This window comes from Lepisosteus platostomus, chromosome 27 (assembly GCF_059453375.1).
Source record: "Lepisosteus platostomus isolate fLepPlt1 chromosome 27, fLepPlt1.hap1, whole genome shotgun sequence".
NCBI classification, from domain to species: domain Eukaryota; kingdom Metazoa; phylum Chordata; class Actinopteri; order Semionotiformes; family Lepisosteidae; genus Lepisosteus; species Lepisosteus platostomus.
This window is the reverse complement of record NC_142637.1, coordinates 5136636-5279947: the sequence shown is the minus strand read 5'-3', so window position 1 is coordinate 5279947 and position 143312 is coordinate 5136636. Positions and strand designations below refer to the sequence as shown.

Genomic DNA, 143312 nt, shown 5'->3' with positions numbered 1-143312 from the left:
CAGTAGACTGGTCCAAATTCGACAAACATCTTAATTCATTCAAAACTCCAATGCAGGAAAAAAAGCGCTTTATAAGACGATTAAAAACAACAGGATCCACTTAAAGAAATTGAGTATAAAGAACCGCAACCAATAGCAAGAGATGTGTTGGAGGCAGTATTTCTCCGTGTTCCAACAGCAAAAAAAACAGTGCGGAAGGAAGACATCAGCTGTCACAGGGAAAGGCGTGGGGAGATTTTAGATGAGGAAAGAGAAATAGCTAATGTACTGATTCATTTTTCACTTGGGTATTTACCAGGGCAGAAATAATTTCCCACATACCCATGTGCAGCAGCGAAACTTTTCTTGGAAAAACTAGGTGCCCTTGACGGGCTCCGTGTCCAGACTTCATCCGGCACAAACGCTCTGCAGTATCCACTTTACAGGACTAGTGGGGACAACAATGATTGCCCAGACACAAATATGAGTGTGGGCACACAGGGGCAGGTCAATTGAGCAATTTATTGATTATGAGTCAGAGTGCAAAATAGAATCAAGTGTCAATTTTGTAACCCACTCAGGCCCACATGCAACCTGTAGCCCAATAAGCTGACTTAACCATTAACATTTCGGGCTACGCATGCAGGTCAACCAGCCTGGCGATATTTACTTGCACTAGACCAAGAATGTCAAATTCCGAACCTGGATGCTCAGGGGTCACAAAGCTTCTTTTACCCTCAAGCTCTTAGTTATGTAAATAGTCTGATTATCAGATAAACCAGACAACTTATCTACCCATGCCTTAGGATGTTTCAAACATGAGGTTAGGACTGGAGCATCTTCTACATTATTAAAGAAAAATATAGCGGAATATTTGGAAACTTGTCCAGCTGATACTAAAATAACATTTGTTTAATCTTCAGAGATTTCTCTTTAATAGAGTAAGCAGCAAACCCTGTGACCCAGGAGTGACTGGAGACAGGATACTCCAGATCAATGGCAGACAACAGACCTTGTATTGCACTTTTGCTCGGAAAACCCAACTCAGAAAAAAAAAACTGCTCAACTGAACATCGAGAGAGATTAATTGAACACCACAATGGTTTGGAAGGCCAATGAGAGAGTCTAAAACCTAAGAAAGATAAACAAAATAAGTCACCATTAAATGCATGCTTTAGACATCTGACTGTCCAGAATTTCATCGACTTCAAAACGCCAGGAGAAAGCACTTGAAAAAGTGAAACAGGAGCTGACGGGGGAACACAGAGAAATAAACACAAAGTGAAGGGAGGCTTTAAATTTGATAGCTTCTCAAAAGCCAGAACAAGACTCGGCCTGAGCAATAACCAGTTCCAGGAAAAGAGGTTTGAATTTGGCTGTGTTTTCTCTAAAACGAAATTAAAAGAATCTAACACAGAAACCCATTTAGATGTATGATGGAACACCACATAATATTCACTCTTCTTAATTACCATTATTTGATGCACCTAATTAAAATCTGTTTAACTTGAGGACATTCAAAGAATTCCCCTCTCACCATTGGGAACAAATGCTACATTAATGGCAACAAGCTGTCTCTATTACGGTGCTTTCTGGCCTTGTGCAAAATGTGCTTTGCATTTTTATCTCCAAATAAAATCCACCAAAAAGAACAGACTCCTGCTTCACTTCACCTTCCCGTGATAAAATTGGTTCTTAGCTGATATCTCTTACAGCTCCTTTTGCCAACTCTCAAAGCATTTTTCTTGCTTTTGGGGTTTGGTGAGTTTTACCTTCAGGAAGCACACTTTCCACCTGGCAAAGGACGTTTTTGTTCACTTGTTCTACTTTCCTTCAAAACTTTATTCCCATCTGCAAAGTGTCGATATATTCGCCCTGTATCACAGATCTTGCAAGAGCCTGTTTTAATCCTTGGGTATTAGTAACACAGTGGGTCACAAGCATTTCGATTTCCTGGACAACCGCCCAGGGCAAATGAGCCTTTTTATCTTAATCAGCATGTGCCCTTCTATTGCAACACTATTTTAAGTGTTATATTGATCATGCTTATGATCAATCACAGGAATGAGGAACTAGATTTTTGTAAAAGTCTCCAACAGAACACGCTGGAAGAGATATTAAGATGAGTGTGTCCGGCTACAGACTATAAACAAGATACAAATTTTAGGAAAGTCAAACTCACTTCCAGGGGAAGCAACAATCGCTGGTGCTCCTGACAGGAATTGCCCATTTACAGAGTTTATCCCAGGCAGCAGGAATACTGTCATTATCATTGTTTTTGCAGCTGAAACTAAAAATGAAAACGGAAGAAAAATACTGAAGGCGTATCTGGTCATTCTGGCATTGTCCTATCAGAGAAACTAGCGATCAAAAAAGACTACTTTTATAGCTCAGCCTAGGACACAAAGATAAGGCATATCCTGTGTACTTGTTGATAAATGTTCTTGAGACAAGCATGTGTGGATATCAATTTCCCCACAATAGATATATGTCACCATTTAGATACGGGAATATCAATCCAGCAGTCTAAGATAAGAGATCAAAGAGTGGAGAAAATTACGTTTATGAATGGTTTAATGATCTTTTAGTCAAACCCCTTAATATAATGCTACTCTTATAAAGGTTCACTGTGGCACAGTGTACTAAAGTAAATGTGAAGAACTGAGAAATTATAGTAGAAACAAAATCATCATTCTAGACTCCAAAATAAGTATTCCAGTAAAACAAATCACAGGAAAAATGAAGACGTTCCCTAAAAGTAAATGTTTTCCCAAGTAATATAAACACTAGCAGAAAGAAGATAGGAGAAAAGACCTAAAAGCAAAGTCCCAGAGCCATTCCCAACACATTCCCTTAGCTAAACAACAGCCTGGTCCTGGTTTCATCAAGCAAGAACAGAAACAGAAACAGATCAGTTGTAAGATCTGGTGCTGTAGTGCCTCTAGAATTTCACAATGAATTTCCCTGAAGGCCACCCTAATAGATTTTGAAATCAGTTTGCTTGGAAACCACACGAGCATCCCTTTTTCACATAACCACAACAATGATGATAATAAAACAAATATGGTACTCCCATTTCCTAATTCCCACAGAAAATCAAGAATGTGGTTCTTATTTGCTGTGGCTTGTTTGTCGACAGTTTAATCGTGACAGTATATTTACAGTCCATTCAAAAGCAGAAAGGTACTGTACCTGGTACACCATCAGTTGCAAAAGTTGAGCAGGTTTCACCTCTATAAACAGCTAAAGACAATCATAGGTACCCTTATGCATGATGAAGAGAGATGTTCATAATTAGCAAAGGACAAAAAATGGCAATAAGCCTGTTCACGCTGAACTTTGAAGTGGGGGGGGGGAGGGGGAGGGGTGTGACTTGCATTGCATTTGGGAATCACAGAATGCTTGAGTTTTAATCTTAATTAAATTCTTGCTTAAACCCTATTTCCCATCTTGCAAGATTATTTATGTGGGAAAGTGTTCAGCAGTTCTTAAACCTTACATTTCAGGATCTGTTTCTTTTGGAAGTGCACAAATCCTTATTTGAAATGTACAATTTGAATCCAATTCCTGCTTTAGATAGACACCTGTAAATGAGTGTCAATGATATCTATAGATATATAAGATTACTTTACTAAGATGAGTGATTATCTCAGTGCAGTTTCCTTTTGAGAAACCTGCAACCACTTACACACAGGAGGACGATTAAAAAAGGAAAATGCACATTTATAGAGATAATCTTGATAGATAATGATTCCCACTCATAAATGCACAATTATTTCTGTTGTTTGTCTGTGTTGTTTTAGCAGTGGGTGTGTTGAGCTACAGATGGTCAAGGTTAAGAGAACACCCATAAAACACAAATACCATGATGTGCTCCTTGACCTGATCGTTCACCACAATCCACGCGACATTGTCACCTGTCTCCCATAATCCCTTTCTTCAGCAAAGTGGCAATAAAAGTTTATGACCAGATTCCTATCAGTATAAAGCTGGTGTAGAAACTATGCTACAATTTTTTTTAGTCTTATCAGATCATTTTCCTACTTTATGATACAGAACAAGACAATTAAAATAGCACATTGTCTGTGCAGTTCACAGCTCATGGAAATCAGTCAAGTCAATATCAGAGGTACAGTCCATTCAGTATAGAATCAAGAATTTTAGGACACATTTGTATTTTTTGATTTTCACAGAGGAAAAAAAAGATACTCAAGAACTTTGAAGTTTACCTTTGCACTGTGACAATTTGAAGGCACTTTTTCAATGGAGAGGAAAAATCACAGAGGAAAAACTGAATTGTTGATCTGAACTCTTCACAGGGTGATAGATAGTTCAGATTCCCAATCCATTGACCTCTTTCAGAAGTGAGATGCTCATCTTCATCTTTCCCTGGTGTTAAAGGGAAGGGGTGATCTGTTTTTACAAAGAAAAGAATAATCAGCACTACGATTTCACCAAGATGTTTGGATGCAAACCACACTGCAGGAGAAAAGCCTACAGAATGAATGAATACTGCTGTTGTCTTATACTAAAGCAAACAGATGTTGCATTTCCATGAACATTGATAGCTGAAGACCAGAGGTCCAGCTGTGCTTTGTGTGGGTAATCGATATTGAACAAACAAAAAGTGAAAAAAAATAACAGCCTGTTAACAAGACTGAACCCACACAATCTTGTTGCTAGACACCAGTTAGGGGCATATACCCTGAAGGTTTAAGTTCAGCAACCTTTCTTTTTAGCTAGACTTCAGGCTGTCTGGAGAACAGTTTTAAAATCTTTTTAATATTCAATAATCAGAAAAGTCTCTTTTACACCATTGAATCCTACCACAGACCTCTCTGACGGTCCTATGCAAGCCTATGCAGTTACAGATTGAACTTTCCAAGGTGTAGCATTTCCCAAAACAGACGTGATTTATGGCCTCATCTAAAGAGTCAAGCTTTCAAGGGCTCAATGTTTTATTTTGCCAGGAACGTTATACAACCAAGAGTAGCTGGGCACATTTTCTTAAAGAGTCATTTCATTTTGCTCATTCAAGTCATGTGATGATGGATGGAGCACAAAGTTATGGATTGGGCAAATGTATTTCCCCCATGCCAAGTTCTGAGCAATAAAATAGCTTGCACCACACAAGTACAATTCAGCTCAGTCATCATGCAAAACATTTATCTAGCACTGTGTTCTACAAACATAAATCTATATTTGCGAAGATTGAAAGTAGCTTTTAGGCAAGTCTGTTATGTTTAGGTTATGAAAAAGAAAAGGTCCAGCTACAATTTCAAATGCTTTCAGTGACCCTTTTAACAGCCTTTCGTCACTGGGCGTGTGCGAAAAGAAACGCAAAATTTTGCAGACCCCAATCTGGCACACGACATTATAGGTGCGAAGATGATAAAACGTTCTTTCAGTTACAACCAGTTCAGGGAAAACAGCTGAATGTGTAGTGAAGTTTGCTTGATGGAAAAAGATTTGGAAGATGTTTGTTTTCGTGGGGACGAAGGGAATTAAGTGGAACGAAGCTGGAATAATGTGGCTAAAATAATCCTTTGGACAAGCCGATTCAACGTTTTAACTATACTTTCCATACATTAAGCCCCATAGCAGTGCAAAGTAAAAGCACAGTACACTTTTACTGTGTAAACCGTACACTGTCGTTAGACCCGTATGGAAGTTTAGCAGCAAAATGAATCTGAAGTTATTTTTTATTTTATTTCTCCATTTCCAAAGTTAAACTGAATTAATAGGTTTTATATAAACATCTAAACATTTTGCAAGTTGTAGATTTTTATATTGAATTAGGTAATTCCATTTTATTGTACTACATGTTGTACTCATTTCATTTATCTTTCCTTCAGTCCAGCTATTTTCTAAATGCTTTATCCAAGTCAGGGTTGTGGGGGAGCCAGTGTCTATCCCAGAAAGCACCGGGTTCAAGGCAGGATACACCCTGGATGGGACGCCTGTCCATTGCAGGGCAAAGACATAGACACACACTCACACCAGGGCCAGTTTTCTCAAACACCAATTAACCTACCAGTTTGTCTTTGGACTGTGGGAGGACACTGGAGCACCTTGAGGAAACCCCCATGAGTACAAGAACATACAAACTCTGCGCAGGTCTGAAACCGAACCCCAGAGCTGCAAGGCAACAATGCTAACCTTAAGCGGTTATTATGCGTTCATTGTTAAAATTCTCTATTATTATGTACATTCATTATATATTCTACACCTTTTCTAGGAGGTGCTTTAAAAACAATCAGCTCTAGACCCTTGGAAGGGACCAGAAAGGCAGTATTGCAACACCAGGCATATCATAACCCCTTCCCAGCTGTCTCAAGTGGCTTAGCATCATCTTTGATTTATTGGAAAGTGGCGCGTTCCTTCTTGTTTTTGATGTGATTTCTTTTAAGTCAAAAGCTTTCCTTGCTTCCTATTTCTTTTTCTTCTCTCATCCTGACAGCTGGCTTCCCCCCGCAGGGACCCCGAACCAAGAGCACCTCACATTTCTTGCTGAGACGGCTCCTGTATGCTTGATTAGGAACAATTTGGCATGACGGCTCCAGGGGAAGAAGAGGCTTTCAAGCTGAGACAGGACAATGCTGCTTTTGTTTCAACTCGTGCCTCGTTTCTTTTGTTTGGTTGATTTCACCTTGTGCCTGGGAACTGAACTGACCTCGAACCCGGAGCGTGCGTCTGTGTGATAGAGGCTAACCTGCCAATTAAGGAAGGCGATATTTTCTGACATTCTTACCTTTGCATCATCATGCACTTTTCTTCAGATAATTAGCGCTAATGACTGGCCCTCAGCGGTGGACCACTCCCTCACATGAGAACAGGTCAGTAAGCCACATTCAGGAAAACGAAAATTAGGAACAATTAAAACACGGTGGTGCAGTTGTTGGCAGTGCTGCCTCAAAGCACTGGGGTCCTATCCGTTCAGTCCCTGGGGTGTTATCCATGTGGAGTTTTGTATATTCTCCCTGCGTTCAAGTGTTTTTTTTTTCCCTAGATGCTCCGGTTTCCTCCCACAGTCCAAAAACGTCTTAGTAGCTTTTGGGAAAATTGGCCCTGGTGTGAGTGTTTGCGCACCTGTGTTTGTGTCTGTATGTCTGCCCTGCAAAGGACTGGTGTCCTGCCCAGGGTGTTGCCCGCCTTGCTCTTGGGGATAGCCTCCCCCATGACCCTGAATTGGAAGAAGTGGTTAGGACACGGACCGCTGGATAAAACTTAATTCCTTGCCGAAAAGTGGAAAGAAAAGATGCAGCGGTTCGGCTGTTAAATTTACTCCAGGTGCGTGGGACAGAGGAAAGTAAGAGGGATATACAGCACAGGAGAACAAAGGCCAGGGCAGATGAGAAAGGATGTTCAGATGAAGGGGGGTCTGGAGCAGAGAAGTGAAAAGTCGAAATCTCTAAATGAATAGAGAGGTTCTGAAAAGCTGTGCTCCAAAACCAAAATTAGCCCCAAATCTATGCTCATGTCACGGTTTAGGGCTAAAGGTGACTGCTAATCCACTGGACAACAAATACACTGGGGCTTCTGCTGTTTGGAAAAAAAAAAGCATTCCTCAGTTCTCAAGGTCATATTTCTAATTTTTATGTTATTTCATTTCACCTCAAGCCAATAAAACACCTTGACTTAACAATATTCTTTAATCAGTTTAAACATGTTTATATAACTCATATAAAAATGATGAGTTATGGTCTTGTATTTTACAATGTGCCTGTACAGACAAAAACAAAGGGATTGATTTATGTTTTGCAGTTTCCAAACAAGCTATTAGCAAACAATTGATCAGTCGGGAAGCTAGGTGGCAGAAGGGATTGGGGAAAATTTATACAATTTTTGGTGTCATTTAGTTTCTTATTTTCAGAGGGACTATGTGTGTTTTACTTTTCCACAGCAGATGATTCTGCCAACTACTGTTACTCGATGTAGTTTCTGAAGAGACTCCACAAAGTTGTGTTGAAAGGTGTGTGTTTTGGAGCGTATGAGCCATTGAGTGCTTCTTTAAGCCACCTAACAGATGGATTTTTTTCTTTACTGTAGACAATCTTGGGAGACAATAGGCAGCTGAGATATTCTAGGCACTGGAAGGCACTGGAAGGCACTGTAGAATTTCTAGGCCTTTCTATCACCTCTAGAATGGATCCTGCATATTATTCCAGCCATGAAAGGCTCGTTTGGCTATTCTGAATTGTCACTTTTTCCTTGGCCTTATGAAGGAAAGGTGTCCCATCCAAGACCAAGGCCTGTCATGCATTCTGTCTCTTTAAAGCTGTGTACCTCCAGGATAGGCTCCAGAATACCACAATCTTAGCCAAGACGAGTGGCTTTCTGATTTAAGATGATCCTGGATATGTGCCCTTGCCTGGTCTAACACTGCTGTAGCTGGAGGTCGGCAAATTGGGGTAAGAAAAAAGTAAAAGCCCTTAGAATGGTTGGGAAATACCACTTCTACTTTATCTTCACACAGTTTGCCGTGGAAAGGATATGCTCACCTCAGTGCACTGCAGCTGTACGCTTGAGCACAGCAGTTCACCCAGTTGTACAGGCTCCAGTGCAATCCCGCACAAGCAGCGCCTTAGACGTGTGCCCTGCAGAAAAAAGAGCAAACCGCATTTCAATGATATGGCTATTACATCTGACAAGTTGCAGATAAGCAGGAGGTTTTATTGTTCTTTAAATACGCCTTTCTCTCTCAGTTCAAGATTATGAACTGGTGTTTTTTACAGGGATTGGTTTCATGTCTTCCTTTCTATTTACACACCTGTAGGAGTTTGTATTTTCCAGCAGAGTTTGTGCATTTTATCTAGCGAAGGAGGGCGTTGTCTGCAGCCACATAAGCCTTTTTGCTTATTAAGACTATCACACTATCGCAAGTCCTTGCTGTATCCATACGTGATTTTGTGGCGGTTTTTCATCCCTTAACGGCAAGTACAGGCTGTATTGCATAAGACTCACAAAAGTCCAGGGAAAGATGATAATTTAAACTATATTAAACAGCACTTCTCCCATCTCCTTTGTCAATTGCTCTTTAATAATTTTACCCTGAGCAAACTTCATAGTAAACTAAAAGTGCATGCATTTCTTTTACCAGTAAGAATCCAAGGAGTCCACGATTTTCAGCACATCCACTGTTATTATCTTTTATAATTTAATTATCAGCTTTTGGTATCAACCCTTACCCAAATCATCTATGTCGTAATTTGGTCAAATTCTAATTATAATGAGTTGACCCGACTAATATTAAAGGACAGAATACTTAATACTTTAGCACTCCACTGGCTAAGGAAATGACAATCAGTTCTCACATCTCCCCTTGGTTCCTAGGAATAAACCAAGGGAGGCAACTGCAACTGTGAAGTTGGGCTGGAGGGAGGGAAGCTAGAAAAGATGAGTGCTACGTTGAGGACAACCGGTGACAGGTTCCATGTCCTCCAGACAGATACATATACAGACTGAACCTCTCTGGGCCCCATTCCGGCAGAGCTTTAATTCTATCTTATTTACATGCTGTGTGGAAGACACAAGGAAATTGAAGGATGATTGCATGAATTCACAAAACTACATGATCAGCAAGGTCTTTCTGAAAGAAACAGGTAGACGATTCTGCTCTAGATCTTTTTACATTATAATAACAAAATTATAACAATGAAAATAATGGCCTGTAATTACTTCAATGTGACTGTTTCTTCATCATTACTGTTAAAGATCACCAACAAACATTTGGAGTGCTGGGGATATTTTTTTTGTTGTAAATCCCCCTTTTACATTCCAATATTTTAAGCACACAAGACAGCCAGTTTCAGTCTGTGAAGGATCACTATTTGTGGTAATCTACGTACTTTCTATTACTTTTGGCTCATATTTATGGCAGCATTCCTATTTTTTTGCAAACACTCTGGGCATAAATGTGCTCAGAACATTTATTGGTTCTTATTGTCAAAATCTAACAACATTTCTGTTTTAATTAGAGGAGGGTAGCAGGAAAGAGTGATTTTAGAACAATTCAGCAGGACAAATAACCCACAAAATAGCCTTCAAAGTGCCTTAGCCAATAATAATGCTTTCTCAGAGGGTAGGTTGAGCTCCATGGGTCAGACAATATTGGTGAGATACTGGGTCATTATACTAGCCAATACTGGGAATGTCAATTGATGGTGCTCTCAGTGGAACAGAGACTGCTCTGATTTGCCTGAAGTCTGCGGACTTGCAGTGACCTCACTGTGAGATGCGCCTCTCCTCCACTAGGAACTAGCTCTCCTGTCTAGCGCTATGGAGCTCATGGGATATCAAAAACACAAATGATTCAAGCTTCAACACAAATCCATCAAGGACAAGAGCAGTCCTCAGTCTTGTTTGTGTCATATGATTCCAGCAAAAGCTCCAGGCTGCTCCAACCATTGTTAGGTCAAGTAGCATCTGTGTGCCACCTTTTCAAAAGGAAAACTGTTGTGCAGTCAGACACAAGAGTCAGTTCAATAGGGTTTAAATCATTCGACCATATGGGTAGTGTTAAGTACTAAATTTAATTAAAAGTATTATTAACCAACCTGAATTAACTTGCCTAAAAAAGAATTTAGTGTTTGGAACTAGAGCTAAGGTGGAGAAAGCAGCCATTATTCATTTAGATCGAGCAATTCAATGCTTTTGTCTTCATTTTCATCTGAAGAGCTAATTACCTGCTTAAACACATTTCAAGATTTTGCCATGATAACTAACACAGAGGATCACATGAAAAATTGACATACCTCAGGTGTGTAAGCAAAATACCTCACCCTGTTTGGAGACTCCAGTTTAACACGTGGAGACTGTCAAGTTGATAGTAGGGACAGAAAAAATTTGTGCCAAGCTCGGTCCTCACTTTAATGAAAATTACATTCCCAGATATCTGTAGGCTATGAGCTAGGCCCTGTCCCCTTGGCACAAAGCAGCCAAGCTTGGTGGTTAATGGGGTCAGATTTCTTCACATTGATGAGAAATGAGGACATTTCTAACACTCAAATCATTATTGAAATACAGACATCAATAGTAACCTAGCAGGAATTGCAGAGGGAACTGAGAACGTGTATTGTCAAGTCAGGTAAGGGGTGTAACCCCTATTGGAGCCAACCAGATAAGTCTGTGGGATGGAGCTAAGCTCTACATAAGAACCTGAGATGTGAAAGAAACAGCAAAGAAGACAGAAACCACTGCATAAGCTGCTTTGCACTTTAAATCCCTATAAGAGCCTCAGAGCTTCATCGACAGAAACACTGTAAGTATCTAATCCTTTATGCGAGCTTCTTGAATTGGTTTGCACATTAAAGATTGACAGTCCAGGAAACAATTTCATTATTCTGTGACGATCACCAAATATTTACTACAAGGTTAAAGGTATCCAGGTGTGTTTACTGGATACAGAAATCTCAATAAATTCCCTTCTTAGTTTTACCAGAAGACTGAATACGAATGCTGGAATGTACACACATGTGGCAGTGTTTCAATAATTATGTGGTCAGATCATTACAGCCACAGTACAAACCCCTTGATATTACTGCTTTTAGGACAGCTATAAACATCAGTTTTAAGTTTCGAGTGGTTAAATACCAGTTGTACTTCAAGTATTTTATAATGATGTTTTGATGTATATTTTCTTGACATACAGACAAAAGTTAAAATTTAAAATAAAAAATCTCTAAATAGGATAAAGTTGTGCCTTTGAGTTTAAAAGTGGAAAATAAGCAGAAACTACTAGACAGACTTCATGTTCACTCGCACTACAAAAAAGTTTGTTTACATGTTACATTTCATCTGTGACTAAAGAAACGCATACAGTAAACCCCGTTCAGACTGTCTGAACCATTTTTCTCCATTTCATATATAATGCAGATTTTAGAAATATCTTAGCTAGTCTTAGCTGACCTGGTGCCATACTTTCAATGTGATCGAAGGGATCTGTAAGGGACAGCTCTGAAGCAGCTGATCACAGCTGTAAGCCCTCCCTAAGGCAGCTGTGAGAAGGACTTTCAGTAACTATGCAAGTGTTTATTCTAAAGGTCAGCAATTTACATATGAAGGAAAAAAGTGATTTTGTTGCAGGAAATATGAGATCTTGTGTGTGTTTTTTTAAGTGGCTTGCAGTTAAAAGACCGCCTGAAGCACTCACTTGGCTCAGCTTGCAACACAGCCTTCCAGCTCGTTGACAAAGTCCTCCGTCAAGACTTAGCCATGAAGTTCAGTGTGCTCTTCTTCTTCCTGTTGCTGGCTTGCCTATATCTCAGCATGGCACAAGGTAGGTGCAAAGGGCAGGGGGCAGGCTGTCTTGTAGAAACCTGACACAACTGTGGCATGCAGAGATGACTAAATATTGTATTCTGTTGTGGGAGGGTGTCAGGGTATCAGGGCATGATTGATAGTTTAGACTGAAAAACAGCTGTGCATTGATTATTTAAGGTCTATCTTGACAGCTAATTAATCCAAAAACCAATGCATTAGCTCTCTCCATCCATCATTTATTAAGTCCTCCTCCTGTTAAGTATTCTAGCATTTTTTACTCTAGTCATTAGTCTATGGATTATCAAGTGTCTTATCTTTTTTATTCCCATATTTTTCTTCACACAATATGTTCTTATCAGCGATGTACAGCTTCAGTTAATGATACTTCAAATGTGCAACAGAAATATATAAAACAATAACTACAGGTAATACTTAACCTATTAAAAAATACCCTTTGTAACTCTCTGGAAAAAAACTATTTCCTGCTTAAATTAATTCTGATTTCATCCCTCCTGTTAAGAGACCTGTCTCAACATTAAGGAAATTTGAATTTTATTTAATCAGGAGTTTTTTTCAGCACAGTCTTGAAAGCGTAATGGTTTAGAATTGAAATTAAAAAAATAAAACTAATTGATATTTGAATCAATAAAAGCAGGGTAATATGCAAAGATATGTTTGCATGCCACACACGTAAGAAATACATAGAATTGTAAATGGAAATCTAAGTAAAAGTCATTGTAATAACTTCACAAATTAAATTAGACATTAAAAATGTTATTCATTTGTAATCAACCTTACCTAAGCAATTTTTTAAGCTAACTTAAAAGTTGAACAGAAAGCTGTACCTGCTTGTCTACAAATAACCTATATTTTTTTAAATTCCAGGTTCCTACGAGAACTGCTGTCTGAAATATGTGCATCGTGTTAGTAAGACGGTAAAAAAAAATATAATTGAGTACAGGAGACAGAAAACCGATGGAGGTTGCAATCTTCCAGCCATTGTGTAAGTAGCACAGAAGAGGCTATGTTGTGCATCATGACTGCACTGAACTGCCTTAAAACTGCATTTTTATTACAATTAAATTAATATGTCATTCTGTTCTATTTTACTTGCTTGCTTCTTGACAATAGCAGCTGTTAAGGAAACATGTCTATATTCCTTGTAAGAGCAGCAGGCTCAGACAATGTGGACACCTTGTTCATTCACCTCCATTCAGCTCTCTGGGTTGGTTTTTCTCCTGCCCTGGAGCTATTCTGATACCAGTTACAGGATCTACAATGATAGCTGAACCCACTGAGGTGCAATGCCTGGCACATCCTCACTCTCATTGCCTCTAACAGGTTCAAGATGAGGAACCGTAAGCTGTTCTGCGCCAACCCAACCGAAAAATGGGTGGAGGACGTAATAAATAAAATCGACAGGAAGATTAAAAGGGTGAGAGTTCTTTTACTGTAGTGAAACTGGCAAATTGAGTGGAAGTCTCTGAAAACCTTTGGACGTTACATAATGGGCATGTTGTGAGCATATCCCATTTTCCTGTAGCCTCTTATAGCATTTTCTTTGTTTTTTATTAATATGCACAGTTCAGGCGAGAGCAAACCTGGGTTGTCATTTAGTGTCTTTCAATCATTCACACAGACCAGAATCTGCAAACCCTGAACCAGAATCATGCTTCTGCATAAAGACCAAAACCTGCATGAAAAGAGTAGCTCAATGCAAAATGTCTAAGATTTCTCACAGCAGCATTTATAATCTGTACGAACAACTGAATAGAGTTAACTTATACTGCATTTTACATGTCCATTAGCCACACTCTGGAGATGCAGAATCTCTGCAAACACAGCTCTGGACTCAAACCTTCGCTAAATGTACATTGCTTAATGTTTCGCCTTTGTTAAATATGTTTTGGAGCCTTTCATTATAATATACAGAACTAACGTTCTCTAAATATGAATCTAAAACTCAGAACATCACAAAAAAGTCACATTATAAAATCAAAGGAGGTGTTGGGGCATTGTAAAATCACTTTTATTCATCAGTGATTTCTTGACTTAGATTCCTAACAGATTTAGAAAGAGAATTTCTTATTAGCAATTGTGGTATTAAATAGCAAAAGGCCGGATTTTTACAGGACAATGATTTGCCTTAGCAAAATGTAAGAGGACTATAGGTTCCAGCCAAACTGTGCATCAATTTCATTTTGCAGTGTGAAAACGTCTGAAACTATGCTAATAACTGTAATAACGCTTTTTTTTTTTAACAGGGGACCAAGAAGAATTCTGGCTAAAGCTGGAGTGACAGTCCAGATGTTTCCAGCATCTGTAAATCACTTTCAGCGCTACTGTCTTTTGTAGCAGCTGGAGTGATCGCATTGATGGTAATTAAGATGCTTTGATCCACCACTTTTCCTTTGGGGCTTCTGCCTTCCAAGGAGTCCTCACACAGGGTCTCTCTTGTCTCCATGCTTTTTCCAGACTCTGCTGGCCTACTAAGCCATGCCAAGATAACAACAAACACTCCTGACTGATATCACAATAACAGCTAACAGACAATCACTAGAAGTCTGAACTAGGGGTGTATACCGTATATCAGTGGAAGACCTGCCTAATGCATATATCTCGCAGCTCTGCTTTTGCAATCCATTTTTTGATGTGCACGTTCCTATTTAAAAGTACACGTCAAAGTAATTAATGCACACACATGGAGCAAGCAGTGTATTAAGCATTGCATGTGTTAGACGTGTCCTTATTATGCATATATACTAATGTGAAATATGTCATTACATGCTTCTGACAGTATATCCTTGCATTCGTCATGCATGTTCTACAAGTGGGGGAAAAAAACGGCTGCTGGATATATTTTGTTCTTGAACGAAATGCTTATTTGCTGCTGTGGTATTAATTCTGTTTTAATGAACAATAGGCATTGATTAGAGTCAAGGAGGTTGAAATGTGGATTGCACTGCTTATAAAAGGTATTTACAGATTAAACAGCTAATTAGATTTTTTTAAAGCTCCGTTTCTGTGTTGATTGATTGGCCATCTTCTTACCACACCTGTAGTCAAGCTCTTGTTTTCCTCAGTTGGATGTTAAATGTTGTACTGCTATGCACCAGCAGAGAAAAGCAATTTATCACAGCATTCCTTGAAGTACTGGAATGCAGGAGTCCAAAACACATGGTGACAGATTGAACCACAGGGAGTCAAAGTCTCCTTTTTGTGGTCCTATTGAAATTTCAGTGGCTTCATTGCTCCAAAACATTATCTCATCATTGCCACAATGTCATCACTTGATCTATTCCAAACATCATCAATAATATTTGAATTATTATTTCATTACCAGGTTTTGAATACTATAAGGGCAAGCAGTGGCAAGCAGATAGAAAGGTGGCTCTTTAGCAATATGGTTACACTGGGTCCCGGTTAATGTTACTCTAGAGCAGGATCGAGAAACAAGTCTTTTCCCATCTAGAAGGGACATAACTGACAAATGGAGCCAAGAAAAGCCACTTAAATTCATTTAAGAGGTGTATAAAAGTTAGCCGATGCAGAAATCTAGAAATTATAAAAATAATAAGATCATAAACAAAAGAAATAAAGGACCATCCTCAAATTACTTGCATCCATACGCTCAAACAATTTCTATCATTTTGTATTAAGGTTTCTAACATCACTGGCTGCTAATCCATAATTCTTAGATGTGGTTTGGAGGGGAAGAGGGTTTATCTGCTGTTGTTAACTTTGTATAAGTTTGTATACTGTATATATATTGTAGTCATTATTGTACTGAAAAAGCCAAATGCTTTATTTTTGTATTAACCAAATAGGGAATAACAGAGAATGTGACCAGGCTGCAATGTTCAAAGTGTATGTCAACCAATCCTGTGACATTTCAGTCAGTGTGTATTTGAAAAGGTGATTGTGTGTTGTGCGCTTGTATTCCAATAAGCCTGGTAAATGAATGGTTTCTGAGTGCCTGCTATTTTTGAGCCAAAAGAGTGCAGCTTTGCATTAAAAGTATATATTCTTTGAGTTTTTGTTCTACTATATATTTTGTTTCAATAAAATGCATTTCATTTTTTGTCATGAACTATTGCGCTTACTCATTTAAATAAAATTTGCATGCACTTTTCCAGAACTGCACGTGAATCGTGGTGGTTTTTGCTTCTACATTTAACAAAGCTGTGTCAGTTTGCTTAGTGATGGGCTCTTGCCAGTGAAAGCAAAATACTGGGCCATCCTCCATCGGAACTTAATACATCAACTTCAAAGAGTGGGGAACTGTAAAGGAACAAGTAGTAGTTAATGCCTCGTTAAAAAATGAAAAGAAAGAAGATAAATCAATATTTTGGCCTTGGAGCCCTTTTAAGCCGTGAAACAATTAGCTTCTCCTTATTCCCTTTCTTAAAAAGTCTGCTTTGGATAGAAGCCAGGTAAGTGGTGAGGTTTCTCTTTTGTGACTCTCCTACTGCATACAGTATATACAGTTGGCTAACACGGCAACAACTGTATCTTATCTTCAGGTAACACTTTGCAGAAAAAACTACTATACTAAGCTCTGTGACCTAGATTTTCAGAATGGATTTTCTTTTGTTCAGTTTGAACTCTGGCGAATTTTAACCCAATGCAGTATTTGTATGAATATGGTTGATTATGTGTTAATAAGAGCCCAGGCATGGCCGTTTTTATTCTGCAGTATGCTGCCAATTGGCAATGACTAAGAAACTCCAGGTGCTGCTCTTCCCATGGGTGATAACTCCAAACAGCTGTCAGTGAGAGCTGAGTCACTCCTCAAATCAAGGACAACTCTGCTGTGTGCACAGTGGGGCTCACAGGGTGAAGGAAGAGCGAATGATTCTTGGGTGACAGTGGGAAGTCTCCTGGAGGAAAACAAGCATGATCTCCATGTCTTCCTTGCTGGTACTCAGTGGGAAAGGAGAACTGGGAAAAAAATTAGGAAAGCTACAGTACAGGAAGGAAAATAACTGGAAATTGGAAACAATCAGGCCAAACAAATGTGGGCATCCCCACATTTACTATTAAATTATGTCTGTGTTTGAAGACCTTGTATGACTTAAGGGGGAGCATTGTACATACATCCATAACAGCCATTTAAAATCTCATGTTTGATTTGGCCATAAATCCATACAGAATACTGCAGTGAAATAATAGCTGCCTTTAACCACCCCAATACTTTGTTTACACACCAGAAATCTGCTAGAAAATATTGTGCTTCTGACATGTTACATGCAGGCAATCTTTTAGAACATGAGAGAAGGTGAAAGGCAACTCCATAGCTTGCGTAAGACCCTAAAACAGAGTTTCTGAAATCCATACATGTCAAAGATTTACTGAAAAAACAATAGACCATCTTGACAAACATAACTGGAGCACCTTTTATTCTCCATATGCTTTTTGTAAAAAGTCTAATTGGTTCTAAATGGTCATAGCTTCTGTATACCTAAGCACTCCTACAGATGTGGATTAATTGTTTGCTCACTTTTCTATAAATCTTTCGTTAAATTTAAATAATTGAATTCCCTATTCCCAAGTACCATTCATACTTGATTTAAATTATGTCCCTTAATCTGAGTTTATTAGCCCATATAAATAAATCATCAAGTATCAAACGAATGTAACAAAAGAGTTATACCCTGGAACTCCCAACTTTGATCTTCGAATCTCGATATGAACTTAACTCCAAATTCTGCAACTCGTTATTGGACTTTTATTAGTCCAGATTATGCAGAAGCAGAGAACAGGAAGAAAAACTATAAAAACTATAAAGACACAAAAAAAGGACACAGTTTCCCGAGAAAGACTGGTAGGGCCTCAATTTTTTTGCTTGGAGGGACAGAATTTTTCATGTCAGCCAAGTTTTAGGAAACATGCCTTCACAGACATTTTCTGCAGCAGCAGTAGTAACACTCAAAATACGGCACACTTTTCAGAACGCAGAATATCTTTCCTCGGGTGACTTTGCTTTAACAAAAGACAGGAATTCAGCAAAATCAATTATTGAATCAGAGCTAAAATGAAAACATATCTTGTTGTAGAATTAAATTTGCCCGACATTCATACCCACAGGTTAAAACAGTAACACATTTATATTGCTTTCAAGATAATAATAATAATAATAATAATAATAATAATAATAATAATTGCTTACACTTATATAGCGCTTTTCTGGACACTCCACTCAAAGCGCTTTACAGGTAATGGGGACTCCCCTCCACCACCACCAATGTGCAGCATCCACCTGGATGATGCGACGGCAGCCATAGTGCGCCAGAACGCTCACCACACAACAAGATAAGCAGATAAGCAGTTTTGTAGTTAATAGTGATTTTCTGCATCTGTCTAGTTCAGCCTGCTCATTCAGACAGTCCCTTTTCTTGATAAGTAGTAGAGAATCTTAAGAAATAACACACAATAATCGTAACGTCATATTTTGCAAGTCTTTTCCCATTCTTCTTATGAACCATAAGTCCAAACACAATGGCATCATTGAAATGTAAAATAACACATTTCTTCGATAGATACATTTGAATTTAGCAGGCAGTTATGCATGGAAGACTAAAAAAAAAGAGATTTGGGACTTTTTCCATGAGAGGAAAACATCCTGTTTTGTTTAAGAATGAATCATCTCCCCTACTGCCCTAATCTGTCATTGAATATCATTCCTTTCATGGGCTGATTGGATGATGTTCAAGAACAGGACATCTTCCATTGTAAAAAGGCCAAACACGGCTACATTTTAGAAGGATCGAACCTAAGGAGAAACAGGAAAGAGATCATCATGTTGACAGCCATCTTTACTCCACGATACGGTAGATTAATATTGTCCATAATCAGAGTTTTTTTTTTTATATAATCCGTTCCGGTAAGGGTAACAAATTATTTATGAAATCAACTGGTGTGAACTGAGGTCACCCGGCAAAATAATACAACAATGTCACCGCACGCCAATCAGAAAGACCGCAGAGAGCTAAACAACAGCACCGCACACAAAAACATGGCAGGATATCAGGTGTGGCCTGCCTTGTGTCGTGAAATAATACTGGCACATAAGATGACTTCTGCAAAATCAACATAACATAGTGCAAAAATGAGTGCCTTGAAATGTATGAATTAACTCAAAGTATAAGCCATCCTCAATAAAAAAAGCATTTAGTCTGCTTTGCCAAAACTCCTCTGAGCTTCTTCTCTAATGAACAGTGGGAGCAGGGTGAAAGGGAGTGGTCGTGCTCTGCTTGTGCATTCATGTTTGAATTTTTTTGCAGTCTCACTTGACAGTAATGCACACATTAAATAACATTTAATAAGTCCATCTGCCTTTAACGACTCTTAATTGATATTGAGTGCACCAGTGTAACACACTGAAGTAGATCACGTAATGTGGCAATGTTTCCACTTAAAGGAAGACAGGAGGTAGTATCTCTCCTATTATTAGGCAAAACATTTGACCCAGTTCCATAAAACTTGCTGTGTGATGAAAATCACAGCTTAATGGTATGTGAAGGAAGAAAACAAGATTTGGAAAGGATCCATTTCCAGTCTGTTTCTGTACTCTTTTGAGAAGTGTGTTTGCATACATAAGGATTAACAAAAAAAAGTAGACTAAACAGCAAAAAGATTTTTCTTTTAGTTAGGCTAAAAGAACCCCCGTCACTTTCCAAGTGATATTAAATGACACCATATCTTAGCTTTTTCAGATGAAAGTAAGCACACAGGTACAGGATGAGCTCTGTAGTAATTAAACAATTCAGCACAAAGGTGCCTGAATATTTTGCCTGCAACTAATGTTGTTCTTAATACCCTTATGTTATCAGAAGCAAAATGTTACTAAGCTAGAAGACAATCCAAGTCTGTGGATATATCCCTAAAATGTATTAAATTAAGTGCAACCACATTATTTCAGATTTTCAAAATTGCCAGCTAGATGCGTCAGTGAGTTTATGCCTCTATGGAACACCCGCCAAATTATTTTTATATCTATTAAAATCTCATTAGATTCTTACTGGGGCTAATTGTTAATAAATATTTTGCCCGAAATATATAATTTATTTAGTAATCTGCTTTTGAAAGATTGCTTTTTTGGCAGGCAATAACTTCTGTTGGCTTAGTGGTTTATAGAACTGGTGAGACTTTTTTGTTCCATTTCATTATTCTTTGTTATTTCTTAATTGTAATAGTTCCAATGCGCTTATTAGACTAAACTAATAAAAAGAGTGACCATTCTCTGCACAAGACCACACTGCAAGGATTGTATATAATGTAAGGAATTATATTTCAATGTCTTCTTAATAAACAACAAGACCTTTCTTCTTATGAAAACGTGAGATCATTTGTTTTTATCAGTAAGTAATTGTCATAAAGAGTAATTACTGTATAACCCCAAGCATTTTGACATAGTTGTATAATTGCTCCGTTAATTTAGAAAAATAAGAATAATTCAAATTTAAAGCTGTACTGTTAAGATGAGTCACAGAGGAAGTATCATGCCTATTATTTTTGATAACACAATAAATTGTATAGATACGGGCAGCATGGTGATGCACTGGTTAGCATTGGTGCCTCGCTGTGCTGAGGCCTTGGGCTCAGTTCCTGGGGTATTGTCTCTGTGGAGTTTGTATGCTCTCTCTATGTTCACATGGGTTTCCTCCCACTGTCTGGAAACATACTGGTAGGTTAATTGACTTCTGGGAAAATTGGCCCTGGTGTGAGTGCGTGTTTGTATCTGTCTGTGCTCGGGCCATGGATTAGTGTCCTGTCAAGTGTGTGTCCCGTCTTGTACTCATTGCTTGCCAGGGTAGGCTCGAAATCCCCTGTGACGCTGACCTGGAAGACGTTGTTAATAATGGAAAGATGGATTGTATGCATATTCTCATATGAATGATACTTATATGAAGATTTAGGAAAGCAAAGGATTATGTTCTGTGCAGTTTATTGCAGTGGTTTGGTTGTATATTATTAAAGTGAATGGTGCTTGGTTCCAGAGATTGTTTCTTCTCAGACTGAGAAGTTATTTTTTTTTCCCACTCAAACTTAATTAATTAAATAATTCTTACAGTGATACAGCACTTTTCTGGACACTCAAAGCGCTTTAAAAGGTGACAGGGACTCCCTTCCAACACCACCAGTGTGCAGCCCCACCTGGATGATGCAACAGCAGTCAAAGTGCACCAGTACTCCCCCACACACCAGCTCTGAGTGGGGAGGAGAACAGAGTGATGAAACCAGTTTTGAGATGGGAATTAGGAGGCCAAGATTGGTAAAAACCCAGGGGAACATTTGGTCAGGACACCAGGGTAACACTCCTACTTGTTTCAATAAACACCCTGGGATTTTTAATGACCACAGGGAGACAGAACTTCAGTTTTACATCTTATTGGAAGGACAGCGCCTTTTTAACAGTATAGTGTCCCCATCGCTATAGTGCGGCATTAGGATCCACACAGACCACCCACTACTGCCCCCACTAACACCTCTTCCAACAGCACCCTTAGCTTTCCCAGGAGGTCTCCATTCCTGATACTGGCCAGGCTCACTCCTGCTGAGCGTCAGTGGATTGTCATTTGTGAATTGCAGTGTGTTACAGCTGCTGGCTATAATTTATTTGATTATAATTGTTTTTAAAAACTATGTATACTTTCCAATAAACTACAGTACATGGGTTTTATCCCCTGGCCCATTAAGTTTTTTTTCATTTGCACTGTTCTTATTCTGACGCATCACAAGACAAGTCGATGTGTAACAAATAAATAAATAAAGGAAAGGAAGTCAAAGAGGTTTTTTTTTTTTGGGTCCCCACAAAACCAAACAATTAATTCTGGGCCTAACTCCAGACCCTTGTAAAATAAACCTAGAGTCAGATTTCACGAGGTTAGATGAAACACGTATTGTTTTGATGTTTCACCAATGTTTAGAGACCAGTGTGATACAACACAGTCATCTTCCAACTGAGTTCAAACTCACAAAAGTTCAGAAAAAAGTCAGATTTAAAAATAAAATACACCAAAAACTCCTGTGAAATTGTAATTGCTGTCAGAGCCAGACTTTACCCTGTGCTTTCCTTCCCTTTACTTTTGAACAACATTCAATAACATATTCAGGACTAGCTCACTCAAAAACTAATTAAGAGATTGTCTGAAATCGGTGGGACAAGAACTCAGATTTGTAGATGTCCAAATGAAGCAACTGTGCACACAATTGTAGTTTTATGGATGTGTAGAAATGAACAGATGATATTAACGATGAGGAACACCTGACAAGTCAATCAGATGTGATTGGTAAATGTGTTGCAAGACTTGATCATGACTGGAGAGTTGTTGTGGTTGTGATCAGGTTTTTGAAGACTCCGATATACTGTTTGTGAATTAAAGACTGAGAAATAGGAAGTTAGGTTTCTTCACATACAAAAAAATTAGTAATAGAAAATGGTCATGAGTGTAACCTGACGCACAGCAGTATAGGATTTCTAGCAAATTTTATCTCGCCTGACTTGAAAAATCAGAACAGTATTTCACCCGTATGAAGAAGCACCACTTATAAACAGGAAGATGAACTGATAGCTTTCTTGACAATTGCCAAGGGAGACTGGGAGTGGGAAAGTAACATTAACTCACTGGTCTACAGCATGTTTTTTTTAACCTTAAGCCAAGAGGCCAGTGCTTGACAACATATATAATAGACCAAAAAAAAAACTCTTTCTTTAATACACTTTAAAGCAAAAATAAAATGCAAACATCTGCCCTTGTGCTCTAGCACATATATATTGAGGAATGTTTGTTTTGTTTAACTCATGTGAGGGTTGCAATTGTTTTGATTATTACTGCTAGGCCTTGCTACATTAGTATGGGTCAGTTATTCCGAGATTGTTCATGGTAAACTTTGAAACTGTCAGGCGATTGTCAAGTTGTGCTGAGATTCTCTGAAGAACAAATAAGGGAGAAGAGGAGAGCTGAAAACCTGGGAAACCATTCCTACCTGCCATTTCCAGCAATCTGTTGAGAAAGTTCTGTCTCCTCTGTGTCCAGGGCTGTCCTGTCCTGATCTCGGAGGGCCAATGTGTCTGCAAGTCTTCAAGATCTCTTCGAAGCACTAGCACCTAGACAGTGGGAGGAGGTGGTTAAATCGATCCAGGTGTACCTGTAACAGTCTGCTTGAGCTCGTTAAAAGCTAAATTGGAATGAAAACCTCTGGACACATTGACCCTCCAGGACCAGGGTTGGACAGCCCCGATATGGTCCTTGCAAAGAGACCACACCACCCAATGCAAGCACATTTGAAAGATCGTTTTCAAGCCAGGGGGAGAATCGACTTTAAAGAGACTACACGCACAATGCATCTTTTCTCTTGCATTCCAATCACGTCCATTCTGGTTTTAAATACACTGTATGAAGCATAAATATCAAAAACTGACAGTCAGGGGGCAAGCTAACCTGCCTTTGCAGGCTGTATCTCTTGATTTCTCTGCCAATACTCTCTCCCTTGCATCACAGAAGAACATCTCCAAACCTGCTTCTTGGCACAGACAGATTCATACTTTTCTCCTCAAAAGACAACAGAAAACCTAATGAAACAAAGAGACGAGCAGCAGGGGGGCAGTTTGCCATCACCAAGCACTTTCTTGCCAGCCGCCGTAAAAATAAAAAAAAGAAGTCTTACTTTTCGCCATGTTCTCTAATTTGTAAGAGACTGAAAACTGTACAGGCTGCTTAAAGGATTTAATGCTTTTCCATGTTTACTTCGAGCTGCCCCAACACGCACAAAAGAATTGGACATATTGTTTTCCGAACGGTTCCAGTGATTTACTATTCAAATAAATGATTTTGCGCCCTCAGGGTTGTGGGGGGAAGGAACGTGCTGTCCTGCCATGTTATTGAAGTCAATGTCCTGGATTTTTTCAAGAAATGGCTGGCTGAGATCATGGGGATGGCCTACTCTCACCTCCAACACCACCAATGTTCTAATAAAATGGATTGGCAAGAAGGCCTCCGATTCCATCTTGTGGCACTGCTCATCAGCAGGGATGAAAAGCCCTTAATTTGATGAGTGAAACAGTGTTTTCCTTCTCTGGCTGATCTGCTGTGCAATGGAGCTGTTGCACGTCACCCCGTTGGGGCTGCACCTCACTGGTGGCTTACTGTAGGTGGGTAGCCTCCCTTATCGAAATCTCCTTTGAGATAAAAAGCACCATATGAAAGCAAGGAATCACCAGTTCAAGTAGGGAGCTGCGTGAGCATGTGTAGGCTGCAAAGGAACAAGAAAAGGTTTATTCCATGCAGAAAAGAATGGAGACTCTGGGTGTCGGGCAAAAATCATGAATTGACTTCTTATCAGGAGAGAAATATTTTGACAATACATAACCCTATATCGTCATTGGCATATCCAGGTGTGGTTACAATATAAAAGTCCACATCTTTGTGTAATATAAACTAATTGTGATCTGAAGGTGTTTTTATTGTATAGCCCTCTCCATATAAATGCCTATCTAGACTATCATATCTAGATAAGATTGAACTCTTATGGTTTTCGCCTCAGTCTTTCCTACTGTGTTAAATGACATTTGCTTAATGGTGTCATAAACTTAAACAATAACCCTGAGAAATCTTAACAGGCTTTTCCAGTCACCTGGGTTGGCTTGTCTGCTTTGACTCCTCCCTAGATAGGTTGATTTAGTGCAGCTCAGCGATCAGAGGGCAGCAAACGTGTTAATTACAGAACCTGATTAAAGCAGAGCTCCTGAGCCTTCAATATGGCAAAGCACAGACATATAAGAGTCTAATAGACTGCCTTTTGGTGGTTTCCTGTACGTGCATTTATAACTGCACTTCCTGCTCAAAAGGTTTTCTGACAGGTAGGGCTGCTGAGTCCAGTAAAGGTGCTTATCCTAACTACAGCTTGACTTCTCATGATCTGGGAGGTGTGGGTTCAAGTCCAGGCTATGTCAACATCCCCAGCTTTCTTCTCTTTCCCACTGCCCTCCTGTGTGCATTAAACTCAATTGAGCTTCAAATGATCTTTCTTTATGCCTTTCAGTAACTGTATTCCAAGCTTGTAAAAACATGTTTCCCGTCAGTCAGTGTACACAAATCTATCAGTACATGTTATTTTCAAGAATTAACAACCCTGATCATTTTCCATTTTTTATGCAGATGTCATTTTTTTTTTAAGACAAGGCGAGGATGGGGGTTGGAGCTATGGGGCCAGAGAACAATTTTTCCCTTTAAGCAACCCTGTTCTTTAAAGGAGACAATACTTTCAAACTGAGTGACTGCTCACTACTTGCAGGTATAACACCCATTACATTTAAATGAAAACTGCAGTACCAATTTCTCAGACCAGTACTTAAATCTCAGTAACAAAATTAATGAATTAACATTATAGAAAAAACTTCAGTAATTTCGAATTCAGCACAAAATCGTGAACTTTTTGAAAGTACTGTAAGTCGCCATGTTGTCACAAACTCACATTAGAGGTTCCATGAACACTTCTGTGAAATGGCCCTTCCTGCTCACTAGTCACTGTAATGATGAACGTAATGTGATGAAGGAGCGAATAAGTACAGATTGTGCAGCAGACAATTCACGGCAAAGTGTTCCAGCGTGATCTGTATGCAGAGTTAACAAGTACATAGTATTTGTCTGCAAAACTGTTTTGAAATCAAGAGCAATATTTCCATTGGATTAAAAGAGAGTCTGCTTGTGTACAGAGTAATAGGGCCGCCATACATCAGTTCGAAGTTTGAATCGCAGAATATGGCACTGCAAATGTCTAGAAATTATGTCAGTTTAGTGATATAAACTGGAGTTACTGTGCACATTTTACTTTTATTGTCATTTAAAATGCTGATTCTTTTGAACCTCAATATATAAAAATAGAGTTGCAGTTGCCCTTTAAGCAACACACTTTTTTCTGTCTAGGTGTAACCACGTCTTACTTGCTTCAAGGAACACAGAATGTGAATGAAAAAGATCTCAGATCTTAAATACAGTGAAAAGACGGAATCTGGTGTTTTGAGCCCATTCTTTTTTTCTCTAATCATCTGTCTTAATTCAGTGAGAATTGAGTGAGACAGCTGACAGTACAGCTTATTTTGAAATTTGTGCTGACTATGTTTATTGCAACAGACTTGGAAAGTACACAAAAAGGCATGTTAACCTCTAAGATGTGTTTTGTACCAACTGTTAAAAACTACATTGTGGTCCTTATTTCACAAGTGAAGAACAGTAAATACCAACACCACCAAGCAACGGGCAGAAGGCAGGTATACCCTGGACTAGATGCCAGTCCATCACAGGGCACACAGAGACACAGACACACACACTCACACCAGGGCCAATTTTCCCAGTATATCTTTGGACTGTGGGAGGAAACCAGAGCACCCAGTATCTGTATATCCGGTACCTTTATTTCTCGAGTGAAATATGCAACTGTATAAATGGATCCAAACGCAAGTGGCTTTGGCTAAAAGCATCAGCCAAATACATTGGGAAGAAACTAGCATCTTTATTAATTAGGGTACCTCGGGGGTCTGTACAGGACTTTTATCATTCCCTTTTGCATTACAACACAGATTTTCCCACACATGTGCCCGTAAGAAAAGACAGGAAAGGATCCTTCCAGCAATTCCTGCCTCCTCAGCTCTGAAGCAGCGGTGACTGTGCTGCGTGGGGTTCTTACAGGGCCGTGCTTCTCACTGGCAACAGCACGGAAAAGCAAAAACAGATCCACGAAGTTTCCGACAAGCAGGTCTCGACAGGAGAGGGCAAGAGGGGGAACAGGGGAGATGAGGGCGCTAAGATTACAGAACCCATAAAACTGAATTTCAGTTAAATCCAAAATACGGTAAGGCTGCATGTGTAAACAAGTCCATAGTAAAAAATAACATACTTTAATAACTACAGTAAGAAAGTGGCCATGCCAGGTGTTATGAAGAGATGCAGAAAATTACAGAAGAATTACAAGTTGCCACTTACGTCATTGGAATAGTAATGGGATAGAGAAAGGAACCCATTGTCCAGAGCACATTTATATCATGGTGATAAAACTCGGTTTTTTAACAGCACGCCAGGTTTTTATAATAGCAATAAAAACTCCTTAGGGTAAGGGCTGACCTTTAAAACAAAGATTTGGCTTTGACGCTTAGAAATTATTGCCCAATGCTACTCATATAATCGGTTTTGTATAATTACGCTTTAATTTAAAAAAAAATGGCTAAAACGTTATGATTAGCTGGTCTGACTTTTCTAAGCCGCTTAACTGCCTCAGGAGCTTTTCAGCACCACAGCGCTGTTTGCGTGGCGTGGGGGGGCTGCTGTTGCACTGCCCTCTGCTGGCGAAAGGTCAGATGATCTTAATTCCTTGAGAACATTTTTTAAAGCGGTGGATCTCGTCCCGTCATCTTTCCTGGATTTCATTCCAACTGACCTCCATATCCATCCATTCCAACCGTTTTATCCACCTATTCCCGGCAAGCAAAAGGCTCAAGGTGGAATCCATCCCGGATAGAACCAGTGTCCACTGCAGGGCAAACACACAGGCACAGACGGGCCCACTCACACTAGGCCCACTTTTCCCAGAAGCCACTTAACCTGCCAGTAAGGCTTTGGAAGTTGGAGAAAACCCATGCAAACATGGGGAGAACATACAAGCTCCACACAGATAGTGTCACAGGCCTGGAATTGAACCTGGAGCCCCAGAGCTGCAAGGCAGCAGTACTAACCACTGGGTCACTGTGCCACCCTGAACCACTGCTAATTGATTATTTTTACATCAGCCTGCCTGCTTAGACATTTGTTTTCCGTGTTTCTGCAAGCTTTCAAAAATAGCCTACTAATAATTCACATCATTTGAAACTCAAGCATACAGATCTTTAAATAATTGCTTCACCACATCCTTACCTTTGGTTCTGATGAAACAGCTCCTGATGGCTGATCAATTTGTGATGAACAGACACAGGTGGGAATGTGTCAGCCCACAACCAGTATCCGCCTTCCTTCGTCGACACCACACCTGCATGAGGGGAGCCCTGCAACTCAGAAAGCGATCCGGAAGCAATATCAATGACCATTCTCATGAACCCCGTCCGGAGCTGAAGGGAAGTTTAAAGAATGCCAGGCTGTAGACGATTAAGATCTCAGCTGGAGCAAAAACCCAGACAGACTTTTCCCCCCAGGGCCCGGATCGGGAACTATCCTACAGCACAGGAGGAGATCACTCATCTCCAGAGTGTCTCTATATAAAGATACCCATGATGTTTAAAGGTACACAGTTAAAATATACTTGTACCATTATCAAACAAACAATTGCTTACCCCAAATCAAAAAACAGTTTCTGATTTGTCCAAATATTTGTGGTCTATTTAATTCTGTGATCTATAGTCAGGCTGTAGTATAGCTTATTCCACCTTCACTCCGGTTTAATCCAAATGCACACTTTTCAGCAGGCTGTGGAAAAACCTGATGCCATGCACTCACCTTGTTCCCTCCATCATGTTCCATAAAGCCAGATGAAATTAGAATTTCTAATGCAACATCATTAAAATAAAGAAATCTACAGTACACTATTCACAATAGCACACTGAATGATGCAGGCACGTACTGTAGGCGCGCAGAAAGACAACAGGAAAGACTTTTGAAGATGGTAACATCCTTTATTCTATAGTTTTGCAAAACTGATTTTGCGTTTTCACAGTCAATCATTCACAGTACCCAGAAAGATCATTTTAAACACTCACAATCAGAAGCTCGACTTCAGGGATTAAGTGGAGAAGAGGATGCGTTTCCTAGTAACATGCTCTTTATATTCACATCATTTTCTAGACAGAGGTTTACAAGACAGGATGATTCAACAAAAAGAGATCCTGCACATTCTGCTAGACAATCGCTTAAACGCATAGGTAGGTAACACAACCAAGCAGTCACTATCAGCTGTGCCAGCTCATCGCAAAAAAAACCTGGGATTTATTTTAAATAATATCCAGAAAAATGAGCACCTGCACCTAATCTGTAAGCATGGCATTTTGCTAGCAGATCACAATCACTTTCTTTTAAACCCTCTGGGGTTTTCGAAATGAGACAAACCCACACAAGGGGGCGCCCGCGCCACAGCTGAACACCAGGAGCACCAGTGCATTCAGCACCACTCGTGCAGACCTCTTACCGCCAGGAGGAGTGTGACATTGAGGATTTTTGCAAATCTGCTTTCCACCCCCAGCACATATTTTAATATATAATATAACATACCATATATTAAATATAACACTAAATGTACAAGTTATAACACTGTTAACAGAGTATATAATACAGCCTGTATAAAATCAGTATCATAAAGAGCTTTAACATGACTGAATTATTTTCAAATAAACTTGCTCATAAGGTTCCCATATTTTGTTTTGTGCTAGTTCTTCTTCCTTAGAGCTTTGTCTCCTTTCAGCTCTAACCCAGATCACCCCCACTCTGAGGAGTAACTCGTGGGCAAGCCTGGTCCATTCCATTCACAGCTCCTTTCCCCCGCGCAGGCAAGTCAGGATGCCTTCTTAAGCAGTCGACCGCTATGTGACGCCTTTGGCTTACTGGGAACGTCTCGCACACGTCCTTGTGCTCCTCACCTCCCGGCCTCTTGATCCAGCCCGCCTGGCCGGAGTGGCGATTTCTCCTACAGGAGGATGCAGACGGCCGAGGGGTCGTGTCTCTCTGTGGCCGTGTTCCGCGCCCATCGCCTGGCGGGCTGGAACTCCTCCGAGCTCATGGCGGCGTAGCCCACGGCATCCACGGACCGCCGCTTCTGGACGCGGTGCAGGAGGATGCGGTAGATGCCGGTGATGGGGCTCCGCGAGCCGCCGCAGGCGTTGTTCTGGAGATGGACCTCCGTGATGCCCAGGTCCCTCAGGGCGCGCTTGACCTCCTGCTCCTCAGGACTCAGGGGCTGGGCCTCGGCCAGGTGGGAAGGGGTGGCGTGGAAGGAGGCGTAGGGCTGGGGGAACTCGACGCCGCGGAGCCAGGCGCTGCCCATGATCTGGGCGATGGACGAGCGGTCAGCGGGCACAGGCCGGAGGATGGCCTTGATGACCTGCTGGCAGGGCTCGGAGACGTAGGAGGGGATGCCGTACGAGCCCTGCAGGATGCAACGCTTCAGCCGGCCCAAGTTCTCAGCGTAGAAGGGCATGGAGGCCGTGACCATGAAGTAGAGGAGGATGCCCAGTGCCCAGATGTCCACGTGCCGCCCCGTGTAACCCTTCTCCTTGAAGAGCTCGGGCGCGGCGTAGGGGGGCGAGCCACAGAACGTGTTGAGGATCTCATTAGGGCCGCTAATCGTGCTGAAGCCAAAGTCCCCAATCTTGATACAGTAACTGGTTGTGTAGAAAACGTTCTCCGCTTTCAGGTCCCTGTGGATAATGTTGTTGTCATGCTGAAAAAAGAAATGGCAGCGCTATTGGCAAAGGATAAGGTAATGATAAATTAGCCACTGCTTGTTTGCTCATGGAATAAGGAGAGGAAGAAATAATGGATGAGGATCAGGAAGAGAGGAATGTAAATTGCACTCCGACATTCTAATAAGGACTAGTAGAACATGAGCCTTGCTTAGCTCGCACAAAATAAGGTGCGCTGATAAACAAAGTGCTGCACTAGAGCTGTATCATGAACAGAAGAAGCTTCTGTCTCACCATGTGCTGGACGGCAGAGACGATCTGTGCGAACACAAGCTTGCTCTCCAGTTCGGACAGGCGCCCCCTGGTGCTGATTCGGGAGAAGAGCTCCCCTCCGCTGGCATACTCCATCACGAGGTGCAGCCTCTTCAAGGTCTCCAGCACCTCGTAGAGCCGGACGACGTTGGGGTGGGACAGTCTCTCCATGCAGGCGATCTCAGACACAAAGAGACTTTGGCACTTCTTGTCCAGCTTGGTCTTGTCCATGATCTTGATAGCAACTCTTTCTAAAGGACAGGGGTAAGAGGGAGAGGGAATCAATAGCTGTTTCCATCCATTCATCCATCCATCCATCCATCCATTTTCAAACCACTTCATCCGGTTCAGGTTAGAGGGGGAGCAAAAATCGGGGTACACCCTTGAAATACCAGTCTATCGATGGGCCACACACACTCACACCAGGGCTAATTTACCCCAGCAAGCAATGGGCACAAGACAGGGTACACGCTGGACGAGACGCCAGTCCATCGCAGCACCACACACACTTACATCAGGGCCAGTCTTCCCAGAATCCAATTAACCCACCGGCATGTCTTTGGGCTGTGGGAGGAAACGTCAGGTTTGTAGGCCCAGTAAACCCAGTGTTTTGCCCACCTTACCTTTGGTCAGCGCGTGGATTCCCAGCTTGACGTGGGAGAAGTTCCCGGTGCCGATTTCCCCGCGCAGCTCGTAGAAGCCGATCCGCCGCCCGAGCACGAGCTCGTTCACGACCCGCTCGTTGTGGGACATGTCGTAGACGACCTTCTCAAGCTGAGTGCGCCTCACTGGCTGCGCCTCCGGCTGGGGCCCCGCCTTGGGGGCGACGGCGGCGGCATGCTGCTCCTTCCCCACCTCCTCCTGCTCCAGCTGCCTGGGCCAGCGCCCTTCCGCGCGCCTCCACAGCGGAGAAACATCCCTGCACCTGGGCTGCACCCCGTCCCTGGCCTTGCTCCCTGAGCCACGGAGAAGAGCGTTACACCACAAGCAAACTCCCTCACTGGCTCTGCATGGTAGTAAACCCTGATAACAAGAGGCATGTCTTTACCCAAAGGGTGGTGGGAGAATGGAACAGGCTACCCAATTGTGTTATTGAAGCCGAAACCCTAGTTTCTTTCAAGAAACGGCTGGGTGTGATCCGAGGATCAATGCGTTACTACCAAACAAGCTCAAGTGGTTGAATGGCCTCCTCTCATTTGTAATTATTATTAATGTTCTTTCAGGCAAAATAAATCTGAAAAAAAATACTTGAATCTGCATGGTTTTATAAGCTGTTGAAATAAGTTTCGAGACATAACCTTTTGCCAGAAGGTAAAGTGTGTGGGACTTTCTTTTTTTGCTAAAGGGGAGACGTGGGCCAGATTGGCTCTGACAAAACATTTGGATAAACAAAGGGATGTTAAATGTCAGTAAATCAGAGTTAAGTTACCACGCATTCGCAGTATTTCTGTCGCACTTTTGTTTACTTTGACAAATCGTGTCACGGAACATTAAACTAGACTCTCAACTTAACTAGTCTGAATGTCCAATAATAATGGTATCAAAGTCCCGTCCACAGACAAGTCCACTATTCAGTCTCAGTGGAATGTCTCACAACAAACAGTTCCTGGAGACATTTGTTAAGTCACTTTCTTCAGTCCAGTCAGCCAATTTTTTTTTGAGTATTAACGTGTTGCAGTGCACCACCACCCAAAACAAGTTATATAGTATTCATATGGATATCACTGAGGGCAGAACGAGAGAAACACAAATGCACAAATAAAACAAAGAAAATTATACACTTTCACAAATATTAACATGCAGTATTACTATAGAAATGGCAAAAACATTAATGTTTGCCAATGCGTTGGAATTCCAGTACAACAACATTATAGGCTTTGACAATTGCATGAGCAGTGTATTAAAAGAGCAGCACCACTTCATCTCTGAGCACAGATCAGAGCCATACTCACAGAGGATCTTTCCCTTCACACTCCTCCCACTCTTTCTCCTGCTCAGATTTTGGTAGCTGGGGATCATTTTAGCCCGCCCTGTCCCTCTTCAGGTTCTTTACCCTCACACTTCGTACTCTGAGAAGTATTACACCAGACTCTTGAGCTTGCTGTTCTGATCACTGCAGGTCTCCCGTCCCAGGGCTTCTCCGGAGGAGATTTCACTGCTGGCAAGTCATCCTCAACAGATTGCTTCCCACTCCTCTCCTGCACCCATCAGCGATGGCTCCCGAGGTCCTGCAAAGAGCTCTGCTGCAGGGCTGGAACCCAGAAACCACTCGCAGGGAAATGTATTGGAACCGGACAGTGCTGCTCGCCTGGGTATCTAAGGTTGTGCCTCTCCAGCCAATCTGCTGTAGTATACATTAAGCGCCTGGGATCCTGCAATTTCAATCCATGTAATCCCCTTGGCAGACTGCATTCAGACAGGCTCAGCTGCAAGGAAGTGGCAGTTTCAGTGTTCAGACTGCAACCTCTGTCAAAATTACAGGTGCAGCCATGAGATTAACCTGGCGTCTTGCTTCAACTCAAAGACACTCAACTGGGTCGCCACTGCCCCCCCGGCCTCCCCCCCGCTCCTTCACAGGGGTGGAGGTGGTGCTCTCAGCGGTAGAACACTTTACAGCAAAAAAAAAAACATGCTGCAGATGATTGTGTATGGGTCTGCTCTACGCAACCCAGTTTGCACTGTGTGTTTCCTGGTTAACCTTTCATTATCAATTCATTCCATCTCCTTGGATCTTCAGGTCCTGTAGGCATGAGTGGCCACTGGATTTGATGCGACTCCCCAGGTTTTTTTTTGCTGGCAGACTTGCTTGGGCAGCTTCACAAGTGCCACCCAAAACAGGAAGGTTTTTGACCCGTGCCGAAAAACACACATTTTAAGACAGCCCATGAGCCAGCAACGAGATGACACACATTGACCTGTGTGTATCGGAGGATGCCACAGGGTTACAATAAACGCAACCAATTACAATTTTCAGCCACGAATAAAACTGTCTAAGATGTGCATAAAACTCGGATCACAGCTACAACAGTGGTGATGTATCGCTGTTGTATTAAAGCTGTGGTACCTTGACGTCTATCAGGAAACGGCAGCATTATTTGGTTCAATTAGCTACTCGCAGACAAATGAGCGAGACAGACCTAATGCCTTTTTCTCATTTCCAGATTTGCACGGGCTAAAGGCAGGAACAAGCCAGGCAGCCCATCTGGTGCCAACCAAGACTGAAAATGAAATATATCACCTGCAGTAATGGACAACACACCATGCTCATTATTTGTCATGTGCATGTGCAGTTCCTTTTGTATTTAATACTGGTTTTCCCCATGAAGGTCCACACTGTAACCAATGCTACTGGCATTTAATATGTGCAGATCAGACAGCAGCTTTCCACTGATTAACAGGCTTTCCCTTTCAGCAGACTCGACACTCTTCGCTGAGATTATGTCAGATGTCCAGGGAGGAATTTATATAGGTGACCTTCCCAGTATCAGCGGATTTGAGTCATTTCGAGCCCACCACACAGACTGAATTAAAAAAAAAGGCAGGCATGTAGTGGAAAATGCTATGGTACAGGCATTTTTTTCGTCCGACTACTTGGTCTTGCACGTAATTGGTCAACATTCCTGATGTTCAGAAGCAGACCGCACAGACAGACACTGTGCAAGTCTGAACATGCAATACTCGGGAGACTCAAGGTAAAGAAAGCACTTCTGTTGTGGCTCTGTGTAACTGGCATAGAAGTGGTTAAACTACAATCCCCTGCAATTCTGTTAAGAGGTTGTGCTTGAATGTGAATTACAAAAAGACAGAGAGCGAGCAGGACTGATAATTAACTGAGTGGGTGGATTTATTGTAAGATGTGTGCAACAAACTCAGCTAATACAATCTTTACTAATCTCTTTGCCACAGTGTACACAGCTGCCTGAAATGACTCCGGTATGCAGATCATCCTGAGAACTGGAGCATTTGAAAAAATAAGTTATCAACTAAATATTAAAAAACTGCTATTTCTCCTGAAATGTCCAGATCACGTTTACACAGCTTGAGAAACTTCAGCCTCACAAATCGTTTTAAAAAAGTAACGCATCATTTTTCTTTTCCTCAAAGACCAATCGGGAGTACAGGAGCAAACCCATTTGCTTCTTTCTTGTGGCAGTGGTGTGGTGGCCCTGGGTTCGATTCCAGCCAGAAGCTGCTGTCTAGAGGCAGTCTGCATGTGAGGATGGAACAGAGAAACACTGTTGCAGCAGGGTGGTCCAGTTTCCCCCCCATCTTATAAATGCAGAATGAAATGTTTGACCGGCTAGGCTAAATTGCCTTCCTGGGACTTCTCCTCCATAGTGAAAATATCTGGTCTCCGACCTCATTACTCATAATCGTGTATGGAACCACATTTGTATCTCACTTTTCTCATTCCTTCGTGGGTTAGTGGAACGAGACAGACAGACTTTTCCTGAGATGCCTTACTTACCAAATCTGCATCTTGTACAATATTTCTATCAAGCTTCTTCTGCCCCACCTTGGTCTTTCACTCTATGTTTTGAGGGAATTTGTCCCTCAAGTCCTCAGCCTGGTTGGCTTTGTTGGTGAGGATAAATGGAAGTTATTAACTGGCGTTTGGGAGGGATAACAAGTCAGTCTCACACAGCTCTGCCTAATCACCATCACCACCAATCTAGCGAAATAAACTGCACTCAAACATCTCTCTTCTCATTTGTCTCCAGCATCCCTCCCCCACCAATCTCCACCTTGCAGCTGGCCCTTGGTTCACTCTGTCTGAATTGGGCTCGATCCTCCTCGTCCTGTGGCCAGGAGGCTGCCCATTAACCAAGCAGGTTAAACCAAACCTGTCTCATCAAGTTTTCCAAGTATTCAACCCTCAAATGTTGTTGTCCCTAGTGAACTCCTGGTTGTGACTGGCTTTCTCACTATAGTCAATGTAACTACAACTGACTCCCTGCATCAGATCCCAGCAGAGGCCTTATTTCAGGAATCAAGTGGACCACAGAGTTCCTGTCCTTTCACCGTGCTGACTAATTTTATTTCTTTCCATTGCAGCTGATGACATTGTACGTCAGGATTAGAGACTTGTAATAAGCCCAAGGAAATGAAAGCAAGCTGAGGTCGATAGCCAATAAGTATCTGAGACGTGAAACCACAGGGAAGTCGTTGAGACATTTTTGGTATGAAATAGAATATTACACATTAACGCCTTCTGATTTGATTATTAGTTATTTTAGCTCAAGATAGCGAAACAGATCTACATGATGGTATCCTATTCTGGATAGCAGTCTAGCAGTTGTCAGCTGTGTTGTCAAACAGAATAATCATACAATTCCACAGTCAGTTGCATAAAATAATAGTCAAAGTAATAAAGAAATATTCAACGCTCGTCTTGTAAGTTACAATTCATTGAGAGCTCAAGTGGAATAAAAACCAGCTGAACCTATAGCCTCAAAGACCAAGAGCGATTGCCTGCTTCACAGTGGAAATGAAACGGTGCAAAAGTGCAGCAGTCACACATGTATTAACGACGTTCCTTACCTGTTCGCTGCGGGTCTTTCATTTCTGTTCGCACAGTCGCTGCAGCGAGTAAAATGAGCTTTGCTTTATGGGCAATCAATGCTATAAAGAGCAACACTAAAGCCTTGTGGTTTTCACTACCTCTACTTAATCCGATTAGCAGCATGTGCGTAATAATAACCTTTATCCGAGTACTAAGGCTGAGCATAAAAAGAACAGCATCCAACCCGTGCGATACTTCAAATTTCCACTGGGAACCAAAATCCTTCTCTTTTGATGAGGGAGAAAGACACCACTTTAAATATAAGAACTAAGCAAAGATCTTGCACGATGGGTTTCTCGGAGTGGATGAGAGAAGGAAGAGCAATTCAAGAGTTTTAGGATTTCCACCTTTAAATTCCGTTTTGTTTAAAGTGCTTTCAAAAATTATATGAATAACCATTTCTTCTTATCTGGGTCAAAGGGGTTAAACACCTATAGCAGCACAATTCAAATAGTCCATGCAGTGGAAGTTTGTAAATATGCAGAGGAAGTGAATTATCGCCTTCACGAATTGTTTTTAAGTCCACCAAGACAGTGCGCTCTTATGTTTTTTTTTCGTGATTTATGACTTTTGCAGTAAAATATCAAAGTGAATCTCAGAAGTCCCTTTTTAATACTTCATTTATTGTGAACTTAAAATATTACAGGACCATACAAGTTTTTTTTTTCATTTAAATGCTTTGAGCTGGCTCAGAGATTAGAACTTCCTTAAATGAACACTATTCTCTCAGTCCTCCTCCGGGATTAGTGTATTGACAGGGGATAGGTGCGGAAAACTAGTCTCACGTGTCCTACGTAGAGCGTACGTCAGGCGGGGCTTTCCCTGGCGGGAGAGGGAAAGGCGTAACTCCGCATTCGTAAACACTTACGCTGTATTCGTAAGGCACTCTCCACGCTCAGGCCGGGGGCTTGCGCGACATCTGCGTAGTTTGCGGCACTTTCACCTCGAGTCGCGGGGGGTTCTGCTGTAGTTCCCGGGCAGTGAGGATGGCGGCGGCGGCGGCCGCGGTGTCGGCAGCCCCTGCCGAATCAGAGCCGGACCGGAGTGGTGCTGAGGAGGAGGCCCGAGAAGGCGTCCCGGAGGAGGAGGACGGCGGCGGCCAGCCGGCTGGGAACGGAGGCGCCGCGGCGCAGACCCGCCTGGCCAAGCTGCCGCTGTCCCGGATCAAGGCGCTGATGAAGGCTGACCCAGACGTCACGCTGGCGAGCCAGGAGTCCGTGTTCATCATCGCCAAAGCGACGGTAAGCTGGCATCGCATGGCTCAAACTTTAAAAGCGCACCTCGCCGTATAGTTACAATGTAGTGGCGATAACCGTAGACGTCCCTGTCTTCGCACTGGAGAATGATGTGGCTCCGCAATAGGCCGAGGAGTAAATTGACTCATGTCAGGTGGGTCTCATTTAGTTGGCATTTTCAGCCTTCAGCTCCTCAGCCTTGATACAAGCTGTGCGTGGGCAGAAAGCTGATGTCCCTGTGATTAGAGTCTAACGAGGACACTTCAGCGGCTGGCGTGTGGATCAAATCCTTTGCAAAGTTGGTACCGGCGCTTTTTAATGCCAGACGCTTGAAAAAAAAAAAAGAAACATTGAGATGTGCCCCGTAGTGCAGCTGTGGCCTTTTTTTTCCTCGGCTAACGAATCGGCGTTGTCTTTCGTGACAGGAGCTGTTCGTGGAAATGATAGCGAGAGACGCGCTCGTTTACGCCCAGCAGGGCAAGAGAAAAACCTTGCAGAGGAAAGACCTGGGTGAGAACGCATTCCGCCTCTTCTGAATGTCCACTCTGGTATACAACTATCAGAGCGGTAACCCCAATAAAACTGCTGTATGCAGGAGCAGGATATCTTGCCATTCAAGGAATAATCGGGTCACACCCTGCTTGTAACTTGTGAATCTTAACTCTTATTTTGTTTTAATCCCCCAGATAATGCCATTGAAGCAATAGATGAGTTTGCCTTCCTTGAAGGTATGTTGTTTTTTTCTTCCTTGAAATATGCATGCTATGACCTGCCATGGACAACCTGTACGAAAATTGTTTAGATCAAGGAACTAAAAATAAATAAATGTGATTTTTCCAATCCAAAAATGTATTTGGTAAATGTCTCTATGTTCTATTCCTGTTTAGGATTTAAGTTTTATTTTATTGGTAATGTCTAACATAAAAGACTTGTGATCAGTAATTTGTAGCGTTTGATTTCGCTGCCAGTGTAGTTCTTGTTCATCATATGAACTCTCCTCTTGTGCCTCTCCTGTATATTTTTCAGGCACTTTAGACTGAAGTGTATCCTCAGCAGACGTCACCTACCAACATTTCAAGAACCAGAAAATATAAGTGAATTGGAAGGAGTATAAAGAAAGTATAACCTAAGCTTCTACAGTTCATTCCTGGTCACTGGACTTGTGTATGTCAGGAAAATACTGTCAGTGAGGTAATACATCACACGACTAAGCTCAAAAAGATGGTAAAAGACTTGTCTGGTATTCATTTTGAAAAGTCAGTGAACATTGATCAATAATATATTATATTAAACAACTGTTACTCCCTATGAAAGATACTCTTAAATAAGTCACTTGCATTTTGCTGTAGGATGAACTTTATACTGTAAATATTTTCAACATTTCTGTAAATGTAAGTTTCTAATAAATGTATTTTCCACATGACTGCATCCCCATTATTAAATTACATTTGTAATTGTTCATGAAGATGTAATTTTGGGTTTGAATTTTTATGACAAAATGAAATTCGGAAAGTATTTGAAAAGCGATGGAATTCAAACACATTCGGACTGAATCCCAGGAATCGGGGGATGTCTTTCTGAAATACAAGAAAGACCACGAAGGCTGATAACCACACCACCCTCTGACAGATTAATGTGATCAGAGAGAAAGAATCAGCCAGTTCTGTTCTAGCAGTTTTGGTTTCCCGGATCACTATTTATTTGTAGAAGCAAATGCATGCTTGACAACGGGCTAAGTACTGCAAATTGAGTATTTGAGCCCATTTAAATTTCCAAGACAACCTTAAAACTTTTGGGAGGCCTGCAGACTAACAATAAGTGGCATCAACAGGCTGTGCTAGCAGAAGACATGCCTTTTGGGAACTCGCTGGTAGCATGCCTGCCTGCTTGTATTAGCAATGCCCTGTACAGTATGTTCCTGTAATGTGCGCGCATGAGTATTCTCCACTTAGAATGGGGTCTTTTACATGTGTGTAAACTCCTCCGTTCTTCACCATTATTGCACACAGAGAGGAGCTTACCGAGACGGGCCTTCTGGAAATGAAGGGTGCCTAGCAAAGGTTTGGTCTTCCCGTCTTCATCCTTTCAGTTCTTCCTTTAATGTACAGGAAGTAGAAGATGTCAGGATGGGGTGTTTGCAAACTCTTCTGCTTGCCGTCTTTATCCAGACTGCTCTGTCTCTGGGCACAGACGGGGACTGGCTAGAATTCGGGAGGTGGCGGTCTTTCAGGTGGCCAAAATTAGTGCTTCCCGAAGGTACTTCGGTATATTAGTGCAGCTGGAGGTACTGTTGTCCTTGGAGCTTCCTGCACTCCGGCCTCTGCTTGGAATCGGTGTCACCTTGGGGTCAGGGTCTGGGCATTCCTATGGCTCTCCTCTCTTCCCTCCGGAATTCTCTGTCCTGCAAAGGAAGGAATGTTGTAAGACAGCCTTTTAACTTAGATGGATAAGACGGAGAGCACAACACGATCAGATGGATTTCTGCGCTTGAGAGCTTTGGCAAGCAACATACAAAAATACTGAATTAGCATGCTTTCCCTTGGGCGAAAAAAAACTTTGCTGATGTTTTTTTTTTTAATCCACTGCCCACTGTTTCAGCCAATCCTAAACCAGCAGGAAGTGTGGGGAGCTGTCAGTCACAAGCACACCCCAGAAATGGACAGTACCAGGGATTCATTAGATCAGGCAATATTATGTCATTAGACTTTATCGCCTTTTGTTAAAGTGATTACAGTTGATGTGTCAGATCATATAAGCGGTTTCAGTGTTAAAGGTCTAAACGTGCTATAAATATTTAATACCCAGTATGGATAAGCGGCTTCGGCTGGAACATCATGTAGCCTGCGGGTTGATCAAGATAATATCTAGAAACTTGAATGGTTCATTAGATCTTAAATACAATCCAAAAGAAATGTACAAGAAAAATTGAGAAAGAAAGCAATCACAGATGTAAATGCATTACAAATACAGGGTTTTACATGCAAAGCACTTAGGTGCTTAAACCACAGGGGATTTTAATCCCTACACTCACATGCATACAATATGTGCCAAAGATGTGTAAACACTGGCCTATGGTGTTTTGGAAATACTGGAAACCACTGGGAGTAGAATAATGTTCAAATGCTTTCCTTGATGGCTTTTGTCAGCTGAGCTGACATTAACTGCTGAGCTATAGGATTTTACCATTTTAAAAAGCTTACCTTCAAGACCATAGAATGGAGATTTTAATGAACGTCTAGAATGAAGCTTACTCAGTTAATTACAATTACTGGTATCAAGGTTCTGAGCCAACTACTTGTACAGCTGTCATTAGCTAGTGAAAGTTAGTTGAGCTGGCAAGGGCAGCCTAGCTGAGTGTTAAAGACTGGTGTTCAATGTGCCCTTACTCACCAATTGTGTTACAACGCAAATAGAGCAGAAGTAGAGAATCAGCTGAAAGAAATACACTGATGTTGTGCATAAGGTACAACAACACCATGAACACATTAAACATTTAAACTGGCTTAAAAAAATTCATTTGCTTTAAAGTAAATCCTACTGTTTAAAGATATTAGATTGTGCATTTCTGTGTTTGTGTTTAATTTCAGATGTTTTTTTTTATGTAAAGTGTTGAAAAGCAGTAACAGCCCTAATATAAGAGGTAACACTGGGTGGCGCAGTGGCACAGAGATTAACATTGCTTCCCTGCAGTGCTGGGGTACTGGTTTCAATTCCAGACCTGAGGTGCCATCTGTGGAGAGCTTGTATGTCCTCCCCATGTTCCTTTGGGTGCTCTGGTTTCCTCCCACAGTCCAAACACATACTGGGAGGTTGATTGGGAAAACTGGCCCTGATGTATGAGCCCTGCAATGTCCTGGCATCACTTTCCAGGGTATATCCTACCATGTGCCATTGCTTGCTGGGATAGGTTCCATCTCCACTGTGAGCCTGAACTGGAAGAAGTTAGAAAATGGAAAGATGGACGTTTATGTGATGGCTGTAAGCGGTACACTGGGACTGAAGCTGGAAACAGTTGGACTGGAAGATGATTCATAAATCTTGCCCTACACTTACCGAACATGCAAACTCCACACAGATAGGTGTCTGGAATTGAACCTAGGGCCCCATTGCTGCAGGACAGCAATGCTATTCACTGCACTGCTGAGCCACCCATTATATACTGCATTGTATTATATTATGTTATATTATTGTCTTGCACCAGGTTATCCTTTGGTTAAGCTGGCTATCCATTTGATCCATCTCTCTGCGCATCAGTGCATGTATTTACTGCCAATATATTATTCTGCTAACTAAAATGTCAAGAAAAGACAAAGTATTAAAGCCAAATTCAACGCAAGGGCACGAATGCACAGCTCCCTATTTTAAGCCTCTTTGTGCTTTCCAACTGAAGCAAGAACAAAAGCTGTCAAATTCTCCTGTGGAGGGAAAGAGGATGAGAGAGAATGTCAGCTTGATTACCCTTTTGAGAGCTCTTTGTGCGCAAAGTTGATAGGTCTGCATTATTAGATTAAACACGTTTCATGTATAAATTGTAGAGTTCTTCAAGGAATGGGCTGCAAGCCAACACTGATGTTCCTAATGCAGTTTTGGAGCGCTCCTGCTCCATTGCTAAGCAACGTGATGTTCAGCGCACTTAATTGCCATGCTAGTAATTGCTCTGTAAATTGCAGCTATTAGTTTCTTTAAACCAAGCTACTGGTGTTTTAAATGCAGCCTCCCTTTGCTCTGCAGTATACTTTTAAAGTGGAGGAACAGACCTTTGCAGGAGGCATGTCTATGATTTCAGCACTTGAAAAGGCTGTACACATTAACGGATGTATTGCCTTTGCCAAAACAATTATTGTGCAGCTTAACACTCAATATACAACGCTGAATATAGCTTGCAGCCTGAATATAGATGCATGTACAACCTGTATTACAGTGGATCACAGACCAAACCTCCAAGACTATCGTGGAGTCTCTCGGAATTACATAGTAATCTCCAGGATAGGAGCAGGAGCAATCTGGAAACATTTGGCAAAGTACCTGGAACACAGGTTATACAAGGAGTTTCCCCCCATCTTAAACAGCATTTCCCTTTCCTATGCGCCAAAATGTTTGCTTTCCAATTTTATATATGACCATTAATAACTTATAATCACGCACAACCTCTCTGTGTCATTCAGTCATTCTTTTAAGACAACTTACTTGTTAAAAGAGGAGGTATCTGGTTTTGTAGAAATGGTTTTCTGGGACATGGAAATGTCTGTGCATCTCTTAAATACACACCAAGAAAGCCTTCTGGTGCCATCCTGAATTACCTCCGATATCAATTTTTATCACAAAAGAATTTCTTACCAAAGAATTCCAGGCATTTTAATATTGTTTAAGGTTTACGTAACCATTGAAAAACTTTGCTGTCTGCTGCAGTCTAATGACATAGACTTTGGGTATTTCCTCTTATTTTTTTCCCCAATGTCTTTAATATTATCTTAAGCTACCAGTTCTTTTAAATATATTATTATACTCCATTCTCCTGTTCATTTTGATGCTTGTTCTGTCTTCTTCTGCTGCCAAACATAGCCAGGCTCATTGGCGCCAGTCTGTCAGAAGTTTAGATCTTAACAGTCTTAAAATGATAAAAGTTAAACTTTCATGACCACGCAATGGGATGCATGTCATTTTTCATAAACAGCTTTATATTCAAAAGATGAGTCATGCCTTGTTCGTAAGCATCATTTATGAATCACTACAACTACGAATTCTGTTGTTTCAAGGATGGCTTGATGTGTCCCTAAGCAATGACATCAGCTTGTCACAAAAATCTTGAACTGGGTTAAAAAGAAATCTAGTTCAGGTCTCCTGCTGCAGGTGATGGTTTAATACTGAAAGACCTTCTCTAAAGCATTTTTACTGATGTAGCCCTGTTGCATCTTCCCACAAAAACCATGCATAATGTTCCCTTTATTTGATTGACTGCCATTGTTTGAGCCCAGAAAAAGCATTTGAAGCCTCTCTCAAACACACTCTTTCAATTATTGATCTGCGTTGGGAACTGTGATTGAGAACCCTGGTGAATGACAAAAACAACTTCAAGAGGGGGATTTGCTCAACTTTTTCCAATCATTAAAAGTAATCATAAAAAAATGTAAATTATAAGCCCTTTATAAGGATGCCAAGAATGGTAAAACCTGTAAAATATTATCCCTCAGCATTTACGAGATCATAGGCATGAAATGTTGTCTGTACATCGCAAGCCTCTGATCTACTTGCAGAAACCCAGTTCAAAGTTGCAAGAGGGTCAAATAGCAAATAGCAGGAACATCCCAAAGGTCAGTGGAAGTGCTTTTGCAAATTTCATATGAAAAAAACACAGGCTTGATTACAGAATTGTAGAAGATGAAAAGGGATTTTTGTGCCTTTGTGATTACAGTGTCGCGAGACCAATGCCTTCAAAAGAGGTGTAGCTTCATTAATCCATGTATCATCTGGGAATTGACAAGTGTTTTTAAATTCCTGCCAGAAATTCCGTTAGGATCGCAAAAGGATGGTAGGCAGAACAGACAGGATAGAGCAGAGAATAGCAGAGGAGACAGAGACCAAAGAGAAAGGTCTGTCTGCTCAAAGAAGGATTTCTAATGAAGTTAGTAGTTGGCTACAGACAACTGTAGCATGAGAACATCACCATGGAGCAAATAAGTTTAGGATACACTGTATATAAATGAGCCCTAAACAACAATGCTTCCAAGAGCAATATCTGTATGCACTAATTTCACTAGTATGAACCAGAGGGCATTTAGAGCACTACTATGCTACAGTGTAACTTTACCAGTATATCTGGGGCTGTTTGCACCAACAGAATACAGTCTTAGATCAATCTCTATTCAGGCTCAGAGCTTGATCTGCTCTTACACTATACAATACACACATTGTAGTTTGCTCTGTTCTGAAAGTAATTACATCTTCCCTCTCCCTGTATGCCACAGCTGACATGTCTTACTCATGAGCTGATTGTCCAACATGTTCTTTTACAATCCTGAAATGCGAACACAACACAACTCTGGATTTCCTTAGTTACAGTACCTCTGTCCTTAGCAGAAAATCGGAAAATTGGATCCAAAAAAACTCACAGATTTGTGGAAGCCAAATCTGATCTGTTTTGTACAGAGCTTTTTTTTCCTGTGGTCTCTTATTTTTTGCCCCTTCTGTATGTCTGCCCTGTGATGGACAGGCATACCATCCAGGGTGTATCCTGCCTTGCGCCTCTTGCATGCTGGGATTAGCTCTGGCCCCCCTGCGGCCCTGTACTGGAAAGAGCTATTTACTAACTAAATGGATCAATGGAGAAATAACACCCGAATACAGTTTATATCAGTGGATTGTGACAGCTTATATCACCACGGTCCACAAGGGGCAGGCAGCACCAGAGTGATGAGCTCATCTGCCAATGTCCATGTGAAGAGCAAATCCAATGGGCTCTGCTGTGTAAGAAGGCCTGTGCATGAATGAGGTTCATCAGTCTGTTCTTGCACAGCTAAAGGCGTCCAGGTGCAGAAGGACATCCAGTGGCCCTGCAATAGACCGGTGTCCCACCCAGGGTGTATCCTGCCTCGCGCCTGTTGTTTGCCAGGATGGACTCCAGCTACCCATAAATTGGAAGAAGCAGTTAGAAAATGGATGGATGTATTATCCTATTAATACGCTCAGCCTGTGCTGACATGTCACCCTCTGGCACGACCAGGTGTCACCCATGGGACAGTACTCCTTTACCATGGTCTGTGCATGTGTGCCAGACTTCAGTGCTCATGGTTTTCAAGGTGCAGCTGTTAGAATAAGGCAGCTAACTTCCCTAGCATAACCTACGTGCAAAACAAGCCTGTACAGAGGTTATTTTTTTGTGCAAGCTTAACACGGGTCTCTTAATAACCTCACAAGATATGTGGGAAATGTGTTTGGCAGTCTGAACTGCTTTCAGTCACGAGAAAAGTATGTTTTTGCAGCTGCCATATTGTGACCCACTTTCTTAAAGGATGGATTCTTGCACGCTTTCTCACTCATATGCTTGCTGTTTAAGCTGTTTTGATCTGTCTCAGGTGTATCTGGAGAGCCTGTAAGAGGGCAGATCATGTAACTGACAGGTACAGAAGAAAGTGCTACCCACAACCAGCTGGGAAAAGCCAAATATTTGTTTTTAATATAAAAACATCCACACGACTACTGCGCCTTTCCACAATGTCTCTGTTCGGCATCAGGAAGCATTTATTAAATATAGCCCTGTCTAAATCCCTAAGTCGCTTTTCCAAAACATGCCAATCAGTAAAACAAAGAACACTGGCCTTAGGTTTGTGCATCTGTATTGTTTTCTGCATGGCAAATGAACTTATAACTTTGCAACTTTATGCAAAACATTAATATTCTTGTAGAATATAAACATTCACAAAATATGTAAAAATGTTCAAAATGTAAAGCATATATTTACAAGAGAATAACTGACAGGATTTAATAGATTTCATAAGTATTTCATATATAATAAAGCACATCACCATGGATGGCATAAACTGCATGTTTGTAAATTAAAATATATCTCACTACTATTCCACATGGTCATGGAGTGTGATCTCAAGGGGAACATTCCATTGAAGAGGATATGGAGATCAGACACAGTTTAGTTTAGTTTGCTCAAAGTCGAGATTGCTTTTAAATTGGTAGATTTGAGGGTTGCTAAATAATGCATAAAGGTTACCAGGACACAAAGAAAATAACTGCAGAACATGAAATATCATCGGAGTGAGCAATTAGGGATTTGTGGTGTTATCTGAAAACATTTGAAGATTTTGGATTTCTTCCAAACTAGGGCTTTTTGATTAGGTACCGGCATGATTAGACAAGGAAAATCTAATCCTTTAATCGTAAAAGTGCTCAAAGGGTAGCCTCAAAACCATGGAGAGCTTCAAATGCATTTTAATGACCACCTCACTCCCCCCCTCAAACTCAGTTCTGTTCTCAGAGGGTGCCCTTCACTGTCACACAAAGCCATTTACATGTCTCTGGACGCAGAACTGGGGTTTCATTCAGTGCCCTGTAACGATACCCTTGTCTGCTTTTTAATTTTATAAGAAAGAGCTAGATATTGAAATCACAATCCACTTAGAGTTGCTCAACACAAGGACTGACGAGCTGATTAGCAGCTACACTTGTCTGTCTCACACAAAAACACAGCAGAGACACTGTCGCTGTTCTCATTTCCATGGGTTGCAGTCAAGAGGCAGTCCAGACACCTGGATGACACAGTCAGGAATTAATATCCTCTCTAATATCCTGAAGACACAGGAGTTCTTTAGATCTTTATAAGTGTGTTGGTTTAGGTATGAATGTCACCCCTGTTACTATAAATGAATGGGATTATTTTTATTATTAAAGTTCTGCTAATTCGTAGTCTAATCATACTGCAAAACTGATTTAGTAAATTCCATGCAATCTGTATGCTTGCATTTTTTTTCCTCCTACTTTGCCATTTTACTGTTATTAATAATATTAATATCCAACATAGTAGAATGGTCCAATTCTACTATGTTCTGCCTAAAACACCCATGGCATACATATCATCACATGACCATCTGTGTGAGGCCAAACACAAAAACAACCCTGCAATTACCTTTATTTTGGGGCTTGGTATTGCATTAAGCATTATCTTAATGCCAACACTGTTGGTTCTGGTCCGTCACAATGCCGCACAATGCCAAGTCCGTCACAATGCCGCACACAGGCACAGAAATGCACACACTTACACCAGGGTCAGTTTTCCCAGAAGCCAATTCATCTACCCGTGTGTCTTTGGACTGTGGGAGGAAACTGGATCACCCGGAGGAAACCCACACAGACACAGCGGGAACCCCAGAACGCAGATAGTACCCCAGGATCAGAATCAAACCCAGGATCCCAGAACCACAAGGCAGCAGTGTTTACCAATGCCCCACCGTGTCGCACATTACATTACATTTTACAGACCCGTTAAAATCTCTTTAAAAAAAACTTTTATCAGATGAAAATGAGACGATGACATCTAATGAGCCAAATTACTGGTCCAATTCAATTACCGCAGCTAACCGAGAGCTCAGCTGGATTGAAAACCAGCAGACTGGAGGTCATGAGCTCCAAGACTGAGAATTTTGGATTCATGAGACATAATCGAAAACCACATTGGAAGAAAAACAAGGTCTAAGGTCACTCACACAGCACACAACAGAACAGATCTGGAATAACAGGGAAAACAATTAGATTATACTGAATATATTAGCCCTTGGAGCTGGCAATTATACTGTTAATTGATAGCACTTACACTTCAAATTTAAGGGTCATTAATATCAGATGCTGGAAGCTCCTGATAACTTTAGGCCTTTTGCGAATGCTTAAATACAACTGACTGGCTCCTATTCTATTTCCTAACTTAAGACACAAACCGCCAACGACTGGCAGGACAACCAAAACGGCACTACTTTTCAGAAACGCCTCCTACAAAACCTGCTCTGCCTCAGCACACAATTTCACCAAGGGTGACAGCAACAAGCGAAGCAGGGACAACATCCCAGGACATGTGACGTGAGTGCATTGCAGTGCAGAGAGAAGGAGGCGTTTCAGACGTCTATCAGCAGTGTTTGCTAGTTTTTCTTGAATTTTTTTAAAAATGCCTGGAGTTATAGACATTCCCTATTAGCTCTCCAATCTGGATCAAAGACTCCCAGGCACAGTAGCGTCTCTACAATTGATGCATACTTGACAAGAAAGTTACTGCAGGGATCCAAAAGCATTTTTTAGTAGGACACACCTCACTAGTGATTGAGCTCCCCTTTGTTTCCTGTGGGCTGCCGTAAAGGTGACTCACTTATTAGGTTCTATAAGAAGCACTTTAGAGCAAGGAGGAGGAACGACAGAGTCTGCAAAGGAAGCAGGGCACGAAACACAGCCAGACAGCAGAAGACCGTCAGAGAGGGACAGGGAGAGAGAGAGAGCGAGAGGCAGAGAAATCAAGGAGAGAAAATAAAAACCCACAGAGGACTCATCCTCCCTCCCACCATGTTTCTGCGGACCTCTGCGGCGTTGCTGGTGACCGCCTTCTTCCTCGTGGGTCTGGAAGGTAAGACGAATCTCATCGCTAGGGGCTTTGCTGCTAATGCCATTGTCTCCAGCCTTCCTGCATTCGAAGGGGGCACAGCGTGATTCCGCACAGGAGCTGGGCTGCTCAAGAAAGCAGACGGCTGCCAGGTTTAAAGACGCAGGTAGCAGAGCAGAGCGAAGCTTGGATGCAGTGTGCCCAGACCAAACAGCAACAGGCAGAGCTAGACGTGAAGAAGTAACTTGAAAGGGTGGGCTAATCTGAGAGAAAGAACTGAAAAAGTGAAAGGAGGCAGTATACACAATGAATCTGGATAAGGACATACAGAAAGCAAAACGAAATGGCAACAGAAAACACCTACTGGACCAAAAAAACATTTTCATATATTTCACAAATCATTAAGCTTTATTAAAATATGTCTAGCCGCTGGAAAGTCTGCCAGGGATTGCAGATGACAACCAGGAGTGAATTGCTATATTGCAAAATCAAAGTCACAAAATGAATATTCAATTCTCTGTGGGCACAAAAAAGAAAACATGCCACAGAGAGCCTTAAAGGAAAAGCTCTCGGTGAAAATTGGTGCACATTCACTCTGTGCAATTGATGCTTCGCAACCGAAATTGTTCACCTTCCTCTTCCGAACTGCCAGTCCGGCACTCATCAGCAGTGTCCAGTTTGTAACGAGCAAGTTGGGGAAGATCAGCAGCATGGGTTGTGCTTGATACCTGATAATTTCGACATTAGAGTCAGACACTGCCCATCATATTCCATATTCTGCATCCTAAATGTTTAAATAACATTAATCAAATATTAGATTCCAAGAATTATTCACAGATTTGTTTGCACTATTTAAATGAGTACAGTCTTTACAGGGGCCTTTTACTCAAGTGCAATAAAGGGTGTTAATGCTATAGACCTATTTATGCTAATTAGTCATTTAGTATCCTTTTTTTCCTGCAGCTATACAGAGTATGTTAGAGACTATGTTTGTACTAGTCTAAGTAAGTCCGATCCTGTATGTTCATAAGCATAGTGTGACAATAATATTAGGAACAAATGTAACATACCGTACACTCTGACAAGTTGCTAGAACTTGGAAAATAAACTCTTGGCAGTAAAATTATCAATACAAGTAATGTGTATTGTAGGTACCTTTCCTTGTTATCGAAATAATATTTTTATGACAGGTTAGGGATAGTTTTGAAACGTTTACAGTTTGACAATAATCATCAGTATGTTTAACAACCGAGTTTGCATTTATCACTTAAAAGGCTATGTAACTCATGTATTGCATTGATACACCATATGCCTTTGATAGGTTTGAAAATGGACATATTTAGTAAAAATATAATACAAAATTCTGAGGATGCTATGCTGATTGTTGCAATAATAGAATCAAGAGTAGATAATAGCACTACACAAGAGCTTGAGAAACAACAAAGGGTGACACAGTGCTAGACCCCTGGGTGCTATCTGTGTGGAGTATGTATGCTCTCCCCATGTTCACATGAGTTTCCTCCGTGTGCTCCGGTTTCCTCCCACAATCAAGACATACAGGTGGGAGAATCTGGGAAAACTGGCCCTGGTGTGCGATTTGTGGCCCTGACATGGACTGGCGTCCGGTCCAGGGGTGGATCCTGCTTTGCGCCTGCTGCATGCTGGGATAGGCTCCGGCTGCTCCGCGATCCCATACTGGAAAAAGCTATTTACTAACTAAATTGTCCAACATCCCCATACAGTTTATATCAGTGGATTGTGACAGCTTATATCACCACCGTCCACAAGGGGCAGGCAGCACCAGAGTGATGAGCTCATCTGCCAATGGCCTTGTGAAGAGCAAATCCAATGGGCTCTGCTGTGTAAGAAGGCCTGTGCATGAATGAGGTTCATCAGCCTGGTCTTTCGCTTGCACAGCTAAAGGCGTCCAGATGCAGAAGGACATCCAGTGCTGTATGCAGTACTCCGGTGGGAAAGTCCGAGCCAAGGACGTGGTGAGGTTCGAGGTCCAGACAGAAGGGCCAGACTGCAGCATACAAGCTATCATGCAAGTATCTGTCTAGTTATAAGAAAGGCTAGAAAGCATGCAGTATGCAGGAGCATCATCGTGCATCATTCATCAATCTCCTTTTTTACACTCTCGACTAGCTTACAATGCAAACTTTGAGGTCTGCAATAGGGTTGAACGGAAGCCAGGATAGGAACTGAAACCACTGATAGCAAGACAAACATTACAATTTGTGTAAAAAATGACAGAAATGAAAAAAAAACCAGACATACCAACAACAAACAAGGAGTAGCCCTTGTGTGCTGGAACTTAGCATCTAACGTTATAAAGTATACTTTAAAAAACTAATTCAATCATGCTCTTCAAGTTTAAACTATGCACCTGCAGAGCTTACTTTGTGCTTTCTGTGTGGCTGCAGACTATACACCAAGCGGGCAGTGAAATGTGCTGACCCCAGAGACCGGAAGGTCAAGAGGTTACTGATGAAGCTGACCCAGAGACAGAGGACCAAGGCACAAAGATCAATGTGGCCGCAGCCACAGGGATATCTCCCACTCATCACCGAGGTACGCAGGCATTGGATGCTTTTTGCCCACTTTTTCATTCCCGAGTAAAACCAATCTACAGTACCTAAACTGTGCTTTCATGAAAATGACATTCAGTTTATTTTGGTTTGATGCATCTATGGTTTCTCCATCTTAATTGGCATCTTCCTAATATAGACTAGGGAGTTGTGTTAGCATGCTTAAGATGCAAAGGAACTGGTAAAGGTTTATTCCATGCTGAAGGGAAAAGACAAGAAACACAATGTTCTGTCTCTTTTCTTTCCAGCTTGGAAAAAAAATGTTACCTGCTCCTTTGCATCTTCGTAATATTATGAATACTGACCACAAATCAGGACAAAATTCTGCTCTCGAGCTTAAGTCCCCACAGACTGTGTCTATAAGGTCATAGTGAAAAGATCCAGATAGACTTGAATCTGAAGAGAAAAGAATTTTATATGGATACTACATCCTGAACACGTTATACATGCTATGTCAATATATGCACTGCCACTTTGCTTAATTCTGCTTTTTCAGAACTATCTGTCTAGCGATAATTAGCACTTTTCAATTCATAGCAACAGACAGAATTCTGTGAAAATAATACATGCGCAGAATATTTCTAGGACCGAACACAGAAAATGGAAATATGACTGTAATCTCATTACTAGTGAAGGTCATACTTTGATTCTTCTTTACTATACCATTATCTGTGCTCCATTTCTGTAATTGCTTTACTTTTAACACTCATATTTGATATTAAAATTTTAGATCTAACAATTAGAAACGCGTTTCATTATGTCCATCGCAAAACCACATAACTGATGTTGTTCATTATAGAAACAGAAATGTTAACATGCCTCTTTTAAATGGGGTTAACGTTATTTGTAGGTAACAAATATATATTTTTCCCAGGCAAAATAAGGAAAACTTCAGAGAAGAACCCCACCAGAGCACTGACAAGCTTGCATCTTCAGTTTTGGGCTGAACGTATGTGCATTTATTCTATGTACAGTATGTTGGCCTCGGTCTGTCTTGTTGTTTCTTCATTAATGTAGCAGAATCTTTATTACATATACATATTCAATTATCTCAACTGTTGCTGACTATACCAAAGTATTGCTGGTGAAGCTGTATTAAATCGTGACTGAACTATTTTCTATTGAGTATTTGTAAATGCTTGCCTTAGTAGATATAATACAGGGCTCCCAGTTTTACACTGACCAGTTAGGGCTTAAAGAATGCTGTCAAGTTAGAACTAAAGAGAATACTAGAAAAGAATGTATTAGCTATTCCTTTATATTTTTACACATTTTAAGTTGGATTCTTTTTAAATAAATGATTTTGTAACCCTTGCTGACTTTTTATGGTTTGTAAAGACCTCCACTTTAACATCTTTCTGCAATTACAGCCTTATTAAGCCAGGACATAAACATTTTGAAATAGTTTGAAGATCTGTATTTTTCAGAGTATTTCCTATTTCACATGAAATCTTTTGAGATTAAGGTGGAAAACAAGAAAATACTTTAATTGTATGGAAATCTCAAAGTAAAAATGAAGCAATTCAGAATGAAATACTGTCAGAGCAACAGGAATCCGTGCTAATTACAATAATATAAGTGATCTGTTTCTGATTTTAAGAACTGCAGGGACTGCCATATATTTCAAGTTTGATAAAATATTATTTTTTTGTGTTGCAAAACATTATTTCTTATATGGATGTGCATCCAGTGAAACTTAAAGCGTGCTTTCTGAGCATAAGGAGACTCACCTGTTTCTCTCCTTTGCTATGCCAAAATAAGGAACCATAGAAAAGATTTGCATTAAGGCTAAGACAAATCCTATTAAGGATAGAAAAAAGAATTCTCTTAATACAGTGGTTTAAAACAATGTGGCATGCTTTGCAGTTCTGGAATCAGTTACTAAAAAGACAAGAAGAGTGCACAATCCTTTGTGCAACGTTACTTTCGGCCAAACATTTCTGTAACAGCCCAGATTTCTGATACAGTATATGAAATGCCCCTATACCTCCACCCACACCCCTTTTGTTTTCAATCCTTTCAAGCTTTTTAAATGTTTTTCCAACTGTGCAGTTCACTTTGAAATGCTTTTACAATTATGCACTGCTGCCACTTCAAAAGGAATTAGATGCAAGGTTTTCCCACAATCCATTCTTATGGAGAAATCCTTGATTCCCAGCCAATCCAAATGGCATTATACAGTGCTGTGGGGTATGGCAATTGCATTCTTTCTTTCCTGGCGTGTTTAGTCATTAAGTGAATGGCTGTTTTCATAATGTCAGGCACGTTTATTAAGCACTGAAATTCCTGGACACAGGCAACATAGCTTAATGCATTAGGTAGTACTTTCTACAACCAAAAGATCTGCTGAACCTCTCTGCAGGCTTTTGAAATTTGTTCTAGTTGCTGTTTATATTACATGTCAGCCTTTCTCCTGCTTTATTGTAGCATTCCCTGGCTCTGAACTGAAGGAAAAACTATTTTTGTACTGTTAATTATCTCATGTTTTATTCACAGTCTCTGTGTAATTCTCTCTTCAAATGAAACAGAAAAATGAAGTCCATATTAGCTTCTTTGGCTACTGCCTTTGCCTGTGAAATGCCTGAAAAAAAAACTGTTGTTGTTTTTTCATTCCAGGTCTTAAAAAAGGCTGAGGAATCATTCCTTGATTTTTGGTTTAGAAATGTTGGGAAATTACACAAGCCTTTTGAATCAAGAAATGAAAAAATATTACATATGGGAGAAAAGACAGTTCTGATATTATGTTTAGTAACAGTTACAAATTGTTTGGAAAAAAAACACTGCAGTTGTAAAATACTCTGAATTCTTGTACTTTTATCATTATCGATAACAACCCGCTAAGTATTGTTGAAGTAAGAGAAATAAAAAGGATATCGGGCATAGTAAGGACTGCATATGAAAGGATAGAAAAAAACAAAACAAAACAACAGTATTCTGGTTTTGGGATTTTCCATGGGAAATTTGAAGGGAATCCTCTATACATTTCAGAAACTGAAGAAAAAGATGTGCACAGAACTTCTATTTAAAGCAGACACAAGACAGTACTGGGATTTTAAAAGGCTAGCAAAAAGAGACTCACTAAAAAACACAGCTGTAATCATCCCAGGAGCTAATATCTGAGTAATTTGATGCCATTGATCTGGACTATATGGGCAATCTACAAGTGGCAGAAGATCAGGAGAGACTTCAAAGACCAAAATCTTAATCCATGGAACTGTAATGCATTCTGAGCTCTTACATACAGATTATGAAACCAACACAAAATGCTGAGCAGCAGAAATCTTGTTATAGAAGATTTCTTAAGGTATTCATAATTGATGCAATTACATTATACAATATCCTCATGTCACAATAATGACTTGTAGTGAGTTTTTGTGGAGTGAGCTTTCATTTGTCCTACTTTCTCTATGCCCTCTTAACTCTATGGGATCTTCCCTATCCCAGTTATGTTGTTGATCACTGAAAAGGTCACATTTTGTAAAAGATTTTTTTCACAGTGCTTAAGACACGCCTTAAAATGCAACTGCCTCAAATTAAACATTACTTACAATGTTTTAAACAAATATATTTTTTAAATAATTCTTTTTCATGTTTACATTGTTTTATCTGAAAAGCTAACAAACATTAACACAGAATGAGTCTGGTTTCCTTTGCTCTGAGGTTCCACTTCCTTACACTGGAGTTAGCTGATTAAAATACTTCGCTATGCGTTCGAATATTAAATATGAAGCACAGACAACAACATCACGGACAACTTTAAGTGACTAACACAGAATTTGTTTATTCCTACATGATCAAAGATATCTCCCAAACAGACCAAATGCTCATCCCAATTTGCAATTATCATCAGAGTTTGATAAATCCAAATCAATTATGCTGAAGCAGTTTTCTCTCTCCTTTTATCATGTTAAAGCCTGAAGATATTTACAGTGTATTACAAGGAAGACCTGTGAAGATCATCCAAAAGGTTATTTTATCTCCCCGTCTTCATTTCATACCACCAGCAAATTCTTACTAAGCAGTCAGTCAGAAGATGTGTCATAGGATAGCAAACAGAAACAAACGGGAGTATGTGCTTATATCGTCAATGGAGCTCCATCAATTTTCTGCACTGTATTCATTTTAAAACCACAATTAATCAGCAAATGTTATTACTACAAAGCAACTCAATTACCCTGGAAGACATCACGCCTGGGGAGAGAAACTCATTTACTCTGGTGCAATCAACCAGAAAGTACTGGCACTCTTTATTTCGACTGTGACATTTCTTTTCACTTTCTTTCCAAAATACTGTCGTCTCTGTGCATCTTATTTGAAGCTGCCTTCACTAACTAGAACAAGTGATGGTTTTTGTACAAATCTGGAAGAAAACACTCCTCTTCTCCAAGCTAAAGAGGTAAATACCCTCTTTTCATTTTACCTACAGTGACAAAGTCAGGAACCCCTAATGCAGAAAAAAAATACATAGTTTATTTTTAGATACACAAGCATTATAAATCAATTAAAAATCAAAATGAGTTGCAAACTAATTTAGTAATAAAATACCTCTACTATCTTTCACAGTGAAACTTTTTTTTCAGTGCAGTGTTGCTAAAGCTTTATTCATGAACTGTTAAGCAGAATGCAGTCTGCAGTCTAGGGGGAGCAGCCATTTGGTGGCATGTTGATCAGGCTAGGGGGTGGGGTATTTAAGCTCCAGACCCATGCTGATTCTGCTTACTTGGGCCTGAACTGTTTTTGTTTCAAGTCGAGGTGCTAAACACCTTCTCCCCGAGACGAAAGATGATTGATGCCTTTGACCCCCTTCAGATCACCCCTGCTTAAGAGCCCAAAACTGCTTAAAGCAGTTAATTAAGATCAAGTGGGCCTGGTCAGCACACACATCCAGTGAGATCTCTAAACAACAAGAGCTGAGGTGAAAGCCTAATGCTCTGAAGACTCTCTTTGAAGTTCTTTCTACTTTAAATACTGTGCCACAGGCACTCTGCCGGGACTATTTGATTAGCTCTCTTGCCCCACAACACTTTGGTGTTTATCAGCCTTGCCCAGTGACAGGCAAGCATATATATATCTTTGGTTCCTTGGAGGACACCATTCTGGATCGTGGCAGAATCTAGCCAGCAGTCTGACTGCAGGAGCTTTGCAATGGATGTGCTGTCAACAAGCCTGTTGGTCACTCTCTGCTTCTTGTGTCCTGCCAGTAAGTACCATGTGCTTTTGTGCTTCTGCTATTTTGAGATATGCTGCCAAAAAATGTTGTAACTGCAAACATACTACATTGTAGGTGTCAACATGGCAAGGAAAGGCTGTCATTATACCTAAGAAAATAGGAAAAGATTATTATCTAAAGCTGCAGTACATAGTGATACAGAAGTAAAATGTGCACTGTATTCTTCATACCTTGCTATAAAGAATCCAATTCCAAAATTATGGAATTAACTTCAGAATTTGGAGTTCTTTTTACAGCTTTTATTTGTTAATCTAATCTGTTCAACTATGAGCTGTGCTTTATGTCATCGGTAACGGAAACCACTTGAAACTTGTATGACACAAAGCCGAAAGGGAAAAGCAGATGAAATGTTTGTGACAATGTGTCACTTTTCATTTCCTTTAGCATTTAGTGTTACCGATCAGAGAAGTGTAGAGAATCAGGTAGGTAATTACAGACAGTGGTGGTGAAATTTGCAGGTGCTTTTGATTTGCATGCCCTGAAATTGGTGTAAGAAATCTAAACAACAGAAGAATCACAAGAATCCCAAGTCTAGTAACTCAGATTCCCATTAGCCTACAAACAGCTGCATCGATGCAAAACAACTGCAGCAATGCAACCTTACAGCTGGCCAGAAAGTGCTGTGATGTTCTCAATCCATTTTTTGAGACCACTTACCAGTTTCTCTCTTCATGTGCTTCAGTCACTGGAGTCTTCGGCAGGCATGTGGGCCAGAGAAACCTGTTCACAGAGAGAGGCTGCTGTCGGAGACAAAGTCACTTCATTTACGTTGGCCAGGGTGAGTAACTCAGCTTCACAGCAACAGTAAGAGCTGTGCAATTATCTGAGGCTTTCTTAATGGAGCACGTCTTTACCACTTATTCACTGTAGGGTCTTCAGTACATCTACTTTGTTCCCAAGCTATTGTGGGGGAAAACGTTTGAATGCATTTTGCAGAATGTGCTGCCAGCAATCTGCCCCTTTTGCTTTTGTATTCCTGCTTCCTGTGGTCCTGTATTGGATAAAGTGGTCAGGAACTGGACGGGGGTATGCCGATTTTCCACATTATCACAGCCACCTTGATGTACTCCTGCTCGAACAAGAATTTTGGTTGTTAAAATGATGAGAGGCTCTCAGGACTTGGAATTGTTTTAGCCAACTTTAAGGATATGTTTCTATTTTTAATAAATGTTACTTGAATAAATATTATTTTTTTCCAGTCGAGCACATTGCAGAATGTATACAAGATGTTTAATTTGGCTGGCCTTGTTTTGAGATTTTAATATTTCTGTTTAATAGGAACGAGTAATAGGTTTATTCCATGCTGAAAAGAGAAGACAGAAAACACCACGTTTCAGCTGTGGAGCCTTCTTCGGCACCCGAAACGTTTTCTTTCTTCTCTTTTCAGCATGGAATAAGCCTATTACTTGTTCCTTTGCAGCCTACGCACGCTGACCTGGACCACTTTCTGTTTAATGTGCTGTTGAGCTAAATTCCTGAGGTGAATGACGACGTCTTGTACAAAATATAATTTGCTTTCTGTTGGCCTACGCCGTTGTGCGCAGACGTCTCCGGCAGCCCGATCAGTGTGGACGTGGGGCTGTGCAGATCGCACTGCGGGGGGTACCAGGGCGCCTCGGGGTCGTATGGATCGGGAATTCCCGGATACTCCAAGCACACTTCACTGCTGGAATTCCTTAGGAGCAAAAAGGTAAAATGCTTGGCAAACCAAATCAATCGCCCTCTCCTTTTTTAGCCTCTAGGTGGAGCCATTCTGCAAGATTCGTATACAATTAAAATAATCGGTTCGCCGTTAGATGTTCAAATATGGAGATTTTGTTTTCTGGTTTATATTTTCAATCTTAACGTTTTTAAAGTCCATCTCTTGTCTCAAGCCCCACTGATTCGCATTCACCAACTGAGTTTAACTCTTCAACCAAGAGGAGACTTTCTGCCTCGTTTGTTTTTATATTCCTCCCGTAGTCTAATGTAACACGGATAAAACTACGCGTCTGCCCTTCACGTAAGGAACCAACTGTGTTGTTTTCTTATGTCAATACGAGGGATAGCTTTTTTTCTTAACGAGCAAGTCTTCAAGGTAGCTCGGGTGCTTTACCTTCCTGGGAGGCCAATGCAAAGCAAAGGAACTATCCCAGACAACAGCTGGTCCAGGTCGAAACATGAAAGATTGTGTCGGACCTGCGGTTGACGCCTTCGCCTTTTCCCTCAGTCGCAGCGCGAACGCCAGCCTTCCCCCGAGGCGCCGGAGCCAGCCGGGCTGGTGGCGTCCTGCTCCGCGGGCGCGGCGTGCGTCTCGGCCGGGGTGCGAGTGGAGCGGGTCTTGCTGTTCGACGGGGTGCGGGAGGTGGAGGTCACAGAGGAGTGTCACTGCGAGCCCAGCCCGCCGGAGTGCGTCCGCATGCCTGCGCTCAAGACCTACTTCTTCGAAACCCCGTACGAAACCGTCGTGGATGTGGGGAAGTGCTCCAAGCCTCCCGGGACTCCAGGTTTGTGCAGACCATCTCATAACGGACGTTTTTAGGATCAGGTGCGCAATGCGCGCAAGTTTCAAAAATGTACGAACGATCGTTTGTGCACCAATAAAGGGCATGAAAAGCTCTGCTAACCCACCCGTTTTGCGCAATAAATTGAGCCGTTTCACTGTTGAATACGAGAGTCTGTAGAAACTAGTTTGGTTTTGATGCAAGACTGCAGAGATTGGCAACAGCTTAAGGCACCATGTGTGAAGCCAATAACATTTCCATCAATAGAAGCAGCGCTACTGTGCCCTTTGGAATCTGGCTGAACGGCTCCGTACAAAATAAATAGGCAATAATGGCAACGTTAAGATTATGGGTCTCTTTTTGTAGAAAATAGTGTTTTTGTGCAGGCTTGGGAGGTGAGGTGGGATGCTATGTTATCATTCTGAATATGCTGGGGACAAAGTGTGGATCTCCTGTATCTGATGGAGCATATGTGACAGAGTGCTTCTCTGTGAATGCGAGATAGACCCCAGAGTCCAGCGCAATCTAAACGTTTCAATGTGACAGTTGAGTAAAATCAAAGCCCAGACCTCGCACCCCACTCGTCTTGAACAGTGTATTCACCCAGCTGTTGCTTTGCCAGACGGAATCTCCTGTGTCCCGACCAAGTTCAGCTCAGCCTTGGTGGAGACGCCCAGTAAAATGGAGCTGATACAGACAGCGGCAGCCTGTGATCTCAGGGAGAACTGCTACAGGGTGTCCTACAAAGAGTATTACTATGAAGTCTTCTACAACTCCAATGGGGTCAAGGAAGAGAAACTTAAGGTGAGACGCAGCTCTTCGAGCAGAAACCAAGCATTTATACAAGTCCATGTTCATTTTCAGAATTGTACAATGCACCACTAAGCAGATATTTATGCACTGGCATAGTGGGGTTGTGCAGTTTTGAAGAAACCACTAGAATAAAGACACAGCAATTCTTACTTAACCTCAGTGAAGTATCTGCAGGAACCTCGCTGCCTTCTTTAGCTTATCCTGAACACATCACCCGAATGTAAAAAAATGGGAAGTGATAGATCTTTTGAGGGAGGGTTTTAAAATGAAAGTTTTCTTGATTCTTCGTGTTATTTTGGAAAAGCAGGCCCTGTGGCACCTCAGCAGTGCTCTCTGGCACAAAATAATAGCATGACACTTCCCAGAACACAAGACCCTGAAGAGAAGACATTGTTGCTGTGACTTGCATGTGGCATTCCTGTTACATTTAGTGCTTTATTTTAAATGCATCCTTAATCACTCTTGATTTTACACGCGGTCTTTGTTGTTACTCTGCGTTTGAGTTCCTTTTCATTAACTGGAAGACATTTCTTACAAGCAGCTATATGAAAACACAGTGATTGGAGTTTTTTAAAAAAAGGAAAAGGAATGTTTTTTATCAGATGTTTCATTAAGTGATTTAGGCACAAAATAAGTACGTTCTTGTAATTTGCAAAACTTTTGTCACACCTCACACCCTTGATAAAAGGTGTGAGGACTGAGTACACAAAAGGTCTCCTCAAGAGCTAAATCAACGCACTTAAAATGCTAACTAGTGGTCCCCCTGCCCAGGCTGTGGAGTCCAAGGGAGCCCCCTGCATATTCCCAGCCTGCTGTGAGCTGATTGTCCTCTTTATGTTGGTAATTTTCCGCAGGAAATTGATGTCGGCAGATGTTTAGGGAGCTGCACCTCAGGAAATCGTTGTCTGCTCAGGTAAGAACCACTGCCTCAGAGCCCCTTCAGCCTGGTTTTGTCTGGGGGGTGTGTGTGCGCCCGCGTGTGTGTGGGAAATTCTTCTGAGATTTTCTTTTTAGGAGGAGTCAGAGGTGAGCGAGGTCTTATTCAGTTAATGGTGAGCCAACTTGCCAGCTGCCACAGAGGGTGGCTTTAAAGTTTGGAACTGTATGGAAATGCGCACACAGACCGGCTGTTTTACAACACCTCTTTGAAAGACGCAGGCTTTCTTTCAGCATGCCATCCAGTGGGATCCCCACTTCCTGGAATAAAGAAAAGCCCCGTTGTAAAACAGGAGCTTAGGAGGCGGAGTTTTTTTCAATTGCATTTGTTTACACACCCAGCAGAAACCTTTGATGTATGAAACCAATTCTGCTGTTTTATTGAGGTACATTTGCACGTCCCATCGTTTTTTTCTGTGAATTGCTTGGTTGGTTCTGTCTTGTTTTTACTTGAAATCTTCACCTCCAAAATGAGCAACTAAAGGTTGGTTGCCTGGATCCCAGGTCACTACACATATTATTGATGAGCTGTTTAAAGATAGCGGAAATCCTGCTTGCTGGTCTTGACGTCCTCCTAATCTTCTCTTTGTGCGATGAGTAGAATTTCATTCTGCCGCAATAAAATCTACACAATGCAAAGGACAGTGCGGGGGCTGAATTTAAGAGGCAGCAGAATAACGTTAAGAATTGATAAGTGTAGGTAAAGCTTGGTGATAAAGTGCAAATGGTTTAAAAATGGTGTGTAGTTGTACAGTGTTGTGTATTTGGGTAGGTACAGGTACATTCTCCTCATTTTTTTCCCCCCTATTGATTCTTATACAAAAAGCCTCCTGGCATTAAGTTACATCTGCAGAGATTCCACTTTTCCAGTCCCTAATGTCTATATTTAGATTTTTCATATGGGGATCTATTCCCCTGTATACTTCATTGTTCTATAAGTCACAACTTACTGCTCCCATCACCTCTACATGTACTGGGGGCTCGCTGTACCTAAGTGAGCCCATTATTTGGGGGCAGTGGGGTGGCTCTGTGGCTAACGATCTGCACCTGTGGCTGGGAGGTTGCCGGTTTGTATCCCCGGCTGGCAGAGGAATCCTACTCTGTTGGGCCCCTGAGCGAGGCCCTTCACCCCAACTGCTCCAGGGGCGCTGTATAAAAGGCTGACCCTGCGCTCTGACTCCAAGCTTCTCTCCCTGTCTGTGTGTCTCATGGAGAGCAAGCTGGGGTCTGCGAAAAGAAATTGTATATGGCCGATAAAGTGATCTTAATCTTATTCATGGAAAGAGATCGAAATGCACAGCTGCGCTGATGGATTCCTGCTAGTGAATGCCGAGCATTCTAAAACACTGATTCCCTTTCCATTGGTCTTCCAGAGATTCGTCTCCCCAAGAGCAGTGCCGGGTGTGGGCGGAGCGCCCCGCTAGGTCCTGTGTACCCCAAGACTTCGACAGCCACGCTTTCCGCAGTCGGCATGGCCAAGTCCGCACCGTCCTGTCCATCACGTCCTGCGCGTGCCGGCCGTGAGTCCCGGCCCCCTCTGGAATGCTGTGCCGGGCCGGTTCCCAGGCTCCGGAAAAGACGAAGAAGCTTCCCGCCATGGGGTCTGGGGGCCGATCTGGTTTGTCCGCCACAATCTTGCAGACCTTTTTTAATGTGGAGGTCCCGGGACATTATAAGGTGTTTGAAACGGGGCAGAGGCACATCATCAGAACTGCGGAGAGAATCTCTTTCAGGAAGTCTGAGCACCACTGTCGCAACACCAGTCCCTCACAGTAAAGAGCATTGCAGTGACAGAGTTCCTTGTCTGGCCCGACCCTGTGATTCAGTCCACATCCAGTTTCCTCAACTACACATTTCCCAGACGTGCTTGTGATAGTGACATTGTGACCATTTGAAGGTGTTCTTTATGGACAGGAGTGAAAAAGACTCAGACATCTACATGCCGCCAGACTTGTTTATGAAAGAGCTCTGTAACCATTCAGGGGTGCAGTCGGAAATATTCAAGAGGGCAGTTCACGCGATTGGCCAATGCTTATCTATTTTTTCACAACTTTGGCAGTTATTTACAGCAAATAACTGTATTGGACTCCATCCTGTGCTAACAGATTAGCACAGGGCAGACTCCCAGGCGAACTGCAACAGCTAGGAAATGTGGTCTTGTGAAACACTCCCTTCGTTCTTCACACTAGTGCCTGGAATATCGCTTCCTCTGAATCAAGACGGGAGTACTTGCCAGGCGCCTGAAAACTATTTTTTTATGTCACCACAAGATGGCACTGTTATCTTCCCGATTCCGCGCGACGTTTAATTAACGAATCGCGTTATTTAATGCTGTCCGACTAGGGGGCAAATAAGAAGTCAGTACATATATTTTTAGTCATTTTGACAATTAAAACAACATTTTCGGATCACTGCCAGATTTTCAATAAAGCTCACTACAAAACACCGTGGAGTTAATGGATTATATCACCATTCTGATTACAACAAATGTATGTTGGGAGAAGTTAAATTGTGAGGGGAAGAGATGTGTGATCTTTTATTGGATATTAATTCAAGACATTGTGATTGAAAGCTGTAACTGTTGTCCAGGGAAATCTTAACTCTTATCCCAGTAGGATCTTAACATCTGTCTAGTGAGAGATAGCTATGTAAAAATACCACATTAGTTCTTGGTCCCGCTGTGTTCTAGAAATAAGAGTGTTGTTGTATAATATGTAAGATATGTATAAATAATTTTATTAATAAAATCTATCCGGAAGACAAACTTTTCAACGTGCACGTACAGTATGGTGGATCATGCTGGGGGATTCCTGTCCTCACAATACATTCTAACTGTTTCACTCAATAAAAAGGCCTTGAAGTGAATATGTTGAGTAGTTGTACTCTCCAGTGGGTGTTCAAGTAATTTGGCAACTGATAGATTAAGCCAATGATTGAAAATAGTAAATATCCTCACTTGGCCCATAGACAAACTCATCCCCAAGGGTGTCTTAGTTTCGCCACAAAGAGGCAGTGTACCAGCTACACTGCCAGTCTCACTTCCTATCAGACCGATAAGGGCAGCATTAACCTTAATAGGTACAGAATAAAAACACAGAGCAGGATAGCGAAGGCAGCCAACAAAATTCTCAGTGCACAATATCTGCATTAGACAAATAGTGCAGGACATCATAATCATAGATTATATATTCCCAACATGGGCTTTGGGAACAAGTCTGGTTCATCTGGCACGATCTCACAGATCTTTTTTTATCACGAGGTCCCAGGACTTTATAAGGTGTTTGAAATCAGAACTGTGGACAAAATCTCTTCCACCTGTTAAGTGAAGTTGAGCTCCTTCCTTCAGGACATTGATTTAATAATAATTGCTTACACTTATATAGCACTTTTCTGGACACTCCGCTCAAAGCTCTTTACAGGTAATGGGGACTCCCCTCCATCACCACCACTCTGCAGCCCCACCTGGATGATGCCCATTTAAACTGTGCATATTCAATAGAGCTAATTTATCCTTTATCCCCACAGCAATTAACCTGCTTAATTTAGGCAATTTTAGATTTTACTTTATATATTTGTTTTTTCATCGTAGACTTGTGTCTTTTATTTGTATGGGGTTCTTGTTGTGTTAAATGTGTTGTGTACTGTGTCATGTCTTTTACCCTCCTGCTGAGCAAACTACCCATCTGGGACAATAAAGGAAGTAGGCCAGCATTAAAAATCGCATCAGTGAAATGTGCATCTTGGACTCTCGGAAGGGAACAAAGGATTTGATGAGATTGGGAAGAGTTTGGCAAAGACGGCAGCTGTTGTCACTGCTCAGTCCAGTAAGGGGGCAGGCCCTTTGTTAGGGTTCCTGCGTTGGAGTTTAACAATGTCACATCCAGTGGTCACCTCAGAATAAACAATGACCACAATGGGTGTGGAAATTTCCTAACATGCGTTAGATTGCGCTCCTGTTGACTTTGTGTAGATGGATTGCTTCTTCCTAGCAGCTGGGGATTCTGGACTATAAAGCCCTTACTTTTACATGACAGCAAAGGCAGGGACAAAACCAGAGATGAACACTAATCTGATGAGGAGGGATTCAAGGAGCAAATATAAGTATGTTGTAATCTAGACAACAGAAATGCAAATTAAAGGGGAGAGTGGGAGAACTGTCTGCTTAGCTCTGTAAGTGGATGTTTAGGAACTGTATCGGCATGCTGGAAGGTTTTAATTGTCCCTAAAATGCAGTGTAAAAAGCAGTGTCTACCACAGGCACAAGAGAATCACACAGTGTGTGTATTGTGTGTGTATGTTTGTTCAACACCAGTTTCTTATCAGTGCCAATGGTGCTGAATGTAAACAGTTTTAAGGCAGTTTTCTGCACGTTTCAAGACCTGTATGTTCCTTTAGCATGTGATTGGGTGCTTAAATTAACGCTTCACAATACCCATATTACAATGATCTAAATAGAGTGAAAAGTGGATTGATGACAAAGAATTATTGGGATTCTGAACTGCATCATTAACATACTGATTCTGATTTGATAATATTGTATGCCACCAATAAATAAAACCTGTTTTTATTTGCTGCCATTCAATACATGCAATTCATATTCACCAAACTACCTGTTGATTCTGACTGATACCTCTCTTGCTCTCTTGGTGCTGTTTTACATCCTCATAATGACCACTTATTCCTGTTCTGTATATAATATTACTCTATATTACTTTAAATTGTACACACAAAATGTATTTCACATCTACTCATTAAAACTAAAACTGATTTGTTCTACAACAGTTGTGGTTTGACCTGTTTGGAGTTAAATATAGAAAAATAGTTTATAACCATATTCAACATTTTCTCAATAATAGCATGATTTCTTACAGTAATAGTAATAATTAAACATCTAAAACTGAAACCACATCTCTAAATTGTTACACTTGTCTTAAAACAGCGCTGCGGCTAAGGTGTTACTTTAAGCACAACTGTACTGCACTATATTTAAGGCAATCAGTCTAATCAGTAATAAATAATAACGCATTGTCTTTAACACATGTAACAAAGTTAATAAGAGAAGAACCTAAAATGACATTATTGTCGATAAAACAACATGCTGGTAGTAAACTTCCTCACGGGTGTGTTCAACACTTCAATATATAATGAGCGGCAATTATTGTCTGTTCACATGTGTGACCTCAGAATTTGAAATCGGAGACTACAAAGTGATTTGAAACTAGAAAATTTGAGTACAAAATACACTGTAGCACACATTTGTAATCTCAGGTATCGTTCTCCTTATATACGGATTAAAGAGTTTTACTGTAGATTGGCAGCTCTCGGTGTTGCGACTAGACATTTATTCGAGTAATTTGCGTTCCGAGTTTACAGGTTTTACAGATTATCGGGAGCGTTTCTGATGGGAATTGAACAGAGCAGGTTTATAATAGGATTAGACAAGAGATTTATCGATCGGCTTTAAAAAAAAAACATGTAGGTGGCCGTACAATTATAAGGTGTATTATTCTTAATTTGTTCTTATCAAAACGGGTGGTAGACTATTTTTAATTGTAATACTTAAATTAACAAAGGAAAAACATAAAATGGACTCAGTACTAAATATCATTCTTAGGGACAACCCAATTTCCTCAACTTGTAGCCGTTAAATGCATTGAAATGCTTGGGTTTATAAAATAAGGTTACATTAACCACTGTCGCTTCGCTTAAGCCGTGTTTAACCAGGTGAGCAAAGTAGCTGGTGATTTTTATTAATACATTATGTACATCCTTAAAACGAAGGCCCATTATTTGTTTATCGAGGTAATTGGCGTTCCTGTAAGACATTGCCCTGCTGTTTGTCCAGTTAATGGATTCATTTAAAGGAAGTTAGCCACCCAGGGAGAGCAAACTCCCCACGCAGAGTTTCCAACAAAAGCGTTTTGCACATGAGGAAATGTATTTCGCCTCTTAACCCAAATTTCTGCGTATATCCGTAACGCTTGGTTATTTTTTCCTTATTTTTTAACGCATTATAAGAAAGTCAGGAGGTATTGAAGTAATTTACCCCGCCTTGATGTACAGGATACCCCCAATTGCTTATTGGCTGTCGGAGCGGGTTTCGCACCTTGTTAACACCGCAGTTAGCTTTTCTTTACATTTGCTGATAGTTGATTTACATTTGCGACTTAATGCCATCTTTTACAGCTGTTGTCCCAGGGCTTAGGGGCACCCAGGCAGAGCTCCACCACTTGATATAAAACAGTGTGGCACAGGAGGTCTTCAACCACTCCTAGCTCGGGACAGCTTCTGGAGAAACGTTTCTGAAAGCTTTTTGCGAATACCGCCGAGCAGGAGCGCCGTGCCCACGGAAAACACGAAGATGATCTCTGCGGTCCTCGTCCTGTGCGCTTTGGCGAGCGGGTGCTGGGGCAGGCCCACCCTCGGCTACTTGGACAACGGATTTGCTGAGGAGAACGACTCGGAGGAGGTGCGCTCGGAGGCGCTGAAGAGGCTCTTGGAGGTTTTTGGAATGGGAGACGCGCCGCACGCCCGAGGCCTTCACAAGCAGCCCCCCCAGTACATGCTGGACCTCTACAACACCATCGCGGACGCGGACGGCGTAACGAAATACCCCGACTTGCTCGAAGGAAACACGGTCCGCAGCTTCTTTGACAAACGTAAGAGCGCGCCTATTCTTTGTTACATCCCGCTATGTAAGATGCAACGTACCTCAAAACCAAAGCAAAAATCTAATGGTGCTGTCTAATTAACTGCAACTGTCATTTTGCGACACGTACGCGCCAACCGGTTTCAGCCGTTGAGACCAATACAGTAATCGACAGCCAACTACAACCTAGTCCCCCGGGCAGCAAGAGAGAAGCAATTAAGGGGTTTTAAACTCGCAATTGAAAAGTTGTGGGTTAAAGTCCCAAGTGGAGTACTGCTGTAATACACTTGTGTGAGGTATGTTGCTTACATTGCTTCAGTACAAATTGCGCATCTGCAGAGACGGGTACCTATTGTACTCTGCTTGGGACTAAATCGTCGGCCGAAGAAGTAACATTCATAGAGACACAACATACTATTCCGTAGTCATTCAGATAGGCGGCTAAAGGTGAAATGCGCAATAACACTTCATGTAAGAGCGTTTCCAAGTGTTTTCTAACACATGCAATTGTATACTAACAATACACATTCTCTTTTCTCCTCCACCCAATGTAGTTCACAGCGAACAAATCCAGTTTATGTTCAGCTTGTCTACGGTCGCGAAGACAGAGAAGGTCCTGACGGCGGAACTTCACCTGTTCAAACTCCGACCACAGTCTTCCGTCGTATTCAGCAAACAGCACTTCTGTCAGGTACACTTTGTTTTTTATCCTACACTACAGTACTAACTGTCGCCGTTTCTTTCCAGATGTTAAATTAGTGATGTTAATTATGTACTGGTAAAGTGCCGAAGGAAAATTGTTCGAAGAGTAAATGTATCTTTCATAAGATTGCAAAGTATCAATGTTGTCATCCAACAATGCATTATGCCTTAGTTTGTTAGATAATAGATTAAAAAAATAGATGACAGTATACTTTTATTTACCAACTTGTTTTTGCGGCTCTGGCAAGGGCATTATTGACACGTTGCGGAAAGCGATTTACAGTATCTAGAGGGAATCGCAGCACAGAAATGTTTTTTTTTAATGACATCGCTTCCGGCGGGTCAGGACAGATAAGTTCAAAACGATTGCATTAATTTTAAAATATGTTAAATTTAACCGCGAACCGTTTTTAAAAATGATTGCAATTACAAAAGGACGTCGAGTCAGCTCAGAAATCATCACTTTCAACATAAACAAGTAAACCGTGGGATTATAGCAAATGTCCATTTATTTACGCCTGAATTTATGCAGGGAGAGAAAAACTGAAAGGAAAGAGCAAGTGATTTGCATCTTGGAGAAATACTGCGCTGAGGAGGAAGGTTGATTGTGTGTGCGGTGCTAATGAGGCCATGTGACCTTTTGTTTCCCAGGTGAGTGTGTACCAGCTCCTGGATAACAGCAAATTGAACATTTCCCAGAGCAGGAAGCTGCTGTCTTCAAGACTGCTTCCTGTCCACACCACTGGCTGGGAGGTCTTCTCCATCACACATGCAGTAAGTCCGCATTCCTCTGCCAGCAGCGCACACTCCGTCGTATTTAACAGAAACACTACAAATCTGTGATCCTGAAACGTGCTTTGGAATGTGTGCATTGGTTCAGATCCCATCTGCAGAATGCAAGCATTGCTGGACAGCGGTCAGACAGAGCCTTTAATAAGTCAAAATCACCGTCAGGAATGATAGACACACACAAGGCCACTTTACCAGTGTTGTAAAACAAGTTTTAAAGGCCCAAAGAGATGTTTTATACAAATTCTGAACTGAATGCACATCCATAACAGCACAGAACTGTTGCATTGCCCTGACGCAGTAGAAACTCAGCTGACAGAAGTATGATATGACTACAAAGCATGTTTGCGGCTACAAATGTGTCAACTATCCCCACCCCCTATAATTAATTAGATTAATTGATTGTTAATTACTTCTCGGTTGATTTCACTGTGTGTGTATCTTGCTATGCCTTGGACCACTGCAAGCTTCAAAGATCTATGGTGGCTAAGCTGTTTGCAGCTATAGGAATGGCAACACATCCTATATATATACATATATCCTGTCGTGCCTGTAGGAAATAACCATGAAGGGTCTGATCCAGGGCTGTAGGGGTCTTGCCATATGGGGACACAATTCAGCTCCATGTCTAATTCTGTCTCTGCTCCTCGCCGCTGCAGGTTCGGTCCTGGATGGCCGAAGAAGGCAGTAACCTGGAGTTGATGGTGGTGGTCCGAACTCTGGGGGGCAGCCAGATGGACGCGAAGCTGGTGCGCTTCGCCTCGGGCCGGAGCCACCACCAGAGCAAGCAGCCCATGCTGGTCCTGTTCACCGACGACGGCGAGCGGGAGGCATCCCTGGAGCACACTCTGCAAGGTGCCTATTCTGCAGCATCTGCAGGAGCAAAACACTGGGGCTCCTCTCTCCCTACGTAGTTAGATTTCCTTGCATCAAGACTTTAAGAACCATATTTGACCAATTATTCATTTTTGGATTAATGCATGTTTTGTTTTTCCATTGGGAGCTCTCATAGTGTAATGCCCGGTTTAAAAGCTGATCTTTAAAATGAAATGCGAGCTACATCCTTCTGCTTCCTCCTCACCAATGCTTCCTTTCCTTCCAGATCTCGATAAGGACTTGGCTCTCCCCAGCGTGCCCCATGTGCAGAGTCCCGCCGGTGCCCGCAGTGCCCGCTCCCTGGGCGATGAAGACAGCCTGGCCTGCAAGCGCCAGCCTCTGTACGTGGACTTTGAGGAGATCGGCTGGTCCAACTGGATTGTCTCCCCCCGGGGCTACAACGCCTACCACTGCAAAGGGTCCTGCCCCTTCCCGCTGGGCCAGAACATGCGCCCCACCAACCACGCCACTGTGCAGTCCATCATCAATGCCCTCAAGCTCACCAAGGGGGTCAACACTCCCTGCTGCGTGCCCGACAAGCTCTTCTCCATCAACTTGCTGTACTTCGACGACGACGAGAATGTGGTGCTCAAGCAGTACGACAACATGGTTGCTGGGAGCTGTGGGTGTCATTAGATGAGGTGTGGGGTACCCACTGATACTGACAAACATCGGAAAGCCTGACCCCACGAGGAAGGCAATGATGAACTCCACCTTCAGCCTGAGGCACGATGACATTTCTTACTGGCATGTAGGGAGATAACCTGACTGACTGTGCTCTGGGTTGGCACAGTGGCCCTAGGGTGAGCGTTGCTGCTGTGCAGTGCAGTGTTCTCCTGTGTTCGTGTGGGCTTCCCCTGGGTGCTATGATTTCCAGTCCAGCGACATACTGGTCAGTTAATTAGGTTATGGGAAAATTGGCCCTGCTGTCTGTGTCTGCTGTGCAATGGACAGGCGTCCTGCCGAGGGTGTATCCTGCCCCGCACCTGTTGCTGGTGTAACGGATCTTTGGGTTTCCGCCCTTGCCCCTCCTGCCCTGCCAGTTCGTCCCTCGCTGCCTGGGCTCGAACCCGGGTCTCCGGCGTCACGCAACGGGGAACTTGCCGGCTGAGCTAAAGGAGACCTCCCTCAGCCTGGGCGGCTGAGATCCCTGTTATACGCAGGGGCGTATTTGTTACACTTGCTGGGATAATCTCCAGCTCTCCCGCAACCCTGAATTGTATTAAGTGCTTAGAAAATAGATGCTTGGACGGTATTGTCTCGTATAGAAATTCATCCATGCTACATATTAATTTCACTGCTACTGCACCAAAAACTAGCTTAGCAGTTCTTTATCAGTTACACATTTCAGAAAGACTTTATTACACTTCTGTCAGCATTGGTACTTGTGCCATCAAGTGCCATAGATCTCTTCTCTATGTTTAAGAGCATTGCATGCTGTCATAGCATGCTGAACATAGCTGAACCTAGCTGATACAAAGTTTTACCCCAAGCATGGCTTTTATATATTGTATGTGTCACGTACTGTATATTGTCTGTTCCACAAACAGCAGGAATGTGGATTGTAGGTGTTAGAAATACTCACTTATAATGTGCAGGCAGGGGTATTAGATGACCATTATTCTATAAACAAATCTGGCCATCAATGGAAGGAATACACTAGATTGAAATGCATGAGACTATCCATCTGGACTTTATGAATCCTGCATTTTGGTTCCCTCTCACTTGCTGTGCTAAAATGGGGCTAAAATAGATTAAGGGACACAAGTGCTTGTTCCCTGGGGGGATGTAAGATGTGTAAATAGCTATAAATATTTAATATATGAGTAATTCTTAAAAATCCTGTAAATGTGTACATTTGTAAATATAACACCTGCATATGAAAGAGGAAAGGAATGTCCTATTAAAGTAAATCAAACTGATGTGCTTGGTCCTTCTTTCCTGCTGTTGCTGGAGGTCTGAGTGGGGAGCTGCATCAGTGTGCAACTGAAGGTTAACTCCAAGCTAAAAAGGCCTTTCAGCATGAAATTAACCTCCATGTATCTTCACAAATGTATTACGTTAGCATTTTTAAATGCATAACTATTCTTCTGCGTCGCAAAACTAATGGAGTCCTTGTAAAAACCAATGGGATTTGTATCAACGCCCCCATTCTCCTCCCTCTTAAAGGATTTGGGGTTGTTTTGGTCTTCAGACACCTTTTTGTTTTCTTCCGAGGCCTGGCAGCCCCAGGAACCACCGGTCCTCGACTCGCAGCCTCCTCTTGTCCTCTCGCTCACAGAGGGAGGCCGGGGTTCTCTCTTGAGAGCATCGGAAAGCTGAACCTGATCTCTCACTTCCGGTTCTGAGACACCTCCCCTCTCACCCCCCCGACTCTCGCCATCTGCTCCTCGTTATTTTGATCGTTCCAGCGTGACTGGCTGCCCATCTTCTTTGAACGTTTCATGAGGTGGGTCTCAGGAACGATTAATAATGGCTCTCCGCCTGCTCTGCGCTTCACCGGGTGCAGTCCCCAGGGGCGAGAAGGGAGATCCCCCCCCCCTCCACAGGGGCTGCAGCTGCAGGGCCCTCTCCCGCACCTGTGGAGCACCCGTCTGCAGGGCGCTCGGCTATCCCAGGATCCCTCAGTGCACTGACGAAACATGCCCGGCTAGTTTTGGTCAGCCCCTGCCTGCTGTATCTCTCTCACTGCTCACGGCAATGACTCTGATCGAATTGCATTGATCCCTACTCCATCCCTACCGTTGAATAGCTGTGGTTTAGGGAACCCTATAATCACCCAACCCTTCTGACAGTCAGACAGCTTGCTTCTGCTTGTCCTAGTAGAGCTCAAAATGTATTTCGGTACTAGGAAAATCATCTCTAGCGGACAGTATATGGCAATATGAAACACTGGCTCGGAGAGTTGAAGAAAAACAAGTTTGGGTGTAAAACCCAAGATTTCAGAGATGTGTTTCACTTTTAGGACTAATTTTAGCTTTTTTGAAGCTATTTTTCAGCTTTATTACAATATTGTTGGAATTTCTGGACTGTGGATGATTATGATATTTGCAAGAATACCCCACGTGTAAATATATTAAATAGTCATTTTACTAAGAGTTACTGTTGCAAAGAATAGATTCTAGACTATTTAAATACTTGTGGCACTTAATTGTACAAACATCTGTATTTAATATGTAAGTATGTATGTATTTAAGTTAAATTAAGCGATAAAAAGGAGGTTTTCGCTGTTCTCAATTTTAATTAGACTTATAACACACAGTACGCGTTCAAGTGTATTATGTTTTTAATATTTGCTACTTTGTATGTCTAAGTTATCTCTCCCACCAGAGTTGTTCGGTGCTCGGTCCAATTTTTTGTGTTAAGTATTACCTAGAGATATTTGAATAATTCAGTTAGAGCTCTGTGAAAGGACCCAAATACGGTTAACTGAAGCTCAAAATGCAAATTATTTCCGTTGGACCTCAATGAATAAATCGTTCTCAGTGTCCTCTGCCGCTTTGCTTTCTGACTCGAGTGCCTAACCTGTTAAAGCAGAAGACGTTTGAGTTTTTTTTGTTTCAGAAAACCTACAATGACCATGTTCTTGCTCTGCCTGTTCGTAAACTGCGTCTTGATTCAGATACCATGTGAGTTTGACGTTGTTTCGTATTTATTCTACCTGATAAAAAAAAATGCAGATTTCATCGCCGTCGTTGTTTCTTTGTAGCGGAAACAGATCCTGTGATCGGGGGTGTCAGGTTGTCAATCGGGTGTCCATTGATAGACAAAATCAAAATTAGTGAGCGTTTTCAGTGCGTCTCCGTCTCTCGGGGACACCCAACAGACGTTTTAATTGCTAACTCCGAGGAGGACAGTAATTACACAGGAACCTCGTTCCCGAAATTATTTGTCTTTGCTTTGCAATTAAACAACTGAAATACCCTTTTTTTTGTTTCCTTTTTTTTTGTCTTACAGATGTGTTGTGTCAAACAGTCCTGACCCAGACGAACTCGGTCACAGCGCAACCAGGAGAAACGGCAAGAATGAGCTGCGATATAGGACAAGGGAAGGACAGCAAGGTGTTAGGGTTCTACAAACAGGCAGTTGGGGGTGTCCCCCAGCTTGTCCTGTACCACTATCACAGCTGGGGCTCTCCTAGCTATGGTCCGAACTTCTCGTCCGACCGGTTTTCCGCCGACAAGAACAGCGCAGGAACCGTCTACGAGCTGATCATTTCCAGAACACAGCCGAGCGACGGGGCCGTGTACTACTGCGGGAAATGGGTTAACGCAGAGAGCAGATTTGTAACACAGTGATTCCGCCCGTGACAAAAACCCACGGCACAGCCGCGCAGCCCTCAGGCTCAATCGGGTAACAAGCGCCCGCGCAACAACCCTCTGGAAATAACGCTCCAGCCCTCAAACTCGACAGCTCTCTACAAGAGACACATTTTAATTAAAGAAAAAAAAAATGGAAACAAAGCTGACTTTAAAAAAAAAGGCGAAGCAAAAACTAGCGAACGAAACATTTGCATCAGCACATTCTGGGGATTACTTTATTCAATGTAAGACCATAATATATCTGACAAATGTCAATGTGACGTCAGGCTTTTAGATTCGTTTTGATTGTTATTTTACTTGTTTGTTTTCATGAATGCGTTGTTTGACAGTGGTATTAGTGATCTAGCGTTGAGGGGCTGATGTACCGGATCGCCCTGTGCGTTTACGGCCAAATTGGTTTAAATTGGATAAGAAAATCGGTACGAAAACTACAAATACATTTGTATACAATACAATACAAAAACAATAACGCTACAAAATTGCATATAATTGATCTGTAGTGAGAAAATGGGTCTTTTTGAATTGGAACAACGTTTAACGACAGATTGAGTTTAAGCAAACTTTAAAAAACTAGCATTGTCTTTTGTTAGTTTTAATGTTTCTTGGAAAAAAACAAAGTATAAAGCTTTTTTATACTCAGTCATGGTAATTGTCCTAAATTTGCATTTATTAGACTATGCGTTTATTGTATGTCTGTCATAGTTTATTAAAGTTTTCAGTTCGTTATGTTCCGTCTGTCGGTGTGGAGCTAAGGCAATTTACTATTTAGTAACTGTGGAAGGGCCAGTGGAAGAAATGTAGCTGTATCAGTTGTAGTTTAAAGAGTGTTAAACATTTAATAGTTTTTAAAGCTGAATACTACAAAATTAAGTACAAATTCTGTACAACTAAGGCATCTTTAAAAATATCTCTGATTTGAACTAATATTAATCTAATTATTACTAACAATAAATATATTATTTTATTTATCCAGATTACATACTGTAGTCTAAATCTTCAGTTTTGAAATCCTCCTCATCCCAAGAGTCACCTGTCCCGGCGGAAGAGCTGGACAAAGGGGAGGCCACGTTGGTGTGTCTGGCCAATAAGCTGTCCGTGGGGCTCACTGACGTCAGCTGGACAGCCAATGGGAGCCCGGTGAGCGGCGGGATCCTGACCAGCCCCGCCTCCCCGCAGACTGACGGCACCTTCAGCCTGAGCAGCCTGCTGGAGCAGCGATCGCCTGTTCTCCTGCACGGTCTCTCAGCAGATTCAAACCAGACAAACACTACAGCAGCAGCCGCTGTACGAGGACAACATTTTTCTTTGGCTCCTGATTTGATGTGAAAGTTTTGGGTTTTTCTTCCTGGTTAGTATGAATTTCTTATATGGACTATTTTTCTTTATAATTATCAGGTTGAAACTGCCTACTGATGACTGACCTGAAGTTGGTTGCTTTGCGATTGCTTCCTGTTGCTTGCTTTTGCTATTAAAATTTTTTAGAGATGACCATTACTTAACTCCTTAGTAGACCAAAAACAACCTAACTCTAGAATTCCCCCCCAGACACAGAGTAAGGCTTAAGAACACGTTTGTGAGTACAACACCTCCCAGACCTACACTAGAACAATCTTTTGGAAGAAATATTGTCTTCACACCTGCAGTATATGTACTTAACTGAAATACACTTGGACGCAAGGCGGGATGCACCCTGGATCGGACACAGATGCAGAGCACATACAGACACAAACATGCACACACACACACCAGGGCCAATTTTCTCAGGAAGACAATTACCCTACCAGAGTGTCTTTGGACCGTGGGAGGAAACCGGAGCGCCCAGAGAAAACCCATGCGGACATGGAGAAAACATGCAGACTCCACGCATACAGCAGCCCGGGTCCAAAATTGAACCCAGGGCTCCAGCGCTGCACCACCGCCACCACTGCCATTGTGCGATCCTTAAATTTCTTCACTTAGCAAACATCTACACACTCCCATTGACCCTTTACCAGTCATGACCTCCTAATAATCCCCCTCTCTGAACTGGCTTCATCACTTTGTTCTCCTCTCTACTGAGAGCTGGTGTGTGGGGAGAGTACTGGTGCACTATGGCTGCCGTCGCATCATCCAGGTGGGGCTGCACACTGGTGGTGGTGGAGGGGAGTCCCCATTACCTGTAAAGCGCTTTGAGTGGAGTGTCCAGAAAAGCACTTATATATGTGTAAGCAATTATTATTAATTATTATTATAATTATAAAGAAAACAACACTATTACATATGGTGATTGACACGACTTCCAGTCCTTTTATTTATTTTTAAACATCTTTCATACTAACATCAAAAATATTGGCACTGAAAAGAAACCAAAACACTGATCACCCCCCAATCTCCAGAACAGCATAAAACTCAATTCCAATTCATTCAAAGACCCAAGACTATCATTATGCCAACCTACACAAAGTGAAAGCAGAGCTCTTCCTTTCAATATCTACTTTACTAATGTCTACAATTTGAAATAAACTCACAAATAACTATCATATCTACGTCAATCTATTGATCCAGCTTCTAGATAATCCTTTGCATTTTTAAAATGGGGGTCTAATAATCCCTCTTTCAGATATCAACTCATGCAAGATCCAAGATCCATTGTGTGTTGGTTTTGAGTGGAATGCAGAATTTCGCAAGAAGATAACTAACAAAAAAGCAGAAAGTATCAGAAAGAAAATCCTGCATGAGCACTTGCAACTATACAACCGAATCACACCTGCAAAGAATACATCTTCTTAGATTCCATACACTGTACTCTTTTAACTTCAGTATAATGTTAGGGGCAATACTTTGAGCATCACCTTATGAAATGTCTCCACTGGTTTTAGTCAAACAGATATTTAAACAGTACAACAAGAGCTGGTTATCAGTGATGCCACAACTACAGGGAACGATGCCAAAGTCAGATTAGAGGTATCTCTAGTCAATTGGTAGAGATAAGGAGATAAATTAAATTTTTTACCACCTGGGCATCACAGATAGATGCTCATTGAAACTTGCCTATAGTATTAAAACGTGCAGGTAGTAATAAAAGTGAGACAATATTGTCCATGAGTTACATTTTTCTTCTCTATACACATTATACAATTAGTGTTCAAACATTCATATATAAATAAGTACCATCTATAAACACAAACCCCCCACGCAGTTGTCTGGAAAATATTAAGATATCAACCACATTCTAACAAAACTGAAAAATAATTCAGAAACAAATGCCTTGTTGAGCAAGAGAACATGGACTGTCAATCCATGCGATTTAAATCAAAATCACAGGTTCAATCAGAACTGCTACCTGTGTACCTTCAACCATTAAAGAACATAGGAAAAATAACATGAACTGTGTTTTGAACTCTGACATATAAGGTCAACTCCTTGTAGCAAAACCGCAGTCACAGAAATCTTGTATAGTTGTGCTCAATAAGGCTAGGACGTGACTTATCACAACACGCACTCAAAGCTCAGAACTACTAAGGCAATGCACAAGGGGCAACATTAAGCTTCTTAATGTCAATCATAGATAAGACCATTCACGTCAAGTGTCTGGTAGTATGTGATGTAATACTTGTTTGAAAATATAATTTGTGCATTACACCTGTTTCCATCAAATGAGATCACCTATTTGTGTTCCAGAAACAGAACCAGGCTCTACATAGGAAAAAAAAGTATGCTAAATTAAAAATTGATTTGTAATTGAACTAATCAATTCATCTGGCTTACAGTGATAACACTGGCAAGTTATTTCAGGTTCAGGAAACAGTCTTTGCCTTCTTAATTGTTATAAACAGTTACAATTGGCTATAATGAAGCTACAATCCCCGTTTTACACCAAATGCTTTTTGATATCTACAAGCTGACTGAAAGATGGTTCATATTTTTATCACCTTTGTGAGAAAGTAACGCAAGACTGAATAGATAACACTATTCCCAAATAATCTGTCATGACAAGTAGTGATTGTGGTGCGTTGCTTGAGTGTAAATAGTATGCGGAGCTGTAGTAATGTTCCGCTGCCATTGACGTCTATACCAAGTATTCTGGTTTCTGGGATGTAATTGCTTCTATCTTTCCCTAGGTGGCACTATTGCTTGTCACCATTACTCTTTTTCTGCTGTCAATGAAAGTAATCACACATACTGTAAGTTATGTCAGTCTCTTAAAATTAAGTACTTTCAAGTAGTGGAATGAATGCTAACGATGATAATAAAAATTAGGGTTTAATTCTTAGCAACATAACTTTGGGATTCAAGTTTATCTAGATGTTTTCATTGCTTCCAAAATTAAAAAATCTGTAATGTTATGTATGGTGTATTAAAAAAAATTACCTAATATTTAAAATATGAGAGGTAGATCTACAATAAGGGCATAAGTCTCAGGTGAGAGATTGGAAATCCCTGGTACAGTAATTTATCTTAATTTATCAACAATTATCAGGAACATTCTGACAGAATTTTGTTTACAAAGTTAAAAACTGTACAAGAAACTCTAATAATGACATCCTGAAATTTTAGTCTGTTAGTACTGATAAAAGATAGTTTGCAACTACTGCAATCTTTCATACTATGTACCTGGGCTGTGACACTCAGAGATAACAGGGATATTCACTTGTACTGAATTCTACCTGGTGTGATTAGAGAAATAAGAAGGAAGAGAATTAATTTTTGCTGTAATTTCGGAACTGAGACAACAAGACCATGGTTTTCAAGGTAGAGGTTTTGTTTTAAAAGTGGGCTTGAGAATGCAGACAGGAGAGGATGTACCGTTTCTTTTTTAAGGTGTTTTGACATCCTGTTTCTCTGAACTGCCCACGCCTCCTCTTTCGAGATTTGCGGTGGTGGTGGAGAGCGAGGAGGGCCGCCCCTCACATGATGGTTTCGCTGTTGCGGTGCTTCTGCGTGTCGTTCTCCTGGCAGATGAGCTGATAGGGCTTCTCATTCTCCTCGATGACGGAGTTGCCGATCTCGGCATCGTGGGTCTGCAGCTCCTGTCGGGACAGGTGCTCGATGATGCCGGTGCCCAGGGAGTCCCCCAGCACGTTGGTGGTGGTCCTGAGCCGATCCCTGCGCAAGCAAAGCCGAGAGTCACTGCCTGTACCATGCCTCAAGGGCGAGACTCACTTTTCAATTAGCAGCACATACAACCCTTAAACATCCAGCTGTTTCTGTCTTAAATATTCAGCTCAGGTTGGCAACCAGTGCAAGAATGACAAAACAGAGTAACCCGTGACCACAAAAGGACAGAGCTATTCATTCCCACTCTGTGTTATGTAAAACATATCTGTACCCTACAAAATGTTCTCAACTTGTTCAGTATACACTATTAGTTCCTCATAATATCAAAATAAACAAAAATTGGATCCATCCATTTTCTAACCACTAAATCCGATTCAGGGTTGCAGGGGAGCTGGAGCCTATACTGGCAAGCAGCTGCTGCAAGGCAGGACACAACCTGGACAGGACACCAGTCCATCGCAGGGCAGGCGCACTGACACAAACACACACTCACTCCAGGGCCGGTTCTCTCAGATGCCAAATACGCTACAAGTGTGTTTCTGGACGGCATGAGGAAACCAGAGCAACTGGAGGAAACTCATGTGGAGAGCATGGGGTGAATAGACGACGTCCACGCGGATAACAGCCGAGATCTGGAATTGAACCCAGGACCCCTGCCCTGCGAGACAGCAATGCTAGCCACTGCACCAGCCTGCCACCCACTTTCTCATCCACTTGTATGGTATGATGTGATGGGGAAAAATATCTGCTGCAATTAATAAAGCTGTCTTTTTCTCTTGGCTATAAGGAGGGCCAAATCTCCTCAAACCAACAGCCTCACACTTAAGTCAGGATGGCATTCAGGAAACGTACAGAAACCAGTCAACAGCAATGATCAGCGTAATGTCCTCAGTGGGCAGCCCCACGGATGTCAATACGATCACCATGGTTACCAAACCAGCTTGAGGGATCCCTGCTGCGCCGATGCTGGCTGCAGTTGCACTGATACTGTGTAGGAAAACAACAAACAAACAAACAAAAATAGAAAGTAATGTAAAAACATGCTATATATCTAATTTCACACACAAAGTAATGTTCAACCTTATGATGTGCGCGTAGAGAAAATTGCTTCCATAAATGTTTTCACTGGACTGGCTAAGCAGAGGGGCCTAGATTTGTAAGCAGAAAAGGTGACAATAATAAGAGTTATTTTATCAGGTCAGTCTTGATAAACTATTAAACACACCAAGGTCCTGCTTTAAACCGGGAGCTCTTTGTGGAAAATCCTTTGGATAAAAGAGACAGCTACTGTGCGTTGTAGTATGTTCTCAGGTGATGTTGTCCTCACCTGATGGTGATGAGCTGCCCGAAATTGAGATCCATGTGATTGACCTGGGCGATAAAGATGGCCGCCACCGCCTCATACAGAGCAGTGCCATCCATGTTGATGGTGGCGCCCACAGGAAGAACGAACCGGGTCACTCGCTTGTCCACTTTGTTGTTCTCCTCGAGGCAGCGGAACGTGATGGGCAGGGTGGCAGAGCTGAAAGGGACCGACACCTCCACTTCAAGACCTTACTTTTTCACAACGGAGGTAATCTGTTACCTGATCATCACCCACTGTGCAGCCATTTGCAAATTTGACAGGCTGTAGAGCAGCCTCTAGTGGACAGTCGCTGTAATTACAGCCCTGTCTTTAGCTGGCCTGCCACAGAAGTTGCTTATTATTAGAAGATTATTTAGCAATCTGATTAGCAATAAGAGAAAAGGGGGAACCAAAGGAAAAAGTTAAAATCTTCCCTATGATGTGACGTGTTCCTGCAACCGAGGAGATGCCCAATGTCTGCCCTGTATAAATGTTCTCCATACCTGGAGGAGGTCCCCAGGGCAGTGATGAGAGCCTGCAGCAGCCCGCCTATGAAGATATAAGGGTTTTTGCGCGTGACGACGAAGTAAAGCAGTGGAAGCACAAGCAGGCCGTGGATCAGCAGCCCCACGATGACAGAGATGGTGTACATCCCCAGCTGCCCCCCAACCTGCACCAGGTCCTTCATCTCCAAGATCTTCCCCGCGATGAGGAACATGATCCCCATGGGAGCATACCTGAGAGGACAGCAAAAGGAGAAGCTTCACTAAAGAAAACACTGCAGAAAGTGGAAGCAATCCATTGGATATGGATTATACAATTGACAGGGTCTGTGTTAACCCTCTGGGTTGACCCACTAGAGCCTAGAGGCCACTCTTGTGTTAAATGGCTAAACTTGTTCCATCAGCTAGGATGGGTGACACCTGAGCCCCCTTCCCTACTAAGTATGGCAAAGATGGAGGCAGAAAAGGTAGGGAATCAGATCTAGGAAACACCAGGGGGCTGTGGAGTCGCGAGCAGATTTTCCCTTCAGAATTACACCACTGCAGTTTTGCAAGAAGGAAAGGAGGATTTGTCATGTCTTCCTGGCAGGGGAGCCCGCACGAGGGCCTACCAGATGATGATGGCCACCAGGCGCATGATGGCTTCATTGAGGCAGTCGAAGAACTCGCGCAGAGCTTGCCCTTTCTGCTTCATGTTCCCGATCACCAGGCCGAAGCACATGGAGAAGACCACCAGCCCCAGCGCGTTGACCCCGTTGGAGAAGCCTGGAACAGGAACAGTCTCCTCCACAGTGATGGTCTCCTGGAGGAAACCGGTGAGGTTGGCCAGCGTAGGGGACTCGGTGACATTCGCCACCTCCGTCAGGTTCATGGCAGTAGTGATATTCTTCTTGTATACCCTCTTGGTATAAAGGGTTTTGTACTGAAGAAGACAAAAAGGAACAGATCTTAGTGACGGATCAAGCTATCGCACACTGCGTGACAGTATGACATATGTCAGGGAAAGGTTTTCAAAGTTTGTGTTGATAAATGCAAGAAATTGCATGAAGTACTTACTGTCAATGCAGTACACATTTAATGCCTCAATATAAATTAAATAAAATCTGGCAAAAAAAAATCACATTTGCACACTGGATTCCTGAACTAATTGCTATTGAATATCAGCAGCAAAACATTTGGTAGGTACCAAATGATTCTCTCCCAGCCCTCTCAGCTCTTGCAAGACGTTACCTATAGATATCTGTGAAACAGACATGCGACAGAAATGAGAAAGTACCGCAGCAGTTAGCCTACCAACTGTTGTGCTGGACCTCCCATCTCTGACTTCAGTGTTATGAAAGCAGATTTTGTGTAACAGCACTGTTCTCCGGTGTGGATATTAAAAAAGCAGAACTCCACAATATCTGACAATTTAAATGGGTACCACTCTGGAGTAATAGGTTATCTGACTGTTACTTAAAGGAAGGGGCGACACAGTGGTGCAGTGGCCATCTTTGCTGTCCTGCAGTGCTGGGGCCCTGGGTTCAATTGCTGGGGGGCTATCTGCGTAGAATGTGAATGTTCTCCCTATGTTTGCGTTTCTTCCCTTTCCTCCCACAATCCAAAGACAAACTGGTGGATTCATTGGCTTCTAAGGAAAATTGGCCTTGGTGTGTGTGTGTGTGTGTGTGTGTGTGTGTGTGTGTGTGTGTGTGTGTGTGTGTGTGATTGAGTTTGTTTTTCCCCAGCAATGGACAGGCTCTGGCTCTACCCTGGACTGGATAAAGTGTTTTGAAAATGGATGGATGTCTTGGACTATGTGCAGTGCTGCAAAATGTGCACAATCTTTGCTTTAAGGAAAAAGGTCAGGTTCCTCATTTTCAACATTTATAAGTTTATTGGAAGTTCCCTTAAATTCCAGTTTTAAACACAAGCTCTAAAACCCATAACATATCTGTGGTAAAGGTGTACTGTGCTTTATCTGCCAAACCTTGATATGCCTGATTTCTCACCTGTTTAAAACATGCTTCTACGAGGTTGGGAGGAAACATGTTTCTGAAAGCACACAAAAGAGAACAGGGAATTACTTATCCATCTCTGGAATAGTTTAATATTTTTTTAGTATTTTAATATAATAAAAAGGGGCAACTGTTATCAGAAAGAGATATTTCATCCTACATTCTAATGATGATATTTCAAGTCCTTTTGTATTAAATTGTTATTCTGCCCAGAACTATTCAATTACTAAAGAATATAACAAGGAGAGGTGCCAGCATGTCACCATGGAAAGCAGACAGGGGGTTGAACCCTAGACCTTGTCATGGCCAGCATGAGACTATTTCCTCATACTGACACCGGCTTAGAGCCCTGCTGCTAACCTGATGAGGTCAAGGAATGCGTCGGCTGCCTGGACCTGCTCAATGTTGTTGCCTGTGGGCAATGGACTGTCCCGGTTCCCTTTGCCTGGTCTGATGATCATCACCATGACGATGCCAATGAACACGGCAATGAACGTGGTGACCGTGTAGTAAACTATGGCTCGCATTCCCATCTTCCCTGAGGCTTTGTTGTCCAGAGACGAGATCCCTAGAGTGCCAACGGTTCTTAATTAGTGATTGACAACATACCATTGAGGTGCCTCACAAACAGCGACATTATTTAATTGGAGGGCCATTTTATCGAAAGCAACACACAGAGAATACAGTAACCTCTTGAACATGTACTGGAATACGCTTTGTTTAAGGGCACATTAGGGTCACCACCCAGGATCTGAACCCCCAACCCTCTGGTCAGGAGTCCAGATGGCTTCTCAGTACTCTCTACTCTGCACTGCAGTCCTAAAAGCCCACTTCATCAATGCATCTTAAAAATCGCATTGAAGGGAAGGTGGTAATTCTGGTTTATTAAGCCAATAATTGACTCAATTAAGACTGTTTGGCCTTCCAGGACTATGAAAATGTATCACTGTTGCATACATCTAGTAGATCTTCTTACCCATTCAGTGGAATAATCCATACAGGAGTAATACTTAAACACTTATTAAAGTTTGATATTGCACTTCAATCAGAGGTATAAAAAAAAGGAATAAGTGTTGTGCTGTATTTCCTGAAACTAGTAGGAACCCATCTGTGTGTTTTTTTTATTTTGCTAAATATTAAATGTTAAAAAATAATCCCCTAATTAATTGATTGAGCAATTAAGAACGAACATGGATTTTATTTTGTCCTTTGAGACAGATCTACAGGTGTGTATTTAAGAGGCTAACAATGAAATTCACACTTTAAATGCTGGGAAGCCTGCACATACCTGTCACAAGGCTGGACACAATCAGGGGCAGGACCAGCATTTGTAACATCCTCATGAGAAGCTCTCCGGGAAAAGAGAAATATTTAATCTCCCTGAGCGACATGTGACGAGACCGCAGGCTGAAGCCCAGCACGATTCCTGAACAAAGAACAACAGGAGGAAAAGTGAAATATTGCATTCTGCTCCAGTCTCTCAAAACTGATTTCACAAAAGATGGACATTTTTTGTCAATCTATGATTCAAAAGGATTCCTGTTGCGCATTCCATCACGAAGATTTTCCTGTAGTCACATGGAAGTAGTCACTTCCATGAGTCACTTTAGCAATAAAAGATTTCCCTAGATTACGTCACTTGTGTCCTGTCCGATATTAAGGAAACTAAGCATGGATTCTCATTTCTTTTCAGTATGTATTTTCCAAATAAAAGTCACATGCGAAGGTGTCTGCAGGGATTTGTTGAAAAACGTTAATTGATTCAATGACCAAAGTACGTGGACTTGGGCTTTCAGTTATCCCACAGAACTATTTGTAGTACCTTTTTTTAAAGACAATACATATTGTCTTGTGTACTCTGGAACCCTAAGGAAGGACTGTGCCATTTAACTAATTCTGAACTAATAGTTTACCCGTTTTATGAATGTTTGCTTACCCAGTATGACAGCTGCCACTGTGAGCAGCACAAAGGCATTCCTCCACAGAAAGTTTTTGATGCTTTCTCTGGTGATGGAGGTCATGCTCTTCTGAGCTCGGGACGCCCGCTTCTGCATGGCCTTGCGGAGCCTCTGGAAACTGCGGTGGGAGTGTGGGTGCTTGTCGGAGTCTTCGTTCAGGAACAAGCTGTTAGTGTTGGGAGGCCTCTCATTCATAATCAGCTCCAGCACCTGGTCCAGCAGGCAGGACTCGTGGGAAACTGGAGGTTGAGGGATGGAGGAGGAGGGGGTGGGGGAGGCAGGAAGCAGGGATCGGGCACAGAAACGAACCCATTTAAAATCAGCAGCAAGTATGTGGAATGGAAGCAACTTATTTTTTGAATTCTTCTAATTAAACACCTGCTGTGCCACTCTGTTATAGGTTTTCATATCGAAAGGAAAAGTTTATCCTCCTCAGATCCACTCCAGTGTGCAATTTTTGCTTGTACAAAACACACATGCACTGAAATGCACACTGGGACTGCAGCAGAGGTGAGTGGTAGTGCCGAGTCCTTTAAAATACAAAAGGAGGGCCATACTGTCAAGTAGTCATGAGGCAGATGGAGAAATGCACAGTGGAAACTGATTAAACTCAGGAAAAGCAGTTCTGGAGAGGGCGCCCACTTCAAAGTCTTTTGCAAACATTTTACATTTGTATATGTTGGTTAAAACGGTACAGGGATGCAAAATGATCTAGAATTTGCATTCAAGCCTTCTGTTCACCTGCAAAGGGCAAAGGCTTTCATGTGTGTGGATGCATTTTCCTAAGAGCTGCAGGTGCTAGTCTCAGTTGAAACCTTGTATTTTCAATCTTTCAGCATGCTTCTGAAGTGTTGAGTCTAACTCTCGGGTTTACCAATCTCGAAAGTAGATGTGGAAGGAGACTTATTGAAACTGGAGTAGATCTCTAGCAGAGTTTAATGTGTTTAATGAATGTGTCAGGGGTGTATGGCACTGGGAATACAGTGTATACTGAATACCCCCAAGGTGCCACCTTCTCTGTTCCATTTCTGTTTGTCAGAGCCCTTTCAGACCAAGAAAAAACAACAGCAATAATGCCCTTTTTCAGGGCAACATAATACAAATGTTTTCTCTTGCTTTAGATGTCAGATTCATGTATATGTATCCAATAACACCACAACAGTTGATTTCTAAAATGTATACATACCCACACATACCTGCTACAGAAGACTGAATATCCCTTAAAGAAATGTAACATGAAATATATTTAATAAGCAGTGGTTTAACTGATACAGCCAGGTCCTGTTTGGGGTTAAAAGCTAGGGCAGTGAGCTCACCAATCGCACAACACATTAGCTCAGCCTTTTCTCTGCTACTTGTGGGGAGTCCAATTAAAGATTGGCTGAGGTGCGATTTGTTCCTATTCAGAGGAGGCAGCGCTGTGCCAGCCATTGGAAATTCTGTTTCATGCGTCCACAGAGGGTATTAAAAATGCATTACTACGAGCTGGTGGCGCTTGTGCAGAGGCAACAAACCAACATGAGCCATTTCAAATCACGCAGAGAGGATTCTCCGTAGATATGGAGGGGTAACCTTCAGGTCCAGTCCACAGGAATGGATGAACAATGGGAAATAAACTTACGGACACTTCAAAGGATGCTGACCGAGCACTACAGGGCCACATAGGACATATAAGAGAAAGAAACAAATAATAACAGAGTTTTGGGTCAGGTTGCTTTGGGGAGGTTCAGATCTAGTGAATACCAGAGGGCAGCCATTCTGTCTGTCTGCCTGGAGATTCTGAATACTATAATCTGCAGAATTATGAAACTCTTCTCACAGTGTTCTTTACCAGCCTCAACAACCAAAACATTTCTGCTACATTTACATATCATTGTTTGACAAATTAAAATGCAATTTACTAAATCCCCTGGCTGAACAAATAAACAGTACATTCAAAAGCAGCCAACCCTGAAGTAAATTTGACTAAACCAAACCTTCTCAAACTGCATTAATCTCTGCTGGTCAAGAACAGTTGCATTAAACAAATGCTGCACGATTTCAAAGGGCTTCAAAAAAAGAAGTGTTTCACTACAGTTACTTCCTCTGAATGTGATTCTTCTTTGAACAAAGCCCCTAATAAACGCCAAAATCCAGAAAGAAAGTTGAAAGAGACGTTTTCCAAGGTTGGATTTACAGAGTGCTTAAGGTAATCCTGCGTGTGTACAGCAGTTTCAAACATTTTGAGCTTCATGTGAGGCACAAAACCTATTAGGGTGGCAAGTGCACTGTACTTTCCTTCCTGCTCAAATCCTCCTCTTTAAAAAGAAAGAATAAAAATGATGAAATCCCGGGTCACCCAAGCTGAATTATTGTAAGATAACACTCTTTTTTCTAAGAAACCAGTCTGATAAGCCAATGGGGGGCACTTCCTGATTAAATGTGCTGCAGCTTGTGTGCAGATAATACACCTCTCTAATTAAACCACAGAAAACTGTTTGCAGGGCGAGTGTGAAGACTTACTGCTCAAGTGAGAAAAAATGGATCTGCTGTTTTATCCAGTTCCTAACAAACACCAATTAAATTCCCTGCAAATGTCTTCTTTTCATACTTACATCACCTCTTCCTAGGGCTGCGCTTATAGCAGCAGCATGCAAGCAAGCTTTAGGACAAAAATACACCGGCAAATTTAAACATGTGACGGAGCAACTGGCAAATTTTCACAGAAGTAAATCCGTTTGCAGCTATTTTTTACTATCCATGCGAGGAATGGTATGTAACTTATGGAGTATACGCTAGACAACCTTTTCTTTGTTTTCTGACTGTATTTCTAAATAGGTCTGCAAAGCAGGCAATCTAGGCATTAATGATTAAGTTGCTTTATCCAAAGTGAATTACATTTAGAGACAAACACGTGGTTTATTCCCTGCTCAAAAGAGAAGAAAGGAAACACAACGTTTCGTCTTCTTCGGGTCTGGTACTTCTTCGGGTACTTCACACCCAAAAAAGGCTCCACAGGCGAAACATTGTGTTTCCTTTCTTCTCTTTTGAGCAGGGAATACACCTTTTACTTGTTCCTTTGCAGCCTACGCATGCTGACACTGCTCCCTACTTGGACTACATTTAGCGACGACAATCCTGCCTTTTTTTTTCCATATACATTCTGGTATCCAAAGCTGGGAAAGATCTGCCCTAATACACCTTGCCCAAAGGTACAGCAGCAGTAAGCCCATGTAGGAAGTGAACTCACATCCCAATGGGAGAGAAAGCCAGCCCTCTTACCACTTTGCCACTGTACCATAACAACAGGTCCATTAAACCACTTGGAAGCCTCATAACTGCTGGCTATGTGAGAATGGGCACTTCAGCTTTCCAGTATCCCCATGCAGATGTGACCTTAATGTGTTCAGAGGGGAGGTGTTTTGCATCACACTGCATATGGGGGCTTGAGCTACATCAATCACCTGTTGAAAAGACTCCTGCTGAGCAAAGCGCACAGGCCGATTTTGCTGTTGGAAAATGAACAATTACCTGTCACAGGTATATACTACCGCTCACAGAAACAAAGCTTGCTTTAAAGAGCACAAATATACTTGTCGTATTTAGCCATCTGGGACCTAAACAGAAACTAGAGCTGTGTGTATAATCACTGACGTGCATGATCTGAGAAGCTTGTAAAGGCATGCAAGCCTCATGCTAAATCCACACTTCATCCAAGAGCAGAGCGTGACCGAATGCAAGCTCAAGAAAAGGAAATAACATATACTGTACCTATTTAGAATTTACCATCTGCTTGCTCATTTTACCGAAGGAAAAGGAAAGAGGAAAACAAACTAGAAGAAGAGAGTGATCTGAGGCAGGCGTCCTCGCTGGCGTCAAAACTCATGTAATGAATGTTGTGTAAAAAAAAGGACACAGATCCTTTCGTTCCACACACAGCCACATGCAGCAGTTCAAGGGAATGGTGGTAACTTTCCCTGACTTCGACGACAGCAGCCTGAGTCCAGGTTACTCACCACTCATAGCTGCAGAGTCCTCGAACCTCCACCTTCTCCCACTGTTTCTAATCCCACAGGAGTTTCAGTCACAGGGATCTGAGCCAAAGTGCGCTGTGGACACTCTGCACTGAAGCTCATATCCCACGAGACATAAAAGGTTTGCCGTCCCGCCTGGCCTGACCTTCAACACCTTGCAATCTCACCCAGTGAGCTCCCACCTCTCATGACAACAAAGGCACCAGGGCTCCACACGTGCACGCACGCACACACACACACTCTCACTCTGCTCCCTGTCCAGATGCCCACCAGCAAACGAGCCTGCCCCATTCTTCAGAGGCCCTGCGTCTTTCAGCTGCGCTTCAGAACAAAGCCAAAACCAACGAAGAGGTCCGTAGTGTTCCTGCAACATCACCCCTGGTTTCTACACTAAGTGCTACACTTAAGAATCCCGGGAGCTTCAGAAAGTTATTCAACACTGTTTCACAACACAAGACAACACAAGAACCCGGGACCTGGACGGTTTCACAACCATTTACTGTGATCACTCCCCAGGGGAGGCAGCAAGGGGACGAGGTGAAGTGTGGCGAGCATCGCTGCCTTGCAGTGCTGGGGCCCCGGGTTCAACTCCTGGGGTGCTGTCTGCATGAAGATTGTGTATTTCCTTCCACCCTTCAAAGACATAGGGAGGTTAATGGGCTAATGGTAAAATTGGCCAGTGTGTGAATGTTGGTGGGTGTCCTGCAATGGACTGGCACCCTGCCCCTGCCCATTGCTTGTTGGGATAGGATCTAGCTGCCCTGAAACCCTGAATAGGATGGACAGATTAGAAAATGGATGGATCAAGACCTTTTTGAATTTTGAATTTTGGCAGGGCAGGGAGTGGGAAAGAGCATCTCTGTCCCTTCAGGGTCACAGAGTCCTCCCTTTTTTATACCCTTGTACTGATTACCTAGCTAAACTGAATATTTAAACACAGCTGATTTTTTCAATGGCATGCTGTGTGTGCCCGGTGATGAGCTGGCATCCCTCCCAAAGTATATCCTTCCTTGTGCTCATTGCTTGTTCCAGTTCCCCTGGACTTGATTGGATAAAGCGGATTTTACAAAGTTCTTTTACTGAGAATTTCTGCTTTCTGAGGATTTCTTCTGACCTGATAAGTTACCAGTAATTTATGATGGTCTCAGGCACAGGCATGAGTGAATAATAAGCATGCCTCTCTGTTTCCAGAAAATATCCATACCTCTTATTCATCTCAATTTTCCTACTAATTTGTTTTTAGATTTTGTCCAAATACACACGCACAACCACACTCATACCCACACCTTTCCAAACTTTCCAAAGACTGGGAGACACAGCCCACATTGTCCACAGGTTTAGAGACGTATTATCCTTGAAATACATAATGACCTTAATACAGAAACAAAAAGCCCAGCTGTCTAGAGACTGAACGGCGGAAGAACTGGAAAGTTTTTTTTTTTCAGTGAGAACGACTGCCAGTATAAAGTTGTTACAGCAGAGTGAAAAAGCAGAAAAGGAACTTGCTTAATTTGAGTGCAAACTGAAATTCAATAAAACCCTTGTGTCTTTCGCAATAACCAGTTTCATTTATTAACATACAAAGTGTTTTTTTAACCAAATGGCATTCACAGTGTACAGAAAATAACACATTAAGGGCTTTGACATACTGTGTAGTAAGATCACAGATCGCCAGCTCTTCAAATGAAATGCAAGAGTAAATACAAGACACACTGGTGCCTGCTGAAAGGAATCAGCAGTGCTTCAGCAGGGACCACAATAATCTTGCCATCTCCCCCTCAGTGAAGAAAGAGGAATGTAAAAGTCGGGTATGGTTTTTTAAGAAGTTCTCTAATCGACCAATCAATGCCTTGTGTTTTACAGGGTAGGCTTCTGTGTGGAAGCCCACCCTAGCATATTACATAAAAGGACAGTGTGAGGGCTATAAATGGCAAAGAAAAATGAACAACTGATCAGCTGGTGCAAAAAAAAACAACTTGCTGTGTATAACCAGTGAAGTGTCATTAAAGTCCGTCCACATTGGTAAATTTAATCCAGCAATAAAAATGACAACATGCTCTAGCATGCACGCCAATACTGTACACATCTGTGCTTCTCCAGAGGACTGTCTTTGCTCCACAGTGTGAGCCGGTGGCAGGAGAGGAGCAGGCAGACACACACGCTGATGTGTGGTGACCCCGTGACCTGTGCGCAGAGGGCTCTGGAGGGGGGAATTTCAAAAGCCTAACAGTGCCTTTTCTCCGAACCGCAGCCCCACTGACAGCAGTCCACACCGAAGACATCAGGACATAAAACCCATTCATTCTTCTCATTCTTATTCTAGCTTCAGAATATTTTTATTTATGAACGTACACATGTAATTGATTAATTTCTCACTGTGTCAATGTTATGTCTTCCAACTAACTGCTACTACTATTACAAACACATTTCGTTTCCAGGGCGCCTACTAGGAGGGCTGTTAATGGTCCAGCTGCTGCTCATGGTGGGAACATCAGTCAATATAAAGGCTGAGTATAACAGGCTTATTCGTTCCTTACCTTTACTCCCCACGGAGTCTGTCACAACCTGCTAGCAGCCTTTCTGACTTCCCCAGGGAAATAATCTTCTCCAAATCTCCGGGTCCCGTAGAGCGCACACAGTCGGGCACGTTGGTAGGACACACAAACGTATTAAAAACAAACAAACAAACAAACAACAAACAAATAAGCCGGAGGGTCCCAGTGCCGATCAGGGGAAACCAAGTTCTCTCCTTGCGCGCTGACACCTCGTCTTGCAAGAACAGCGGCTCCAGCCTCCCCGTCTGTGCGCGCGCGCGCGTGCGGGTGAGCGAGCGCGCGCCCTCGCAGCCCCTCCTGCGGGAAGGAGCGCGGGGACCCGGCTGGAGCTGGCTGTCGCGCGGGGGGGGCACAGCGCGTGTGCGCGGAGGAGGGGGGAGTCTTCACAGCCCGGGCGCGCGGAAGGGGCGAAGGCACCTGCTGCCTCGTCCCGCGTCGAGCTCAATACCGAGAAGCTCTCTCTCGGCCGCGGGGGGCGCTCCTTTAGTAGCCTTCTCCTCGGAGGAGGTGAAGTTGGGTGGGCGAGAACGCCTATCTGCGTGGTCGTGCGGGCGTCGCGCCAGCTGCGGTTATAACCCGGGCTCAGATTCTGCGTGCGTTTCTGAGCCATCAGCTGCGATCGAGGGGGACGGGCTGCGAATGATGTGGCTCTTATCTGCCGTGGTGACCAAGTTGACACGCCTGTGTGTGGGGGGGAAAACTGGGGCTTTTCCATATCTGGAGCCCAGAGGACCATTATAAAGAATAATAAATAGTTTCATAGAATCTTCTGTCTCACTTCTGCTTTTCCACTACAAGAATTGCTACTACGATTACTAATAATAGGCTGCTGCTGCTACTACTGCTACTGTTACTCCTGCTAAAGTGTGGGGTGATGTGGCACTGCAGAGGGTCAGCATTGCACAATGCTGGGGCCCTGGGTTCAATTCCAGACCTGGGGAGCTGTCTGGGTGGAGTTTGTATGTTCTCCCCATGTTGTACTCTGTTTTGCACCCATTGCTTGCTGGGATAGTCTCCAGCTCCCCTGTGACCCTGTACTGGATACGGTGGTTAAGAAAATGGACAGAAGGAATAATAGCTTTCAGTTACAGGGTTTTAGGAAACCAGAAGTAATATGATATTGCCAGAGGAAAATCACCTGAAATCGCGTGGTTTTTAGAAGCACATTTGTGGTATTCCTTGCAGAAAGACATTTATTTTTCTCTACAAACTGCATTCAATAGTAATGTTAAATCTTGTTTTTTTTTTGTTAGTTCTTGTTAGCATTTACTATAAAGTTGCCATTAATTATTTTGATATAGTCACTCTATTTTGTTATATATTGCTATATAGTCAGATATTTGGTCTGTTTTTCAATTCTGGAAACTCACTGTCTCACTTTTGAGTGTCGAACGCAGCTGAGCTGTGTGCAGCAAGGCGAGCAGGATTAGCATCTGTTGCTATTGCCATGGCAACAGGCTCGGCAGCAGCACTGGGGGATCTTGGGAAGGGCAGTGCTGAAGCGGGTCTTGGCGTGAGGATGGAGCTCAGGGGGAAAATGTGATTCGCTCCAGCCCACAGAACCTGTGTCACTTCGGGTTTGCTCTGTTTACAGTCACAAAGCAAGCACGCGTCATGAACTTTCAAGGCGTTTTCAAGACCTCTTCCAAAAAGACGGTCGACCATTGAACCACCAGACCAGAGAGCTGGCCAGTCGGCCCGTCTGGGCCTGTCTGGTTAAGTAGCAAACTGAGCGAAGAATCTCACCCAGCTGAGTTGTGCAGTAAGTCAGGGTATCTGCTTCAACATCACTGTGCAGCTTAATTCCACACTCCACCACCCTTTGTGTAACAAAGTGCCTGTTCTTAATTTGAACTAGTTTCCACGTGTGTGGTTTGTGCTTGTGTTCATTCAGGAAAATCTACGAAAACTCACACAAGAGCACAAAGGTGTGATGCCACCAGCAACACAAGCAGAATGCAAACAGACTATTTTATTTCCTGTCTAACTGAGTCCTCATGCACCCATATAACCAGGAACCAGCAGGGCAGCAGCGCGTTTTGTTTGCTTTAGTAGGGTTACGGCATCGTTTATCTTTAAATCTGCAGCAAGACAGAGGCGTGGGCCAGAAATGGCAGTGCTGTGGGGTTATCAGCCTGACTCCAGTTTTTATCCAGTGTCACCTTGCAACTGCTTCTCCAGCTATAACTAGGCTGCAGACACTAATGCTGACCATAGATAGGCTTAGTCTCTGTTTGGACCAGAGTTTTTGTTTTTACTGTTTTACTGGACTACAGCAATGAATGCGTAATGTTTCTTGGTGCATTGTAAAACTCTCCCTGGGTAAGCCTTGCTAATGATGTTTCTAGAGTATTTTCTGCTTTAATGCACCTACAGTAAAGGAAGATTAAAAAAACAGTTCACACAAATTAGCAGTAGGATCATAAGAAAGTATTGTCTTTTAATGTACATGAACACACCCTCATATTTATGCATTATCATTTATACAGTCTTCTTACAAACCCCAAAACCTCCATGAAATGCTCTTACAAGTTTAAAACAGTTCCAGGCTTATTTGCAACAGTAGCTGTATGAAGAATGCATCAATGTTTCAGTGCAAAGACTCTCACATTGCCTTATTTACATCATAGGTTTTGCACCTTAAAAAATGAGGAGGGGAAAATTAATGTATAGACAGGTGTTTGTGCAAAATGAAATTGAAATATGTGCTTTTGGCACAGCTCGAATAACTCAAGAAAGGAACCCATTTGCAGGTCATTTGAATGCCAATGACAGGACAAAGGGAACGATGTCACTGCAGAAGCCTTTCATGTCACTGTACAGCAGGTCTTCCAGACTTTCCAGTCACTGAGGTACACGGAGGATAAGAAGAGTTCTTATGCTACTGTAGGGGCACACTGACACACTACTGGGTTTCTGGAAAATGCTTTTCAGGGTTTGCTCGTCCAAAAGGAACCAAAAGACCAGATAAACCCAATGTAAAACTTTAAGATAAACCTTATCTTACTTAAAAGAGTAAAACTCATGTGCCTAATTCTCTAGCTAAAAGGCCTGTATTTAGCTTGCTGTTTTCTTTAATTGCCTATGCTGTATAAATCCTTTTCTGGTTGCTTAATTTCTGAGGAGTTTTACCTTCTCCTGCACAGACTCAAATCGACTCTCCTCAGAATGCCCAACTTTAATACAGCTTTGGAATGGCATTCCAAGAAGGGTGCCAGTTTCATGCATGACCCTATTGACCCTATTTTTTCCCTTGAACCCTCTTTCTTGGAATTGCAGGGGGGTAAAGGAATTGATCCACTTGGAAGAACAAGTTAAGTTTCGATCCCGTGGTACATTTCCCACTCGCACTGCATACTGTACATAACAGTGAGTTAGGCCCTTCTGCAAGAAAGGCAACAGATTGCATCACTATGGAAACACAATTACACTGCCACAGCGTAGGAGGCCTGTGTCATGTGTGTTCCATATTTAGACATTTAATTATGCAGCAGCCTGTGGAGAAGTGTGTGTTGCATGTCAGATGTATGTTTGAGACCACTTTTATTTGTATTGGATCTGAAGTGCATGATGAAAGGAGGGCACATAATGGGTCTTTCACCCTGGTATATATGTTGGTTGTGTGATGTGTCCAACTTTGAGCAGGGTTTGTTAAGCCTCAACAAATGCTGCATGAAACTATTATCATAAAGAAGAGCTCTTGTATCTGCCCACATTACACACGTGGATAGAGTCTTGATAAAATAATTAAATGAAAAGCACGCTAAATACAATTTACTAACCACTGGGAGAGGACTTATGTTTTTAACATCATTACATTCACTATCTAACACAGGAGTTCTATGTCAACATGTTCCCAACATAAGCTATGTCCACCAAAAGTATTGTCTATGGTACTGATCTCCATAGACAAAATGGCTTCTGTATCCTGACATGGACCAGTCGTAAGACGACCTACACGAGTCTGCCCCATTCAAATATTTTTGTCTCATCTGACGGTACTTTTCGAAACAAGATTTCCTTTAAATTTACTAATACCTCTCCTGTGCTAAGTGTGTTCAGACCTGCTCTAAAATGTCGATTCTGTGTGGTAACAGGAAAAAGTCCAGGTGTTACCTAGCAACTAGCGCTTTGTGACATTCAAGGCGTTGTGATACAGATCTTCAGAGTTTGTGCTGTGTGCTATTGTATGTCACAACACACCTGAAATACACTGTCTACCTGGTTAGAGTTTTTAAGCATGTGATCCTTGTAGCTGCACCATGAAAGACTGACGTGCTCTCCCACTGCCCCTGCCTCTCAGATAACACCCAGAATTGAGATCTTTGAGTTTACATAGCATGAGAGGATGGTAGATTTGGTCAAGAGTCTCCACTTTGTTGGAACTTCTTCCGGCCTCTAACAACACAAATGGCTCATGCCGTGTTTTAATATTGAAAGGGGACACTCAAGGGCCTTGAGCTGATATTCTGTCTTCTTTTTTAATTTGCTTCAATTAATGAGCTGTGAAGAACTTAAAAGAGAATCAGTTCAAGCTGTGGCGTTCTTCTCTCCCTCTGCGTGTGTAGAAGAGGGGTTCATTTAATCACTCTTCCTGTCCTTACACATCACAGAGGAACCTGGAATCACTCTTTCAGACACACTGCCCACACAGTGTGCAGTTAACTGCTCGGAGGTACTTATTAAAGCATGCAGAAGACTCAAGAACACAGAAAGAATAGACATCAGTGTTGTCCACCAAAGAAAATGAACAGCTGGTTCAAGTACTGCTCTTCCCTGTTAGCATAGGAATTGCTACAGATGTTTCCACAATCATCCGAGAGGTCAGTCTTTACCCAGCGCTTCTCTAAAGTCTTGTAAAAATTCTGTTAAACCCAAATATACAACAAATGATGAATGTCTAAAAGCCCCAGCAATTGCATGTGGCTTGACAGTCACCCTGTTGTGTCTGTGGCTCCTCCCACTACCCAGCATGCACAGCCCACACCCACAGCAGAGCTGTCTGTTCAGCCACAAGCCTGGTGAAGCAGACTGGCTGACATGCCCACATTGAGTGGTTTACCTCCTGCAGTGTTCCGGTTGGCTACATTTCAGATGGCATACCAAGGGCAGATCTGAAACACAAGAACTGGTACATGTTTGACACCAATTACAATTCCCATTCAACCTTTTCAGAGCTCAAAGTAAATTTATAAACGTGCCCAAGGTAGAAAATGAATATCAATAAGTCAGTGGTTAAACGTGTGTCTGAATGACAAACCAGGAGTGGGAATCCTAGCTTTACTACACCTCCAACCACAATACCCAGTAAGCATGTAGGTCACCTGGACACTTTGAGACAGGATGGTCTTTATTTGTTGCATCTAAACCAAGACAAATAAACGAGTAGACTGAGCGAACTAAACAGAAAAAAAAGAACAAAGCAGAATTACATTGTTGATTTGTTCTCTGATCATGAATCAAAAATTCAACTGATAAAATGGTCCGAACAGCTGTTCCATGTTACCTACATCTTGCAAAGAGTCCTGGCAAATTAGAAGGAAATACGAATTAACAGAGACCTACCAACACATTTGCACTAGGGGATACTGCAGAATAAAAGAAAAAGTGCAGATACTAAATATTCAAAATGCCATTAAAATTGGTCAACAATATATTTATTTTAATAGTGCCTAGTGACAAGTAAGCAACATCTTACCTACAGCAAACAAATATTGGGTCTGCAATTAGAGGCCAGGTGAAATGCCTGACCAAGCTGAGCTTGTCCAGTTGATGCAGGGCCAGCTGGTCCCCCTCTCTGAGGGCAAATGACAACAAAATAAAAAATGGGTTAGTGCCGAATGCAAACTGCCTTGGTGGGGGGCTCTCGCTGCTGAAATCAAACCTGACACAGTGCTGACCTTTCCCTTTTTAAATTGCGGCCTTTAATCTCAGCTGAAATCCCATCACACCCCTGTCTACCTGCTCTCCATCCCTTCAAAAGGGAATCCACATCTGCAAGTGAGAAAATAACATCATCTGACTGGAATAAATCAGTTGACATATTCTTTTTTTTCTTTTTTTATTCCCAGACATTTGGGAAAGCACAAAATTATTGACTTATTAATTATTCCTCAAGAGCAAGGCTTTGCGTGGGCCGTTCTGTCATAACGATTACGCTGAATATAGCTCAGTGGTGTCTAGCTACATTTTCTTTGACTTGTGAGAGAGTAGTCTTGAACTTTATAAAGGACGACATTCTGTCATCCAGAAATCTAGTATGGGGGTCCCCAGCTCCTGGAGAGCCCCAGTTAGTGCTTATCCCATGTGTTTTTAAAGATTGGCAACACTTGTAAGATACTAAGGAAGCAGAGCAAGCAATCTGTTCAATAAGAGAACACTGGTCCTTGATGGCTGAAGAGTACCTAGATTTTAGACCTCAGTGATGTCTAAATTACACAATTTAATAGATCACCTGCTTAATTCAACACAATGGAATTGTCTCATATCTTTCAAAACTGGTGATTTAATGGTGACCAACAAAACCTGTGTTCTAGCACATTGGCTAGAGCAGCACGAACATTTTGATGCCACTGGCAAAATGGTGGCATTTTTCCCGAGAGCATTCTGGGAATTCGAAGAGGCTGACATTACCCTGAAACGATTGCAGGGTCTTATAGCGGAACCAGGGATATTCCTTAAATCTCCTGCATCACGTCCGCTTGAGACAGGTTTTTGCCTCTGGGAGTGATGGTCTGGAACCCAATTGTACAGGAAAAAAATGGACTTCAAAAGGGAAGCTGCTGGTTTTGTAGAAACCTAAGTGTTAACAGAGTGCAAGGACTCCCGGGTTTTCCCTTTGAAATCTGTTGCGAGGCGCCGCTCAATATTTGCTTAAACTGGGCCAGCACTGGAGCAGGGCCTGTGTGCTGGGGCACCCTGGGGAGCTTCAGGAGTCTGCCCCTGCACGTTTGCACTCTCCAGTTGAAAGAGGGGCTGTTGGTTTGGAGGCCCCAGCAACACTACAAGATGAAAGCTAAGATTTCCCGATATCAAAATCGCTGAAAATACAACAAAAGGTCATTTAATGGATTCCCGGACCTTTGAAATCTGACCTGATTACTTTCAGGCCAAACACATGTAACAGAAATGTACTGTAAATAAGCAAAGCCAAGCAGCTGAGGGTCACGAAGGTTTTTAAACCACGTTTATGTTGTTTTTATTTGAATTTGTTCCGGGCACTGCCATAACCGAGAACTGCCATGAGTATTATAGTAGAAACAAAACCCCCAAGGACATTTTCAATATTTTCAATGCTGATGCATTTATTCAGTAACTACAGATGCAGCCATTCAAAATGCGCGGTAAAAACCCGCGGTACGGTAACCTACCCACAAGCCACCGCGGGGCACCGGAGGGTACCGCAGGGCAAGTGATTGGCTGGCCAAAATGACCGACAGGGGCACTCGTGGTGCATAGGTTGGTAGTGCAAAGATTTAATCATTTAATGTCTTTACTGTGCACATTTTAATCCGCTTAGTTTTGAATATTTATATGGATTTTACCACTAAAGGGAAATTTTAGTAGCTGAACATAAAAAGAAGAGGAGCATAACGCATCTGAAGGTCATAAACGATATTAATTTAAAACATTACTGTATGTATGTAAACTGTACTGTGTATGGCTGGTCTTGGTAGTTTAAAGAAAAAATACACACCAGTCTTCCATTTCTCCCTAAACATTTTAAGCATGAAAGTTTTATGAAACGGTACCCAAATATGCAATTGCTGTATAGAATGAATTTTAATTAAAAAAAAATATTTAACACGAACATTAAGCTGTTTACATGTTCCGCCTGAGAACAGTCACCCGTTGCTACCCAACGCAGAATGGTGATTGGCTGACACCATCTGACACCCCTCTGATTGGAGAAAAAAGACGTGCTGGTTTGCTATACCAGGAAGAGGATTTCTTTCAATTCTAAACGTGTATTTTAAAAGTTTAAGAAGAAAAAACCTTACAGCGTACACAGATTTCTAAACTGATCAGGATCGTTATCTTTGTCTTATGCATAATAATGTTCACCGCTCTGTCCAGCAAATTAATAATAAACTTTATTTTATATAGCTTTTTAAACGAATAAGTAATTAGATTGCTCATAAACCTAATCACTTGCTTTTTCTTTTTATTTAGGCTCAGATTTCAACTATAGATCGTATTATTAATAACCATAATAACACCCAACCAACAAAAACAACCATATAAACATAATACCAACCAAAAACATAGATAACAACCACAATACAAAATCAAATAATCAAACCATTTTACACTCGCAAAGTCCTCCAATTATCATAATCCCGCCCCTTATGCAAAACCAAACCTTCCTCCCATCCCAGTTTATCCTGTTTATCATAAACAAAATCCACCTCAATTTTCAACATAAAGCATTACACAAAATCAATACCTCAACACTCCATACTCAACAACGATAATTCACAAACAGCCAGAACATGTAACTACACATTCCCAAACATACCTAATTTCCATAGCCCCGCCCCTTATGCAAAACCAACATCCCTCCCCTGTTCTCTCTCTCTCCTGGCGGTTGTAATTGTTTTTATTTTCAAATAAATTTTAGCAAAGTCATGTATTTTAAAAATCTTAAGATTTTTCTATTTATGTCTTTATTTAGTGGTTTCATTAGTGACAAAGGCTAAACTTTCTTGGAAAAATGTCTTTTATGTAAACCATATTTGCTATTAATTCATTCAGGGCTAAAATATGTTCATTGTCTTCTAATGAAAGAAGGGTTCCTTTCGCCGTAGTCGGGACCCTAGCCTTTAACTAGTAAGTACTGTATTTACTGGGTTTTTGAGGGGGGGGGGGGTGTCTTTCGCTGGAAATCTCGCCTCCTACTTTGAAAATACCCGTGAAAACGGTTCAATTCGTCACAGCCAGCACTCCTGCAGAGAGTTGGGTTGTACTTGCAGTGTATACAGTACACGCGTTATGCTCTTCGTTAATGTCTGTGAAGTTTTATTTAATCTCTGAGCCATACTGATTCTTCTAGAAGCCAGTTTCCGCCAGGGAGTAAAAAAAAAACACACTATGGTATTCTCTCCAATGCAGTGCAGTTAAAAACATACCTCTGATGCTGCTCCTAAATGAATATCGTTTATGACCATCAGAAGCTTTATGCTCCTTTTCTTTTTTGCAGTGGATTGAACAGGGAGAGGCATTTCATGATGTACTTTTCACTGATGAAACAACAGTGGCTCTGGAACAGTTTTCAACCAAGTCGTTTTATAAAAAGGGGAGATATGTACACGTTACTGAAGCTAAAAGTTTAGCCTTTGTCACTAATGTAAACACTAAATAAAGACATATAGAAATCCCATTTTTAGGATCAGAGTCTTACATGTGGTTATTTCGAAAACGTTTGTACGTGCTCCTTCTTACCATGTTACTGTTTACCGTTACTGACCATATTAAGTTTAAGTGCCTGTGGGCACTTTTCCTGTCCGTGGGGGGTGGACCGTCTTTCATTAGAAGGTTAGTCTGTTCTACTCTGAGAATGTAGAGGCGGTGGGAAGTGCCCGCGGTCATTTAATTAGTATTAAAATCTTAGTTATCTTTCTAGTTCACAGGTTTGCATGCATAATTTAATTTTGAAAGCCACTGAGACATCAGGTACTACTGTTGTATTTATGAAAAAGAAACAAAACAAAAAACATACTAACAACTGTGCCATCCTACTCCTTAGTTAATACATTTTATTCATAAACAGTTAACATTGTTAGCAAAATATTTTGAATTATATTTAACCCTATTTTTTCTTTAGTTTTGTATTTAACTTATTATATGATAGTCAGACTTAATGTATATTTGAACAATGAAAATATATTTTTACAATATTTTACATTAAGCACTTAAAATTAATATGGTTAATAATAGTAAACTGTAACATGCTGTTACAAGATCGGTTAACTGCGAAGAAAATCCTTTCAGAGAAAATGTTTCAGGTGTGAAGAACAAACCTGTTCCCACACACCCTGCCCCCACTACCATTAGAATATACACAAACATTTTAGCGTTTCATTCTGAGCAGAAGACCCTCACACCTGAAGAGTGCTGGCTGTGACGAATTAAACCGGTTTTACAGGTTTCAATCACAGATTGGGACTCAGTAAAGTAACACACAGCGCCAGTGGATTTGATAATACTGTACCTAACCAAAATCCGCAATATGGAAACAGAACCTAATTGTTGATAGATGATGTACTCGTAACATTTTTTCAAGACGAACTACAACATTTAAAAAATGACTTGTATGTACTTGATATCTCTAATCAATCCATGGGTTCCAGCACAAAACGAAACTAAAACGCATACCGTTTAGCGCTTCTTATTAGTTGCTCAAAAGTAATTTGACCGTATGAAATGCATAATATAAACCTAGAAACATATACGTGAGCAGTACTTAAGCACTGTAGTATCGGTGTTAAGACATACCTCTCAAATACTGTAAATCAAGTTAAAAATATCTCAAGACCGATTCTGGTCGTAATGAAACCATGTTTCGTGTATGTTTTCTTTTTCATCTTGAAATAACTCATTTCTAAATACCCTTTTCACTGTTAACATCTTGTAGCAACTTTGCGACAAAATATACACTCTGACAGTTCATCCTGCTACCAACATTAAATAAAACAAATCTTAAGATTTCTATATTTATGTCTTTATTTAGTGGTTTCATTCGAAGCTTACAATGTTTAGGGAGAAATGGAATACTGGTGTGTATTTTTTTCTTTAAAGTACCGAGACCAGCCATATACTGTATGTTTATGTTAAGATTTCCCTTCAGTGGTAAAATTAGATATGAATATTCAATACTTAAACGGGCACAGTTAAGACATTAAATATACATATACATATTGTATACAGTACAGTTTGCATACGGTAATATGTTTATGTTACGCGATTAAAAAATAAATAAATAAAACTGAAAGGTCCAGCACCAGCTGGATTCGAAAACACAACCTGCCAGTTGGTAGTCACGCACCTACTGTAGACCAGTAGGCTACAAGACAGCTCGCATAAGCAGGCAGGCGAAACAGCCCTGCCGCAGTACACGGATATAATCATGCCGTTATTAAATTCTTGAGATACGCGATTCCATATTATATTCCCTTTTAATCAAATTCTAAAAGTATGCTTGTTGACTCCGGTATCACGTTAGTTAAAGACTTCAAAGCTTACAATGTTTAGGGAGAAATGGAATACTGGTGTGTATTTTTTTCTTTTCATGATAGGTGTCGCATTTTAAATCATTTTCGTAGTTAGAAATTATGAAACGCCCTGTTAAAAGCAAGGAAGTTTTTATGCCCGTTGAAGTAAAACAAAATGCCTGACAAAGTATGGCTTGGACAGATTCCAAGTGCTTGTACAAATGTGCTAAAGAAATTATACTTTTAGTATACAGCTTGTCCAAAGTCATCCATTATTAATACTATTAGTAATATCTTCAGTAAAGGCTTTGATGCATAAATATTTCTGATAAAGGTAGGTTGTGTACTTTTGTCCAACTGAGCAATCTTGCTTTCATAAAATATACCAACATTTGAATGACTGATGATTAACATGCTGTAATACACAGTTCAAAATTAAAGGCTCGAATGCTGTACATGAGAGGTTAAGCTCCTCCTGGCGGTTTTACAAGGCGACGCCGGATAGCTAGTCACGTGACACACGTGATACCGCGTGATACCCCGGTGGGCGTGTCGCGGTATGCCGTGAAATACCTCACCCATTTTGAATGGCTGCATCTGTAGGGTTTGACAGCACCTAGACATATTCTGATGCATTTGTTGTGCATTAGGATTGATTTGAAATGCAGGAAAGGTGTTGGTTTTAAGTTTCCTTGAAAATTTAATTTTTCCCCATTTTGTCATTTTTTGTGAGCCCCACACCTGCCAGGCAAACACCATCAACACTGATTGTCTTGAATACAGCCTTTCTACATGCTGAATCCTCTTATTTTATGAGGTTTAAAACAAACTAAATGGAAAGTATATCCAAACTTTAGTGGTAAATGTAATCCTAAGCTGTAAACGGCAAAAATCATGCTCATTTAATATACTATTTCAGCAGCAAGTTGCAAAAACCTAGATAATGCAGAATTAAAATAGACTGAAAGCAGATACCTTTAAAGTACTGAAATACTGCTAGTGTGAATGTTTCTGATCAATTTGCACTCATTAAGCTAACTTTTGTAGCACTTTTTCAGCAGGCCAGGATTTTGAAATTTTTCTATTAGTGCCCGAGCTAGGGTTAGGGTTAGGGTTTGACAGCACCTAGACATATTCTGATGCATTTGTTGTGCATTAGGAGTCATTTGAAATGCAGGAAAGGTGTTGGTTTTAAGTTTCCTTGAAAATTTAATTTTTCCCCATTTTGTCATTTTTTGTGAGCCCCACACCTGCCAGGCAAACACCATCAACACTGATTGTCTTGAATACAGCCTTTCTACATGCTGAATCCTCTTATTTTATGAGGTTTAAAACAAACTAAATGGAAAGTATATCCAAACTTTAGTGGTAAATGTAATCCTAAGCTGTAAACGGCAAAAATCATGCTCATTTAATATACTATTTCAGCAGCAAGTTGCAAAAACCTAGATAATGCAGAATTAAAATAGACTGAAAGCAGATACCTTTAAAGTACTGAAATACTGCTAGTGTGAATGTTTCTGATCAATTTGCACTCATTAAGCTAACTTTTGTAGCACTTTTTCAGCAGGCCAGGATTTTGAAATTTTTCTATTAGTGCCCGAGCTAGGGTTAGGGTTAGGGTTTGACAGCACCTAGACATATTCTGATGCATTTGTTATGCATTAGGATGCATTTGAAATGCAGGAAAGGTGTTGGTTTTAAGTTTCCTTGAAAATTTAATTTTTCCCCATTTTGTCATTTTTTGTGAGCCCCACACCTGCCAGGCAAACACCATCAACACTGATTGTCTTGAATACAGCCTTTCTACATGCTGAATCCTCTTATTTTATGAGGTTTAAAACAAACTAAATGGAAAGTATATCCAAACTTTAGTGGTAAATGTAATCTTAAGCTGTAAACGGCAAGAATCATGCTCATTTAATATACTATTTCAGCAGCAAGTTGCAAAAACCTAGATAATGCAGAATTAAAATATACTGAAAGCAGATACCTTTAAAGTACTGAAATACTGCTAGTGTGAATGTTTCTGATCAATTTGCACTCATTAAGCTAACTTTTGTAGCACTTTTTCAGCAGGCCAGGATTTTGAAAGTTTTCTATTAGTGCCCGAGCTAGGGTTAGGGTTAGGGTTTGACAGCACCTAGACATATTCTGATGCAGTTGTGGTTCATTAGGATTGATTTGAAATGCAGGAAAGGTGTTGGTTTTAAGTTTCCTTGAAAATTTAATTTTTCCCCATTTTGTCATTTTTTGTGAGCCCCACACCTGCCAGGCAAACACCATCAACACTGATTGTCTTGAATACAGCCTTTCTACATGCTCAATCCTCTTATTTTATGAGGTTTAAAACAAACTAAATGGAAAGTATATCCAAACTTTAGTGGTAAATGTAATCCTAAGCTGTAAACGGCAAAAAATCATGCTCATTTAATATACTATTTCAGCAGCAAGTTGCAAAAACCTAGATAATGCAGAATTAAAATAGACTGAAAGCAGATACCTTTAAAGTACTGAAATACTGCTAGTGTGAATGTTTCTGATCAATTTGCACTCATTAAGCTAACTTTTGTAGCACTTTTTCAGCAGGCCAGGATTTTGAAATTTTTCTATTAGTGCCCGAGCTAGGGTTAGGGTTAGGGTTTGACAGCACCTAGACATATTCTGATGCATTTGTTGTGCATTAGGATTCATTTGAAATGCAGGAAAGGTGTTGGTTTTAAGTTTCCTTGAAAATTTAATTTTTCCCCATTTTGTCATTTTTTGTGAGCCCCACACCTGCCAGGCAAACACCATCAACACTGATTGTCTTGAATACAGCCTTTCTACATGCTGAATCCTCTTATTTTATGAGGTTTAAAACAAACTAAATGGAAAGTATATCCAAACTTTAGTGGTAAATGTAATCTTAAGCTGTAAACGGCAAGAATCATGCTCATTTAATATACTATTTCAGAAGCAAGTTGCAAAAACCTAGATAATGCAGAATTAAAATATACTGAAAGCAGATACCTTTAAAGTACTGAAATACTGCTAGTTTGAATGTTTCTGATCAATTTGCACTCATTAAGCTAACTTTTGTAGCACTTTTTCAGCAGGCCAGGATTTTGAAAGTTTTCTATTAGTGCCCGAGCTAGGGTTAGGGTTAGGGTTTGACAGCACCTAGACATATTCTGATGCATTTGTTGTGCATTAGGATTGATTTGAAATGCAGGAAAGGTGTTGGTTTTAAGTTTCCTTGAAAATTTAATTTTTCCCCATTTTGTCATTTTTTGTGAGCCCCACACCTGCCAGGCAAACACCATCAACACTGATTGTCTTGAATACAGCCTTTCTACATGCTCAATCCTCTTATTTTATGAGGTTTAAAACAAACTAAATGGAAAGTATATCCAAACTTTAGTGGTAAATGTAATCCTAAGCTGTAAACGGCAAAAAATCATGCTCACTTAATATACTATTTCAGCAGCAAGTTGCAAAAACCTAGATAATGCAGAATTAAAATAGACTGAAAGCAAATACCTTTAAAGTACTGAAATACTGCTAGTGTGAATGTTTCTGATCAATTTGCACTCATTAAGCTAACTTTTGTAGCACTTTTTCAGCAGGCCAGGATTTTGAAATTTTTCTATTAGTGCCCGAGCTAGGGTTAGGGTTAGGGTTTGACAGCACCTAGACATATTCTGATGCATTTGTTGTGCATTAGGATTCATTTGAAATGCAGGAAAGGTGTTGGTTTTAAGTTTCCTTGAAAATTTAATTTTTCCCCATTTTGTCATTTTTTGTGAGCCCCACACCTGCCAGGCAAACACCATCAACACTGATTGTCTTGAATACAGCCTTTCTACATGCTGAATCCTCTTATTTTATGAGGTTTAAAACAAACTAAATAGAAAGTATATCCAAACTTTAGTGGTAAATCTAATCCTAAGCTGTAAACGGCAAGAATCATGCTCATTTAATATACTATTTCAGCAGCAAGTTGCAAAAACCTAGATAATGCAGAATTAAAATATACTGAAAGCAGATACCTTTAAAGTACTGAAATACTGCTAGTGTGAATGTTTCTGATCAATTTGCACGCATTAAGCTAACTTTTGTAGCACTTTTTCAGCAGGCCAGGATTTTGAAATTTTTCTATTAGTGCCCGAGCTAGGGTTAGGGTTAGGGTTTGACAGCACCTAGACATATACTGATGCATTTGTTGTGCATTAGGATTCATTTGAAATGCAGGAAAGGTGTTGGTTTTAAGTTTCCTTGAAAATTTAATTTTTCCCCATTTTGTCATTTTTTGTGAGCCCCACACCTGTCAGGTAAACACCATCAACACTGAATGTCTTGAATACAGCCTTTCTACATGCTGAATCCTCTTATTTTATGAGGTTTAAAACAAACTAAATGGAAAGTATATCCAAACTTTAGTGGTAAATGTAATCCTAAGCTGTAAACGGCAAGAATCATGCTCATTTAATATACTATTTCAGTAGCAAGTTGCAAAAACCTAGATAATGCAGAATTAAAATATAGATAGATAGATAGGTACTTTTTTGATCCCGTGAGGGAAATTGCAGTGCAACAGCAGCTTAACACACACAACACAGCCACAGTGTAACGAATTATATACTAATAGTACAATACATACAATACAATACAAGAGTTACTCACAGTCCGGACACAGAAGGGGAAACTAGAACAGAACAGTACACAGAAAATCGTATCACACGTATGAATATAAATATAGATGTAACCATAGATATAAATATAAATATAAATGTATTGCACAGGTCCCTGGCATATATTGCACAAAAGTGGTTGTAAACGGGAAAAAGAAAAAGAAAAAGAAAGAGAACAGATGTAGCAGTATATGTGTATATGCGTTTAGTCCAGAAACAGGTCACTGTCGCTGTTGCCTCTGCCAAGACGCAAGGTGGATGCGTTGTACAGTCTTATGGCAGACGGCAAGAATGACCTCCTGTAGCGCTCCCTGTCACACCGTGGATGAATCAGTCTATTGCTGAACGTGCTCTTCATTCCTGCAAGCCTGTCATAGAGGGGATGGGAGAAGTTGTCCATGATAGCCTCCAGTTTGGACATCATTCTCCTCTCAGCCACTACCTCCAAGGGGTCCAGGTCAGACCCAATGACAGAGCCCGCTCTCCTGATGAGCTTGTTCAGCCTTTTGGAATCTACTGCTCTAATCCCAGAGCCCCAGCACACCACTGCGTAGAAAATGGCACTCGCTACCACCGACTGATAAAACATGTGTAGCATCTTACTACACACATTGAAGGACCTGAGCCTCCTCAAGAAGTAAAGTCGGCTCTGTCCGTTCTTATAGATGGCCTCGATGTTCTTAGACCATTCCAGTCTATCGTCGATGTGCACTCCCAGGTACTTGAACGAGTCCACCATCTCCACGCCACTCCCATGGATGTAGACAGGAGTAGGTTTGACCTTTTTCCTCCTGAAATCTACCACCAGTTCCTTTGTCTTTGTAACATTCAGTTCCAAGTGGTTCACCCCACACCACTCCACAAAGCTGCTGACCAGTCCTCTGTACTCCTCCTCCTGCTCACCATTGATACATCCCACAATTGCAGAGTCATCTGAGAACTTTTGCAGGTGGCATGACTTTGAGTTGTACTTAAAGTCCGAAGTATAGAGGGTGAAGAGGAATGGAGAAAGAACTGTCCCTTGAGGTGCCCCTGTGTTACTCACTACCAGTTCACTACCAGTTCAGACACATATACTGAAAGCAGATTCCTTTAAAGTACTGAAATACTGCTAGTGTGAATGTTTCTGATCAATTTGCACTCATTAAGCTAACTTTTGTAGCACTTTTTCAGCAGGCCAGGATTTTGAAATTTTTCTATTAGTGCCCGAAGTAGGGTTAGGGTTAGGGTTTGACAGCACCTAGACATATTCTGATGCATTTGTTGTGCATTAGGATTCATTTGAAATGCAGGAAAGGTGTTGGTTTTAAGTTTCCTTGAAAATTTAATTTTTCCCCATTTTGTCATTTTTTGTGAGCCCCACACCTGCCAGGCAAACACCATCAACACTGAATGTCTTGAATACAGCCTTTCTACATGCTGAATCCTCTTATTTTATGAGGTTTAAAACAAACTAAATGGAAAGTATATCCAAACTTTAGTGGTAAATGTAATCCTAAGCTGTAAAGGGCAAAATTCATGCTCATTTAATATACTATTTCAGCAGCAAGTTGCAAAAACCTAGATAATGCAGAATTAAAATAGACTGAAAGCAGATACCTTTAAAGTACTGAAATACTGCTAGTGTGAATGTTTCTGATCAATTTGCACTCATTAAGCTAACTTTTGTAGCATTTTTTCAGCAGGCCAGGATTTTGATATTTTTCTATTAGTGCCCGAGCTAGGGTTAGGGTTAGGGTTTGACAGCACCTAGACATATTCTGATGCATTTGTTGTGCATTAGGATTCATTTGAAATGCAGGAAAGGTGTTGGTTTTAAGTTTCCTTGAAAATTTAATTTTTCCCCATTTTGTCATTTTTTGTGAGCCCCACACCTGCCAGGCAAACACCATCAACACTGAATGTCTTGAATACAGCCTTTCTACATGCTGAATCCTCTTATTTTATGAGGTTTAAAACAAACTAAATGGAAAGTATATCCAAACTTTAGTGGTAAATGTAATCCTAAGCTGTAAACGGCAAAAATCATGCTCATTTAATATACTATTTCAGCAGCAAGTTGCAAAAACCTAGATAATGCAGAATTAAAATAGACTGAAAGCAGATACCTTTAAAGTACTGAAATACTGCTAGTGTGAATGTTTCTGTTCAATTTGCACTCATTAAGCTAACTTTTGTAGCACTTTTTCAGCAGGCCAGGATTTTGAAATTTTTCTATTCGTGCCCGAGCTAGGGTTAGGGTTCGGGTTTGAAAGCAACTAGACATATTCTGATGCATTTGTTGTGCATTAGGATTCATTTGAAATGCAGGAAAGGTGTTGGTTTTAAGTTTCCTTGAAAATTTAATTTTTCCCCATTTTGTCATTTTTTGTGAGCCCCACACCTGCCAGGCAAACACCATCAACACTGATTGTCTTGAATACAGCCTTTCTATATGCTGAATCCTCTTATTTTATGAGGTTTAAAACAAACTAAATGGAAAGTATATCCAAACTTTAGGGGTAAATGTAATCCTAAACTGTAAACGGCAAAAATCATGCTCATTTAATATACTATTTCAGCAGCAAGTTGCAAAAACCTAGATAATGCAGAATTAAAATAGACTGAAAGCAGATTCCTTTAAAGTACTGAAATACTGCTAGTGTGAATGTTTCTGATCAATTTGCACTCATTAAGCTAACTTTTGTAGCACTTTTTCAGCAGGCCAGGATTTTGAAATTTTTCTATTAGTGCCCGAGCTAGGGTTAGGGTTAGGGTTTGACAGCACCTAGACATATTCTGATGCACTTGTTGTGCATTAGGATTCATTTGAAATGCAGGAAAGGTGTTGGTTTTAAGTTTCCTTGAAAATTTAATTTTTCCCCATTTTGTCATTTTTTGTGAGCCCCACACCTGCCAGGCAAACACCATCAACACTGATTGTCTTGAATACAGCCTTTCTACATGCTGAATCCTCTTATTTTATGAGGTTTAAAACAAACTAAATGGAAAGTATATCCAAACTTTAGTGGTAAATGTAATCCTAAGCTGTAAACGGCAAGAATCATGCTCATTTAATATACTATTTCAGCAGCAAGTTGCAAAAACCTAGATAATGCAGAATTAAAATATACTGAAAGCAGATACCTTTAAAGTACTGAAATACTGCTAGTGTGAATGTTTCTGATCAATTTGCACGCATTAAGCTAACTTTTGTAGCACTTTTTCAGCAGGCCAGGATTTTGAAATTTTTCTATTAGTGCCCGAGCTAGGGTTAGGGTTAGGGTTTGACAGCACCTAGACATATTCTGATGCATTTGTTGTGCATTAGGATTCATTTGAAATGCAGGAAAGGTGTTGGTTTTAAGTTTCCTTGAAAATTTAATTTTTCCCCATTTTGTCATTTTTTGTGAGCCCCACACCTGTCAGGCAAACACCATCAACACTGAATGTCTTGAATACAGCCTTTCTATATGCTGAATCCTCTTATTTTATGAGGTTTAAAACAAACTAAATGGAAAGTATATCCAAACTTTAGTGGTAAATGTAATCCTAAGCTGTAAACGGCAAGAATCATGCTCATTTAATATACTATTTCAGTAGCAAGTTGCAAAAACCTAGATAATGCAGAATTAAAATATAGATAGATAGATAGGTACTTTTTTGATCCCGTGAGGGAAATTGCAGTGCAACAGCAGCTTAACACACACAACACAGCCACAGTGTAACGAATTATATACTAATAGTACAATACATACAATACAATACAAGAGTTACTCACAGTCCGGACACAGAAGGGGAAACTAGAACAGAACAGTACACAGAAAATCGTATCACACGTATGAATATAAATATAGATGTAACCATAGATATAAATATAAATATAAATGTATTGCACAGGTCCCTGGCATATATTGCACAAAAGTGGTTGTAAACGGGAAAAAGAAAAAGAAAAAGAAAGAGAACAGATGTAGCAGTATATGTGTATATGCGTTTAGTCCAGAAACAGGTCACTGTCGCTGTTGCCTCTGCCAAGACGCAAGGTGGATGCGTTGTACAGTCTTATGGCAGACGGCAAGAATGACCTCCTGTAGCGCTCCCTGTCACACCGTGGATGAATCAGTCTATTGCTGAACGTGCTCTTCATTCCTGCAAGCCTGTCATAGAGGGGATGGGAGAAGTTGTCCATGATAGCCTCCAGTTTGGACATCATTCTCCTCTCAGCCACTACCTCCAAGGGGTCCAGGTCAGACCCAATGACAGAGCCCGCTCTCCTGATGAGCTTGTTCAGCCTTTTGGAATCTACTGCTCTAATCCCAGAGCCCCAGCACACCACTGCGTAGAAAATGGCACTCGCTACCACCGACTGATAAAACATGTGTAGCATCTTACTACACACATTGAAGGACCTGAGCCTCCTCAAGAAGTAAAGTCGGCTCTGTCCGTTCTTATAGATGGCCTCGATGTTCTTAGACCATTCCAGTCTATCGTCGATGTGCACTCCCAGGTACTTGTACGAGTCCACCATCTCCACGCCACTCCCATGGATGTAGACAGGAGTAGGTTTGACCTTTTTCCTCCTGAAATCTACCACCAGTTCCTTTGTCTTTGTAACATTCAGTTCCAAGTGGTTCACCCCACACCACTCCACAAAGCTGCTGACCAGTCCTCTGTACTCCTCCTCCTGCTCACCATTGATACATCCCACAATTGCAGAGTCATCTGAGAACTTTTGCAGGTGGCATGACTTTGAGTTGTACTTAAAGTCCGAAGTATAGAGGGTGAAGAGGAATGGAGAAAGAACTGTCCCTTGAGGTGCCCCTGTGTTACTCACTACCAGTTCACTACCAGTTCAGACACATATACTGAAAGCAGATTCCTTTAAAGTACTGAAATACTGCTAGTGTGAATGTTTCTGATCAATTTGCACTCATTAAGCTAACTTTTGTAGCACTTTTTCAGCAGGCCAGGATTTTGAAATTTTTCTATTAGTGCCCGAAGTAGGGTTAGGGTTAGGGTTTGACAGCACCTAGACATATTCTGATGCATTTGTTGTGCATTAGGATTCATTTGAAATGCAGGAAAGGTGTTGGTTTTAAGTTTCCTTGAAAATTTAATTTTTCCCCATTTTGTCATTTTTTGTGAGCCCCACACCTGCCAGGCAAACACCATCAACACTGAATGTCTTGAATACAGCCTTTCTACATGCTGAATCCTCTTATTTTATGAGGTTTAAAACAAACTAAATGGAAAGTATATCCAAACTTTAGTGGTAAATGTAATCCTAAGCTGTAAAGGGCAAAATTCATGCTCATTTAATATACTATTTCAGCAGCAAGTTGCAAAAACCTAGATAATGCAGAATTAAAATAGACTGAAAGCAGATACCTTTAAAGTACTGAAATACTGCTAGTGTGAATGTTTCTGATCAATTTGCACTCATTAAGCTAACTTTTGTAGCATTTTTTCAGCAGGCCAGGATTTTGATATTTTTCTATTAGTGCCCGAGCTAGGGTTAGGGTTAGGGTTTGACAGCACCTAGACATATTCTGATGCATTTGTTGTGCATTAGGATTCATTTGAAATGCAGGAAAGGTGTTGGTTTTAAGTTTCCTTGAAAATTTAATTTTTCCCCATTTTGTCATTTTTTGTGAGCCCCACACCTGCCAGGCAAACACCATCAACACTGAATGTCTTGAATACAGCCTTTCTACATGCTGAATCCTCTTATTTTATGAGGTTTAAAACAAACTAAATGGAAAGTATATCCAAACTTTAGTGGTAAATGTAATCCTAAGCTGTAAACGGCAAAAATCATGCTCATTTAATATACTATTTCAGCAGCAAGTTGCAAAAACCTAGATAATGCAGAATTAAAATAGACTGAAAGCAGATACCTTTAAAGTACTGAAATACTGCTAGTGTGAATGTTTCTGTTCAATTTGCACTCATTAAGCTAACTTTTGTAGCACTTTTTCAGCAGGCCAGGATTTTGAAATTTTTCTATTCGTGCCCGAGCTAGGGTTAGGGTTCGGGTTTGAAAGCAACTAGACATATTCTGATGCATTTGTTGTGCATTAGGATTCATTTGAAATGCAGGAAAGGTGTTGGTTTTAAGTTTCCTTGAAAATTTAATTTTTCCCCATTTTGTCATTTTTTGTGAGCCCCACACCTGCCAGGCAAACACCATCAACACTGATTGTCTTGAATACAGCCTTTCTATATGCTGAATCCTCTTATTTTATGAGGTTTAAAACAAACTAAATGGAAAGTATATCCAAACTTTAGGGGTAAATGTAATCCTAAACTGTAAACGGCAAAAATCATGCTCATTTAATATACTATTTCAGCAGCAAGTTGCAAAAACCTAGATAATGCAGAATTAAAATAGACTGAAAGCAGATTCCTTTAAAGTACTGAAATACTGCTAGTGTGAATGTTTCTGATCAATTTGCACTCATTAAGCTAACTTTTGTAGCACTTTTTCAGCAGGCCAGGATTTTGAAATTTTTCTATTAGTGCCCGAGCTAGGGTTAGGGTTAGGGTTTGACAGCACCTAGACATATTCTGATGCACTTGTTGTGCATTAGGATTCATTTGAAATGCAGGAAAGGTGTTGGTTTTAAGTTTCCTTGAAAATTTAATTTTTCCCCATTTTGTCATTTTTTGTGAGCCCCACACCTGCCAGGCAAACACCATCAACACTGATTGTCTTGAATACAGCCTTTCTACATGCTGAATCCTCTTATTTTATGAGGTTTAAAACAAACTAAATGGAAAGTATATCCAAACTTTAGTGGTAAATGTAATCCTAAGCTGTAAACGGCAAGAATCATGCTCATTTAATATACTATTTCAGCAGCAAGTTGCAAAAACCTAGATAATGCAGAATTAAAATATACTGAAAGCAGATACCTTTAAAGTACTGAAATACTGCTAGTGTGAATGTTTCTGATCAATTTGCACGCATTAAGCTAACTTTTGTAGCACTTTTTCAGCAGGCCAGGATTTTGAAATTTTTCTATTAGTGCCCGAGCTAGGGTTAGGGTTAGGGTTTGACAGCACCTAGACATATTCTGATGCATTTGTTGTGCATTAGGATTCATTTGAAATGCAGGAAAGGTGTTGGTTTTAAGTTTCCTTGAAAATTTAATTTTTCCCCATTTTGTCATTTTTTGTGAGCCCCACACCTGTCAGGCAAACACCATCAACACTGAATGTCTTGAATACAGCCTTTCTATATGCTGAATCCTCTTATTTTATGAGGTTTAAAACAAACTAAATGGAAAGTATATCCAAACTTTAGGGGTAAATGTAATCCTAAACTGTAAACGGCAAAAATCATGCTCATTTAATATACTATTTCAGCAGCAAGTTGCAAAAACATAGATAATGCAGAATAAAAATAGACTGAAAGCAGATACCTTTAAAGTACTGAAATACTGCTAGTGTGAATGTTTCTGATCAATTTGCACTCATTAAGCTAACTTTTGTAGCACTTTTTCAGCAGGCCAGGATTTTGAAATTTTTCTATTAGTGCCCGAGCTAGGGTTAGGGTTAGGGTTTGACAGAACCTAGACATATTCTGATGCATTTGTTGTGCATTAGGATTCATTTGAAATGCAGGAAAGGTGTTGGTTTTAAGTTTCCTTGAAAATTTAATTTTTCCCCATTTTGTCATTTTTTGTGAGCCCCACACCTGCCAGGCAAACACCATCAACACTGATTGTCTTGAATACAGCCTTTCTACATGCTGAATCCTCTTATTTTATGAGTTTTAAAACAAACTAAATGGAAAGTATATCAAAACTTTAGTGGTAAATGTAATCCTAAACTGTAAACGGTAAAAATCATGCTCATTTAACATACTATTTCAGCAGCAAGTTGCAAAAACCTAGATAATGCAGAATTAAAATAGACTGAAAGCAGATACCTTCAAAGTACTGAAATACTGCTAGTGTGAATGTTTCTGATCAATTTGCACTCATTAAGCTAACTTTTGTAGCACTTTTTCAGCAGGCCAGGATTTTGAAATTTTTCTATTAGTGCCCGAGCTAGGGTTAGGGTTAGGGTTTGACAGCACCTAGACATATTCTGATGCATTTGTTGTGCATTAGGATTCATTTGAAATGCAGGAAAGGTGTTGGTTTTAAGTTTCCTTGAAAATTTAATTTTTCCCCATTTTGTCATTTTTTGTGAGCCCCACACCTGCCAGGCAAACACCATCAACACTGAATGTCTTGAATACAGCCTTTCTACATGCTGAATCCTCTTATTTTATGAGGTTTAAAACAAACTAAATGGAAAGTATATCCAAACTTTAGTGGTAAATGTAATCCTAAACTGTAAACGGTAAAAATCATGCTCATTTAACATACAATTTCAGCAGCAAGTTGCAAAAACCTAGATAATGCAGAATTAAAATAGACTGAAAGCAGATACCTTCAAAGTACTGAAATACTGCTAGTGTGAATGTTTCTGATCAATTTGCACTCATTAAGCTAACTTTTGTAGCACTTTTTCAGCAGGCCAGGATTTTGAAATTTTTCTATTAGTGCCCGAGCTAGGGTTAGGGTTAGGGTTTGAGAGCACCTAGACATATTCTGATGCACTTGTTGTGCATTAGGATTCATTTGAAATGCAGGAAAGGTGTTGGTTTTAAGTTTCCTTGAAAATGTAATTTTTCCCCATTTTGTCATTTTTTGTGAGCCCCACACCTGTCAGGCAAACACCATCAACACTGAATGTCTTGAATACAGCCTTTCTACATGCTGAATCCTCTTATTTTATTAGGTTTAAAACAAACTAAATGGAAAGTATATCCAAACTTTAGTGGTAAATGTAATCCTAAGCTGTAAACGGCAAAAATCATGCTCATTTAATATACTATTTCAGCAGCAAGTTGCAAAAAGCTAGATAATGCAGAATTAAAATATACTGAAAGCAGATTCCTTTAAAGTACTGAAATACTGCTAGTGTGAATGTTTCTGATCAATTTGCACTCATTAAGCTAACTTTTGTAGCACTTTTTCAGCAGGCGAGGATTTTGAAATTTTTCTATTAGTGCCCGAGCTAGGGTTAGGGTTAGGGTTTGACAGCACCTAGACATATTCTGATGCATTTGTTGTGCATTAGGATTCATTTGAAATGCATTAAAGGTGTTGGTTTTAAGTTTCCTTGAAAATTAAATTTTTCCCCATTTTGTCATTTTTTGTGAGCCCCACACCTGCCAGGCAAACACCATCAACACTGATTGTCTTGAATACAGCCTTTCTACATGCTGAATCCTCTTATTTTATGAGGTTTAAAACAAACTAAATGGAAAGTATATCCAAACTTTAGTGGTAAATGTAATCCTAAGTTGTAAACGGCAAAAATCATGCTCATTTAATATACTATTTCAGCAGCAAGTTGCAAAAAGCTAGATAATGCAGAATTAATATAGACTGAATGCAGATACCTTTAAAGTACTGAAATACTGCTAGTGTGAATGTTTCTGATCAATTTGCACTCATTAAGCTAACTTTTGTAGCACTCTTTCAGCAGGCCAGGATTTTGAAATTTTTCTATTAGTGCCCGAGCTAGGGTTAGGGTTAGGGTTTGACAGCACCTAGACATATTCTGATGCATTTGTTGTGCATTAGGATTCATTTGAAATGCAGGAAAGGTGTTGGTTTTAAGTTTCCTTGAAAATTTAATTTTTCCCCATTTTGTCATTTTTTGTGAGCCCCACACCTGCCAGGCAAACACCATCAACACTGATTGTCTTGAATACAGCCTTTCTATATGCTGAATCCTCTTATTTTATGAGGTTTAAAACAAACTAAATGGAAAGTATATCCAAACTTTAGGGGTAAATGTAATCCTAAACTGTAAACGGCAAAAATCATGCTCATTTAATATACTATTTCAGCAGCAAGTTGCAAAAACCTAGATAATGCAGAATTAAAATAGACTGAAAGCAGATTCCTTTAAAGTACTGAAATACTGCTAGTGTGAATGTTTCTGATCAATTTGCACTCATTAAGCTAACTTTTGTAGCACTTTTTCAGCAGGCCAGGATTTTGAAATTTTTCTATTAGTGCCCGAGCTAGGGTTAGGGTTAGGGTTTGACAGCACCTAGACATATTCTGATGCACTTGTTGTGCATTAGGATTCATTTGAAATGCAGGAAAGGTGTTGGTTTTAAGTTTCCTTGAAAATTTAATTTTTCCCCATTTTGTCATTTTTTGTGAGCCCCACACCTGCCAGGCAAACACCATCAACACTGATTGTCTTGAATACAGCCTTTCTACATGCTGAATCCTCTTATTTTATGAGGTTTAAAACAAACTAAATGGAAAGTATATCCAAACTTTAGTGGTAAATGTAATCCTAAGCTGTAAACGGCAAGAATCATGCTCATTTAATATACTATTTCAGCAGCAAGTTGCAAAAACCTAGATAATGCAGAATTAAAATATACTGAAAGCAGATACCTTTAAAGTACTGAAATACTGCTAGTGTGAATGTTTCTGATCAATTTGCACGCATTAAGCTAACTTTTGTAGCACTTTTTCAGCAGGCCAGGATTTTGAAATTTTTCTATTAGTGCCCGAGCTAGGGTTAGGGTTAGGGTTTGACAGCACCTAGACATATTCTGATGCATTTGTTGTGCATTAGGATTCATTTGAAATGCAGGAAAGGTGTTGGTTTTAAGTTTCCTTGAAAATTTAATTTTTCCCCATTTTGTCATTTTTTGTGAGCCCCACACCTGTCAGGCAAACACCATCAACACTGAATGTCTTGAATACAGCCTTTCTATATGCTGAATCCTCTTATTTTATGAGGTTTAAAACAAACTAAATGGAAAGTATATCCAAACTTTAGGGGTAAATGTAATCCTAAACTGTAAACGGCAAAAATCATGCTCATTTAATATACTATTTCAGCAGCAAGTTGCAAAAACATAGATAATGCAGAATAAAAATAGACTGAAAGCAGATACCTTTAAAGTACTGAAATACTGCTAGTGTGAATGTTTCTGATCAATTTGCACTCATTAAGCTAACTTTTGTAGCACTTTTTCAGCAGGCCAGGATTTTGAAATTTTTCTATTAGTGCCCGAGCTAGGGTTAGGGTTAGGGTTTGACAGCACCTAGACATATTCTGATGCATTTGTTGTGCATTAGGATTCATTTGAAATGCAGGAAAGGTGTTGGTTTTAAGTTTCCTTGAAAATTTAATTTTTCCCCATTTTGTCATTTTTTGTGAGCCCCACACCTGTCAGGTAAACACCATCAACACTGAATGTCTTGAATACAGCCTTTCTACATGCTGAATCCTCTTATTTTATGAGGTTTAAAACAAACTAAATGGAAAGTATATCCAAACTTTAGTGGTAAATGTAATCCTAAGCTGTAAACGGCAAGAATCATGCTCATTTAATATACTATTTCAGTAGCAAGTTGCAAAAACCTAGATAATGCAGAATTAAAATATAGATAGATAGATAGGTACTTTTTTGATCCCGTGAGGGAAATTGCAGTGCAACAGCAGCTTAACACACACAACACAGCCACAGTGTAACGAATTATATACTAATAGTACAATACATACAATACAATACAAGAGTTACTCACAGTCCGGACACAGAAGGGGAAACTAGAACAGAACAGTACACAGAAAATCGTATCACACGTATGAATATAAATATAGATGTAACCATAGATATAAATATAAATATAAATGTATTGCACAGGTCCCTGGCATATATTGCACAAAAGTGGTTGTAAACGGGAAAAAGAAAAAGAAAAAGAAAGAGAACAGATGTAGCAGTATATGTGTATATGCGTTTAGTCCAGAAACAGGTCACTGTCGCTGTTGCCTCTGCCAAGACGCAAGGTGGATGCGTTGTACAGTCTTATGGCAGACGGCAAGAATGACCTCCTGTAGCGCTCCCTGTCACACCGTGGATGAATCAGTCTATTGCTGAACGTGCTCTTCATTCCTGCAAGCCTGTCATAGAGGGGATGGGAGAAGTTGTCCATGATAGCCTCCAGTTTGGACATCATTCTCCTCTCAGCCACTACCTCCAAGGGGTCCAGGTCAGACCCAATGACAGAGCCCGCTCTCCTGATGAGCTTGTTCAGCCTTTTGGAATCTACTGCTCTAATCCCAGAGCCCCAGCACACCACTGCGTAGAAAATGGCACTCGCTACCACCGACTGATAAAACATGTGTAGCATCTTACTACACACATTGAAGGACCTGAGCCTCCTCAAGAAGTAAAGTCGGCTCTGTCCGTTCTTATAGATGGCCTCGATGTTCTTAGACCATTCCAGTCTATCGTCGATGTGCACTCCCAGGTACTTGTACGAGTCCACCATCTCCACGCCACTCCCATGGATGTAGACAGGAGTAGGTTTGACCTTTTTCCTCCTGAAATCTACCACCAGTTCCTTTGTCTTTGTAACATTCAGTTCCAAGTGGTTCACCCCACACCACTCCACAAAGCTGCTGACCAGTCCTCTGTACTCCTCCTCCTGCTCACCATTGATACATCCCACAATTGCAGAGTCATCTGAGAACTTTTGCAGGTGGCATGACTTTGAGTTGTACTTAAAGTCCGAAGTATAGAGGGTGAAGAGGAATGGAGAAAGAACTGTCCCTTGAGGTGCCCCTGTGTTACTCACTACCAGTTCACTACCAGTTCAGACACATATACTGAAAGCAGATTCCTTTAAAGTACTGAAATACTGCTAGTGTGAATGTTTCTGATCAATTTGCACTCATTAAGCTAACTTTTGTAGCACTTTTTCAGCAGGCCAGGATTTTGAAATTTTTCTATTAGTGCCCGAAGTAGGGTTAGGGTTAGGGTTTGACAGCACCTAGACATATTCTGATGCATTTGTTGTGCATTAGGATTCATTTGAAATGCAGGAAAGGTGTTGGTTTTAAGTTTCCTTGAAAATTTAATTTTTCCCCATTTTGTCATTTTTTGTGAGCCCCACACCTGCCAGGCAAACACCATCAACACTGAATGTCTTGAATACAGCCTTTCTACATGCTGAATCCTCTTATTTTATGAGGTTTAAAACAAACTAAATGGAAAGTATATCCAAACTTTAGTGGTAAATGTAATCCTAAGCTGTAAAGGGCAAAATTCATGCTCATTTAATATACTATTTCAGCAGCAAGTTGCAAAAACCTAGATAATGCAGAATTAAAATAGACTGAAAGCAGATACCTTTAAAGTACTGAAATACTGCTAGTGTGAATGTTTCTGTTCAATTTGCACTCATTAAGCTAACTTTTGTAGCACTTTTTCAGCAGGCCAGGATTTTGAAATTTTTCTATTCGTGCCCGAGCTAGGGTTAGGGTTCGGGTTTGAAAGCAACTAGACATATTCTGATGCATTTGTTGTGCATTAGGATTCATTTGAAATGCAGGAAAGGTGTTGGTTTTAAGTTTCCTTGAAAATTTAATTTTTCCCCATTTTGTCATTTTTTGTGAGCCCCACACCTGCCAGGCAAACACCATCAACACTGATTGTCTTGAATACAGCCTTTCTATATGCTGAATCCTCTTATTTTATGAGGTTTAAAACAAACTAAATGGAAAGTATATCCAAACTTTAGGGGTAAATGTAATCCTAAACTGTAAACGGCAAAAATCATGCTCATTTAATATACTATTTCAGCAGCAAGTTGCAAAAACCTAGATAATGCAGAATTAAAATAGACTGAAAGCAGATTCCTTTAAAGTACTGAAATACTGCTAGTGTGAATGTTTCTGATCAATTTGCACTCATTAAGCTAACTTTTGTAGCACTTTTTCAGCAGGCCAGGATTTTGAAATTTTTCTATTAGTGCCCGAGCTAGGGTTAGGGTTAGGGTTTGACAGCACCTAGACATATTCTGATGCACTTGTTGTGCATTAGGATTCATTTGAAATGCAGGAAAGGTGTTGGTTTTAAGTTTCCTTGAAAATTTAATTTTTCCCCATTTTGTCATTTTTTGTGAGCCCCACACCTGCCAGGCAAACACCATCAACACTGATTGTCTTGAATACAGCCTTTCTACATGCTGAATCCTCTTATTTTATGAGGTTTAAAACAAACTAAATGGAAAGTATATCCAAACTTTAGTGGTAAATGTAATCCTAAGCTGTAAACGGCAAGAATCATGCTCATTTAATATACTATTTCAGCAGCAAGTTGCAAAAACCTAGATAATGCAGAATTAAAATATACTGAAAGCAGATACCTTTAAAGTACTGAAATACTGCTAGTGTGAATGTTTCTGATCAATTTGCACGCATTAAGCTAACTTTTGTAGCACTTTTTCAGCAGGCCAGGATTTTGAAATTTTTCTATTAGTGCCCGAGCTAGGGTTAGGGTTAGGGTTTGACAGCACCTAGACATATTCTGATGCATTTGTTGTGCATTAGGATTCATTTGAAATGCAGGAAAGGTGTTGGTTTTAAGTTTCCTTGAAAATTTAATTTTTCCCCATTTTGTCATTTTTTGTGAGCCCCACACCTGTCAGGCAAACACCATCAACACTGAATGTCTTGAATACAGCCTTTCTATATGCTGAATCCTCTTATTTTATGAGGTTTAAAACAAACTAAATGGAAAGTATATCCAAACTTTAGGGGTAAATGTAATCCTAAACTGTAAACGGCAAAAATCATGCTCATTTAATATACTATTTCAGCAGCAAGTTGCAAAAACATAGATAATGCAGAATAAAAATAGACTGAAAGCAGATACCTTTAAAGTACTGAAATACTGCTAGTGTGAATGTTTCTGATCAATTTGCACTCATTAAGCTAACTTTTGTAGCACTTTTTCAGCAGGCCAGGATTTTGAAATTTTTCTATTAGTGCCCGAGCTAGGGTTAGGGTTAGGGTTTGACAGCACCTAGACATATTCTGATGCATTTGTTGTGCATTAGGATTCATTTGAAATGCAGGAAAGGTGTTGGTTTTAAGTTTCCTTGAAAATTTAATTTTTCCCCATTTTGTCATTTTTTGTGAGCCCCACACCTGCCAGGCAAACACCATCAACACTGATTGTCTTGAATACAGCCTTTCTACATGCTGAATCCTCTTATTTTATGAGTTTTAAAACAAACTAAATGGAAAGTATATCAAAACTTTAGTGGTAAATGTAATCCTAAACTGTAAACGGTAAAAATCATGCTCATTTAACATACTATTTCAGCAGCAAGTTGCAAAAACCTAGATAATGCAGAATTAAAATAGACTGAAAGCAGATACCTTCAAAGTACTGAAATACTGCTAGTGTGAATGTTTCTGATCAATTTGCACTCATTAAGCTAACTTTTGTAGCACTTTTTCAGCAGGCCAGGATTTTGAAATTTTTCTATTAGTGCCCGAGCTAGGGTTAGGGTTAGGGTTTGACAGCACCTAGACATATTCTGATGCATTTGTTGTGCATTAGGATTCATTTGAAATGCAGGAAAGGTGTTGGTTTTAAGTTTCCTTGAAAATTTAATTTTTCCCCATTTTGTCATTTTTTGTGAGCCCCACACCTGCCAGGCAAACACCATCAACACTGAATGTCTTGAATACAGCCTTTCTACATGCTGAATCCTCTTATTTTATGAGGTTTAAAACAAACTAAATGGAAAGTATATCCAAACTTTAGTGGTAAATGTAATCCTAAACTGTAAACGGTAAAAATCATGCTCATTTAACATACAATTTCAGCAGCAAGTTGCAAAAACCTAGATAATGCAGAATTAAAATAGACTGAAAGCAGATACCTTCAAAGTACTGAAATACTGCTAGTGTGAATGTTTCTGATCAATTTGCACTCATTAAGCTAACTTTTGTAGCACTTTTTCAGCAGGCCAGGATTTTGAAATTTTTCTATTAGTGCCCGAGCTAGGGTTAGGGTTAGGGTTTGAGAGCACCTAGACATATTCTGATGCACTTGTTGTGCATTAGGATTCATTTGAAATGCAGGAAAGGTGTTGGTTTTAAGTTTCCTTGAAAATGTAATTTTTCCCCATTTTGTCATTTTTTGTGAGCCCCACACCTGTCAGGCAAACACCATCAACACTGAATGTCTTGAATACAGCCTTTCTACATGCTGAATCCTCTTATTTTATTAGGTTTAAAACAAACTAAATGGAAAGTATATCCAAACTTTAGTGGTAAATGTAATCCTAAGCTGTAAACGGCAAAAATCATGCTCATTTAATATACTATTTCAGCAGCAAGTTGCAAAAAGCTAGATAATGCAGAATTAAAATATACTGAAAGCAGATTCCTTTAAAGTACTGAAATACTGCTAGTGTGAATGTTTCTGATCAATTTGCACTCATTAAGCTAACTTTTGTAGCACTTTTTCAGCAGGCGAGGATTTTGAAATTTTTCTATTAGTGCCCGAGCTAGGGTTAGGGTTAGGGTTTGACAGCACCTAGACATATTCTGATGCATTTGTTGTGCATTAGGATTCATTTGAAATGCATTAAAGGTGTTGGTTTTAAGTTTCCTTGAAAATTAAATTTTTCCCCATTTTGTCATTTTTTGTGAGCCCCACACCTGCCAGGCAAACACCATCAACACTGATTGTCTTGAATACAGCCTTTCTACATGCTGAATCCTCTTATTTTATGAGGTTTAAAACAAACTAAATGGAAAGTATATCCAAACTTTAGTGGTAAATGTAATCCTAAGTTGTAAACGGCAAAAATCATGCTCATTTAATATACTATTTCAGCAGCAAGTTGCAAAAAGCTAGATAATGCAGAATTAATATAGACTGAATGCAGATACCTTTAAAGTACTGAAATACTGCTAGTGTGAATGTTTCTGATCAATTTGCACTCATTAAGCTAACTTTTGTAGCACTTTTTCAGCAGGCTAGGATTTTGAAATTTTTCTATTAGTGCCCGAGCTAGGGTTAGGGTTAGGGTTTGACAGCACCTAGACATATTCTGATGCATTTGTTGTGCATTAGGATTCATTTGAAATGCAGGAAAGGTGTTGGTTTTAAGTTTCCTTGAAAATTTAATTTTTCCCCATTTTGTCATTTTTTGTGAGCCCCACACCTGCCAGGCAAACACCATCAACACTGAATGTCTTCAATACAGCCTTTCTACATGCTGAATCCTCTTATTTTATGAGGTTTAAAACAAACTAAATGGAAAGTATATCCAAACTTTAGTGGTAAATGTAATCCTAAGCTGTAAACGGCAAAAATCATGCTCATTTAATATACTATTTCAGCAGCAAGTTGCAAAAAGCTAGATAATGCAGAATTAAAATAGACTGAAAGCAGATACCTTTAATGTACTGAAATACTGCTAGTGTGAATGTTTCTGATCAATTTGCACTCATTAAGCTAACTTTTGTAGCACTTTTTCAGCAGGCCAGGATTTTGAAATTTTTCTATTAGTGCCCGAGCTAGGGTTAGGGTTAGGGTTTGACAGCACCTAGACATATTCTGATGCATTTGTTGTGCATTAGGATTCATTTGAAATGCAGGAAAGGTGTTGGTTTTAAGTTTCCTAGAAAATTTAATTTTTCCCCATTTTGTCATTTTTTGTGAGCCCCACACCTGCCAGGCAAACACCATCAACACTGAATGTCTTCAATACAGCCTTTCTACATGCTGAATCCTCTTATTTTATGAGGTTTAAAACAAACTTAATGGAAAGTATATCCAAACTTTAGTGGTAAATGTAATCCTAAGCTGTAAACGGCAAAAATCATGCTCATTTAATATACTATTTCAGCAGCAAGTTGCAAAAACCTAGATAATGCAGAATTAAAATAGACTGAAAACAGATACCTTTAAAGTACTGAAATACTGGTAGTGTGAATGTTTCTGATCAATTTGCACTCATTAAGCTAACTTTTGTAGCACTTTTTCAGCAGGCCAGGATTTTGAAATTTTTCTATTAGTGCCCGAGCTAGGGTTAGGGTTAGGGTTTGACAGCACCTAGACATATTCTGATGCATTTGTTGTGCATTAGGATTCATTTGAAATGCAGGAAAGGTGTTGGTTTTATGTTTCCTTGAAAATTTAATTTTTCCCCATTTTGTCATTTTTTGTGAGCCCCACACCTGCCAGGCAAACACCATCAACACTGAATGTCTTGAATACAGCCTTTCTACATTCTTAATCCTCTTATTTTATGAGGTTTAAAACAAACTAAATGGAAAGTATATCCAAACTTTAGTGGTAAATGTAAACCTAAGCTGTAAATGGCAAAAATCATGCTCATTTAATATACTATTTCAGCAGCAGGTTGCAAAAACCTAGATAATGCAGAATTAAAATAGACTGAAAGCAGATACATTTAAAGTACTGAAATACTGCTAGTGTGAATGTTTCTGATCAATTTGCACTCATTAAGCTAACTTTTGTAGCACTTTTTCAGCAGGCCAGGATTTTGAAATTTTTCTATTAGTGCCCGAGCTAGGGTTAGGGTTAGGGTTTGACAGCACCTAGACATATTCTGATGCATTTGTTGTGCATTAGGATTCATTTGAAATGCAGGAAAGGTGTTGGTTTTAAGTTTCCTTGAAAATTAAATTTTTCCCCATTTTGTCATTTTTTGTGAGCCCAACACCTGCCAGACAAACACCATCAACACTGAATGTTTTGAAAACAGCCTTTCTACATTCTGAATCCCATTATTTTATGAGGTTTAAAACAAACTAAATGGGAAGTATATCCAAACTTTAGTGGTAAATGTAATCCTAAGCCTGTAAACAGCAAAAATCATGCTCATTTAATATACTATTTCAGCAGCAAGTTGCAAAAACCTAGATAATGCAGAATTAAAATAGACTGAAAGCAGATACCTTTAAAGTACTGAAATACTGCTAGTGTGAATGTTTCTGATCAATTTGCACTCATTAAGCTAAATTTTGTAGCACTTTTTCAGCAGGCCAGGATTTTGAAATTTTGTATTAGTGCCTCAGCTAGGGTTAGGGTTAGGGTTTGACAGCACCTAGACATATTCTGATGCATTTGTTGTGCATTAGGATTCATTTGAAATGCAGGAAAGGTGTTGGTTTTAAGTTTCCTTGAAAATTAAATTTTTCCCCATTTTGTCATTTTTTGTGAGCCCCACACATGCCAGGCAAACACCATCAACACTGAATGTCTTCAATACAGCCTTTCTACATGCTGAATCCTCTTATTTTATGAGGTTTAAAACAAACTAAATGGAAAGTATATCCAAACTTTAGTGGTAAATGTAATCCTAAGCTGTAAACGGCAAAAATCATGCTCATTTAATATACTATTTCAGCAGCAAGTTGCAAAAAGCTAGATAATGCAGAATTAAAATAGACTGAAAGCAGATACCTTTAATGTACTGAAATACTGCTAGTGTGAATGTTTCTGATCAATTTGCACTCATTAAGCTAACTTTTGTAGCACTTTTTCAGCAGGCCAGGATTTTGAAATTTTTCTATTAGTGCCCGAGCTAGGGTTAGGGTTAGGGTTTGACAGCACCTAGACATATTCTGATGCATTTGTTGTGCATTAGGATTCATTTGAAATGCAGGAAAGGTGTTGGTTTTAAGTTTCCTAGAAAATTTAATTTTTCCCCATTTTGTCATTTTTTGTGAGCCCCACACCTGCCAGGCAAACACCATCAACACTGAATGTCTTCAATACAGCCTTTCTACATGCTGAATCCTCTTATTTTATGAGGTTTAAAACAAACTTAATGGAAAGTATATCCAAACTTTAGTGGTAAATGTAATCCTAAGCTGTAAACGGCAAAAATCATGCTCATTTAATATACTATTTCAGCAGCAAGTTGCAAAAACCTAGATAATGCAGAATTAAAATAGACTGAAAACAGATACCTTTAAAGTACTGAAATACTGGTAGTGTGAATGTTTCTGATCAATTTGCACTCATTAAGCTAACTTTTGTAGCACTTTTTCAGCAGGCCAGGATTTTGAAATTTTTCTATTAGTGCCCGAGCTAGGGTTAGGGTTAGGGTTTGACAGCACCTAGACATATTCTGATGCATTTGTTGTGCATTAGGATTCATTTGAAATGCAGGAAAGGTGTTGGTTTTATGTTTCCTTGAAAATTTAATTTTTCCCCATTTTGTCATTTTTTGTGAGCCCCACACCTGCCAGGCAAACACCATCAACACTGAATGTCTTGAATACAGCCTTTCTACATTCTGAATCCCATTATTTTATGAGGTTTAAAACAAACTAAATGGGAAGTATATCCAAACTTTAGTGGTAAATGTAATCCTAAGCCTGTAAACAGCAGAAATCATGCTCATTTAATATACTATTTCAGCAGCAAGTTGCAAAAACCTAGATAATGCAGAATTAAAATAGACTGAAAGCAGATACCTTTAAAGTACTGAAATACTGCTAGTGTGAATGTTTCTGATCAATTTGCACTCATTAAGCTAACTTTTGTAGCACTTTTTCAGCAGGCCAGGATTTTGAAATTTTTCTATTAGTGCCCGAGCTAGGGTTAGGGTTAGGGTTTGACAGCACCTAGACATATTCTGATGCATTTGTTGTGCATTAGGATGCATTTGAAATGCAGGAAAAGTGTTGGTTTTAAGTTTCCTTGAAAATTTAATTTTTCCCCATTTTGTCATTTTTTGTGAGCCCAACACCTGCCAGACAAACACCATCAACACTGAATGTTTTGAAAACAGACTTTCTACATGCTAAATCCTCTTATTTTATGAGGTTTAAAACAAACTAAATGGAAAGTATATCCAAACTTTAGTGGTAAATGTAATCCTAAGCTGTAAACAGCAAAAATCATGCTCATTTAATGTACTATTTCAGCAGCAAGTTGCAAAAACCTAGATAATGCAGAATTAAAATAGACTGAAAGCAGATACCTTTAAAGTACTGAAATACTGCTAGTGTGAATGTTTCTGATCAATTTGCACTCATTAAGCTAACTTTTGTAGCACTTTTTCAGCAGGCCAGGATTTTGAAATTTTTCTATTAGTGCCCGAGCTAGGGTTAGGGTTAGGGTTTGACAGCACCTAGACATATTCTGATGCATTTGTTGTGCATTAGGATGCATTTGAAATGCAGGAAAGGTGTTGGTTTTAAGTTTCCTTGAAAATTTAATTTTTCCCCATTTTGTCATTTTTTGTGAGCCCAACACCTGCCAGACAAACACCATCAACACTGAATGTTTTGAAAACAGCCTTTCTACATGCTGAATCCTCTTATTTTATGAGGTTTAAAACAAACTAAATGGGAAGTATATCCAAACTTTAGTGGTAAATGTAATCCTAAGCCTGTAAACAGCAAAAATCATGCTCATTTAATATACTATTTCAGCAGCAAGTTGCAAAAACCTAGATAATGCAGAATTAAAATAGACTGAAAGCAGATACCTTTAAAGTACTGAAATACTGCTAGTGTGAATGTTTCTGATCAATTTGCACTCATTAAGCTAACTTTTGTAGCACTTTTTCAGCAGGCCAGGATTTTGAAATTTTTCTATTAGTGCCCGAGCTAGGGTTAGGGTTAGGGTTTGACAGCACCTAGACATATTCTGATGCATTTGTTGTGCATTAGGATGCATTTGAAATGCAGGAAAGGTGTTGGTTTTAAGTTTCCTTGAAAATTTAATTTTTCCCCATTTTGTCATTTTTTGTGAGCCCAACACCTGCCAGACAAACACCATCAACACTGAATGTTTTGAAAACAGACTTTCTACATGCTAAATCCTCTTATTTTATGAGGTTTAAAACAAACTAAATGGAAAGTATATCCAAACTTTAGTGGTAAATGTAATCCTAAGCTGTAAACAGCAAAAATCATGCTCATTTAATGTACTACTGTATTTCAGCAGCAAGTTGCAAAAACCTAGATAATGCAGAATTAAAATAGACTGAAAGCAGATACCTTTAAAGTACTGAAATACTGCTAGTGTGAATGTTTCTGATCAATTTGCACTCATTAAGCTAACTTTTGTAGCACTTTTTCAGCAGGCCAGGATTTTGAAATTTTTCTATTAGTGCCCGAGCTAGGGTTAGGGTTAGGGTTTGACAGCACCTAGACATATTCTGATGCATTTGTTGTGCATTAGGATGCATTTGAAATGCAGGAAAGGTGTTGGTTTTAAGTTTCCTTGAAAATTTAATTTTTCCCCATTTTGTCATTTTTTGTGAGCCCAACACCTGCCAGACAAACACCATCAACACTGAATGTTTTGAAAACAGCCTTTCTACATGCTGAATCCTCTTATTTTATGAGGTTTAAAACAAACTAAATGGGAAGTATATCCAAACTTTAGTGGTAAATGTAATCCTAAGCCTGTAAACAGCAAAAATCATGCTCATTTAATATACTATTTCAGCAGCAAGTTGCAAAAACCTAGATAATGCAGAATTAAAATAGACTGAAAGCAGATACCTTTAAAGTACTGAAATACTGCTAGTGTGAATGTTTCTGATCAATTTGCACTCATTAAGCTAACTTTTGTAGCACTTTTTCAGCAGGCCAGGATTTTGAAATTTTTCTATTAGTGCCCGAGCTAGGGTTAGGGTTAGGGTTTGACAGCACCTAGACATATTCTGATGCATTTGTTGTGCATTAGGATTCATTTGAAATGCAGGAAAGGTGTTGGTTTTATGTTTCCTTGAATATTTAATTTTTCCCCATTTTGTCATTTTTTGTGAGCCCCACACCTGCCAGGCAAACACCATCAAGACTGAATGTCTTGAAAACAGCCTTTCTACATGCTGAATCCTCTTATTTTATGAGGTTTAAAACAAACTAAATGGAAAGTATATCCAAACTTTAGTGGTAAATGTAATCCTAAGCTGTAAACGGCAAAAAATCATGCTCATTTAATATACTATTTCAGCAGCAAGTTGCAAAAACCTAGATAATGCAGAATTAAAATAGACTGAAAGCAGATACCTTCAAAGTACTGAAATACTGCTAGTGTGAATGTTTCTGATCAATTTGCACTCATTAAGCTAACTTTTGTAGCACTTTTTCAGCAGGCCAGGATTTTGAAATTTTTCTATTAGTGCCCGAGCTAGGGTTAGGGTTAGGGTTTGAGAGCACCTAGACATATTTTGATGCACTTGTTGTGCATTAGGATTCATTTGAAATGCAGGAAAGGTGTTGGTTTTAAGTTTCCTTGAAAATGTAATTTTTCCCCATTTTGTCATTTTTTGTGAGCCCCACACCTGTCAGGCAAACACCATCAACACTGAATGTCTTGAATACAGCCTTTCTACATGCTGAATCCTCTTATTTTATTAGGTTTAAAACAAACTAAATGGAAAGTATATCCAAACTTTAGTGGTAAATGTAATCCTAAGCTGTAAACGGCAAAAATCATGCTCATTTAATATACTATTTCAGCAGCAAGTTGCAAAAACCTAGATAATGCAGAATTAAAATAGACTGAAAGCAGATACCTTTAAAGTACTGAAATACTGCTAGTGTGAATGTTTCTGATCAATTTGCACTCATTAAGCTAACTTTTGTAGCATTTTTTCAGCAGGCCAGGATTTTGAAATTTTTCTATTAGTGCCCGAGCTAGGGTTAGGGTTAGGGTTTGACAGCACCTAGACATATTCTGATGCATTTGTTGTGCATTAGGATTCATTTGAAATGCAGGAAAGGTGTTGGTTTTAAGTTTCCTTGAAAATTTAATTTTTCCCCATTTTGTCATTTTTTGTGAGCCCCACACCTGCCAGGCAAACACCATCATCACTGAATGTCTTGAATACAGCCTTTCTACATGCTGAATCCTCTTATTTAATGAGGTTTAAAACAAACTAAATGGAAAGTATATCCAAACTTTAGTGGTAAATGTAATCCTAAGCTGTAAACGGCAAAAAACATGCTCATTTAATATACTATTTCAGCAGCAAGTTGCAAAAACCTAGATAATGCAGAATTAAAATAGACTGAAAGCAGATACCTTTAAAGTACTGAAATACTGCTAGTGTGAATGTTTCTGATCAATTTGCACTCATTAAGCTAACTTTTGTAGCACTTTTTCAGCAGGCCAGGATTTTGAAATTTTTCTATTAGTGCCCGAGCTAGGGTTAGGGTTAGGGTTTGACAGCACCTAGACATATTCTGATGCATTTGTTGTGCATTAGGATTCATTTGAAATGCAGGAAAGGTGTTGGTTTTAAGTTTCCTTGAAAATTTAATTTTTCCCCATTTTGTCATTTTTTGTGAGCCCCACACCTGCCAGGCAAACACCATCATCACTGAATGTCTTGAATACAGCCTTTCTACATGCTGAATCCTCTTATTTTATGAGGTTTAAAACAAACTAAATGGAAAGTATATCCAAACTTTAGTGGTAAATGTAATCCTAAGCTGTAAACGGCAAAAATCATGCTCATTTAATATACTATTTCAGCAGCAAGTTGCAAAAAGCTAGATAATGCAGAATTAAAATAGACTGAAAGCAGATACCTTTAATGTACTGAAATACTGCTAGTGTGAATGTTTCTGATCAATTTGCACTCATTAAGCTAACTTTTGTAGCACTTTTTCAGCAGGCCAGGATTTTGAAATTTTTCTATTAGTGCCCGAGCTAGGGTTAGGGTTAGGGTTTGACAGCACCTAGACATATTCTGATGCATTTGTTGTGCATTAGGATTCATTTGAAATGCAGGAAAGGTGTTGGTTTTAAGTTTCCTAGAAAATTTAATTTTTCCCCATTTTGTCATTTTTTGTGAGCCCCACACCTGCCAGGCAAACACCATCAACACTGAATGTCTTCAATACAGCCTTTCTACATGCTGAATCCTCTTATTTTATGAGGTTTAAAACAAACTTAATGGAAAGTATATCCAAACTTTAGTGGTAAATGTAAACCTAAGCTGTAAATGGCAAAAATCATGCTCATTTAATATACTATTTCAGCAGCAGGTTGCAAAAACCTAGATAATGCAGAATTAAAATAGACTGAAAGCAGATAAATTTAAAGTACTGAAATACTGCTAGTGTGAATGTTTCTGATCAATTTGCACTCATTAAGCTAACTTTTGTAGCACTTTTTCAGCAGGCCAGGATTTTGAAATTTTTCTATTAGTGCCCGAGCTAGGGTTAGGGTTAGGGTTTGACAGCACCTAGACATATTCTGATGCATTTGTTGTGCATTAGGATTCATTTGAAATGCAGGAAAGGTGTTGGGTTTAAGTTTCCTTGAAAATTAAATTTTTCCCCATTTTGTCATTTTTTGTGAGCCCAACACCTGCCAGACAAACACCATCAACACTGAATGTTTTGAAAACAGCCTTTCTACATTCTGAATCCCATTATTTTATGAGGTTTAAAACAAACTAAATGGGAAGTATATCCAAACTTTAGTGGTAAATGTAATCCTAAGCCTGTAAACAGCAAAAATCATGCTCATTTAATATACTATTTCAGCAGCAAGTTGCAAAAACCTAGATAATGCAGAATTAAAATAGACTGAAAGCAGATACCTTTAAAGTACTGAAATACTGCTAGTGTGAATGTTTCTGATCAATTTGCACTCATTAAGCTAAATTTTGTAGCACTTTTTCAGCAGGCCAGGATTTTGAAATTTTGTATTAGTGCCTCAGCTAGGGTTAGGGTTAGGGTTTGACAGCACCTAGACATATTCTGATGCATTTGTTGTGCATTAGGATTCATTTGAAATGCAGGAAAGGTGTTGGTTTTAAGTTTCCTTGAAAATTAAATTTTTCCCCATTTTGTCATTTTTTGTGAGCCCCACACATGCCAGGCAAACACCATCAACACTGAATGTCTTCAATACAGCCTTTCTACATGCTGAATCCTCTTATTTTATGAGGTTTAAAACAAACTAAATGGAAAGTATATCCAAACTTTAGTGGTAAATGTAATCCTAAGCTGTAAACGGCAAAAATCATGCTCATTTAATATACTATTTCAGCAGCAAGTTGCAAAAAGCTAGATAATGCAGAATTAAAATAGACTGAAAGCAGATACCTTTAATGTACTGAAATACTGCTAGTGTGAATGTTTCTGATCAATTTGCACTCATTAAGCTAACTTTTGTAGCACTTTTTCAGCAGGCCAGGATTTTGAAATTTTTCTATTAGTGCCCGAGCTAGGGTTAGGGTTAGGGTTTGACAGCACCTAGACATATTCTGATGCATTTGTTGTGCATTAGGATTCATTTGAAATGCAGGAAAGGTGTTGGTTTTAAGTTTCCTAGAAAATTTAATTTTTCCCCATTTTGTCATTTTTTGTGAGCCCCACACCTGCCAGGCAAACACCATCAACACTGAATGTCTTCAATACAGCCTTTCTACATGCTGAATCCTCTTATTTTATGAGGTTTAAAACAAACTTAATGGAAAGTATATCCAAACTTTAGTGGTAAATGTAATCCTAAGCTGTAAACGGCAAAAATCATGCTCATTTAATATACTATTTCAGCAGCAAGTTGCAAAAACCTAGATAATGCAGAATTAAAATAGACTGAAAACAGATACCTTTAAAGTACTGAAATACTGGTAGTGTGAATGTTTCTGATCAATTTGCACTCATTAAGCTAACTTTTGTAGCACTTTTTCAGCAGGCCAGGATTTTGAAATTTTTCTATTAGTGCCCGAGCTAGGGTTAGGGTTAGGGTTTGACAGCACCTAGACATATTCTGATGCATTTGTTGTGCATTAGGATTCATTTGAAATGCAGGAAAGGTGTTGGTTTTATGTTTCCTTGAAAATTTAATTTTTCCCCATTTTGTCATTTTTTGTGAGCCCCACACCTGCCAGGCAAACACCATCAACACTGAATGTCTTGAATACAGCCTTTCTACATTCTGAATCCCATTATTTTATGAGGTTTAAAACAAACTAAATGGGAAGTATATCCAAACTTTAGTGGTAAATGTAATCCTAAGCCTGTAAACAGCAGAAATCATGCTCATTTAATATACTATTTCAGCAGCAAGTTGCAAAAACCTAGATAATGCAGAATTAAAATAGACTGAAAGCAGATACCTTTAAAGTACTGAAATACTGCTAGTGTGAATGTTTCTGATCAATTTGCACTCATTAAGCTAACTTTTGTAGCACTTTTTCAGCAGGCCAGGATTTTGAAATTTTTCTATTAGTGCCCGAGCTAGGGTTAGGGTTAGGGTTTGACAGCACCTAGACATATTCTGATGCATTTGTTGTGCATTAGGATGCATTTGAAATGCAGGAAAAGTGTTGGTTTTAAGTTTCCTTGAAAATTTAATTTTTCCCCATTTTGTCATTTTTTGTGAGCCCAACACCTGCCAGACAAACACCATCAACACTGAATGTTTTGAAAACAGACTTTCTACATGCTAAATCCTCTTATTTTATGAGGTTTAAAACAAACTAAATGGAAAGTATATCCAAACTTTAGTGGTAAATGTAATCCTAAGCTGTAAACAGCAAAAATCATGCTCATTTAATGTACTATTTCAGCAGCAAGTTGCAAAAACCTAGATAATGCAGAATTAAAATAGACTGAAAGCAGATACCTTTAAAGTACTGAAATACTGCTAGTGTGAATGTTTCTGATCAATTTGCACTCATTAAGCTAACTTTTGTAGCAGTTTTTCAGCAGGCCAGGATTTTGAAATTTTTCTATTAGTGCCCGAGCTAGGGTTAGGGTTAGGGTTTGACAGCACCTAGACATATTCTGATGCATTTGTTGTGCATTAGGATGCATTTGAAATGCAGGAAAGGTGTTGGTTTTAAGTTTCCTTGAAAATTTAATTTTTCCCCATTTTGTCATTTTTTGTGAGCCCAACACCTGCCAGACAAACACCATCAACACTGAATGTTTTGAAAACAGCCTTTCTACATGCTGAATCCTCTTATTTTATGAGGTTTAAAACAAACTAAATGGGAAGTATATCCAAACTTTAGTGGTAAATGTAATCCTAAGCCTGTAAACAGCAAAAATCATGCTCATTTAATATACTATTTCAGCAGCAAGTTGCAAAAACCTAGATAATGCAGAATTAAAATAGACTGAAAGCAGATACCTTTAAAGTACTGAAATACTGCTAGTGTGAATGTTTCTGATCAATTTGCACTCATTAAGCTAACTTTTGTAGCACTTTTTCAGCAGGCCAGGATTTTGAAATTTTTCTATTAGTGCCCGAGCTAGGGTTAGGGTTAGGGTTTGACAGCACCTAGACATATTCTGATGCATTTGTTGTGCATTAGGATGCATTTGAAATGCAGGAAAGGTGTTGGTTTTAAGTTTCCTTGAAAATTTAATTTTTCCCCATTTTGTCATTTTTTGTGAGCCCAACACCTGCCAGACAAACACCATCAACACTGAATGTTTTGAAAACAGACTTTCTACATGCTAAATCCTCTTATTTTATGAGGTTTAAAACAAACTAAATGGAAAGTATATCCAAACTTTAGTGGTAAATGTAATCCTAAGCTGTAAACAGCAAAAATCATGCTCATTTAATGTACTACTGTATTTCAGCAGCAAGTTGCAAAAACCTAGATAATGCAGAATTAAAATAGACTGAAAGCAGATACCTTTAAAGTACTGAAATACTGCTAGTGTGAATGTTTCTGATCAATTTGCACTCATTAAGCTAACTTTTGTAGCACTTTTTCAGCAGGCCAGGATTTTGAAATTTTTCTATTAGTGCCAGAGCTAGGGTTAGGGTTAGGGTTTGACAGCACCTAGACATATTCTGATGCATTTGTTGTGCATTAGGATGCATTTGAAATGCAGGAAAGGTGTTGGTTTTAAGTTTCCTTGAAAATTTAATTTTTCCCCATTTTGTCAATTTTTGTGAGCCCAACACCTGCCAGACAAACACCATCAACACTGAATGTTTTGAAAACAGCCTTTCTACATGCTGAATCCTCTTATTTTATGAGGTTTAAAACAAACTAAATGGGAAGTATATCCAAACTTTAGTGGTAAATGTAATCCTAAGCCTGTAAACAGCAAAAATCATGCTCATTTAATATACTATTTCAGCAGCAAGTTGCAAAAACCTAGATAATGCAGAATTAAAATAGACTGAAAGCAGATACCTTTAAAGTACTGAAATACTGCTAGTGTGAATGTTTCTGATCAATTTGCACTCATTAAGCTAACTTTTGTAGCACTTTTTCAGCAGGCCAGGATTTTGAAATTTTTCTATTAGTGCCCGAGCTAGGGTTAGGGTTAGGGTTTGACAGCACCTAGACATATTCTGATGCATTTGTTGTGCATTAGGATTCATTTGAAATGCAGGAAAGGTGTTGGTTTTATGTTTCCTTGAATATTTAATTTTTCCCCATTTTGTCATTTTTTGTGAGCCCCACACCTGCCAGGCAAACACCATCAAGACTGAATGTCTTGAAAACAGCCTTTCTACATGCTGAATCCTCTTATTTTATGAGGTTTAAAACAAACTAAATGGAAAGTATATCCAAACTTTAGTGGTAAATGTAATCCTAAGCTGTAAACGGCAAAAAATCATGCTCATTTAATATACTATTTCAGCAGCAAGTTGCAAAAACCTAGATAATGCAGAATTAAAATAGACTGAAAGCAGATACCTTCAAAGTACTGAAATACTGCTAGTGTGAATGTTTCTGATCAATTTGCACTCATTAAGCTAACTTTTGTAGCACTTTTTCAGCAGGCCAGGATTTTGAAATTTTTCTATTAGTGCCCGAGCTAGGGTTAGGGTTAGGGTTTGAGAGCACCTAGACATATTTTGATGCACTTGTTGTGCATTAGGATTCATTTGAAATGCAGGAAAGGTGTTGGTTTTAAGTTTCCTTGAAAATGTAATTTTTCCCCATTTTGTCATTTTTTGTGAGCCCCACACCTGTCAGGCAAACACCATCAACACTGAATGTCTTGAATACAGCCTTTCTACATGCTGAATCCTCTTATTTTATTAGGTTTAAAACAAACTAAATGGAAAGTATATCCAAACTTTAGTGGTAAATGTAATCCTAAGCTGTAAACGGCAAAAATCATGCTCATTTAATATACTATTTCAGCAGCAAGTTGCAAAAACCTAGATAATGCAGAATTAAAATAGACTGAAAGCAGATACCTTTAAAGTACTGAAATACTGCTAGTGTGAATGTTTCTGATCAATTTGCACTCATTAAGCTAACTTTTGTAGCATTTTTTCAGCAGGCCAGGATTTTGAAATTTTTCTATTAGTGCCCGAGCTAGGGTTAGGGTTAGGGTTTGACAGCACCTAGACATATTCTGATGCATTTGTTGTGCATTAGGATTCATTTGAAATGCAGGAAAGGTGTTGGTTTTAAGTTTCCTTGAAAATTTAATTTTTCCCCATTTTGTCATTTTTTGTGAGCCCCACACCTGCCAGGCAAACACCATCATCACTGAATGTCTTGAATACAGCCTTTCTACATGCTGAATCCTCTTATTTAATGAGGTTTAAAACAAACTAAATGGAAAGTATATCCAAACTTTAGTGGTAAATGTAATCCTAAGCTGTAAACGGCAAAAAACATGCTCATTTAATATACTATTTCAGCAGCAAGTTGCAAAAACCTAGATAATGCAGAATTAAAATAGACTGAAAGCAGATACCTTTAAAGTACTGAAATACTGCTAGTGTGAATGTTTCTGATCAATTTGCACTCATTAAGCTAACTTTTGTAGCACTTTTTCAGCAGGCCAGGATTTTGAAATTTTTCTATTAGTGCCCGAGCTAGGGTTAGGGTTAGGGTTTGACAGCACCTAGACATATTCTGATGCATTTGTTGTGCATTAGGATTCATTTGAAATGCAGGAAAGGTGTTGGTTTTAAGTTTCCTTGAAAATTTAATTTTTCCCCATTTTGTCATTTTTTGTGAGCCCCACACCTGCCAGGCAAACACCATCATCACTGAATGTCTTGAATACAGCCTTTCTACATGCTGAATCCTCTTATTTTATGAGGTTTAAAACAAACTAAATGGAAAGTATATCCAAACTTTAGTGGTAAATGTAATCCTAAGCTGTAAACGGCAAAAATCATGCTCATTTAATATACTATTTCAGCAGCAAGTTGCAAAAAGCTAGATAATGCAGAATTAAAATAGACTGAAAGCAGATACCTTTAATGTACTGAAATACTGCTAGTGTGAATGTTTCTGATCAATTTGCACTCATTAAGCTAACTTTTGTAGCACTTTTTCAGCAGGCCAGGATTTTGAAATTTTTCTATTAGTGCCCGAGCTAGGGTTAGGGTTAGGGTTTGACAGCACCTAGACATATTCTGATGCATTTGTTGTGCATTAGGATTCATTTGAAATGCAGGAAAGGTGTTGGTTTTAAGTTTCCTAGAAAATTTAATTTTTCCCCATTTTGTCATTTTTTGTGAGCCCCACACCTGCCAGGCAAACACCATCAACACTGAATGTCTTCAATACAGCCTTTCTACATGCTGAATCCTCTTATTTTATGAGGTTTAAAACAAACTTAATGGAAAGTATATCCAAACTTTAGTGGTAAATGTAATCCTAAGCTGTAAACGGCAAAAATCATGCTCATTTAATATACTATTTCAGCAGCAAGTTGCAAAAACCTAGATAATGCAGAATTAAAATAGACTGAAAACAGATACCTTTAAAGTACTGAAATACTGGTAGTGTGAATGTTTCTGATCAATTTGCACTCATTAAGCTAACTTTTGTAGCACTTTTTCAGCAGGCCAGGATTTTGAAATTTTTCTATTAGTGCCCGAGCTAGGGTTAGGGTTAGGGTTTGACAGCACCTAGACATATTCTGATGCATTTGTTGTGCATTAGGATTCATTTGAAATGCAGGAAAGGTGTTGGTTTTATGTTTCCTTGAAAATTTAATTTTTCCCCATTTTGTCATTTTTTGTGAGCCCCACACCTGCCAGGCAAACACCATCAACACTGAATGTCTTGAATACAGCCTTTCTACATTCTTAATCCTCTTATTTTATGAGGTTTAAAACAAACTAAATGGAAAGTATATCCAAACTTTAGTGGTAAATGTAAACCTAAGCTGTAAATGGCAAAAATCATGCTCATTTAATATACTATTTCAGCAGCAGGTTGCAAAAACCTAGATAATGCAGAATTAAAATAGACTGAAAGCAGATACATTTAAAGTACTGAAATACTGCTAGTGTGAATGTTTCTGATCAATTTGCACTCATTAAGCTAACTTTTGTAGCACTTTTTCAGCAGGCCAGGATTTTGAAATTTTTCTATTAGTGCCCGAGCTAGGGTTAGGGTTAGGGTTTGACAGCACCTAGACATATTCTGATGCATTTGTTGTGCATTAGGATTCATTTGAAATGCAGGAAAGGTGTTGGTTTTAAGTTTCCTTGAAAATTAAATTTTTCCCCATTTTGTCATTTTTTGTGAGCCCAACACCTGCCAGACAAACACCATCAACACTGAATGTTTTGAAAACAGCCTTTCTACATTCTGAATCCCATTATTTTATGAGGTTTAAAACAAACTAAATGGGAAGTATATCCAAACTTTAGTGGTAAATGTAATCCTAAGCCTGTAAACAGCAAAAATCATGCTCATTTAATATACTATTTCAGCAGCAAGTTGCAAAAACCTAGATAATGCAGAATTAAAATAGACTGAAAGCAGATACCTTTAAAGTACTGAAATACTGCTAGTGTGAATGTTTCTGATCAATTTGCACTCATTAAGCTAACTTTTGTAGCACTTTTTCAGCAGGCCAGGATTTTGAAATTTTTCTATAAGTGCCCGAGCTAGGGTTAGGGTTAGGGTTTGACAGCACCTAGACATATTCTGATGCATTTGTTGTGCATTAGGATGCATTTGAAATGCAGGAAAAGTGTTGGTTTTAAGTTTCCTTGAAAATTTAATTTTTCCCCATTTTGTCATTTTTTGTGAGCCCAACACCTGCCAGACAAACACCATCAACACTGAATGTTTTGAAAACAGACTTTCTACATGCTAAATCCTCTTATTTTATGAGGTTTAAAACAAACTAAATGGAAAGTATATCCAAACTTTAGTGGTAAATGTAATCTTAAGCTGTAAACAGCAAAAATCATGCTCATTTAATGTACTATTTCAGCAGCAAGTTGCAAAAACCTAGATAATGCAGAATTAAAATAGACTGAAAGCAGATACCTTTAAAGTACTGAAATACTGCTAGTGTGAATGTTTCTGATCAATTTGCACTCATTAAGCTAACTTTTGTAGCACTTTTTCAGCAGGCCAGGATTTTGAAATTTTTCTATTAGTGCCCGAGCTAGGGTTAGGGTTAGGGTTTGACAGCACCTAGACATATTCTGATGCATTTGTTGTGCATTAGGATGCATTTGAAATGCAGGAAAGGTGTTGGTTTTAAGTTTCCTTGAAAATTTAATTTTTCCCCATTTTGTCATTTTTTGTGAGCCCAACACCTGCCAGACAAACACCATCAACACTGAATGTTTTGAAAACAGCCTTTCTACATGCTGAATCCTCTTATTTTATGAGGTTTAAAACAAACTAAATGGGAAGTATATCCAAACTTTAGTGGTAAATGTAATCCTAAGCCTGTAAACAGCAAAAATCATGCTCATTTAATATACTATTTCAGCAGCAAGTTGCAAAAACCTAGATAATGCAGAATTAAAATAGACTGAAAGCAGATACCTTTAAAGTACTGAAATACTGCTAGTGTGAATGTTTCTGATCAATTTGCACTCATTAAGCTAACTTTTGTAGCACTTTTTCAGCAGGCCAGGATTTTGAAATTTTTCTATTAGTGCCCGAGCTAGGGTTAGGGTTAGGGTTTGACAGCACCTAGACATATTCTGATGCATTTGTTGTGCATTAGGATGCATTTGAAATGCAGGAAAGGTGTTGGTTTTAAGTTTCCTTGAAAATTTAATTTTTCCCCATTTTGTCATTTTTTGTGAGCCCAACACCTGCCAGACAAACACCATCAACACTGAATGTTTTGAAAACAGACTTTCTACATGCTAAATCCTCTTATTTTATGAGGTTTAAAACAAACTAAATGGAAAGTATATCCAAACTTTAGTGGTAAATGTAATCCTAAGCTGTAAACAGCAAAAATCATGCTCATTTAATGTACTACTGTATTTCAGCAGCAAGTTGCAAAAACCTAGATAATGCAGAATTAAAATAGACTGAAAGCAGATACCTTTAAAGTACTGAAATACTGCTAGTGTGAATGTTTCTGATCAATTTGCACTCATTAAGCTAACTTTTGTAGCACTTTTTCAGCAGGCCAGGATTTTGAAATTTTTCTATTAGTGCCCGAGCTAGGGTTAGGGTTAGGGTTTGACAGCACCTAGACATATTCTGATGCATTTGTTGTGCATTAGGATGCATTTGAAATGCAGGAAAGGTGTTGGTTTTAAGTTTCCTTGAAAATTTAATTTTTCCCCATTTTGTCATTTTTTGTGAGCCCAACACCTGCCAGACAAACACCATCAACACTGAATGTTTTGAAAACAGCCTTTCTACATGCTGAATCCTCTTATTTTATGAGGTTTAAAACAAACTAAATGGGAAGTATATCCAAACTTTAGTGGTAAATGTAATCCTAAGCCTGTAAACAGCAAAAATCATGCTCATTTAATATACTATTTCAGCAGCAAGTTGCAAAAACCTAGATAATGCAGAATTAAAATAGACTGAAAGCAGATACCTTTAAAGTACTGAAATACTGCTAGTGTGAATGTTTCTGATCAATTTGCACTCATTAAGCTAACTTTTGTAGCACTTTTTCAGCAGGCCAGGATTTTGAAATTTTTCTATTAGTGCCCGAGCTAGGGTTAGGGTTAGGGTTTGACAGCACCTAGACATATTCTGATGCATTTGTTGTGCATTAGGATTCATTTGAAATGCAGGAAAGGTGTTGGTTTTATGTTTCCTTGAATATTTAATTTTTCCCCATTTTGTCATTTTTTGTGAGCCCCACACCTGCCAGGCAAACACCATCAAGACTGAATGTCTTGAAAACAGCCTTTCTACATGCTGAATCCTCTTATTTTATGAGGTTTAAAACAAACTAAATGGAAAGTATATCCAAACTTTAGTGGTAAATGTAATCCTAAGCTGTAAACGGCAAAAAATCATGCTCATTTAATATACTATTTCAGCAGCAAGTTGCAAAAACCTAGATAATGCAGAATTAAAATAGACTGAAAGCAGATACCTTCAAAGTACTGAAATACTGCTAGTGTGAATGTTTCTGATCAATTTGCACTCATTAAGCTAACTTTTGTAGCACTTTTTCAGCAGGCCAGGATTTTGAAATTTTTCTATTAGTGCCCGAGCTAGGGTTAGGGTTAGGGTTTGAGAGCACCTAGACATATTCTGATGCACTTGTTGTGCATTAGGATTCATTTGAAATGCAGGAAAGGTGTTGGTTTTAAGTTTCCTTGAAAATGTAATTTTTCCCCATTTTGTCATTTTTTGTGAGCCCCACACCTGTCAGGCAAACTCCATCAACACTGAATGTCTTGAATACAGCCTTTCTACATGCTGAATCCTCTTATTTTATTAGGTTTAAAACAAACTAAATGGAAAGTATATCCAAACTTTAGTGGTAAATGTAATCCTAAGCTGTAAACGGCAAAAATCATGCTCATTTAATATACTATTTCAGCAGCAAGTTGCAAAAACCTAGATAATGCAGAATTAAAATAGACTGAAAGCAGATACCTTTACAGTACTGAAATACTGCTAGTGTGAATGTTTCTGATCAATTTGCACTCATTAAGCTAACTTTTGTAGCATTTTTTCAGCAGGCCAGGATTTTGAAATTTTTCTATTAGTGCCCGAGCTAGGGTTAGGGTTAGGGTTTGACAGCACCTAGACATATTCTGATGCATTTGTTGTGCATT

General features: G+C 40.2%; 7 protein-coding genes, 1 long non-coding RNA gene and 1 gene segment (V, D, J or C); 6 read left to right on the top strand and 3 right to left on the bottom strand.

The window, feature by feature from the left end:
- Nucleotides 1-11086: 11086 nt before the first annotated feature.
- On the top strand, nt 11087-16378 carry ccl25b (chemokine (C-C motif) ligand 25b). Its single transcript, XM_088622063.1, has 5 exons — nt 11087-11239; nt 12096-12256; nt 13126-13243; nt 13582-13675; nt 14505-16378. The coding sequence occupies exons 2-5, from the start codon at nt 12193-12195 to the stop codon at nt 14526-14528; spliced, it is 300 nt and encodes a 99-aa protein (XP_088478189.1). The 5' UTR covers nt 11087-11239; nt 12096-12192; the 3' UTR covers nt 14529-16378.
- Nucleotides 16379-28879: 12501 nt separating this feature from the next.
- LOC148639103 (serine/threonine-protein kinase NIM1) lies at nt 28880-37475 on the bottom strand. Of its 3 annotated transcripts, none has more exons than XM_088621776.1 (4): nt 37363-37475; nt 31555-31887; nt 30914-31182; nt 28880-30657 (listed from the first exon to the last, which is right to left on the bottom strand). In XM_088621776.1, the coding sequence occupies exons 2-4, from the start codon at nt 31682-31684 to the stop codon at nt 29905-29907; spliced, it is 1152 nt and encodes a 383-aa protein (XP_088477902.1). In that variant the 5' UTR covers nt 31685-31887; nt 37363-37475; the 3' UTR covers nt 28880-29904. The 3 variants fall into 3 exon arrangements, with proteins under 3 accessions (XP_088477902.1, XP_088477900.1, XP_088477901.1); XM_088621774.1 differs by lacking the exon at nt 37363-37475 and adding an exon at nt 36473-37353; XM_088621775.1 differs by lacking the exon at nt 37363-37475 and adding an exon at nt 32884-36439.
- Nucleotides 37476-37480: 5 nt separating this feature from the next.
- On the top strand, nt 37481-39149 carry pole4 (polymerase (DNA-directed), epsilon 4, accessory subunit). Its single transcript, XM_088621778.1, has 4 exons — nt 37481-37735; nt 38155-38239; nt 38416-38457; nt 38756-39149. The coding sequence occupies exons 1-4, from the start codon at nt 37481-37483 to the stop codon at nt 38767-38769; spliced, it is 396 nt and encodes a 131-aa protein (XP_088477904.1). The 3' UTR covers nt 38770-39149.
- Nucleotides 38950-57430, bottom strand: LOC148639100 (uncharacterized). The gene is made up of 2 exons (XR_015930771.1): nt 57297-57430; nt 38950-40130 (listed from the first exon to the last, which is right to left on the bottom strand). It is a non-coding gene; the product is annotated as an uncharacterized LOC148639100 (long non-coding RNA).
- Nucleotides 48294-52723, top strand: ccl44 (chemokine (C-C motif) ligand 44). Its single transcript, XM_088621779.1, has 4 exons — nt 48294-48842; nt 50736-50865; nt 51245-51392; nt 52284-52723. The coding sequence occupies exons 1-4, from the start codon at nt 48782-48784 to the stop codon at nt 52290-52292; spliced, it is 348 nt and encodes a 115-aa protein (XP_088477905.1). The 5' UTR covers nt 48294-48781; the 3' UTR covers nt 52293-52723.
- Nucleotides 55100-63736, top strand: pnhd (pinhead). Its single transcript, XM_088621777.1, has 6 exons — nt 55100-57417; nt 58184-58329; nt 58855-59125; nt 59745-59926; nt 60790-60848; nt 62245-63736. Exons 1-6 carry the CDS (start codon nt 57213-57215, stop codon nt 62393-62395), a joined length of 1014 nt encoding a protein of 337 aa, XP_088477903.1. The 5' UTR covers nt 55100-57212; the 3' UTR covers nt 62396-63736.
- A 3496-nt stretch (nt 63737-67232) lies between these two features.
- On the top strand, nt 67233-71681 carry admp (anti-dorsalizing morphogenic protein). The gene is made up of 5 exons (XM_088621698.1): nt 67233-67530; nt 68075-68211; nt 68874-68996; nt 69671-69866; nt 70114-71681. Exons 1-5 carry the CDS (start codon nt 67233-67235, stop codon nt 70521-70523), a joined length of 1164 nt encoding a protein of 387 aa, XP_088477824.1. The 3' UTR covers nt 70524-71681.
- A 1678-nt stretch (nt 71682-73359) lies between these two features.
- On the top strand, nt 73360-74935 carry LOC148639097 (putative non-functional immunoglobulin lambda variable 11-55). The segment is given in 2 exon segments: nt 73360-73516; nt 73845-74935. Coding segments are annotated over 2 exon segments (396 nt in total).
- Nucleotides 74936-76472: 1537 nt separating this feature from the next.
- Nucleotides 76473-92254, bottom strand: slc1a6 (solute carrier family 1 member 6). Of its 2 annotated transcripts, XM_088621772.1 has the most exons (11): nt 91600-92254; nt 89563-89695; nt 85028-85288; nt 84380-84517; nt 83452-83659; nt 83086-83128; nt 81706-82016; nt 81095-81328; nt 80574-80768; nt 80099-80233; nt 76473-79294 (listed from the first exon to the last, which is right to left on the bottom strand). In XM_088621772.1, exons 2-11 carry the CDS (start codon nt 89669-89671, stop codon nt 79096-79098), a joined length of 1833 nt encoding a protein of 610 aa, XP_088477898.1. In that variant the 5' UTR covers nt 89672-89695; nt 91600-92254; the 3' UTR covers nt 76473-79095. The 2 variants fall into 2 exon arrangements, with proteins under 2 accessions (XP_088477898.1, XP_088477899.1); XM_088621773.1 differs by lacking the exon at nt 89563-89695 and having other exon boundaries at nt 91600-92253.
- Nucleotides 92255-143312: the final 51058 nt, after the last annotated feature.

What these genes read in the sequence shown, in the direction of transcription:
- ccl44 (XM_088621779.1), top strand. Translation starts at nt 48,782, where the DNA reads ATGTTTCTGCGGACCTCTGCGGCGTTGCTGGTGACCGCCTTCTTCCTC. An exon ending in CTTCCTCGTGGGTCTGGAAG is followed by an intron (nt 48,843 to 50,735) that starts GTAAGACGAATC and finishes TCGCTTGCACAG; the next exon opens with CTAAAGGCGTCCAGATGCAG. An exon ending in TGCAGCATACAAGCTATCAT is followed by an intron (nt 50,866 to 51,244) that starts GCAAGTATCTGT and finishes GTGTGGCTGCAG; the next exon opens with ACTATACACCAAGCGGGCAG.
- LOC148639103 (XM_088621774.1), bottom strand. Translation starts at nt 36,659, where the DNA reads ATGCTCAGCCTTAGTACTCGGATAAAGGTTATTATTACGCACATGCTG. An exon ending in AATCCACGCGCTGACCAAAG is followed by an intron (nt 31,183 to 31,554) that starts GTAAGGTGGGCA and finishes CCTGTCCTTTAG; the next exon opens with AAAGAGTTGCTATCAAGATC. An exon ending in TCTCTGCCGTCCAGCACATG is followed by an intron (nt 30,658 to 30,913) that starts GTGAGACAGAAG and finishes TTCTTTTTTCAG; the next exon opens with CATGACAACAACATTATCCA.
- admp (XM_088621698.1), top strand. Translation starts at nt 67,233, where the DNA reads ATGATCTCTGCGGTCCTCGTCCTGTGCGCTTTGGCGAGCGGGTGCTGG. An exon ending in CCGCAGCTTCTTTGACAAAC is followed by an intron (nt 67,531 to 68,074) that starts GTAAGAGCGCGC and finishes CACCCAATGTAG; the next exon opens with TTCACAGCGAACAAATCCAG. An exon ending in TCTTCTCCATCACACATGCA is followed by an intron (nt 68,997 to 69,670) that starts GTAAGTCCGCAT and finishes TCGCCGCTGCAG; the next exon opens with GTTCGGTCCTGGATGGCCGA.
- pnhd (XM_088621777.1), top strand. Translation starts at nt 57,213, where the DNA reads ATGCAAAACAACTGCAGCAATGCAACCTTACAGCTGGCCAGAAAGTGC. An exon ending in TCAAGGAAGAGAAACTTAAG is followed by an intron (nt 59,927 to 60,789) that starts GTGAGACGCAGC and finishes AATTTTCCGCAG; the next exon opens with GAAATTGATGTCGGCAGATG. An exon ending in GGAAATCGTTGTCTGCTCAG is followed by an intron (nt 60,849 to 62,244) that starts GTAAGAACCACT and finishes TTGGTCTTCCAG; the next exon opens with AGATTCGTCTCCCCAAGAGC.
- slc1a6 (XM_088621772.1), bottom strand. Translation starts at nt 89,671, where the DNA reads ATGCAGACAGCACCCCAGGAGTTGAACCCGGGGCCCCAGCACTGCAAG. An exon ending in AGTGGCAGCTGTCATACTGG is followed by an intron (nt 84,518 to 85,027) that starts GTAAGCAAACAT and finishes TTCTTTGTTCAG; the next exon opens with GAATCGTGCTGGGCTTCAGC. An exon ending in GCCCTGGGGACCTCCTCCAG is followed by an intron (nt 80,769 to 81,094) that starts GTATGGAGAACA and finishes GGTCCCTTTCAG; the next exon opens with CTCTGCCACCCTGCCCATCA.
- pole4 (XM_088621778.1), top strand. Translation starts at nt 37,481, where the DNA reads ATGGCGGCGGCGGCGGCCGCGGTGTCGGCAGCCCCTGCCGAATCAGAG. An exon ending in TCATCATCGCCAAAGCGACG is followed by an intron (nt 37,736 to 38,154) that starts GTAAGCTGGCAT and finishes CTTTCGTGACAG; the next exon opens with GAGCTGTTCGTGGAAATGAT. An exon ending in CTTGCAGAGGAAAGACCTGG is followed by an intron (nt 38,240 to 38,415) that starts GTGAGAACGCAT and finishes TTAATCCCCCAG; the next exon opens with ATAATGCCATTGAAGCAATA.
- ccl25b (XM_088622063.1), top strand. Translation starts at nt 12,193, where the DNA reads ATGAAGTTCAGTGTGCTCTTCTTCTTCCTGTTGCTGGCTTGCCTATAT. An exon ending in ATATCTCAGCATGGCACAAG is followed by an intron (nt 12,257 to 13,125) that starts GTAGGTGCAAAG and finishes TTTAAATTCCAG; the next exon opens with GTTCCTACGAGAACTGCTGT. An exon ending in TGCAATCTTCCAGCCATTGT is followed by an intron (nt 13,244 to 13,581) that starts GTAAGTAGCACA and finishes TGCCTCTAACAG; the next exon opens with GTTCAAGATGAGGAACCGTA.